Source organism: Acanthochromis polyacanthus, chromosome 4 (assembly GCF_021347895.1).
Source record: "Acanthochromis polyacanthus isolate Apoly-LR-REF ecotype Palm Island chromosome 4, KAUST_Apoly_ChrSc, whole genome shotgun sequence".
Lineage (NCBI taxonomy): Eukaryota > Metazoa > Chordata > Actinopteri > Pomacentridae > Acanthochromis > Acanthochromis polyacanthus.
In genome coordinates this window covers 21,475,130-21,619,308 of record NC_067116.1, presented here as the reverse complement: position 1 = coordinate 21,619,308, position 144,179 = coordinate 21,475,130, and the positions used below count along the sequence as shown (strand labels likewise).

At 39.9% G+C, this 144,179-nt stretch overlaps 5 protein-coding genes across 7 annotated transcripts; 3 read left to right on the top strand and 2 right to left on the bottom strand.

The window, feature by feature from the left end:
• Window positions 1-9,464: 9,464 nt before the first annotated feature.
• On the top strand, window positions 9,465-31,858 carry ptprc (protein tyrosine phosphatase receptor type C). 2 transcript variants are annotated; one of them, XM_051947650.1, is made up of 30 exons: window positions 9,465-9,752; window positions 14,148-14,165; window positions 16,179-16,367; window positions 16,518-16,867; window positions 17,121-17,402; window positions 17,509-17,736; window positions 17,828-17,938; window positions 18,237-18,374; window positions 18,489-18,647; window positions 19,198-19,353; window positions 20,286-20,482; window positions 20,582-20,642; window positions 20,750-20,858; window positions 21,168-21,205; window positions 22,464-22,573; window positions 23,092-23,182; window positions 23,498-23,574; window positions 23,688-23,724; window positions 23,813-23,910; window positions 25,114-25,239; window positions 25,434-25,591; window positions 26,179-26,314; window positions 27,233-27,382; window positions 27,713-27,803; window positions 27,898-28,034; window positions 28,208-28,342; window positions 28,441-28,557; window positions 28,667-28,827; window positions 29,662-29,797; window positions 31,006-31,858. In XM_051947650.1, the coding sequence occupies exons 4-30, from the start codon at window positions 16,702-16,704 to the stop codon at window positions 31,330-31,332; spliced, it is 3,732 nt and encodes a 1,243-aa protein (XP_051803610.1). In that variant the 5' UTR covers window positions 9,465-9,752; window positions 14,148-14,165; window positions 16,179-16,367; window positions 16,518-16,701; the 3' UTR covers window positions 31,333-31,858. The 2 variants fall into 2 exon arrangements, with proteins under 2 accessions (XP_051803610.1, XP_051803609.1); XM_051947649.1 differs by lacking the exon at window positions 16,179-16,367.
• Window positions 31,859-48,478: 16,620 nt separating this feature from the next.
• Window positions 48,479-60,392, bottom strand: abhd8b (abhydrolase domain containing 8b). Of its 2 annotated transcripts, none has more exons than XM_022221957.2 (5): window positions 60,057-60,392; window positions 55,029-55,835; window positions 52,898-53,068; window positions 52,390-52,606; window positions 48,479-51,150 (listed from the first exon to the last, which is right to left on the bottom strand). In XM_022221957.2, exons 2-5 carry the CDS (start codon window positions 55,823-55,825, stop codon window positions 50,866-50,868), a joined length of 1,470 nt encoding a protein of 489 aa, XP_022077649.1. In that variant the 5' UTR covers window positions 55,826-55,835; window positions 60,057-60,392; the 3' UTR covers window positions 48,479-50,865. The 2 variants fall into 2 exon arrangements, with proteins under 2 accessions (XP_022077649.1, XP_051803657.1); XM_051947697.1 differs by having other exon boundaries at window positions 60,063-60,392.
• Window positions 60,393-62,489: 2,097 nt separating this feature from the next.
• Window positions 62,490-67,199, top strand: dda1 (DET1 and DDB1 associated 1). Its single transcript, XM_022221956.2, has 5 exons — window positions 62,490-62,820; window positions 64,426-64,506; window positions 64,705-64,756; window positions 64,923-64,984; window positions 65,197-67,199. The coding sequence occupies exons 1-5, from the start codon at window positions 62,812-62,814 to the stop codon at window positions 65,299-65,301; spliced, it is 309 nt and encodes a 102-aa protein (XP_022077648.1). The 5' UTR covers window positions 62,490-62,811; the 3' UTR covers window positions 65,302-67,199.
• A 4,085-nt stretch (window positions 67,200-71,284) lies between these two features.
• ano8b (anoctamin 8b) lies at window positions 71,285-117,244 on the bottom strand. Its single transcript, XM_051946912.1, is given in 20 exon segments — window positions 71,285-75,279; window positions 75,282-75,474; window positions 75,876-75,986; window positions 76,845-76,976; window positions 77,239-77,430; window positions 78,317-78,709; window positions 78,843-79,002; window positions 79,404-79,651; window positions 82,176-82,250; window positions 82,349-82,404; window positions 82,611-82,737; window positions 82,985-83,137; window positions 83,222-83,383; window positions 83,492-83,619; window positions 83,787-83,903; window positions 85,484-85,580; window positions 86,298-86,436; window positions 90,331-90,463; window positions 91,296-91,406; window positions 116,805-117,244. Coding segments are annotated over 20 exon segments (3,459 nt in total). The 5' UTR covers window positions 116,989-117,244; the 3' UTR covers window positions 71,285-74,731.
• Window positions 117,245-119,759: 2,515 nt separating this feature from the next.
• gtpbp3 (GTP binding protein 3, mitochondrial) lies at window positions 119,760-140,204 on the top strand. Its single transcript, XM_022201520.2, has 11 exons — window positions 119,760-120,296; window positions 121,914-122,182; window positions 122,747-122,833; window positions 124,203-124,285; window positions 125,048-125,167; window positions 132,649-132,721; window positions 133,664-133,807; window positions 135,410-135,575; window positions 138,173-138,303; window positions 138,658-138,832; window positions 139,295-140,204. The coding sequence occupies exons 1-11, from the start codon at window positions 120,232-120,234 to the stop codon at window positions 139,524-139,526; spliced, it is 1,545 nt and encodes a 514-aa protein (XP_022057212.1). The 5' UTR covers window positions 119,760-120,231; the 3' UTR covers window positions 139,527-140,204.
• The last annotated feature ends 3,975 nt before the right edge of the window (window positions 140,205-144,179 follow it).

Here is a 144,179-nt window from a genome sequence, read left to right as displayed (position 1 = left end):
AGGCTGCCTCATAGAAACATAATAATGCTACTAAACCCAAAGCGTCTCCCAGTGACTGTCAAACATTCCCTCAGCAATGGACAAACTGATTGAGCCACAGAAATGGGACGGAGAATGTCTGCAGAGAAGGAGAGTGGATGTTTGTGTGTGGATGGTATGCGCGTGTGTGTGCGTATAAATATGGGAGTGAGCGTGCATGAGCATGAGTGCGTGTGCGTGCGTTGTATGTTGATGGTTGATGTACAGGCCTGGAGGGCAAACGCTCTAGGCTGCTCTCGTTAAGAACCTGTCAGTCATCGGCAGAGAGGAACCAAAAGGAGTCCAAATCGCAACACTGAGCGGGTGTGTATGTGTGTGTACACGTGTTTGTGTGTGTATGAAATGCATTCAGCCACTTGGCTATTCCCAAAAACAAGTCAGGGGAGAAATGTGTAAAAAAGGGGAACGGTTGTGGTGCAACATGAAGCCACACTGCCCTCCAGTGGTTTTCAGTTGCTTCACCGCCACAGACAACAGACATGTTGTGAAACTCTGGAGGTGGACTTTGTTGATTAAGTAACACAACATGAGGCCTGTTAGTTCACGCTGGAGATTTGAGAGTTGGAAAAAAACCCTGCAAAACAGTCTTCTTAAAACTGTGAAGTAAGGCTTCATGTGCATGGTGCACTCAGCGGTGTGGCTGCATGAATAAAGCCAGACGGTGCTACAGTGTGCAAAGACTGTGCATTGAAGAGCGCAGGCAGGAAGGAAAAAGAGGAAGTGCAAAAATTGGTTGGTCTGACAATAATCTCTAACACTCTACACCGTCCTTCAGAAATAGAGAGTCTGCATTTCATTTAATTCATTAATTTGAGGGTAGACGCAGAGCCAAAGTGTAGACGTTAATATTTGACGGGTGCATGAGTTGCAGTGAAGGATTCTGATCATCATGTGGTTTTTAATTTACATGAGAATTAGCAGTACAAGTCTGTTTTTATTTATGTTCGAGCATACCTACTATGTTTTATATCGCACTTTTATAGAGCATCTTTTAATTTCTAAATGGTGTCTATATTTGGTATCAGTCCTTCTGACTGTAGTAACCACCTACATGGCATAACTTTTACTTTAAGACGCCATTAAGAGTCTACTCATTTCTGTAGTTACACACAACACTCTGAAGTAGTAGAGTACAGCTCTGAAGATTTCTATCATCATTGGCTCATCTTTAAGATAATCTCCTTTCTCTCACTATCTTTAAGTAAGAAGAAGCTTTTCTCTGCCTGTATAAGCTCAAAACGTGACACTGAAAGTGTTAATAATGATTTCATCTGTCTGTTTGATCTCTTTCTTAACTATACTTGAACCTCATTCTTCTTACAAAATATCAGGTTTTACCACAAAAGTTTGTAGTATATTTGAAACACAGCAAGATTGCCACTGAATAATAATGTACAAATGTCATCTTAAGGAACATTTAAGAAGTAAAAAATGTCAGACAGCCGTTGGAAAGCGTGAATTGCAGAATGACAGCGTCTGAAACCCTTAACCCACATACAAAGTGTAGGTGCATCGTGCAAAGAGTGGAGGAACGACTGTGCATCTGGGTGTAGCACATGCACAGGCATAAACACATCGCTTGCAATCCATTTTTGTCTCACCTCCCTGTGGTCACAGCTGTGACTGCACAGAGGAACTAACAGCGCAAATTTCAATAGACAGTCTGTGGCCTCCCTCCTGCAATGTCCTCAGTGGTAATGTATGGAGGGTTAGAGAGGAAAGGAAAGGAAAGGAAAGGAAAGGAAAGGAAAGGAAAGGAAAGGAAAGGAAAGGAAAGGAAAGGAGACAGGAAGCTACAAAACACTTTAGAGCCACAACCCAAGACTGTATGAATTGAGGAAAAAATAAATTGGGGAAGCTGTGACACAGTTTCTGATCCGAACCACACCCCCTTCCTCAGCCTCTACATAAGCTTCCATGGCTTAAAATAGAGGCCACAGACACTTTTACTGTTAACAATTTTGCTAATTCCCAAAGCGCAGCAACTTGAAATCAGTGAAACCTCTCAGTCTTCACTTGATTTACTGTCAGCTTGTGACATTTACATTATCTAATTTATAACAGGAGGTTTTAGTTATAGTTTTAGTCAGATACTTTTCAATATTTTACATACTTAAAATAGCATCAGGCGATGTACTTTATCCAAGCTAAGATCAGAATTTCCCCCTGAATCTTACCAAACAAAGGAAGTTCCTTTGTGTGGGAGGAAAAATGTCGTCTGGTTTCCCTTCACCTCGCAGCCTCACAGATTTTTCTCAGATGGATGTGAAACAGGGAGCAACTAAAAGAGTTTACTGAGCCAAACCAGGGGTTAGCTAAAGTTACACAGATTTAAAGACAATAATAATGTAGCATGGCTTTAGTTCTAAGGCTTGTCTCTGCCAAGTATGAGCTACAGTTTCCTCAGTGTACCATGGTTTACATTAAAAATACATACACTGATGAGGCAAAACATTTACATCACTTACACCACTCCCTTGTGCTGTAGAATCGCCATCAACCCAACAATGCAGGGCCTCTATAGACCTCTGGACATGTCATGAGGGATCACTAAGACAAAAGCAGCAGGTCTTTAAAGGTATAATAAGGATTATCTTCACTGAAATGTCAAAAAGTTATTCCACAAATGTTATGCAATATTTTGTGTATTTACTTTATCCCGTTATATCTAGATCACAACCTTTACCTGCTGTAGCTGAGGAACACACGATGCTACATCACAGGAAGCAGAATGAGGAAGAGACGCACACACCAGCCACTCTCTTGTTTATTCATTCTGGTTGTATCGCTCTCTTATGATGGATCGCATCAACTTTTGCTTTACCATGATTGTGTTGAGCTCAGAAAACAGCACGCATGACTGAACTCACAACATAACTTAAGCTACAGGAGTTGCAAGGTTAGTTAGCATTTAGCATTATGTTAGCTAATGCCAACTTACAGCTGTTTTATTAGGATGAATTGACACAACATGACTCAACATATCGTGAATAAAGCTTTCATATATTAGTTTGTCCGTGAACTCTGCTCTGCCTGACTCATAGATTTTCATCAGCAATCGTGTTTATATGATTTAATGCCTGTGGTGTGAGTGATGAGTGAATGTGAAAAGAGCCATACAGATGTACTTTATGTGGAGTAAACACTGTGAACTAAACAGGACACTGAAACAGAGAGTTTGAAACCAATAAGGATTTAATAATTGTGTATAATAAACTCAGAGGAATTTTGGGAAGATAAATGATCGATTCCTGTGAGCCTGTTACCTGTGTTTTCCGGAGAGACGCCAGACCAAAAATAATTTTGTTGCTGTGGTCGCAAGCTTTCGGAACCGTAACATGTGCGTTTAAGTCCTCGAAGTTGTGAGATGGGGCCTCCATGAGTTTAGATTGAGATGTGGGAAATTTTGGAGGCCAAAGTCTACATCTACATAGCATCATATGAAGCAGGCTGTGATGCTCTGCGTGTCCGTGCTGCTGTCTGTCAGAGCCAGCATCAAGGTTTGTTCTACAGTGCTTGCATGTGACACAGACTGAATTACCAAAAAAAATCACAAAATAAAATCCATGTTTCAGTTTCGTAGACGCACTCTGTTCCATCTGTGCACGCTTTCCATTTCTCTCTCATCTGTCTTTCTTCTCATTTTGATATCTCTGTCTTTTCTTTCAGCAAGTTGGTTAAATGAAGCTTAAAATGGGTTTTAGTTATTGTTGCACAGATATTTGACCTTCACTGTGCAGAATGATGTATGTGCAGAGTTTAAGGCATGTCCTGAAGGAGGGTAGCGTCTCTGTGCTCTACTTCAATCTCACTTTGAAATATATTAGTCAGAGATGATTTGTGACCTCACAATTAGCTTTTAAAGCCAGTCATGGTCCAGTACACAGCCTACAAAAACTATATGGAAACTTGAAGCCACATACAACGAGAATGAACTTTTTTTGTTTAAATTATGGATTTTTTTTAACAGAAGGACATTTTATGAGTCTTAAGAAAAGTCACGAATTTAAAATAACTTTTCTGGAGCAGAATGAACTGGTCACTGGGTGGTGTGTGTTCAAACCGAATAGTAGGAGGGTCAGCAGCTTAACTCAAAGGCAACTAAAACCACTTGAAGTTCAGAAAATATTGCTGTTAAACCACAACTTTTTTTCTGATCATGGAAAACTGTGGTCATTGTTGACTGACAATGACAACTTTCAAAAATGACTAATAGTTTGTAACAAAATGCAAAGCAAAGCCACTATTCACATGCTTAGGCATCCATGCACGTCAAACTCGACATGCATAACCAGGTAGCAATGACACTGCAGTTACTGAAGATACATTGCTTATGGAGTACAGTTGCATATAAAATATCTTTCGTCCATCTTTTAAAAAACAGTTTGATGGTACATAATGCAAAGACACCAGAGTCCTTGATTCCTCCTGCTGTGTTTAACTAAAGGCACCACTTGCTGTTTTTCTTGCATTTTATCAACATTGCCAACATACACAAGTTTTACTCAGATTTTCTCTTGTTGAGGGCTGATCAATTGACCTCATAGATTGCATCATTCTGTTTTTTTAGTGGCTCTTCTTTTGTAACTTTCCCCAGTGTCCTAAGTGCAGCTGAAGTCCCATCTAATTTAAGAGCAAAAATAATCACAGTTTTCTTTTATGCTCAAACCAAAATGCCTGACAGCTTCACAGGGGGATACGGTGGTTTGCTGACTGTGTCCAGTCACTGAGTCATTTATCAGCCATGTGACTTCTGTTTTCAATTTGTGGTTGGTTTGGAAAAGGCAGTGAGAAACCCAAACAGACAGCGCAGCAGTGTGTCATTTATGGAGTGATTCAGACTAAAGAAAATTTTCAATCTGTATGCCAACTTGTGTTTTGGAACAACAAGGACTCATGGCAATTATGCCTGAGAGCCATGACATGTAACAATATTTCTGCATTAATAACGCTTAAAACCTACAATGCATAAATAATCTGACGCCAAACAAAAACCAAAACCCGCAGTATTCACAGTCAATTTGTCAGAGGCCTGTTGCACTCAATAAAAGAAAAGCTGCATTTCAACTCTTCTTTTAAAAAAACACAAAGCAGAGCTGAAGCTGAGCTAGTTTTACAGATTGTTGGTAAATTATCAGCCCTTATGATGAAGCTTTTCTTTTTTCTAGAAGAAAAAAACATGGCAACAGCTGGATTGTGATGTTACACTATGGCGAGTTTTAATAATTGGAATTATTCATCCATACCCGTTTGACCCCCCCAAAAAAAACTATTCTGAAGAAGAATAATGACACAGAAAGCTCCACGCTAAAAGTCGACAGCATTGGTTCCTGATGTTTGTTGCGTACGAAACCCCAGCTTTCTAAATTTTTGAGGCTATCATTAAGTCACTGTGATTTTAACCTCTTGTGGAAATGCTCAGCCATGGCATTAACTGCTTATTTCTTTCATCTAATCTTATGGCTCATTACTCACTTGGAACCATGTAAGTGTCAGAAATAGAAACAGTTCATCCTTAAAGTCTGTTCAGATTTTTATGTGAAAATGGCACTTTTGGCCTGACAGAGGTAGACAGGAAAGATAATAAATCACTGTATTAATCTTGGAGGACAATGACTGACTGAATTTATTGAGTTATCCTAACATCAAGGCCAATGTTGTAACCAAACTGTGTTGTGAACCCTGTGGCTGATTGGTCAACATGCCAGCTGGCTGACTTCTTCTTTATCCTTGAATGACCTGTTTCATTTTCACAAAGCATTTAAAACTCCATGGTACGGTTTTACCATTGTATCTGCAGAGTTAGTCAAATGTATTAATAGGAACTACAAAACATTGTAGTCGTCCATTAACCCTCAAGCAGTTTCTGGGCATTTTTTTGCTGCCTCTAATTTTTTTTGCTCACTCTGGCTCATTTTTCACTACAGTATAAAATCTCGAGTCTCTATGGAAACAGAACAACCATGGCTAGAAGTAGAGGAAACTCCGAAATTTCTTCTCTGCAGTATGACACAGTTAAATGAATAAATGGTAAATTAAGGGAAAAGGAAAGTTTAAATTTTTTAATTATTCATTTTCAAAAAGTGAAATTAATTATAAACACTAGAATTACCATGTGCCAACAGATGTTGCCTTAACATAAATACAGATATTTTCAGTTTCTTGGTTGATATGAGGAACAGAGCAGATTTTTGTACAGGATGTGGTGTAAATCTGATGTTTATTTTAGGTAAATTTTCAAAAGAGCAATGCAGAATAAGGGGATTTTGAACGTCACAATTTTAAGCTTAGATTTGTATATATGTCTCGATGGAGCTGCACATCACAGATTAGTAGTTCAAGGACAACTATGTATATATATATATGAAGAGTTCATTTGCAAAAACAGATTACTCCGTTTTGATAAATTTTCAGAAAACTTTTTATTTTACTGTTTACTTGATTTTCATATCAATCAAACTGAAGTTGAGTGGATTTGACTCAGTAGAAAAATACATGACAAAATAGAGAAAAATAAATTATTACTGTTTTTATTATTATTATCTCAAGTAAACAATAAAAAATGAGTTTTCTGAAAACGGAAATACCTGTTTTTGCAAATGAGCTCTTCATACATACATACATACATATATATATATATATATATATATATATATATATATATATATATATATATATATATATATATTAGGGGTGTAACGAAATGGTCAACTCACGAAACGATACGAAATACGAAACAGGGCTTACGATACGAAATACTCACGATATGAAATGAAGATTAAAGAAAATCCCCAACAGTAGGAAGTTATGCAAAAATCTAATTTTCTTTATTTTCTGCCTTTTGCAGACATACAAAAAACAACAAGTCCTCAAATTCATACGACCGCATCGGTCGTTTGCACCGTGCACCGGAATACGACCTATGCGGTCGTATGAACGTTTGCGTCCCTGCGGGGAAAATGAACGCATTACGGGATTTAATTGGCGAAACGGCTTTTCCGTCGCAAAACGGCTTTTTTCTCACTTTCCCAACACGTTTTTAGGGTTATGGTTAAGGTTAGGGTTAGGGATAGGAACAGGGATAGTGTTAGATAGAAGTTTGTTCATGATGACGTTTCACCTGCGACTCCAGAGTGTCGATATTTACTCAACCGCTAGAGGTCGCATACGTCAAAACGTAACACTGGGTCGTAATACGGGCGTGTACAGACGACCTATGTGGTCGTTTTTTGTTTGAGGACAGGCTGACAAAAAATAATGCTGCACCAGTACAAAATAAATGCTCTTTGAAGAAAAAAAAAATTGTAGTTTTTTCCCCTTATTTAGACTACAGTGCAAATACAAACAGAAAATCTCAATAAAAAAGTGCTTTGTTGTTGTAATAATCAGGATAACTACATTCTTGAGTGAAAAGGAAAACAAATAGCAGTCCTAGGAGCTCCAGTCTAGAACTATAAATGTCTGAACTGTGAACTAGTTGTACTCGCCGCAGTATATGGCAAACTGTAGCGGCATATTTTGCACACGGTTTTTGTTTTATCCGCAATCTTCTCACCATTTTCCTGTCATTTACATAGGAAGCCAAAATAGGTCCACACAACCGATTTATTTGACAAAGGAGCGTCAGCTAATTCCTCAACCTCGTCTTCCTCCATTTTTAAGTAAGTGTTTTGCTACGGTAGAGTCAAAAATCATCAGTCTCAGTGGTGCACGGTGCCCCTTCGCATTTTATATTTCGTGCTTTTATTTCGTGCGTCTTTGAATTTTGTTTCGCCAGTTTTTATTTAGTGGCACCAAATTTTGTTATACTCCTTATATATATATATATATATATATATATATATATATATATATATACTGCACTTCTAAATATACTGTCCATCTTTACAACCAACAGCAACTTGGTGGATTTCTCTGCATTAAAGACAACGTTCTTGGTGCTCCGCTGTTGGTTAAAGGTTGATGCAGCTGTTCAGAGAAAGATTATGCGGATGTGTAAATATCACCGTGATGTCACATCTGGCAAACTTTAGTGTTTAAAGACACTTCCAGAGTCGTGTGACTTGACAGATGACAAACTGTGACAACAGCTTCATTTTGGTTGCATTAACGTGATGCTGTTTGCTTAAGAACTACTTCCTGATTACAAGAATCTATAGTGTCAGAAATGGAAATAGCCAAACACCATGTGTTTCATTGGTCTGGGAGGAAATCCATTTTTAGATCTTCACACGAAAAATGCGGCCTCTTTGTTGGAAGCATGGTTCCTTCTGGGTTTGACTTCAAATTTATTTCCACAGAATCTTTATAAGTGAGGCAGAAAGCCACTTTCTCTTCTTCAGAGTAAAAGAAAACAGTATTTGAGATGTGACATGATCTATGTGTTCTGGTTTTGTAGACTATATATAACATCGTGATTCACATCATCCTGTCGCACCCAACAGAGGCTGCTGTATAACCACTGCAGGACTAAGTAAAACCCTCTGTCAGCTCAGTACCAACTGTCTAAACTCAGAAACAGGTTTGCTTCATTCTGTGTATTGTTTCATATAACTGGAAGAAATAGCTGAGTGTGTTTCATCCAGATTTACATCAGCTCACCACCCGGTGTGTGAGTCTCACTCCCCGGAGAGTTTTTCTACTCCTCTCCTTCCTCTTTTATCCCCTATTTTCTTGTGTATGTAAACAGAAGTAAAGCATTTTGGGCTTCAAGGCAGAGCATGATGATCAAACACCACGCACGATCAATGACTTTGAAGAGATCTAACAGCTCTCATAACTGTATTTCACACAGAACGAACAGCAGAAATGAAGAAATTCCCTTCTGCAGCCAATGGCCGCATGTTTTCTCTCTTTAGAATGGGAGCAGGAAAAAAACAGAGAACAAACTTTGAGAAAGGAAGGACTGCATCTCTTTTCTTGCACGTTGCAGTGCTAGTTCCTTGTGAGTTGTGAGTACATGGATGAATGGTTGTGGGCCTGTAAGCCTAAATGCAGGGAGGAGTCAGTGAGAAAGAAGCAGCGCTCTAAGAAGTTTCACTGCCGTATGCCTCATGTCTCTGATGTAAAATTTCTCACAAAGACCCTGACTTAAACAAAAGTTCAACAGCCAGGCAGAACACTTCAACCTGCAGGCCTCAGTGTGTTTGTTAACATCATTATTTTCTCCCACATCTCCGTTGTAGAGAACATACAGTGAATTTAAAAACAATCATTTATTAAGGATACAATTTAAGCCTAACTTGTTAACTACTACACTTAAACTGATGAGCTTCACCCTGCAGATCAGTTTCACTTACAGGCTTTTCACACTTGAGTTAAAGCAAGTGAAGATTAGACGAGTGAATATTTCCTGTTCTTGAAGCTTCCTGTCACAAAACATTAAGGTAAAGGCGGCTCTTTCATTGTGACATCACTCGCACTTGCTTGACTAGAAACCAGAGAGCGAGGTTTAGGGTTTGGGGAACAAGTCCAGGAAGCTGCGTCAACCGATAAGACAGAAAACATATGTAGCTCTAAATAAGTCAACGTTTTGACACATTTCTCTCTTAAAAATTAGGTTTAGAACACAGCTCCAGGTTGTGAGTTTCTGGTCCTCAGCAGGAAAACACTGTACGGCGTTTAGCCGTACACACCCTGACTCCTGGACATGGCAGGTCTCTCTGGTCTAAAAGTCCTGCTACTCTGGGCTGGAATCATCGGTTTCACCAACTGTAAGTAACCAAGTATAAAGTGAATTACGTGGCTTTCTTTGTGAAGAGATTGTGATGAGGAAGTGGTGTTTTACGAAGTTGTCTCCTTGTGTCTGTCGTGTGAAGAAAAGTCTGTAAATGATGCAAAACCTTGCAGGTGATGAGGTTGAACCCTTAACTCAGTTGTTTTTGAAGTTCCTGCAGTTGGTTGTTGAGTGTTTATGAGAAAAGCTGAATTATTTTCCATGTGTGAGATAGAGACATAAATCTGTCAGCAGAAGAGCTTGACAGTTCTCTTTTTTCTTTTTTTTGTGTGAAAACTGGAGACATCACCATACAAAATGTAATCATTTAAAGTTAAAAAAAAACTGAGGGCAGAAAATGACAAGCTACAGTATATCGCGCCTTTGAGTTGCATTTGCGTATGTGCTACTTCACGTTTCTTAAACTTTCCAAACCCAAGAAACACCAGACAGTGCAGCGCAACACTTGTGATGTGCGAAGCTGAAAAGTGACAGGTTTGTGTGCCCCTTTGGCAAAAGAATAAACACTTATGTTCAATCAAAGGCTGCTGTTAATAAGAAGACGTTCTTTAAAAGATGTTCTTTCATTTGGTACAAAGCTATGGGAATTTTTGCAATCATGTTTCTGTTCTGCTTTGACATTGTGTGAGCGTGTACTGTATATGTGTAAGTGTGGGTGGAGGGTACGTCTGTCAGAGATGAGAGAACTTTTTTGGGGTGTGTCCCTGCAAGCTCTTCACTTCAACACCAGTGGCTGTGGGTGTTGTGTATGATAAGCATCTCATTGTGTGTGTGTACGTGTGTGCGCGTGTATGTGTGTGTGTGTATGTGTGTGTGTGTGTGTGTGTGTGTGTGTGTGTGTGTGTGTGTGTGTGTGTGTGTGTGCGTGTGTGTGCATGCGCTAAGTCAGACTCATCTTACTGCCTCTAGCATCATTCAGAGTTCTGCTACTGCTCAACACATCAAACTTTTTTTTTGTTGCTATTTTCAGCTAGACGTCTGTACATATGAGCTGAAATAAATCCTCCACTCTATTTATTCCACAATGTCGTCTTTATCTTCAGTCAGGGTCAGTGTTTCTCAGCTTACTTGTGAAGTGAGTCATCATGCCACACCGCATTAACGGACACTTCTCATTTATATGCATCTTCACTTTCCCATTAATTGTTCATTGCTTCATGACCAACAGCGGACATCCAGACTTGATGTTAGACTGTAAATTTACCCCCAACTAGTGTAAAATCATCAAAATCAACTAGTATTGCCTACGGAAGCCGAAGATCTGAGCATTCCGCCCCGTTATATAACACAAAATGTAATAAGGGCAGCTGTACATATTACTAATAGCGATTAAATTTGTAAATATTTATCATCTGCATTTATTTCAAACAAATTCAGCATTGTTTGATTCTTCTGTCATTTATACAGTCATATGTCTCTTTAAGATTAAAATAATAATGCAGACCTTCTTTTGTAAAAATCCACACGTATGTTGGAACTATGCATGTGCATTTAATAGTGTTTTAATATAGGAAAACATTACCAGTCAAAAGTTTGGACACACCTTCTCATCCAATGCTTTTTATTTATTTGTATTATTTTCTACATTGTAGATTAATACTGAAGATTAACATTTTTTTGTATTCTGTTATAGTTTTGATGTCTTCACTATTAATGTACAATGTAGAAAATAATACAAATAAATAAAAATCACTGAATGAGAAGGTGTGACCAAACTTTTGAGTGGTAGTGTATAAGCAAGAAAATACAAACTAGCTTGTTCATTTATTCTAAACAAATTCAATTTTTTGTTTGATTCTTTTGTCATTTACAGCCAAATATCTCTTTATGATTAAAATAAAAATGCAATCCTTCTGTCGGAAAAATCCACATGCATGTTGGCGCTACATATAATAGTGTTAATATAGGAATACACTACCAGTCAAAAGTTTGGACACACCTTCTAATTTAATGCTTTTTATTTATTTGTATTATTTTCTACATTGTACATTAATACTGAAGAGTAACACTTTTTTTGTTAACAACGTATTTCCAGATGTATTCTTTGATAGTTTTAATGTCTTCAGTATTAATCTAAAATGCATAAAAATAATTAAAGAAAAATCATTCAATGAGAAAGTGTGTCCAAACTTTTGAATGGTAGTGTATATGGAAGGAAATGCAAATTAGCTTGTTCATTTATTCTAACCAAATCTGATTCTTCTGTCATTTATAGTCAAATACCTCTCTGTGATTAAAATAAAAATACAATCCTTCTTTTGTTAAAATACACATGCATGTTGGCGCTTTACACATGCATGTGATAGTGTTTTAATGTAATGATAAATGGAATAAGATACAAACTAGCATGGTCAATCTAGTTCAAAGCTCTGCTGAACTTCTTTGCTATTCTTCTCATGTCATCTCTACGCAAACTGAAGCTCAGCTCAACTGTCAAAGCCAAAGCTCATTTGCCGCTGTGCCACATTTAAGATGCGGCTCACTTCGGCTGCAGCAGGACAGCGTTATGTGATCACAAAGTTGACCACTTCCGTGTTCCATTCTGAGTTGCCTTTATTTCCTGGCAGAGCCGAACGATGCAGGCCGAGCCGTCTGAGACAGAGAACAAGTAAATGACTTGAGAATTCATGAAAAAAAAGGGGAAGCACAGTGTGTAAAATGAAGAAGTGAGGTCAGAGATGTTAAACATGCTACATAATTAAAGCAGTTTCATGGAGGAGGGGGAGCGTGCGTGTCACAAAGCAGGGGACGTTGCTCTGCGGTGAATGCAAAGCAGCATGAGAGGAAAGAACAGGCAGATTAAAAAGGACACAGATGAAGAACTGTGATAGAGAGAAAGCTGATGCTTCAGAGACAAATCCAGACATTGTATGAGTTATTTACTAAATATCATGCAGCTGAATGCATTGATGTGTCTGCATCTGGCATTCATTTCTTCTCTATGGTTGTCCATTCCTCAACCACTGTTTTCTTTAACTTCTGCTTCTTTTTCACTGGAACAAAACTCTCGTAACCTCGAACAGGCTGTTGTAACGGTGTGAATATTGCACCTTTCACGCTTTGCCATGAAGAAAGCGAAAAAGAAAGTACCCGAAAAGACATTTTAAACCAGGAAACACCTTTTTTTTTTAAAAAAGCAGATCAAGTTTTTTTTTTATTGTTACAGTGTTTCATTTTTAGGCCTTAATGCGGCTGAGACAAGCGTAGTTTTTGCTACAGCTCCCTTCAGATAAAGACTTCTCGTATCTGAAATACTCAGGAAGCGCTCCTCTCCAACCTTCCCTGAACCAATTCAAATCTGTCACCTCAGAACTAATAACTGACACAGTGAGTATGTACAGAGCGGTGAAATGTCACTGCAGAGAGCATGCATCTCTGCTCGATGCAGTGAAACAAGAATGCACCAAACCACATCCTGAGACTCATTGTTTCGACTGCCAACTATCACCTCATTGTTCACTGCTCATTGTCGCTATTTTAAAAAACAAATGGACACAACAGCAGGTGTAGATGCATCATCAGTAAATTCATTCCTAAAATCATACATGTAGTGACACATGACCGTATTTACATCACAGGACTTTTCACTTTGCTGACTTTTAAAAACAGAAATCATTTAAACCTCCAGACAGCATTAATATTGTTTTAAAAAATACTTGGTGATGCTGCTGTTTTGTTTGGTTTAAAGTATATTCATGAGCCAGTGATACGGCCGAACTGAAAGCAGTTTTGTAAGTATGGGGTGGTTCATGGTTTTAGTGCAAGGCAGGAAATTGTGGTTTGCTTTCTGAAATAGCAAGTGTGGCTTTTTTTTTCACATGTTGTCATAGCAACCAGGTTGTGCAGCACTGCCTCATTCAGACAACCTCAGGACCAGGAAAACTGTCACATATGTATAGATAATTATATAATTATATATTAAAGTGGTCTCAACCGATGTTTCATTTGCAAAAAAAAAAAGTGTAAATGTGTAAGTGTAGAATCTAATACATATCGGCATGAAAAACAGGTGAAAGTGATTTTAAAGTATTGCTTTTGGGAGTACGTGTTTTCCACAATGTGGTTTGTCCACAGGTGTCCTTCATCACATGTAAATATGAAACACGTGTTTACAGCGCACAATTAATTGCATTTTTTAAAAAAATCATTATATGGGGTTGTGATAAAATATGTTGTTTTGTTGATTTTTTTTGTGACTATACAATGAACATTAGAATTGCTTGAGGTTTGGGTTACATAGATCAAGGCTGTCGTCACTTATAAGTTGGTTTTACAAAACATTTTAGATTACTTGTGTGGCATATTCATGTAATAATGTTTTGTTTTATTCTCTCCTCATCTCATTTAAATGTGTCTGCTGCCCTCCCACCAGTTGAAGCGTCTGCACAGAGTGAGTATCACTTTAAAAATCATTCCATCTTGTGCTTCACACATTTGCAGTAATTGCATCCAGAGTCTGCGTTTCTCTTTCTTTATATTAAATATCGTCAAAGTATGTTGGTTTACTGTGGGTGTACTGAATGTATTTTGTTCACATTAAAGCCCGATACAGGAAGAAGGTTGATGTCACAGGATGCATGAGGACAGAAAGCTTGACCCTTTTCAGGTTCAGCTTTGCTGTCCTACATTTTTCAATGTATTACTTTACGGGCTAAACCGAGCTAAAGCAACCTAACCATAACCCGCTGCATAACTTAAGGGTCTGATTTGAGGATCTGAAATTATACACTTAAATCATAGGGAAATTTTTACAGCATCAATGAATATTATCTGTATTAAGTCATACAATGGTCCACAGCTTGTCCACATAATGATATTTATTCATGTTTTAACTCTGTGTAACTTTCCTGCTAAGGGGAACAAGTAAGTTGGATTTCTTGTATTTTAACGCTATTTAAATATATTTTATCTCAACTTCCAGCTCAAACACAGAAAGTCTGGAGAAATTAGAACATAAGAGTCAGAGTTAGAACAGAGGGACTGAATTTTAAATTTAGATACGTTTTAAAGGAGTTATGAAATTCTTTATACCATAGGCACAAGTCATTTGTTGATTTTTAAGCCAGTGAAACATAAAGTCTAATGTTATATTTTCTAATTCTGGGTTCACTGCAGTCATCAGTGGAAAATTCCATTTGAACATGATATATCTGGAAAATATGTTGCTCTAGACTTGTTTCCATCTTATCTGCTGATCCTGATCTAAGAAACAAATAGTGAAAGTGTAAAAAAACTACAGAGGCTTTGAATCAAAGTTGTGTTCAGGCTTAACTCCGTGTGCAACCTGAAGTTCTCTGGTTTAACAATGATTTATATTGATTTTTTTGTTTGCTTAGTCAAGAATGACTTTATATGTATACTGAAGGAACCATATAGTTCAAAATGCAGTTTTCCTTTTAACTTTTTAACATATTTACATGTTGCCAGTGTGTCTGGAGATCCACAAAATACGAGAAAAGATGTGCTCCTCTTTACTTTCATTTCCCCATAGATCTTAAAATGTGTCTTTGAACGGATTGTTCAGGTTTGCAGCCTGCTGTGATGTTACAGTATTAGAAGTGTTGGCTAGGTGGCTCCTCCTCCTCTGGCCTCCTCTCCACCAATCACTGAGCAGAGAAGATGCAGAGAGAGAGAGAGAGAGACATTTTTATTCTTTTTAATTTTATTCTTACTTTATAGTATTTGCACTACTGTCTTGCACCCCAGTGAAGTGTGTTAAGCTATTTATTTTGTGCTTATTTTATGTAATGCTTTGGCAATGCGAATGTGTGTTTGTCATGCCAATAAAGCTTCTTTGAATTGAATTGAATTGAATTGAATTGAGAGAGGGAGAGAGAGAGAGAGGCACTAATGCAGGCAGCAGTAGCTCAGTAGGATTTAAAACTACAAACAGCTCATTTGCAGCAGAAAGCACGAGCTGTGTGATGTTTTATGCTGGGACTTGAAATACACATTGTGGAGACTTATGACACTTAACATTTAAAAAGGGGTATCATATGGGACTTTTAATATATATATTTAACTGTGAGAAGAAGCTCAGCTCGTATAAAGTATCTGAATTCACAGCTAATGCTGAACCTGATTCTTTTTCTACAAATTGTTGAGTCTGACTGAAACCTCCAGCTGAGCATCATCTGACCTCCTCTGAGTGTAAAATCTACTCTGACCAAGTCCCTTTACAGCTATTTAATCACATTTAAAATAACAAAACAAACAAAAACTAACAAATGTGTAATTGATGTGAATGAAGGGCTGGATCGATAAATCAGTAGCACCTTTGTAACAAGAAGAAGCAGGATTTCTGTGGTCGTCCTTTTAAGAGGTCAAAAAGCCACATGCTGCACATTTTGACGTTGCAGGACTAGCACTGTGATGATGATCTGATTTTCTTCTTGGAATACAGATGTTTCAGCCACCTTACCTCCACCCACCACAGCAACTTCAGCCAGTCTATCTGTCACCTCCTCACCTCCACTCACCATGACAGCAGCTCCCACGCTGTCAGACATCAGTGTTTTCACCAAACCTCCACTCACTTCAGCAAACTTCTCCTCAAACCCCTCACATCCACCCATTTCACCTAGCATGTCTGGTAATGTACTCGGCCTCAGTTCATAGTTTTATGAGAATCACTGGTGTAGCATTTTAAATTACTGAAATGTTACAGAAGCATGGGGTAAGACTGCTTGTCTTTGAGTATTTCTGTCTGAAAATGACCTCCATCATGCTCTCCATCCTGCAGTCACTTCTTCTCCTGCAAACATCTCAACCCACACATCCACCAACCACTCAGTCTCTCAGACAAATACAACTCAAAACCCTCCTTCTCCTCCAGTCACCACAGAGAAACCTACCACCAAAGGTTGGAATTTTCTCATTCATTATGTAGGATTGTGATAAAATCATGTTTTCTATGAGTTTATATAATGAACATTAGCACTGCTGAGGTTTGTGTTAGAAGTTGCTCACAGATCATAAATAGTTGTTGTCATTTAATGTGCATGCTTCATATTTATGTATTAATGTTTTGTTTTATTCTCTCCTCATCTTGTTCAAATGTGTCTGCTGTCCTCCCACCAGTCCAAACACAGTGTGAGTATCAGTTTAAAAGATAATCTATCTTGTGTTTCACATTTAAACTAACTGTGTCCAGCGTCTGTGTTTCTCTCTGACTTTACAATGAATACAGTGAAAGTATATTTTTATTGTCAGTGCACTGAATGTATTTTATTCCTCAGCCTACACAGGAACATGTTCAGCATGAACAATGTGTCTGAGATTTAAAATGGCAACCTGTTGGTTTATAGAAACTAAGATTTAATAATGTTGTTGATTTTGTGTTCAGGTTTTTACACTGTGACAGCCATCCCTTTTGGCCTCCAGATTGACATGAGATTGAACTCCACTGCTGGAAACTACAGAATATATCTGACTAAAGAAGGCAAACCAGAGACTAGAAAGATGTTCAACATTACGTTCTCCAATCAAAGTTCATCACATAACATCACACAACTGAAGCCCTGCACCGAATATCAGTATGAAGTTGTATTTATCAACAATGATGGCAGTGAAACCTCCTGTAACCACACTGAAGATAAAAACGGAACTGTAACAACAGAACGAATGCGTGAGTCCAAATAACTAACACTGTTTAATTCATCTGATGTTCTTTGAGTTAACAAATGAGACTGTGTATAAAACAGACACATTTGTGCATCTTTTGTGTATTTCAGGTGAAGGTGACATTAAAGCTAACAGCTCCATTCCTGGATTTATTTCTTTCCAAAGTGATTGGGACATCAGCTCCTTATTATCAACACCAAATAAACATCTGCAATACATCAATAAAACCTACCGTCTCAAACTGGATATCGAGGACATTTGCTCAGATTTTACAGCAACCTTCACTTCAGGAAACTGTGTGAACTCTTCCATTAGCATCACCAAAAGCATCCCTGTTGGTATGTATGAATGGATGAACCTTCATTTAGAAATTCATGTGCTTCAGACCTCAAATAAACAGGTTTTATGTTTATACTTCTAAATCCTCAGATGACTTAGATCCAAGTGAAATAAAACAGACTGTTTCCACTGGACTTCCTGCAACTATCAATACGTTCCCTTCAGACTGTAAAAATCTCTCCGTTGATTACACCTGTTCAGGTAAGTGGAAAGACCAGAAGTGGAGACTTTCAGCAACATTATCAGAACATTTACATGGAAGATGTGCAGTTTAAACACTAACACAGCATTAAAACAATGAACGATGATGAAAATCAGTTTAGGTGTTTTGGTGAGAGAAGACTGAGCTGCTGCTTTGTGCTCTTTGTCAATCTGTTCTGAATATTGTTTCTCTGAAAGTGTCCAAAGATGAATCTGAACCTAGAAGATAACTGCTCATCCACACTGAGATACAAACACCAGTTATTGTAGAAATCCTGTCATACTTGTGTCTCCTCAGAAAATGGAAAAGTCAATGACTCCAAGAAACTGTCTGAGCTGGAGCCTTTCACAGACTACACCTGTACTGGTCTGATTAAAGACAACAACGTCCCCTTAGATAAGAGAACTCCACCGATCCCCGTCAGGATCGACTGTAGTAAGTTTGATATTTACTTTAACTCAGTGGAGTGAAAGTTTGTATCCTCAGAGGAGTAAATCACAGTAACAGGTAGAAGATTTATTATTGCTGACATCAACTGTGTTCCAACAGGTTTTACACCAAAGGAAATCACCTCAATGAGAAAAACAACCAACACTTCCATTGAGCTGACCTGGACAACAACCAGTGACAACTGCCAAGAAGACCTTCCTAGACTTCAGAACCTTTCACTGTCTTATGACTGCAGCTGTGAGACGAGTAAAAGTAAAAGTAAGTAAAATAGTTTGGAGTCACTGTATTTTTTAGGACTTTTTAAAAATGAAATATGTGTTTAAATCCTCAGTGAGTCTCTTGCATTCAGATGTTTCTTTGTTCCAACGTTTCAGAACATTAAAGTAAATGTAAATGATGTTGTGTCATGTTGTGGTTTACATTGTTATTAAAATACTCACATACAGTAATATACAGAACAAGCATTGAAATGTCACAGTTTGATGACAGTTTTCTACAGAAGACAGAAACATTGACGTGTTCACAGTTAAAAATGTTACTGTGCAGAAGATGAACTGATCTGAAACAGTTTTCTGCAGAAAGAGTGATAAAAGCAGTTTCTCAGTCTGCTGCTCATAGAGTAAACAGTGAATACTGAGGTTTTAGCTCACAGGACCACAATCAGAGCTGGAGATTCTTAATGTGTAACCTGACAAACAGACCAGAGTGTTTGTGGATATTTCTACAACTTTAACATGAGATTCAGTCATTTAAGTGTCTTTAGATTGACCTGCTGTTACTAAAACAGTTCATTAAGATTCTGTTACAGTTACAGGCAACTTGATTCCACGTCCTGATGGAGGAAAATGTGACTTCACTCCACTCTTACCGTACACTGAACACACCTGTGACATAGTTCCCACCTACAAAAAGGACAACAAAGATGACCAACGGCTAAGAGTTCTCCTGAAAACTGATGTTGGAAGTAAGTGAGCAAGAAAATATCAGATCACAGTCCTCAAAACACAGAATACAAAATGTCTAGTATTCACTCATCACAATTAAACTCTGTTTTGCTGCATTTCTGTTGTTTACCATCTTGTTAAGATCAATTTGTTTATGTAAAAATTATATCTTTTTAAAACACCTGGAACCTTTCAATGTAGAAACAGTGCAAATATTTTAGGAGAAAACTGAAATCATGTGATTCACAGAAATACAACTCCATTCTGTCTGGTACAGAAACTATGTTGAATTAAGTCAGTACTTTGCTTTAAGGAATGAACTAATAACTATCTATGGTAGTTATTTAAATTATAATTCGAAATGCAAGATTTTTATTCACTGTTATAGAAAGTTGATGAAGGTAAATCCTGACACTCAGAGAGCACAGCAGGCCCTGAACCTAACACCAATAGTGACAAAACATTATAATCAACATTTAAAATATTCTCTAATCATTAGTAAACAGATCAGTGTTCAACACGTACCAGAATCATATATTTTCTCATTGAAGTTCTTACTCTCAGTGTTTTTCTCTGTGATCTGTGAATGTGTAGAAATTTACCAGCTTCATTCAGTTCAGTTCAAATGTGTCTGCATTTCATTTTTCATCTCACAATTATTTATTGATAGTTTTTAATTTTATTGAAATATATTTAAATCAAGTCCAAACTACAAAACAGTACCAGGAAAACAAAACCACAATTTAAAAGCCTCATAATTAATCATTCAACGAAACAAGAGAAAATAATGCCTGTCTGATTCTTTAACCAAAAAATAAATTGAATAATATTATAGCAACCAACATACAAACGCACCAATCATGCTAAAGTTCAGATACCACAACATCTCTGTAGCTGTGAGTAAAAGTTGCATCTAACATCAAATATTTGATCTTTTTTCATTCTCTTGCAGCACCAGAAGATATTAAACATGTGAGCTCGAATCTTCCAGAGAATAATTTGATTAAAGTAAACTGTGACTATCACGGTCGTTTGTTTGGAGAAAAGAAGATATTCAGAGCACGTCTTAATAATGAGAAACAACTTGAGAAGACGAAATGTGACTTTGAATTCAAAGATCTGAGCTACTCTACGAACTACACAGTGGTGGTTTGTATAATCCTGTTTTGTATTTCTTCAGAATATTCCTATTTTACTGCTCATTTATTGCTGGATGCTGTAATTCTTAATGACGTTCTGTCTTTATAGGTGACTGTTTTCAATGGAAAGCTGGAGAGCAATCCCAAGATTATATACGTTTCCACCAAGTGTACGTGCTGTTTTCATGGAGTCCACTATTTGCTCAGATAAATCATTTCATTCAGACATCTGATACACTTACATGTCTACATGTTGTCTTTGTTTCTTATTTTACAGATAATGACAAAGCTCTCATTGGGTTTCTGGTCTTCCTCATCATCCTCACCTCCGTGGCTCTGCTTTGGGTTGTGTTCAAGATCTACATTTTGAAACGCAGAAACTTGCAGTAAGAATCCGTCTTCGTATGTCACACAAATTCTGTGTTATTTTCACAGTCAGGCCGCTTCTGCTTTGCGTTTATTCATGATTGTTTCATTTTACATCGATAAACCTGCAGGGTTTATTTTACTACTGATTAGACAGCATGTTTACATTAACAGTGCAGATATTCCTGCTCCATATGAACTGGGTATTCGACAGAAACATCATTACTGTTAACACATTCATCATTTACCTCACCGTCACCTTCTTATTCCATCTTATAATCCATTTAATTGAAATCCTTTGAAACATGTCTTCACTAATTTCTTTACAGGGATGGGAGTGAAAACATGATGCTGATCTCAACAGCAAGTGAGTAGATTTACTTAGGAAACTTTAGGTTTCCTGTTTTTTTTTTCTTTTTCGTTTTCTATGATAAATTTTTGCATTGCTTTTACTACATAGTTTCTATTTAGAGTTTACTGGTGAAGGAATGTCGTCCAGTTTGTTTACATTCATGTGACAAATATATTCTGTGATCTTGCATCAATGAGTGAGTTCCCTGTTTTGCAATCTTTTCGCTACCTTGTTTCCTATAACGTCAGTTTTGCTTCTCAGTACTGCACCCTCCAGTAGGCCTTCACTGTTTCCATAAATGCTAATTATATATGTTCACTGATTAATGTTTTATCAAAAAGAAATAATTAATAGTGCAATGTCAAAAATCTCAGAGAGTAGTCTGGACTGTTCTGTCATCCAAGTGTGAGGTTTCATAAGGCGAGCATTTGGAGGATGTTTGGTGAAGAAAACAACAGGGTCACACAAGTAGCAAAGAAAAGTAGCTTCTCCTTTCTGACCATCAGATCAGCCATGAAGTTAATTCATCCTGTGTGAGCTGCTGATCCACTCACACAGACAGCGTTCATGTACGCAACCAGTCTAAAGTTAGGACACACCTTCTCATTCAATGCTTTTTATTTATTTGCATTATTTTATATATTGTTCATTAATACCAAAGATTAACACTTTCTTTGTTTACAACATAATTATATATGCATTCTTTTATAGTTTTGATGTCTTCAGTATTAATCTATAATGTACAAAATAATTAAATAAAAACCACTGAATGAGAAGGTGGGTCCAAAGTTTTGACTGGCAGTGTATATATGAACAATGGCAAGAGATGGAATTCAGCAGACAAAAGCCACATACTGTATATTCACAATAAACTGCTCAAGACCTTCCTAGAATAACTACACTATTATAACAGACTAGACAGAAAAAGTCTGTACTAAATCCAAGAAAATCACACATAAATCCAGCTGATCACAGTATGAGAATGTGTGTAAAAAAGGAGTCATGTTTCAAGAACAACAGTTCATGAAAACAGCTCGCAGTATTTTAAAAAAATATTTTGCTGTCATTTAGTCATGACTTAATATTACTGTATCTCAGTATTGGATTATTTACTGTATATTAATGACATAAAACAATATCTTAACCCATTAATATTGTCAAATAATAATTGCAAGTCTACATAAAAACTACACCCATTGTAAGTATCAAATAAGAGGTTAAAGAATTTTCTGTTCATGTTCAAAGCATCTCATTTTGTGACTGACTGTCGTAGATGATGAAGAAAACCTGCTGCCCGTTGAGCCGATTGTAGCGGACGTGCTGCTGGACACCTACAAGAGGAAGCTCGCTGACGAGGGACGACTTTTCCTGGCTGAGTTTCAGGTAAATTCATTAGTTGATCATTTATTGGGAATTATCACTATTTCTATTTTTGATCATATTTTTTTCTCCCTTATTTAGACGCTTCATAATACATTGATCAAATAAAACAAAATATACTGTAGATTTGAGTTGCCAGAAAAAAATACTGTAGAATAATGAAATTTCATGAAGATGCAGTAATATGTAAGGATATTTACATGTATAAAACAATCAACTTTTCTTTAAAATATCATAAATTTTTCATGTTTTTTCAGTTGTCTTTTTATGCCAAAAAGATTAAACATTCAATAAAAGAATGGAAATGTTCTGATCATTCACAGTTGCAGGTTATTAAAAGAATTTTACATCTGACATTTACTGTAAATACTTCAGTGTGGTTGTAACTTTACTGATATTTTTTGTAATTCAAAAATACAGAAAGGCTCGACTTAAACACTGGAGGTTGGCTGTACATGTCAGGGCATGATTGTTGTTGTTCTTCCTCCCTGGCAAATAACACAGTCTGTTTTCGCTTACAGAGCATCCCCAGAATTTTCTCGAGGTACACTGTGAAAGAGGCCAAAAAGCAATGCAATGTCCCCAAGAACCGCTACGTGGACATTTTGCCCTGTGAGTCAGAGTCTGTCCAACCACACATGAGACTTTTTACAGAGCAGATGAAAGCACTGAGAAGATACATGTTATTAGGACGAGCCTACAGACTGTACACCTCATCATCAGTTGTACCTTGAAACTGAAGTTTGGCTAAATGGCTGTTATTATGGTTACTTTTATACCTTTACTTTTACTTTTATAACTTATTTTATGTCACGTGGATTCACAGGGTTTTTAATGTTAATCTAAATCACAGTAAAACCTGACATTGGATGTTTATGGTTGTTAAGATGACCTCTGTGAAAGACTTTTTCTTCTATTTTGAACTAGATGACTACAACCGTGTCCAACTGAGCACAGGAAATGGTGAGGCAGGATGTGACTACATCAATGCCAGCTTCGTTGATGTACGTAAAACACCTAAATGACACCTCTGCTATTTTTCCTCTGGCCGCTGCAGTCAGAAAAATAACAGCAACATTGTTAAAAATAATAATTGAACATCACTTTTTGTCTTCAGGGCTTCAAGGAATCCAAAAAGTACATTGCAGCTCAAGGTAACGTCATGTTCTCATACTTCTGACACACTCGGTGCACTAGCATTACTTCATGTAATCCGGTACCTGCATGCTGTGTGTGTTGTAGGGCCGAAGGAGGAAACTGTAAGTGACTTCTGGAGGATGATCTGGGAGCAGCAGTCCTCTATTATCGTCATGGTAACACGCTGTGAAGAGGGAAACAGGGTAAGAGAAGCTTGTTGTGCTGTTACACTGTTGGTAAGGGTGGAAAGTAATTACATTTACTAAAGTACTGTAATAAGTACAAATTGAAGGTACTTGTACTTTACTTGACTATTTCTGTTTTTTTCTACTTTATGTTTCCACTTCATTACATTTCAGAGGGAAATATTGTACTTTGTTCTTCTTGCCATTTATTTCACAGCTTTAGTTCTTTTTTAAGATGAAGAATTTACATCATGGATAATAGAAAAAACTTTTATTCTACAACACACTGCTGAAGATTAAACCAGTGGTTTTGAATCTTTTCAGCCTCTGACATCTTACAAAAAGCTGTTTGCAGTCTGAGTCACATTTCTCCACCAAACAGTGATTTCCTCCTCTAGACGTCTCATGTTGTTTCATTTCAGTAAATGTTCCAATCCAACATTTCACCAAAAAAGATGAAAGAAAAGGATCTAAAACTGAAAGCAGATTTATGTATCAGATTTTTTTAAAATTATTTTTCTTCTCTCCCTTCTTTAAATGGTTTGATGAGTTATCCGATTTATGTATTTTACATATTATTCTGCTGTTTGTATTTTAAACTGTTTATGAAGGAGTTCAAACAGGCTCCAGCCAGAGAAACTGCAACAGTAACATTCTGTTGACACACTGAGGCTTCATTTATGGAAAATCTATGTCATATATAGTAATAAATCACTCAGGGGGACCAACTACATTTTGCTGCTAATACTTATTTACTTTTACTTCCGTATGATTTTTCACGCAGGACTTTTACTTGTGATTAAGTATTTTGACATTTCTGTGTTGGTACTTTTACTGAAGTAAAGGAACTGGATACTTCTACTGCTACTTATTGTTGGAATCTATTTTTAAAAACGGTTCTCCACGTGACAGAACAGAAACTAATTTCACCAGAAATTACTGACTTGATTCTGCCTTTCAGTTTCAAACACTCATGCGTCAGTTACTCTGCCACATACAGTCATCAAATATAGAGAAGCCCAAAATAATCACTCATGTGTGCATCATGTTCTCATTTCTACAGCAAATGTTACCTGCTTGTTTTATCTGCTCTTTGGCTATCTGCTGTTAGCGTGCACCAGCTGCACATTTGATATTTTGGTTTAAATGCTAAGCTGTCACACTTTATTCATTACTGATGTGAAAAATAGTGCTGTCAGTCGGTCTCTCTCTGTTTCGCAGGTGAAGTGTGCTCAGTACTGGCCGTCTCCTGACCGAGAAACCGAGATCTTTGAGGAGTTTATTGTGAAGCTGAACTCCGAGGACCAATGCCCAGATTACACCATCCGCCGTCTCAGCCTCACTAATGTAAGTCTCATCAACACTTTCATCGTTAAAATAGTGACAAAGTGTGTTTAACTGCGGGCCACACACGAACAGGCATGTGTGTCCATCTTTATCTCAACAAACAGATTTTATTCAGCATTAATGAATGTGTGTAGGTGTTTGTAGATGTATTTGTATGTTTTTGCATAACCACTTGCCTGTCTGTTTGTGTGCAGAAGAGGGAGAAGAACTCAGAGAGAGAGGTGACCCACATCCAGTTCATGAGTTGGCCGGACCACGGCGTCCCAGGAGAGGCTCACCTCCTCCTGAAGCTCAGGCGGCGGGTCAATGCTTTCAAGAATTTCTTCAGCGGCCCCATCGTCGTCCACTGCAGGTACATTAAGAAAAAATCCCATTCTGTGATCAACTAATATTTCAAAACATCATCTGGATGATATTTTTTATATTTCTTACTGTGTTTATCCCATTTCCATTCCTCCATCAGACTTACCAGAAACAAAACAATATGCATTTTTTATGTTTTTTTATTTATTCTTGTTTATAGTGCCACCTTGTTGGTTTCTGATTCATCCTTTATATTTGCTTGTCTTATACAATGTTGTTGTTTTTTTCCTGCTGGTTCTGCTATCTGGTTAGATGCTAAGTTCTACGAGTTGTACTGATGCATGTTGTGTGCAATGGAAACTGCAGAAAATCTGCCGGTCATCTTTCTGCTGATGAACAGCATCCTTTGAAACTTTCAGAAACACAGTGCCTTTTTAGACACAGCAGCTTCTCCCTCATAGCTGCTGAATTAGGGAAAACTAATTTAAGGTTGTCACTGGGAAAATTGAGAATTCATCAGGCTTTATCTCCCCCTCCTTCTTCTCTGTTAATGCTCCACTGTGCCTTCACACGTCACTGAATACGTGATAAATGACAGAATCGTCTAAACACAGTCCATATCTCTCTCTTGTGAAGTGCTGGAGTTGGCAGGACAGGCACGTACATCGGCATCGACGCCATGATGGAAGGACTGGAGGCCGAGAACAGAGTGGATATCTACGGTTATGTAGTCAGACTCCGCAGACAGAGGTGTCTCATGGTTCAAGTAGAGGTAAAATATCACTTTAGATCATGTTCTAGACACTGCATGTGTGTGTGCCTGTGTGCTGAGATATCTGATCAGATTTAGGGTCAAGTTTACTGACTGAATAGGATGTTCCATAAAAGGAACTCCACAGTTCAAAAAAGAAACATACAGAAAACGAAAGCAAGGTGAGCATAGAGCTAAACAGAATAATAAAGATTAATCAGGAGATATCGATAAGCAAGTGTATAATTATAGTGTAGCTATTATACACATCAAACAGGTGAAAAAAAATGGAAAAACTTTTTTTTTATTAAAATTGATGTTTTCTGAACAAATATACACCTTTAATGCACATGCTGCATACAGGACTGTGATGTACTTGATGGCTAAACTCTACAAGTAGTGCAAAGGAAAATGTGGTTGGTGGCCTAGTCGAGCCAATGTGCAGCCCAAAAACTCAACATAAGGGTATAATAATATAACTTCAAGTGTTTTAGGGTGATTTTACAGAAAGTGTACGGTTCAACTGTTTATACTTGTGATGATGTGTGGACAGTATCTGATCGCTGTGGCTCACAGGGCTTTCTAGTGTTTACCAGAAGGAAGAAGCTTAAACGGGTTGTGCACAGTATGTTTGCATATGCAATGTGCTAAACTTATCAATGCACTCTTAGTATCTTCATTTATGACTATGTACGTGCACAGAATACACTAAGTATTAACAAAACTTATAAATTTGCTGAGTTTTAAACAGTACATTCACAGTAAATCCTGTATTTAGTTTATGCCCATCACAAAGTAGAAAAACTAAGATGGGAGTTGTGCAGCTTTATAGCAGCATCGCTTTCTAATATAATATGTGTGTGTGTGTGCATGTGTGTGTCAATTGTCATCATAATATTTATATTATGTATTAAGATAAATGCATTTGCTCTCACGTAGGCCCAGTACATTCTGATTCATCAGGCCCTGCTGGAACACAACCAGTTTGGAGAGACAGAGATCAGTCTGTCTGAACTCCACAGCACACTGAGCACGCTCAAACAGAAGAACTCTGACAATGAGCCCACGCTAATGGAGGACGAGTTTGAAGTATGATACCTCTGCATTTATTTGATCATTTTTTGAATGTTTGCTTTCACCTGGAATGCATTGTAGGAAGCTGAGGACAGATTTTCACCAAACTAAACTGCTCATTTTCATTTATGCCATCATACTAAATACAGACAGTTAGTTTTCTGACACAGTAATGGAAATCCCCTTAAATCATACACATCTTTAATTAAACATCTTTCACCATCATTCCAAAGCCATCATTTGTGTTTCTGCGGCCTCTTTCCTTCACATCCTTTATTATATAATATGGAAGAAGTTTCAGGTTCTTTATTTCATCTTTTTAAAATCACTGTCTTTGCATTTCAGAGACTTCCTACCTTTAAGAACTGGAGGACGTTTAACTCGGGCATCACAGAAGAAAACAAGAAGAAGAATCGCTCTTCTTCTGTCATCCCATGTGAGTATCAGCTGCAAACTCTGTGTATCCCTCTAAGTGCTAAATGTGTTTAGTTTCTCTTGTGTCTTACATTACAAAACCTGCCCCCCCTTAGATGACTTCAACCGAGTGCTGCTGAAACTAGATGAAGGACGCAGCCGTGAAAGCGACCCCGATGAGGAAGACGAGGAAGAGTCATCAGATGAAGAGGATGAAGACTCCACTAAATACATCAATGCCTCCCACATTGATGTATGTTACACATTCAGCCTTTTTACTAGTTTCTGAATAAAAATCCGTGTTTTGTTTTGTCAGATGTAACTTCAGTGAGTCTAAATGAATTCATACATATCATTAAAAGTATTGGATCCTATTTGTCTGGACTGTGTACCACAATAGACGGAGGTGTTTTCTTGTCCTCACAGGGCTACTGGGGCCCACGTGCCCTCATCACAGCACAGACCCCACTGACAGACACCATGGATGACTTCTGGTTGATGGTTTACCAGAAGAAAGCAACTGCTATAGTCATGCTCTCAGACTGCAGTGAGGGAGAGAAGGTACCGAAAGAAGAAGGCATTTATAATGGCACAGACTCACATTCACCTCTAGGACATACATGTGAAATTTGTTTTCTTGTGTGTCTTCTTGTTAACAGGAGTCTGTGTACTGGGATGAAGACAAGAAAACATTTGGGGAAATTGAGGTGGAGGTGGCAAGCACAGACACGTGCCCAGCTTTTATCCGCCGCAACATGCTGATCCGTCATGTCAAGGTAACGCAACCGACACCTAGTGTGTCCCTGAAACAAACTCTGTTTCACTTCCATATTCATCAGTTCAGTGTCATGAGCTGCTTTAAGCCAACAGCGTTTCTGTCCGCAGAGGAAAGAGAGTCGGCCAGTGAAACATTTCCAGTTCCTGAAGTGGGAGAGCAGAGAGCTGCCAGAGAAACCTCAAGATCTCACAGATATGATCAAGGACATTAAGCACAACTGTGGCGGCAGCAAATCACAGAGGAGCATGCTCACTGTGGTCCACTGCAAGTAAGACAACCTCACAGAAAAGCACCTCTGTTCAATGAGGAGAACGAACAGGGAGAGTGTGTACGCAAACACAAGAAGGGCATTTTATATCAGGATGACTCAGGGTGACTTTCACAGCTTTCAAAGGTCAGTTTCAGGCCTGTAATAAGTTCTGGATTGATATTGTCAAAGTACTTTAAGCTTTACAGTGGCATCACTTTTTAAAACAATGCATATAAAAAGAAACGCTGTGTGTTTGAACAGATTGTCAGGTATTTAAGACTACAAATCAACAGTAAATGTCTTGTGTTTAGTTCATCAGAGTAGCAGTCAGAGGTTTGTAGAGTAAACTTTTTTAAGGAAAAAACTTTAGTATTTACTAAGCATGAAGTAAAGTGCACTTGTCCAAATACTGCACTTATTCCTGCTTACAGTGAGAAAAATGTTAAAGAGCAGCTCTCAGCAGATCACCTGATTAATGTCATGTATGAATAAAGCAGGAATAACTGATCAATGATATGAATTTAAATCACGATATTTTAATACTTTTTTCTTAAAATACAAAGCAGTTTTTAAAGTTCATTACATTTGTGCACTTTTTTAAAATTGTCCACAGCAGCCTGACATATTTTAGTGCGTTTGAAATGATCCAACTGGCTGAAATAGAAACAAAAGAAAACCAAATTAGATCTGGAGATTCTCCTGTTCATATTCATCAAGTCAGACAAAATGTCACTTCTGGCAATGTGATAAATACAGACGTTGTGTACAGCTGCCTGCTCTCATGTGGTTAAAGACGTTAATGGAAAGAGTTGCTTATCTTAACTTTCTTGTCTGTGTGCTGCATCTCCTCAGTGATGGCTCGTCCCGCTGCGGGGTTTTCTGTGCGCTCTGGAATCTGCTGGACAGCGCTGAGACTGAGAAGCTGGTGGATGTTTTCCAAGTGGCCAAAACGCTGCGAAAGGAGAGACAGGGGATGCTGTCGAAGCCTGTGAGAAAGAGCACACAGTTTGACTGCTTTAAATTCTAACAACACTAGATGAGTAAAAACACCACAGGGGCTATGTTTGCAGAGATTGCTGTGATAATATTGCTTTAAAGTTCCTTCTAGTATCTGTTTACTGTACAGGCTTACTGTGGTGGATTGTACCAGGAGATCAAGATTTCACATCACTAGTTCACTTTGAATGATTCCATTTAGTTTTGCTTATGATGCTGTTTTAAAAGAATGAAATGAAAAGGCTGATGATTCTCTATCTACAGTATCTATTAAATTAAACAAACCCTATGAAAAGACCAAACCAAGCATTGCCAGAGTTCTTCTAAAAGTACTTCTGACTGTAATAACTACATCAGTTGCTGGCTCTCAAACCAAAGCTCATTAGTTCTTATTGAAGATGTAGATCCTTTTGAAAGCACATAAATCATGTTCTAAATCAGCTGGGCACTGCAGTTTTTAAACAGGAGAAAACTCTTTATTTTTAGCTGCAGATTGGTGCTTTAGTGAGTAATACAGCAGCAGGATGGTGTATGTGTGGCTGACTCATAAGAAATTATTGTGTCTGTGTTCACTGTAATGTAGATACATAAATCCATGCATTATCTATACACCGTTTAATCCTCATTAGGGTCACGGGGGGGGGGGGGGCTGAAGTCTAGCCCAGCTGGTGGACAGGTCACCAGTCTATCACAGGGCTACACATAGAGAAAAACAATCGCACTCACATTCACACCTACAGACAATTTAGAATTACCAATTAACCTCAGCATGTTTTTGGACGGTGGGAGGAAGCCAGAGAACTCGGAGAAAACCCACACAAGCACATAGAGAACATGCAAACTTCACACAGAAAGATCCCAGGAAGGTCAGGACACAAACCAGAGATCTTCTAGCTGTGAGGTGACGGTGCTAACCACTGAGCCCATGAAGAAGCATGTCATCTACTACAATAGCGTGGCGAGTCCTATTTTTAGAATATCAGGATAAACAAACATTAATAGCAGGAACAGTTTTGTATTTTTGTGCGATTGTTGACAGTAACAGAAATGTAGAAAGTCACCAGATTTATCATATGAAGCTGTCCTCTGGTTCTCTGACTGATCTAGGAAAATGTGCAGATTTTACTCCTATGAAAACCTTGAACATTATATTGATATTGTGATATTGTTTGTATCTGCTTAAATCTGTGTTTGTAACAGGAGCACTACCAGTTCTTATACAGCGCTCTTGAGGGCGTCTTCCCAGTCCAGAACGGCGAAGTGAAACCAGTGCAGGCCTCTGCCGCCGACTCCATCCAGATCGTCAATGAGACAGAAGCAACAGAGAAGCCAGCTGAGGAGAAGGCTGAGCAGCCAGCCAGCACTACCAGCAGCGAGCAGCAGGCGGCGGCAGAGAACACTCCTCTGGTGGCTGAGGAAGAGAAGAAAGACCCAAAAGAGGAGCCTGAGAAGGAGTCCCCCGGCCCCACGGAGACGATGCCACTGGAGGACACCAGTAACGGTCCCACGGTCACTGTGGAGGTCTGAGAGGCAGGCTGTGCCTTGAACTCCTGGGAAGGAGTGCTTAAGTTGAATGCTTTTAAAAATTACTTTATGAATGTATAAATGTTGTAAAGCTTAAACACAGTGTGGTTTTCTTTGAAATTTGTTAAAGAATTTGATCAGATTTTTTAATATAAATTTCCAAAAATATGATTTAAACTAAGTTATAAATATGTTAGTTGAAAATGTGTACGTGTGAAAATATTCATTTCTATGACCAAGATTTGCTTTAGAGTTGCTGTTGTCAAACTAGGAGCCTTAGAATTACTGTATAGTGAAAGACGTTTAAGAGCAAAATTTTAAATATACAGTAGAAAAGTTGTTTTATGTCCTACTGTAATATTGCGTTGGGTTTAATTAAATTTTTTTGTATTATTGTTCTTGCTAAATGGACAGATACTAAAGTGCCCATTTATATATATCTGGTATATCTGATTAGTTTACTTGTTAAGCTCAAAATTTGTTACATGACACTGTGCTTTTTCATTAAAAGAGACTTATAAGAGTTTTATTTATGCCGAGTACTTGCTTATTGTCATCAGCTTTATATTTTCTCAATCAGTTTCTACTTTTGTGCACAAAGGTTTCTGCATGAAAACTTTTAAGCTTGAGCATTTTTAACGTCTTTTTCTTCCACCAAAAAAATGTTCAAAAATTTCCAAAAAATGTTGAAAATTTGGACATCAGGAGTTTCACTGTGAATTTTTTTTTTTTTTCCACATTTTCAAACTTTAAATTGGCTCAGTTATGACCCGCAGGATGACACGAGAGTTGATAGTGCACAGCTCAGCAAACATCATTGTGTTCTGTATAGAAATCACAAAAAGCTGCTCTCAATAATCTTTCACGGTGAGCAGATGTTCTTGTGTTGCAGGCCCATGGTCCAGACGTGGCAATCGAACAGGTCGGGGGGGTCTGGCACCGTGTACTTCCTAGAGCACCTCCTCTTTTTGCATTCTTCATATGGGATGGAAATAAAGTAACGTTGGTTTAGCACGTCGATCAAAGGCCTGTTCAGTGGGTACGGAAAGTATTCAGACCCCTTGAAATTTTTCACTGTGTCATTGCAGCCATTTGCCAAAATCAAAAAAGTTCATTTGATTTCTCATTAATGTACACTCAGCACTCCATCTTGACAGAAAAAAAACAGAAATGTAGAAATTTTTGGACATTTATTAAAAAAGAAAAACTGAAATATCACATGGTCATAAGCATTCAGACCCTTTGCAGCGACATTCATATTTAACTCACATGCTGTCCATTTCTCCTGATCCTCCTCGAGATGGTTCTGCTTCTTTATTGGAGTCCAGCTGTGTTTAATTAAACTGATTGGACTTGATTAGGAAAGGCACACACCTGTCTATATAAGACCGTACAGCTCACAGTGCATGTCAGAGCAAATGAGAATCATGAGGTGGAAGGAACTGCCCAAGGAGCTCAGAGACAGAATTGTGGCAAAGCACAGATCTGGCCATGGTTACAAAAGAATTTCTGCAGCACTCAAGGTTCCTAAGAGCACAGTGGCCTCCATAATCCTCAAATGGAAGAAGTTTGGGACGACCACAACTCTTCCTAGACCTGGCCGTCCAGCCAAACTGAGCAATGGTGGGAGAAGAGCCTTGGTGAGAGATGTAAAGAAGAACCCAAAGATCACTGTGGCTGAGCTCCAGAGATGCAATCGGGAGATAGGAGAAAGTTCCACAAAGTCAACTATCACTGCAGCCCTCCACCAGTCGGGCTTTATGGCAGAGTGGCCCGACGGAAGCCTCTCCTCAGTGTAAGACACATGAAAGCCCGCATAGAGTTTGCCAAAAAACACATGAAGGACTCCCAGACTATGAGAAATAAGATTCTCTGGTCTGATGAGACCAAGATTGAACTTTTTTGTGTTAATTCTAAGCGGTATGTGTGGAGAAAACCAGGCACTGCTCATCACCTGCCCAATACAATCCCTACAGTGAAACATGGTGGTGGGAGCATCATGTTGTGGGGGTGTTTTTCAGCTGCAGGGACAGGACGACTGGTTGCAATTGAAGGAAGGATGAATGCGGCCAAGTACAGAGATATCCTGGAGGAAAACCTCTTCCAGAGTGCTCAGGACCTCAGACTGGGCTGAAGGTTCACCTTTCAACAGGACAATGACCCTAAGCACACAGCTAAAATAACAAAGGAGTGGCTTCAGAATAACTCTGTCACCGTTCTTGACTGGCCCAGCCAGAGCCCTGACCTAAACCCAATTGAGCATCTCTGGAGAGACCTCAAAATGGCTGTCCACCAATGTTCACCATCCAACCTGACAGAACTGGAAAGGATCTGCAAGGAAGAATGGCAGAGGATCCCCAAATCCAGGTGTGAAAAACTTGTTGCGTCATTCCCAAGAAGACTCATGGCTGTACTAGCTGAAAAGGGTGCTTCTACTCAATACTGAGCACAGGGTCTGAATACTTATGACCATGTGACATTTCAGTTGTTTTTTTTAAATAAATTTGCAAAAAATTTCTACATTTCTGTTTTTTTCTGTCAAGATGGGGTGCTGAGTGTACATTAATGAGAAATCAAATGAACTTTTTTGATTTTGGCAAATGGCTGCGATGACACAGTGAAAAATTTCAAGGGGTCTGAATACTTCCTGTACCCACTGTAGGTGCAAAGCAGGAAGCCCTCCACAATGAGGATGTGAGTCTCCTCCTCCTCCTTGCGGTCAGACTTCAGGACGATCTCTGTGTCCAGGGTGTTATTAACGTCATGAGACTTCTCAAACTTCACTGGGTTCTCCAGCCACGTGCCACTCATCATGGTGTCCATGTCCAGAGCAGTGATGACATCGTACTGCTTAAAGCCATCTTCACCAACTTCAATCTGATCTCGGTGCTTGAAGAAGTCATCCTGATGGACCACGCAGCAGTTGGGCAGGTTCTTGATCAGGTTGTTGGTGAGGGTGGTTTTCCCTCCATCGGTTACGCCGCCGATGTACTTCATGTTCCTGGATCGGTCAAAGCTCGGGAAAAGGGTCAAAAACGTCAACAAAAAACGAGTCGGGAGTGATCGGACGTGGTAGAAAGCTGAAAAAGAGAAGGTTGCAGCAGGAAACGTCAACTACTCCAGTCCTCCATGGCACTTTAGTTTAGTGAGTAAGGTAAGAGCAGAAAGGGAGCTGCCACTCGGACGCGGTTCTTCCACTGAGAGAGGACCTCTTTTGGTTGTCGCTGCCACACATACTCCCCTAATTGAGGTTTTAGGTGGAATATTCCTTTTAACCAGCCCCTCAGGATTTTGGATGGAATACTCGGTTAAACCAACATTTTAGGTGCATGTCCAGGGATTTTTGGTGCAATGTTCCTTTAAGGTGGATGTGTGAGGACCTTGTAGGTGGAATACTTTCTGAAACCAACCTTTTAGGTCAGCATTTAAAGATTTATGTGGAATATTCCTTTAAACCAACCTAAATTTCAGGTTTTAATAATTATCAAGTGAGAAACCTTAATCCAGACTCCTCATTAAGATATTTGAGATTTATGCTGCTGTTATTTGTTTAGTCCAGACTAAATGACAGAAATCCAAAACTGTAATTTTATTTCAGGACTTGGTTATTAAATGTCAAAACAATCCATGTGACTCTAAAAACTCAACAGCTTTACTATCTCTAAGATTAAACTCTCCACAAGGATCCAAAATAAGTTGGACTTCTACATGAGAGCTTTAATTATTCTTCAGCTACTTCCTAAAAAGTTTGGTCAATAAAAAAGACAAAGACTAATATTTTCAGCTGAACTAAAGACAGACTTTGTGATTTTTCTGCTCACATGTTGTGTTGTTGTAAACTTACTCTTCAAATAAATAGCCGCCTAGCCCCCTGGAAACCAGTTTGTCCTGTTTTTGTGTTGCTCCTCGGCGAAACTAGACAGCTGGTTTTAATGTTTTTTGAACAACCCACCATACTATGATGTTTTTGCAGTGAGGGTTCTACTATGGAACCAGTTTGACATGTTCAGGCATTCCATGTGTAAAAACTCAGAGATTTCAGGTATCAGAAGGTGGTTTTCAACTTTCTTTGTTAACTTTCTGCTTCAACTTTAAACTAAATTTATTTCAATATGGCCCCATCCACACGAAGACAAAACGCTTAACAGTTTCAAAAACGATAGCCATAAAGACGAAGGCGTCTCAGAAAATGTATGCGTCTACATGAATGCACTCGATACGCATGGAAACGCTGTAAAACACATGCCAGACCTCAAGGGGCACTGTAAGGATATGACGGAAACACGCGCAAACAGAAAAAAACAAAACAGTGGGCATGCGCACTTGCGGCAAAAGTTGTAAACAGAGACCAAGCCGGGAAGTAAATAAAGTGTCGTAATGTGTTCAACTCGGTGGTGATTGAGAAGAAGGAGATTTTGCTGCAACAGGGATAGTAGGGTCACTAGTAGGGTTGACAACTCCCTGAAAAATAAATAAGGGACACCTCCCTGGCAGGTCTGGCCAATCCGATTGCCTTCACCCCTCCCAGCATGGTGAAATTTTTTTTTTTTGCGCGTGTGAAACGATTTTTTAACCTTTTTTGAATCAAACCTGAGTTTAATTAGATGCATGTTTTTGAGTGATACAAATACATGGAAAACAAATTATTATTCAACAATTTATTTTTCAGTGCAAAATAACAACCCATTCACACCTGGCCACTAGGGCACTTAACAAACCCTACTGTGTGAGGGAATGACCTAATGACTCCCATAATGAGGGGCAACACACACCCAGCAGACTGGAGCTTCAATAGTGTTAATGGCTCATGAAGAGTATAAAATTTCTTCATGACTTTATATGCAAAGAAGAAACCTTATTGTATATATGTAAGGTTTATGGGCAGTATATCAACTGCCTGTACAGGATAAATTATGCATGTTATATCCATCTATTTATCTATCTATGGACTAATTTTGTTAATTTGACTACAAAAGGGTCAAAAAATGTCCTGTGAGTCAGCGTTTGTTCCCATTTGTTCAGAAGAAAATTTCATTGGCAGTTATTTAGAATTTACCTCCTGCTACAAGAGTGTACTGATGGTTTAAGAAAAACACTAAAACTGAAGTTGATTTTAGTTTTTTAGTGGGGAAAAAACTGTGAAATTAAGCTTTTTTTTGCAGCTTTTATTTAACCGCACGGTTCAGTTCTCTCTCTGGGAACAAAGTGGCTGCTTCTATTGCTTCCTGGGAGGGTATGAATGAAACCACTGTCAATGAAAAATAAAATGAAATAAAACTACACATTGCCTTACCCAAACACTGATGATAGACTCGGACTTAAAGGGTAAAAACAAATCATTCTTATTTATTACATACCATATCTGCCTCTGGTGTTGCCTGGTGGACAACAAACCGGTCAAGGATTCCCCTGGTTTTGTTGTCGCTCATGGTTTTAACGTGTACAGCACTAGATGCATGCTGTTTCATAAAGTTCGTCATGGGCTACAGAAAACGCGCGCCGACAGACAGTGCAGTGCGCCTTTTTCCACCCACATGTATTCTCGTTCCCATTCGCTTGTGTAAATGTGAAAATTTTTCGCACGCAAACTGGAAGTGTGTCCTCTTTTCAGAGAAACAGAATATGGTCACCCTACTAGTCACTAGCTTTGCTGCCGCGTGTGGCGCATGCGTGCCAATGAAGATACGAAACTGTGACGCAAGCGTATCTGAAAAGTAGCGGATAGCCAGTAAACACGGAGCTGCCTATACGGCGTTTCAAAATCTTTCCACTCTGGAACCTGGTTTCAAAAACGATCGTTTACAGACCTCAAAACGCTGTCTTCGTGTGGATGATACACAGATTCGACAAGAAACTTATGCGTTTAGACCTCGTTTTGTCTTCGTGTGGATGGGGCCTAAGCCAGCCCTCTGGACTTCCAGTAAGTGTCATCACTTGGCGGCCATCTTAGGACAAGGGACTGCTCTGGCGCGCTGTACTGTAGTCTATGGTGAGGTGGATGATTTCCTCACTTTAGCACTCATAATTCGCTCAATCCTTGATTGATTTACAAACGGTTTAGTTTATTACAGCTTTTCATTTTGAAAAATGAGGCATAGTTCTGTGTCTTTTCTGCCTGGCTACTTAAGGCTGAGAACACAATCTGATTTTCAATTATTAGGTTTTCCTGAGACCAACGTTTTTTGAGAACCTAATCTTTAGGCAAAATTACATTCTTTGTGGTTGTGGTTGTATGTATTTGCTTTTTAAGATACTTTGATTGAGACCTTAGACTTATTGTTTGTATACATCTATGCCTGGATTAGTTAGCCTCAGGTGTAAACTAACCGTGACGTCACCCGTTGGTTTCAACGCCGAGAAAATGAAGCCTGGATTTTGCTACTTCCTGGTCGCCGTTTTGGATTTTTTGGAGCCAGTGACGTAAAAAGCGTCATCAAACAGACTGGACCGGAGAGCAACTCGGGGCAGGATTGGCTGAGGACTCTCTTATCCCGCCCACATTTTACCGCAGAGGCTTCTGTTGCTGTCTATCAAGTATAGCCACGCCTCCTGGCTCCACCAACTTTAACGATTTATTTAAAATTCAGTATTGATTTATTTTAAGATCGGCCACCTGATCTCTCATTTTGACCATGAAAACTAACGGGAAAAAAATCCTGAGCTGTAGAACATCAGTCTATCAAATTTTATTTTTTCCAAAAATGAATTGGGGTCTATGGAGAAAAAGCTTTTTGGAGCCAACCCTAGCGGACGGCATGATATTGCAAGTTTTTGACACTTCGGGGTTGGCTTCAATTCTGGAGCCAGATGCTACGTCCACTATATATACAGTCTATGGTTAGCCTGCAGCCGAAATGCATTGTGGGTAATGTAGGCACAGGGTTCATGAAAAGAAAAGACAACGTCTCTGTTTGTTGTGCATTGATTTTGGTTGAGCTTTGTTTTTATCTGTGCATTAGAAAGCTGATAGTAATAAAGAAGTGCAATGCTAAATATTAAAATTACATTTACATCCATTCATGCTGAAAAAAGATGATATCTGTGTTAATTTTTTCTTTTTTGGCAGTGGCAGCCTGAAGTTTAGAGAAGTGTAAGGTCCTCGCTGCAATCGTCAAACCAGCAGGATAAAATTCTGAAGATTACAATATAAGTATAAACCATAAATTAAGAATAGTAAGACACTAAATAACCTTTGACTAAAAAGACAGCTAGCAGACAATTTTCATGCCCGAGATTTAGAAATAAATTCAAAAGCTTAACATGATACTGTGCAGCTAGTTAGAGATATTGGTCATCAACCTTTAATCTTGTTTTTTTAAGAAGGCGAGATTAACTTAAAAATTGCCCACTGCATTGTTGTAACTTCAGCTGGTTATGGGACATTGCAAAAATCCTGGAAAATGATTTATTGAAAAGAGTGGGAACCCTGTTATTATTTTTCTTTATTCATTATTTATTTTTTGTTCAAATGTCATTATTTTTTTTTATTTTAGCGTTACTTTTTTGTTATTTATTCATCATCATTTATTTATTTTGTCGATTTGAATATTGTAAATATTAAAGATTGACAGTATAATATCTGTGTGTGTATAGCTATTTCTTTAAAACCTATCTACTTAATATAATTTTTATATGAATTCAATGGTTTCAATTATTCTTAAGTAAGCAGAAAAAGAAGTACATCTCTGACGTTTATAAAAAACCAAGCTGTTGTAAAATCGGTTGAAAATTGAGCAATCTACAGTGATTTTAAAATCCATGCTCCATTGACTTTAATGTTATGAGCAGCCCTGTCCCAAGATGGCCGCCATGCGGCGACGTTGCTCCCCATAGGCTGACAGCGCTCATGAGCCATCTAGTGTTTGTATATATCTATGGGTGTTATCAGGAACATCTGAGCAGCTCAGTGTCTTCCTGCTTCATTTGGTTGTAGTCAAACATTTCCTCTGCTTCTCTTTACCACTGAACCGGGTTTGGCTCTGTTGCTTTAGTTTGTTCTTTAGGCGTTGGCTTGCAGCTTCCAGCAGTAAAATGGTCTTTAATGTGTTTCTTGGTGTGTTTTAGGGCTTTGTACTGGATAGTTGTCTTGGTAAATGTGGTTCTTTAGCCACAGTTAGCACATGGTGCTAATGTGTGCAGTGATTAGTGGGTTTGGTGCAGGTTTGGTGCAGCTGAGTTGTGTCTTTATCTTGGCTGTAGTGAGTCTTTAGAGGTTTTTGCTCAGACACATTCTGTATCCTTGTTTGTGAACCAACGTTGGTTGTCCAGAAGGTAAGAGTTCCTGTCCTGATTTTCTGTTTAAAGAGGTTCTCTGGTAGGCTGCAGGAGACTTTAGCGTTTGGGTTGTGCTAGTTTGGTTTTTGTACAGTTTCATTTGGACGACTGTCTTGAGGCCCCTCCATGTGGTTTAGTGAGGTTTTCTGTAATAGTTCTACAAAGCAACCTGCAGCAGAAGAGACTTTGAGAGATTTTAGGAAGTTCTGGAGACCAGATTTTGGAGCAGCAGAAACATTTGTCAGCAGTTTGAGCAGGAGAAGGTGAGCTTCAGAGTAGAAATGAGAAGGAAACCTTCTTGACCCATGTGGTGAGGTCCTATACCAAGAGTTTGAGCAGGCTGTGTTTTGTGGACCAAAAGGCTATACTCTGATGTTTTTAGACCGACATGCTATACTATGACGTTTTTAGAGCGACATGCTATACTATGACGTTTTTAGAGCGACATGCTATACTATGACGTTTTTAGAGCGACATGCTATACTATGACGTTTTTAGAGCGACATGCTATACTATGACGTTTTTAGAGCGACATGCTATACTATGACGTTTTTAGAGCGACATGCTATACTATGACGTTTTTAGACCGACATGCTATACTATGACGTTTTTAGAGCGACATGCTATACTATGACGTTTTTAGAGCGACATGCTATACTATGACGTTTTTAGACCGACATGCTATACTATGACGTTTTTAGACCGACATGCTATACTATGACGTTTTTAGACCGACATGCTATACTATGACGTTTTTAGAGTGATATGCTATACTATGTTTTTAGAGTGACATGCTATACTATGACGTTTTTAGACCGACATGCTATACTATGACGTTTTTAGAGTGACATGCTATACTATGACGTTTTTAGACCGACATGCTATACTATGACGTTTTTAGAGCGACATGCTATACTATGACGTTTTTAGAGCGACATGCTATACTATGACGTTTTTAGAGCGACATGCTATACTATGACGTTTTTAGAGCGACATGCTATACTATGACGTTTTTAGAGCGACATGCTATACTATGACGTTTTTAGAGCGACATGCTATACTATGACGTTTTTAGAGCGACATGCTATACTATGACGTTTTTAGACCGACATGCTATACTATGACGTTTTTAGACCGACATGCTATACTATGACGTTTTTAGAGTGATATGCTATACTATGTTTTTAGAGTGACATGCTATACTATGACGTTTTTAGACCGACATGCTATACTATGACGTTTTTAGAGTGACATGCTATACTATGACGTTTTTAGAGCGACATGCTATACTATGACGTTTTTAGAGCGACATGCTATACTATGACGTTTTTAGAGCGACATGCTATACTATGACGTTTTTAGAGCGACATGCTATACTATGACGTTTTTAGACCGACATGCTATACTATGACGTTTTTAGAGCGACATGCTATACTATGACGTTTTTAGAGCGACATGCTATACTATGACGTTTTTAGACCGACATGCTATACTATGACGTTTTTAGACCGACATGCTATACTATGACGTTTTTAGAGTGATATGCTATACTATGTTTTTAGAGTGACATGCTATACTATGACGTTTTTAGACCGACATGCTATACTATGACGTTTTTAGAGTGACATGCTATACTATGACGTTTTTAGACCGACATGCTATACTATGACGTTTTTAGAGCGACATGCTATACTATGACGTTTTTAGAGCGACATGCTATACTATGACGTTTTTAGAGCGACATGCTATACTATGACGTTTTTAGAGCGACATGCTATACTATGACGTTTTTAGAGCGACATGCTATACTATGACGTTTTTAGACCGACATGCTATACTATGACGTTTTTAGAGCGACATGCTATACTATGACGTTTTTAGAGCGACATGCTATACTATGACGTTTTTAGAGCGACATGCTATACTATGACGTTTTTAGACCGACATGCTATACTATGACGTTTTTAGAGTGATATGCTATACTATGTTTTTAGAGTGACATGCTATACTATGACGTTTTTAGACCGACATGCTATACTATGACGTTTTTAGAGTGACATGCTATACTATGACGTTTTTAGACCGACATGCTATACTATGACGTTTTTAGAGCGACATGCTATACTATGACGTTTTTAGAGCGACATGCTATACTATGACGTTTTTAGAGCGACATGCTATACTATGACGTTTTTAGAGCGACATGCTATACTATGACGTTTTTAGAGCGACATGCTATACTATGACGTTTTTAGAGTGACATGTTATACAATGACGTTTTTAGAGTGACATGCTAAACTATGATGTTTGTTGGGTAACATGCTATACCATAGGCTTTTTTTAATTAACATATTCTTCTGCTATGACTTTTTTTGTTTACATTCTTTTGTTTTTTGGTAACATATAAGAATTTAAACAGTTTTAAAAATTACTATACTTTTACTTGTGCAATGAATTATTATTCTACGGCATTTTTTAGATCACATATTATACTCTGATGTTTTCTTGAATAACATACTATTTTGACAATATACTGCACTATGACATTTTTTGAACCACATATCATACATGACAATTTCAGGCAACATCATTTTGTGCTTTTTGAACCACATAATAATCTATGGCAGGGGTATTCAACAAAAATTCAAAGAGGTCCAATCAGAGGAAATGTAATAAAGCAAAGGTCCAGGACATGATAAAGTCTAACATGAATTAGTGTGATATTGATGTAACCTGGTAGTTTTATTGGCATTTGCATATAATCAATAACTGCCCATCAAATCAAGTAAATTCGGTACAATTCAAAAACATTTTGACAATATTTATTAACTTTTGTTATCACTGAACATCTTTAATAAAGTGTAGAACTTGAAAAAAAAATGACTGAACAACCTGAATCAACTTAAATACATATTTATAATACCTAAATCTCCAAAAATGTAAACAATTGAAGACTTTTCCATTTTTTCCTGTCTTATATCCCTCCCCTTATATCCCCTGCTGCTTAATGGGAGAACTGAGCTGAAGCTTGTCCTGCCAGTATTTTAAATCGTGGCCTGAATGGTGTCAGGGTCATTCCCAAACACATTTGGAGCTCATCGATTAGTCTGAAACAATGAGTGAAAGTTTAACATCCATCAAAACGGAACCACAGACAGTTAAATCTGAGCTGTCGGTCAGTTTTTTCAAACATCAGTCCGACCGGGGTGTCCTAAAGCACGCTGTGGGTGAAACGGAAACTTCACCTTCCACAACACTGACGACATTGTCACACTCCAAAGCAGAGCACCTGTCTGCTGAACTTTTAAAAGTGAACTATAAAGGTGAAGAATGTGAGCAGTGGAACAGATGTGATCAGAAAGAAGTCATTTTGTTTTTTTATTTTCTTTCTGGTTGACTTGATGCTGTCAGATGCAGATGTTGGAGCTCATTCTGATCTTTCAGGATAAAAAGCTGCTTTTCCTTGATAGACTTATTTCAGGAAATTATTCTCTCAGGTTTTCTCTGCTATTGTGATTATTTCACAATGTAAAATAAAGTTGGAGGCATAAAGACTCATTTAGTTATTTTATTCCTGAAATCTTTGACATAGCAGAACTAAACTTCCATTTTCCTTCTTGTACTTCTGATTAGTGTTGTCACGATACTGGATTTCTAACTTCGATATCGATATTTTGAAAAAATATCGATATTCGATACGATTTTCGATACCACGCAACCATAAGATCTCTGTCCAAAATGTTTTCTTTTTATTTTAAGAAAATGACAGAACAAACGGTAGTGCACGTTTTCACATTTCACTCAGTCTATTTAGTCCTTAGTAGTACAAATAAAATATCAAAAAATCAAATAAAAGATGTGCAATCTGTCTGTACTTTCAACAGTTTCCAGTTCCAACTATAATACAGTCAGCAAGTTAAGTATGTTTAATGAATGAAGATTTCACACAAATCCCTGAAGCAGTAACAATGCTCAAATTCAAAACAAATACAAAAAGCCTGAGTCACACACTTAAGGCAGGCCGGGCATTTAAGTTCAAGTAAAAATAAAAGCAGCACAGTCTTCTATTTTCAAGTAACAGTCAAGTGCAAGTAGTAGACTACAAAAAATTATGAACTGTCTGGACTCTGGAACTGGAGTAATACTAATAACTATTCTCTCTCACAATAACAGTATGTGCAATTTGTGCATGCGATAATAATTAAGAAATGAAAAATATATCAAGGAGGTAGTGTGCTTATCACAGTAGTGTGCTTATTCAAAAGCCTCAGATTGTCACACATTCAAAAGGCAGTTATGGCACTTTTTACAGAAATTGAAAAAACAGGGAAAAGGAAATCAGTGCAATCTTAAGCATTTTTAAATTCAAGTACAAAAACTTCTGTAGCTACTAGCTAGATTTTCTTTTGCTTTCCTTCTGGCCCTCTCAGATTTTTAGCTAGGAACACCAACATGTCAATGTGCTCCTCTGTAAGTTGTGCCCTTCTTGGACTGCAAATGAGCCCAGATGTACTAAATACACGCTCTGATGCTACACTTGAAGCAGAGATACACAAATACTTCTTAGCAAAGTGGGCAAGGTGAGGTAACAATTTATCATTTTCTCCCCACCATTCGAGTGGGTCCTTTGTTTTTTTCTTCAGGGATTCTTTCATACATCATGAACTCTTTTTGAGTCCTACAGTGGCTTCCTCCTCATCTACAACATCATGACGTTTTTTCCCCCCCTGTATGCTGAATAGCAGTCCCTTTAGATCTGTTTTCTTTTTCTTTGACGGCTGAGGGAATTCTGGAGGAGGTTGTGCTTGTGAACTTGGGCCTTGGCCTGTTGGCAGACTTTCTACTGCATTGCCAAGAGTTTGTTTTACCTCTTCTTTCATAGTAACAAAACTGTCCTTGAATCGTGGGTCAAGAAACGTGGCTATGTTCAGTAGTAGCTGCAGACTCTGCTTCTCATATCTTTGTTTGAGATCCCCTCCAATAGCTTCTTTAATTTGACGTTTTAGGTTACTGTCACTTTCCTCAACTGTCAAATGATTGAATATCTTCCAATATAGGGGAAGGACAGCGGAGAGAGTGATATGTTTTTCACCACTAAGTGCATCGGTGTAACCACTGAGGGGGCTCAATATCTCTTGCGCTGCCTGAAGAGCTTCAATGTCCTCATCTCTGGGCTTGAGGTACCATTTTTTCCGACTGCACAGACTGCTTGCTGTTGCTCTAAGAATCTTTCCACCATTTGATATGTTGAGTCCCAGCGCGTGGGCTCATCGTGGATCAATTTGTGCTCTTCTAGCTTCAAATCTTTTTGTTTTCCCTTTAACTTTCGATACATCTTTGGAGACCTGCTGAACGCAGAAACAGTCTTTCTTAATCTGGACAGTACTTCAGGCACACGGCTTGTATTCAGGCCCTTGTTAACAGCAAGGTGAATGTTGTGGCCAAAACAGGAGACCCATGTGAAGGCCTCCTCAAATGCCTTCTTATTATTTGAGGCATTATCAGTAGTAATACCGGCCATGTTCGACATGTCCAGCTTCCATGTTTCTTGTACCATCTCCTCCAATGCCTCCTTCAAGCTGTCCCCTGTGTGATCCGAGTGCATCCCGGCACAGCCCAAGCACCAGCTCTGCATCTTCCAGGAGTCTGTTATGAACTGTAGAGTTACTGCCATGAAACAGGAGTTGGCCCTGCTGGTCCATAGGTCAGTGGTGCAGGAAAAGAAGTGATTCCCCTGAAGACTGTCTGTGACAGTATTTTTTATTTCATTGTACAGGGCTGGGATTTCAGTGTACATGAAATAATTACGTGATGGAAGGGAATATTTATTGTTTAACTGCTGAAGAAGCTGTTGGAACCCAGGCTTCTCTACAGTGTAAACAGGGACCTGGTCCATGTAAATGTAAGTCGCTACAGCTCTGTTGAGCCTCTTGACCTCTCGCGAGTCTTTGTCATAAGGCCTTTGTCGTTCCAAGGCTTCTACAATATTTGGCTGTGACGGTGATGGACAGTGACTGGCTGCACGTTGAGATTCAGACACCTCAGGATCTGTCTTGCGCTGAAAGAAATAGAACAATCTATTTTTAGAAGTTTTATAAACAGATTTTTTTTGCTTTGAATCAGGCTTCTATAATAACTATTATCTATCTATCTATCTATTAATCTTAGAAATAAACCAAAGCAGTATACATTTAAGTAAAGTAGTGATGTACTTCACTACACTACTTTACTTTTGTGTACTTTGGTTTATTTCTTAGAAGATTAATTGATATGACAATAAAGTTATTTTAAAGGCCTGATTCAAAGAGAATAACTTAGATTGGTTGATATGAATAGAAAATAAGATGATGCAGTTAACTTAGACTCTGGTAAAAAGGAATGAACTTTGTGTTGTGGCTCGCAGGTTACAGCATTTAAGTTGTTAGTTTGAATCAGGCCTTTACAATGACTTATCAATTTAACTTAGAAATACATAAAAGTAGTGAAGCACAACAGCGTCAAACTTAGTTTCTTTTTTATCATGGTCTACTCCTACATCATCTTGGTTTCTATTCATATTACAAACTCTCTAGAACAGATATGCAGCCTATTGTTTGCTAGCTTTAGCCATCGCTATTCGCTAACAAGACAACAACACACACACACACTCAACACGTTTACTGAGCTCGCGGGCCGATTTTAATGACTCATTTAAGCTACCAACCTCTTTAAACTCCTTGTACAGGTCCGGGTGTTTGTCCTGGAGGTGTGCTGCAAGGTTGCTTGTGTTGGCTCCCTTCGTCGGTACAATTCGATTTCATCGCTTGCATCTCGGCTTGTTTGTGTCCTTTGGCTGTCCGTGTTCTTCGGGTTCATAACCAAATATTTCCACACAGCACTTCTGGTGTTTCTTTTGTCAATTAAAACGGGTGGCGAAGGTCCGGCACATGCCATTGCCATCTTGATTTACATACCGTTTACTCGTTTACATACCGCAAAAATAGAAAAATAGTAGCAAGCGAGCACCTAGCACGCAGCAGTAGCAGCACTCACATGGTGCGTGGAGACAGGGGAGGGGCTGCAGCAGGCAGGCAGCAGCGTGTGTGCTGTGTACGGGTGGCGCTGTTTTGCGACCAAAGGGAGAGGTACAAACTGAGTATCGGTATATGGGAAAATTCATATTGAATTGTTTTTAGTTCATAATTATCGATATTTATCGATAAATCGATATTTTTGACAACACTACTTCTGATACTAGAACTAAACATGTCAGCTATATATACTACTACTGCTGCTTGTACTTTTAGTATTACTACTACTGCTTGTACAACTATACAACAGCCACTATTAATCGTCTGGTATTTGGTTGTCAAGCTGCTAGCTCGCATTAGTGTTTTGCTAGCAGCTAACAAGTTAGCTCTCATAGATTGGAAGCTCTCAACAAGATTTAATGATGAAAAAAAGCCAAAAAACTATTCTTACTTATGAAAAGTCATTCCAAGTTTCCTTGTCTCAATCGTATGACGTAGTGTGCAATTGTATGCAGCATAGTGAGACGGCATACTTCTTGTTTTAGTTTTCACACCATCTACATCAACAGCATGCTCTGAAACTTTGCCCCCACTAGCTTAGCCTCGCCGTAGCGCGCAGCTCAAAGCGATGTATCCTATCTACTGATTCATATCTGTGGTAGGTCCAGAGGCCAGGGAATCTTTTAAGTTCAGCCATTAAATATATACATGTAAATACCTAGATACATAGAAAATGTTTTGAGATCAAAAGATTTAATTGTAAATGTAATCTATTTATTTCTTATTAATATGAATTTATTATTATTTATGTACCTCTCTCTAGGCTGTTATATACATATAACAAGGAGCTAGACTACAACAGGATAGAGTTTTTTGATATTTACAATAAAAAACACAATTATTATTAATATTATTTATTTTTTTATATCTCTCTTTAGGATTATATGTACATATAACAAGGAGATAGACTAGAACAATATAGAGTTTATTTAATTTTACAATAAATAACTTAAGTATTAATATTATTATTATTTAATCATCCATTATTTAATTATTTCTCTCTCTAGGTTAGGGTTACAGTTAGTATTGGTGGTATTAATAGTAATGTGACTACTACTAGTAGTGGTGGTAGTACACTGACTACTGCTGCTGATACTGGCACTGCTACTACAACTTGTAATACTATTACAAATGCTGATACTACTTCTACGACTCTAACAGCTATTTATAGTACTACCGCTGCTTGAACTTTAGGTAGTACTACTACTGCTTGTACAACTATTCTACAGCTACTATTAATCGTCTGGTATTTGGTTGTCAAGCTGCTAGCTCGCGTTAGTGTTTTGCTAGTGGCTAACAAGTTAGCTCTCATAGACTGGAAGCTCTCAACAAGATTTAATAATGAAAAAAGAGCCAAAAGCTATTCTTACCCATGAAAAGTCATTCCAAGTTTCCTTGCCTCGATCGTCCCACGTAGTGTGCAACTGTATGCAGCACAATGAGCCAGCATTCTTCTTGTTTTAGTTTGCACTGTACACATCAATGGAAAACACTGAAACTTTGCCCCCACTAGCTAAGTGTCACCGAAGGCACGCCGCTCAGAGGGGCGTGTCGTATCCACTGATTCATATCTATGGTCTTCCTCCTCCAGTATCAGGAAACGTCTTGAAAGCTTCTTCAAATAAAATCCAAATACAATCAAAAGATCAAACTCACGTCATTGGTGCATTGGAGTGCAGTCAGACAACCAAGTTGCGTTCAGGAGCGTCAGAAATTGGAGTATCAGTAATGTAAATTTCCAACAATTTTTATTTATTTATTTTTTATTTTTATTTTTATTTTTATTTTTTTTGGGGGGGGGGGGGCACACAGAGTGGTACATGGGGTGGCCAATCAAATCACTGGGGGGCCCCCTGTGATCTGACTGGCCCTGTACCCCCAGGGAGGATCCACCACTGCACATGTGTGTTTGCTCTTGATATCATTTTTTTTAATGGCCAAGATTCTAATGCTCAACTGGACCTTATTTCAGCACCATAGTTTCCAGTAGTCTGACTGGGCAGCTCTTCCACATGTTCCTGCAGAGTTCACATTCAGCAAACCCACTCTGGCTAAATAAGAATTAAAACACTGTCACTACAAACATAGAAAGAACGAAAACCCTGAAGATTTTGTTGAAAATTCACAACATAAAATAATTTACTTTGATCATTTTGTCAATCAGTAGTTTGTCACTGTCAAAGGCAAACAGTTACAAAATTTAAGACACAAGTTTAAAAAAATGTACAGTTTCCATCAGTTTGGGACAATCATAAGCTGCATTTCTGTGATAGAAACTGCATCTTCAATTGACTCTGCTAGTTTCTTTCAAAACTCTACACAAATCAAAGTGAAATGTATAAAAAAGTATATTCTATGTATAAAAACATCCAATACTATTGAATTGAGAGCCAACAATGACATCTGTGCTCACTTACTCATTTACAGTATCTGTGTTAGAGGCTCCGAGACAGTTTGTGTACTTTACAAATACCTGCACTACTGCAGCACGAACAGGAATGTAAAGACAGACACAAACTATTTTAGAAGTATGTTTCTGTCACACACTTCTGTGACAGAAAACTGTCACAGAAGTGTGAGTGGTGAAGCTGGCTGTCTGTGCTGTGAAGTTAGAGAGTTCAGAATACAGTTAGAACGCAAAACACTAACTTTTACAGTGACCTCTTGAGTGCATACATCAAATGCAATAATACCTGGCTATCAAGAATGCTACAGTACCAGCACATGGCTACATTGCAAAATTACTGAATATTTCTAAATACTAAATAGTCCAATGTCAGCTTGGGCACAGTTTGAGCTGCATTTACAATAAACACCACTTCTGTGCTTCCCTGACGCATCACAACACAAGCTCTTTTCCCATTGTTTTAGCATCTTACTGTGGACGTGACATTTGCATGAGCTGATGATTCATTGTGGAACCTCAACTACTGCTAAATTTAGCAGAGCACGCTTCAGTGACCAACATTTTCCTGTTTTCTAGGAAGCAGAAAATTTACTTTCACTTCTGTCCTGATCAGCACTTCATCATTTTTTCCCTTCTTGAAGTTGATAAATTGCAACTTAGTCAACCAACAAACACCCTTTTATGCATTTTTGGTGAATATCTGAAATAGCAACTTGAACCCTACTACTACAATGAGCTAACTTCCATTTTTAATCATTTAACGTCCTCTCCATTGTTTTCAGTGCTACTCTGTGTGCCGCAGTAAACTCACACACACACACACACACACACACACACACACACACACACACACACACACACACACACACACACACACACACACACACACACATGTTTGTACTTCTATCTTAGTGAGGACATCCATAGGCGTAATGCATTTCCTAGAGCCTTACCCTAACCTTAACCATCACAACTGATTGCCTAAACTTAATCCTTACCCTAACCCTAACCAAACCTCAGCTCATACCTGTTCTCTAAAAACAAGTCTTCACCCTCCAACATGGCTGTTTCAAAGTGAGGACCGGCCAAAATGTCCTCACTTTGTAAAAATGTCCTCACTTTGATAGTTAAATGCAGAAAATGGTCCTCACAATGTAGCAAGTACAAGAACACACACACACACACACACACACACACACACACACACACACACACACACACACACACACACACACACACACACACACTAAATAAACCAGTGTGTCTTCAAGAGTGCTAATGCATTAGGTTAATTAACTATCCAGCTAGTTTCCATGAAGTTTTGGCTCTCAGTCCATACCAGCGAGGTGGTTGACTGGTGAAATTTGCTTTTCCACTTTCAAAGGAAGGGCAAACTCAGACCAGAAGTTTATCACTTCGCCACCTGGTAACTGTTAGTTTTCATCACAGGCCTCAGGGCTGTGTGTTACTGTCCACTGCACACCACCTCAAGGCACGACCATGTCTTCCCGCCTGTATCTTTAGGACCGGGAGCTGCAAGCTGAAGATTGGACCATGTTTGTCTCCTTTTTCCTTCAGCTCTGCAGCTTTACATACAGTAACTGGAATCAAACTCCCTCCACCGTCCAGCTGGACCGCTCAGATAAACTGGCTGTTTTGGCTCATCATCGGGTTCAACGGCTCAAACCAGCTCAGTTCCTCAGGATGCACTGAACGCATGGCCGGCCATGATTTACTGAAACAACCACTGTTTCAACTTCAATCTGACTCAGCTTTAATCTTCACTTATTTTTTGGACTTGCTGTCTGGCTTCTCCTCTGTTCTGCCGTTTGATGAGGTCTGCCTGGCAGTTGCAGGCCGGACCTTGGCAAGGTCAGACATCGGCTTGGTGTTGTCAGTTTGAGCTTTGGCAGTCTCTGGACGTGCTTTGGACTCTTTCTTTGGCGGTGCATGGGTGACCGGTTCCCAGAGGAAGAACTCATGTAGGAGTGTGTTGACAGCCTCAGGACACTCCATCATGATCATGTGACTGCCGTCTTCAAGGACCTTCAGGAACGCCAGTAGGAGGATCTGAAAAAAAGCAATGTGCAGAAAAAATAGTTACATCTTTGTGCAAATTTACATTTTGTGCCACAATATTAAAACTGCTGCCTGTGAGTCTGATTTTTCAGCAGTTCACATGATATAATAAAGGCTGATTATCGGGATGCCAAGGATCTAATGTAGAAGCAGGAACAGAAGTTTGTCGTTAATGGGTATTATGAAGTCAGTCAGCGTGGAGCCTCTATAATTTTAGTTGGAGGTGAACAACTATGTTCAAGAAGGTCTTTAAATGTAGTTTTCTTTCTCTTGTCAGAGAGGGATTTTACTCAGCAGAACCTACAGTTTAGGCAGATGTGAATAGTTTAAACTCTGTGTCTACAAATTTCTTACACTATTACAGTTGACAGATCGTAGAACATCTTTAACTGCATCACCTGATTTCTTTGGCCACTTGGGTGCAGCAGAAGCAAGCTGTATATGCAGCACTGATGTGTAATTTAAGTTGATATGGTGATTTTGTTGGCAAACAGCTGCCTACAAGTGTACTTCAAAAGGTTCTCTGCATCACCTAGAAACAATGGGCATATCTGCCATTTTGGGGCATAACTGTATACTATAAAGTCTTATATCACTGTCAACAAAAAGTCAAATGTTTGAAGCTATCAAAGAAAAAAAAGAGGAAAGTTGCAAGCTGGCTGCTGCTTCTCCAACACATAGTACTGGTGAGAGAAGCAGAGTGGCTTAGAACTGTTGAACCATGAACCTTATTCACCCTAATCTAGCACCATCAGACTTCTAACGATTTCCCAAACTGAAATTCCACTTGCAAGGAGCCATTTTCATAGTGTTGATGAAGTTATCCATGCTATTGAAGAGCATATGAAGGCTTAAGATGTGATCTTCTCCTGCAAATTGATAGTGAACCTTAACATTGGTGCATTTAAGTTAAAAGAGACAGTCCCCCTGTGATTCTTTCTGGTGAAGCCATTTAAAGTATCCTCATATTTTCACATCCAGCAGATAGAGAAAAACATTGATTTATTTGTGATATTCACTTAGAGTCGCATTTCTGGACATATAGCAAATGCAAGTCCTTTCATTCTCCTTATAGGACCATCATCCATTTGATCCCTACAAAGCTAATGTTGACCATCTTGTTCTCTGACTTCACTCTGAATCAACATTTAGCTCACACTCTGACAGTATTTATAAGAATCAACTTCCCAGTTTGGACCCCAGACTCAGGCCCTTGAAGACCCCTGTTACCTCTGCCATGCGCTGGTCCTCTTCCACTGGGACGAACTTGTCATGCATGCCATGAACCAGCAGGGTGGGCACTGTGAGCTCAGCGTGGTAAACCTCGTCCCCCTCAGGCCAGTACTGTCCGCTCATCATAGCGCGCAACACAAACGACGACACGTTGAAGGCATTGTTCTCTTTCAGCAACTGCTTCTCCTTGGCACCCTGCCGAGCAAAGCCAGCCCTGTAGGGAGCAGAGCCGAGGAGATTAAAGAAATCAGGACTTTGATGACGTTGCACATGAATGTAAGGTGGGAAAATTAAGCACACACATTACCACATAAAGATAGCATTAGCTGTCTAGTAGCCCGCTGCACATATCTCAGTTTGTTTTCATTTCATTAAAGTTTTGATGTCAGACCTCAGATTACTGTAGATGGGCTTTCAAATATTTTACAGATATTTTATCAGAGAACACAGCTGCCAGCTTCCTCTTTTATGTTCATCCTCCTTATTTTTTGCTGTCACATCTTACTTGAGGAAGCTCCAGGCCAGCAGCGGGGAGAGGCAGTGAAGCACACAGGTGGGCAGGTTGAAGATGGAGCAGAGGCTGGGCTCCAGAGCTGTGGGACCTCCACCGTTGATCATCACCATCTTGTGAATCTGTTCTGGATACTCATGGGCCAGGAACGTACAGAACGACACACTAGCAAAGCAGGACAGAGGACGTGTTACAGGACAGACCGGAAAAAACAAAGTAATCATCTTGTGGTCTTTGAATCAGAATGCATTGCTGTAGAAAGTCTGGTGGGACTGAAAATGTTGGCATTGAGGATAAAGTATTTGGAGAATTAGTGTATTGCATTAAGAGCAAACAGATGCAGCAGTAAAAACAATTATAAGTAATGCAATAGGTAACAAATCAGGGTTTCAAAAAAGAATTAGATCGTTATCATTAACCACGCCTGACGTACGTCAGCGGGGTTACTGCATTCGGTGCGGTATCTGGCTGGGTAAGTATGTATGTATGTGAGTATGTATGTATGTATGTATGTATGTATGTATGTCCGGTCCGATATCTCTGTAAGTGCTGAAGTCAGGATAATCAAACTTGGCACTGAAGATCAGTCTAAGGTCCCATGCTCACTTGTGGAGTTACAGGTCAGCAGATCAAGTAGGAAGGGATATACGTAGGATGATCAAAATTGATACAGTCATATGCAAGTATTTAATGCCATCTACTGAAACTCGCCAGTAGATGACGTGGTTCTGCCATCTACTGAGGGCTCGTCTAGTTCAGGGGTGTCAAACTCAGTTCCTGGAGGGAACTATCCTGCATGTTTTAGATGTTTCCCTCTTCCAACACACCTGATTCAAATGATCAGGCTCGTTATCAGGCTTCTGCTGAGCTTGATTAGCTGATCATTTGAATCAGGTGTGTTGGAAGAGGGAAACATCTAAAACATGCAGGATAGTGGCCCTCCAGGAACTGAGTTTGACACCCCTGGTCTAGTTGTTTATGTGTTTGAATGATTGTGAGATGAATTAGTCTATATAACAGGAATAAAAATAAGTCAGAAATCGTATCATAATCATAAAATTGAAAAAAGCAGTGAATGCTAACACTTTAGAAGCTGAATTTAAAAAAAGAGTTTTCCTGACAAATTACTAAAATCTGTATTGATTAATTGTCAATTGATTGACTAACTGATTAAACACCTACCTGTTTTAGTTCTGTAAAAATTTCTCTCAACGTTCAGTTAAACTAGTGAATCCCAAAACCCACCCAAAGGTTCAAAAGGAATTTTATCTTTTAAAAGATCAGTAAATTACACAATTTATAAGGAAAGCGTAAACACAGGAAGAATCAGCAGATTATGAACAGTTCTCTGGTCCTTGAACTAATCATGTGAGACATGCTGTACCTATAAGAAAATTGTTTAAATCTAAGTTCATGACATACAGTCATGTGACAAAAAAAGGACTTTTTAGCTGAACTAGGCTGAATTTCAGTCTGTGTTTGCATAGTCTGCTGTATAATCTCTTGAAGATTACACACAGAAGACAGAGGACAAGTATGAAAGCAAATCAAATATGTAAATAGTAAAATATAAAAGTTATGTAGAGGCACCATTTTTGTCCTGTATTGGTAACACCTGTGGACACTTGGAAAGTGTTGTACATGTTAATTCTGTTTTTTCAATATTGTAAAATAAAAAGTCAAAGAAATTCAACTTTCACTGTGGCATTTTAACTTTGTTTTACTGCTCCAAAGACCTTTTTGAATTATCTGTGCTTCTAGCTATGGTTATGCTGTTTCCAAAAATGAGCCCACAGTAAGTAAAAATGTGACAGGAGGAAAAAAAAAAAACACCTATAAACTCCTTGGGGTGTACTTCACATCATTACACAATATGTAAATAAGAAAACCTTACATGCTCCCTTTGCACTTCTAGGCTTATTGTACTCTCTTAGGGAAACAAACAGACTTGACAAAAAATGACACAAGTACATTGTTGTCTTTCAACAGCAGATTCTGACTTTCTGTGGAAAAATCTGCAACTTGAAACTTTTTTTCTGATTGTATTCCTGAAATTTTGTGAACCACTCTGGATGATATTGTTCAGTTTTACTGTGCTTTACATGAATGTGTTGATTCTATTTACCCATAAGAGTGTCCTATGAGAATATTCCTTTTCCGTGCATATCTCTTGAAGATTAGTCTCATATCCTCAGCCAGGGCGTAGAAAGTGTATGCTGCAGCTATCTGTGGTGCTGTGCTGGCTCCGTGACCTGCCAGGTCTGGGGCGATCACCTCGTAGCCCAGCCGAGAAAAGAAGTCCAGCTGGCTTCCCCAAATATCCAACGAACCTCCAACTCCGTGGATGAAAAACAGAGCCACGTCCGGATGTGTCCCTTTACAGGCTGATATTTTCCTCTCACAGTCGATCACCACAGAGCGCTTCGGCTTCCTCCTGCGCTTTCTCGGCTGCTGGGATGGTTCAGTCTGTCCAGCAGCATTTGCGTTTCCTGCTGCTCCTGTTTCAGATGCCCCGTTGTTTCCAGCAGTGACAGAGTCTGATCTCCCCTCAGGGATCCTGACGGGCAATGGGGAGTTACCAGAGTCAGTCAGTTCAACCTCTACAGTGCTGTTAGGTTCTGACTCTCCATTCTGGCAGTTTTTCACCTCTGTACTCGCTCTGTCGCCCAAGTTCTCAATGAACAGCTGCCCATTGCGGTAAACGGTGATCTTTCGTTTGCAGCTCACACTGCCACCTTGCCCGGTGGGTTCCTCCAACACCGGCCGGTCAGGAATGATATGTCGAACCCGCAGAACACGGCCTGGTTTCACCTCCACAAACTCATAGCCATCGGCAGGTTCTGAAGTTTCCACAGGAACCACAACGTTGGCTGATTTTGAGGCGAGGCAGCAGAGCAGACCCTCTACGAAGCTGGTCAGCATGGCTGCCTGTCTGGAGGGAACATAAAAGCAACATAAAAACAGAGAAATCAGCACAGAGTGACACATGAAAGGTCCTGCACACATAAACAGTCACAAAAGTGTTTATGAGCAAATTTTCTACTGAACTTAAAGCTAAATAAACTGTAGGGACAAGACAAACTGGTAACAGACAATCTTAACACTAGCAAACCCAAGAGTGGATCATTTGATACATGTCACTATTGAACCCAGAGAAGAGCCACTTGGCACTAATCCCTGGTTTACAGACATTTTTGTTATGACAACGAGGCACTAGTGTGTGCATTACCACTTGAACCTGGGATTTCAAGTGTTGATCACCAGCCATTATCAGGGACAATGCTCACATTCCTCAGAAATGGTCCTCAAAATCAACAAGTCGCCAGAGCCATCTGGCACAGTTCTGGGAGTAAAAAAAATGGCAAAACCTGGGTTTTCTAGTGTTAAGTACATTATTCTTTGTTAACTTTTATCCAGGTATTAAATCCATGAGCAGCAGTGATGTATACTTTGTATACTGGAGTCCCACTGACATATATCTGAGGAGTGGTATTACTGGCAAAGCCTGGTCTATCACAAATACAAACAGTTGTGTTCAAAATACACCCTGGAGTCCTTTAAGCACACAAAATAATTTCCAAAAGTGGCAATCTCAGAAATGTCTATTACCTTCTCTTATGCAGCACCTATATATGGCAACAAGTGATAATTGCAGGTGCGTTATTGAACCTCAACATCATCTGTAATTTGGAAGCTGGCAGTGAGTTTATGTGTTATCATCACTGACCACAGTAATGTTTAACGGTAACACTAGTCTAGAGGAAATGAAAACAGCACACCGCTTCACACACACCTGAGATGAAGAATGTATCTGTTTAACTGCTCGATGATGATGGAACATGTGATTTTGTGCGGGGAATGTTGCCACAGACACCCAGCTTGTAAAACTGTAAATACAAGGAATTTGATATAATATCATCCGCTGATCAGAGGCTAAACTGTGCAACGTCATTTACAGAAAGACAGTAAGTTAACAGACATTTATTTAGATCAAAATAATCTCTCAAATCTTTCAAATTTTGATTAAAGAGCAAAAAGAAGAGTAAACATTAACAGCAAATATACCATCAAAATCAGAGTGTTTAAAGAAAAACATTAACCAGAAGCCTGATCTATGCTGGTTAATATCCACAAAGTGAGCCGATAATAGAGTTTGCAAAGAATAATCTAAGAGAAAATTGTATGTCTTTGTTTCAGTTCTTTGATCACATACAAACATAACTGATGTATGATTGTGATTTTTTTTCTTCTGCATATATACATTATACTGAAGTATTTATGTATACTTCTAAAATATTACCATTAAATATATCACTATAATATTTAATGTTGGTATCAGAACCCAAATTACTTAACTATGTCACTACTGCTGTTGTATATGGTAAGATATTCCCGAAACATGCAATTATTCTTGTTAGCCTTCAGCAGAAGAACAATAAATCTCTACACCGAGTGAAAGTCTGGGACCTGAAATGTACCATGCAGAGACGTAAACAAGTTCTGGTGCCTTTACAATCTGGCATTACAAGTTAAACCCTTGCGACTTTCTGTCAGACGTAACTGAGCAGCATCTTTTCCTCAGTGAGGCCTTTGGGGATATTAATAGCCGTGGACGGTAATAGCTCCCTGAGTTAAAGCTGTCCGCCATGTGATCGCTCTGCAGCAGCACATTCACGGCTACACTGCCTCCAAAACCACAGCACGAACACTCAGTGGCAGTTTGTTAAAGTATGACTCTGTAGGGCTGCCTCCGGAATGAAAAAGACATAAAGGGGAATTTGAGCATTTCTTTAGGAGTAAATTAAGCTTCTATCAAGAGCACACTTGCAGTTTAAATGACATAAGTGCAGTAATAGTAAATTATTTAATGTTCTTCTATTACAACCTACAAGCAATAAACTGGCTTGTGAACCCCAAACTGCTTCTTTTGAGGCTTCTTCAACATATTTATAAAATAAACACCCACAGTAAACATGAATCTGCCCTATGCAGGTCTCATACACAAGAGAGGTACAGTATATTACAGTATCAGCTGTCAGTTGATTATGGCCATGGCAACAGCATAGCAGCCGACAGGGTCTGCAGGTCTCTGTGCCGGTGGCATTATCCTACCTTCCTGTTGCTCCCCTCCCTGCAAGAGGGGATTAAACTCTCTGTCTTTCTCTAAGTCCACACAACACAATCTGTCTATCTCCTCTCTCGATGAAAACGTAACGTGACACTCTGTGCCAACACTTTTATCCTCTGTGTAATTTGTTGCATCTTTCTCTAAACTTGCATCCCATCAGCTACTGCTTTCATCTGAGGATTACAGACACAATGTTATACAGCATTCCTGCTTGGCTGGCTATTTCCGTGCCCTTTCTGCTTATACGCGCACATCCTCCATCCAAACAGCAGTGCTGGGAGGCTGAGTTGGCCAGTTTGACGTCACTGAGCAACACTTTCACCTCTGACTATATTCAATCAAAGGTCTTCTTTTCACCAGATGCAAGGTGTCAAGTGCTTTTTCTCGTCATTTCTTTTAAACACTGAGACAGGAATGGATATTGTACCATCATGGACTAACTCAATACAAACATATTTTTCCACCCTAAAAAAAATCCCTCATTCATCAAACATGTGCACCTTTTAAACAGGCAGTCACATCATCCTCAGATATTAGAATCAACTTTATATTTTATTATTGCTTTGTGGTGTTCAGTGGTAAAATCGTACCTTTTACCTCATGCATGAAGTACATGTTCACTAGTCAGTTGTATCGTATATTATAGATCATCATCAGAAAACAGAGTGCATGTGGCACAGGTTACCGGGGTCAGTTTACCTCTGTGCTCTTTTCAGGCAAAGCTATGCAAAGTTACAGAGACTCTCACCTGGAAGTACCTGCCCACCATGTTTTTCCATCTGCCACATTAACAGTCAGGTGTTATCAAAGGACAAACCTCAGTGGAGGGACAGACTCCTGTTTTCTTGTTGCTTTTCCTCTGAGATTTGTCAAGATATGGACTGAACCAGTCAAGTCATGATCACAGGCCAAACATAACTGTTCAAATAGAATATCATTTTGTATAAAATGTATATGAAGAATTTGTTGCTCTACAGTCTTGTAACTGCGGGAGTTTAAGTCCTCCTCTGTGGTGTTATCCATTAAAACATTATATGATAAAACACTGCCGTCATTCCTGTCTGTGAGTTTGCTTCTTGATCCAGCGTGTTAGGCTGCAGCAGGTTGTAAACAATTCATGCAGTTAATGGAGATTAAAAACGACTCTAGCCGGTTCACAGTTGATACAGACTCAGTCTTCCTCAATTATGTGTCTTGTGTCTGTTCAGTGTGCTTGACTATTACAAATCTTCATGTATTGCACTTGCTCCCAGTTGTATAAATAGTACTATTAATTACAGTTTATATAGTACAATAAATTGCACACCTTTAGTCTAATATTAAAAGTGACAGTTAATGAAAAACAGTACAACTTGTAATACAATAAATCAGTATTTTATATGTACTCTGTATATTCTTTAAGCACCACAGTTTGATGAAAAGATGCATCTTTCAGAGCAGATTCTGCACAGTGCAGTGTATTTTAATATTAACATTTTGCAGTATTTGAGTAATTATGTGTAAAAGTGAATGGATAATTCAGTCAGGACAGTGTGTAGAAGCAGTCCTAATGTCCATTCAGGTAAAACACAACAGCTTCCACATACATAACAGGCAGTGACTGGAACCAGTCTGAGCTAAAAGGAAAATTTCTTCTATCAACAGAGAACTTTAAAGCCAGCTTCAGTTGTGTGGTTGCTGATGTTGTTACAATAAAAGTGTACATTTCATTTAGTTTTTTATCTGTTGGCCCCATCTATTCACTGCTGACAATAACAGTCAGCTGAATAGACTGAGGCAGCAAGCGAGGCAAGTGCCAGAATGTTTTTTCTCTTTCAGTTTGCACTAAAATTCAACGACAAATAAAATGTAAAGTCTGAATTTCACATCAAATGGCCAGTTTCTCTTGAGTAACTGCAGCTTAATATACAGCGACCTTCTTACCTCCGGCTAACCCTTAAACTAAACCGTGATCAAAACAAACACACTGAATAACAGGGTCAGAGAAGAACTAAAACACACATTAATAAAGAATAAAAAGCTTACCTGTACCTATTTTTTTCTAAATTTCCGTGTATATGATCAGATTGATGCGGTTTTCTTATGAAGCATCGGGGAAGTAGGAGAGCTATAATCTGTTGCAGTCAATCCAATAATCTAATTTATCTGGATTTTGTTGTCCTGTTGGCAGCCTCCACACGACGGCCAGTGTCGGTCTCGGTGTTGACAGCATATCTCTTTCTGTATGTCCGGAGTGTCTCACTTCTCCACTTCCCTGTCAGAATACCGGCGGCAGCTCCTGGAGACGCACAGGAGCGGTTTGGATCCATCAGCTGGAGGTGCAGCTGAAGCTCTGCAGCCTCCAGGTTCAGAGTGAGAGGAGCTGCCCCCTGCTGCTGCGTTATGTGACACTACAGAGGATGCAGTCATGGAGGGAAACGTGTCTGCTTAGTGGGAAAGAATAATCGCACTAAAAAAACAGAAAGATAAAAAGTAGCCTGATTAAGATGGCAAAAAAGTGGCCAAGGTGAAAACACACTTAGCAGCAACTTACGCCTCATGTGCCTAAATAAATACATTCACTAATATTTAAACCAGTCAAATGTCTCATGTCTAGTTGTCAAATGCTGGCTCACATTTCATTTTTTTCAAATTTGCAAAAGTCTGGCCATGTTTCCTGAGCTGCATTAATCTACTTGCTGTTACAGTGGTTAGTGTACAGCTTTTACAATGCACTGTGTACATGTAGCACAGAAAACTCTAGATGATCAGGAGATCAAGTTGATTTCCTAAATCAAGTCAAATCTGATTAAATCAAACATAGAATAGAATAATACTTTACTGATCCTTTACAGGAAATTACTTTGTTACAGCAGCATGTTAAGATGCAAACAACCTACAAACCTAACAGAACACCAACACTAATATCAAGTATGACCATATGCATAGCATATAAATTAGAAAAATTAAAATAATTAAACATTCATACTCATATTTTTTTTAATCACTGAATTAAGAGCAGTTAAAATATTAGAATGATGTTGTTTTTTCATTCTCACTCTTTTAGTGTTTCCTGTCTTGAATGGTTGGATAAGTGTTTTTAGTAACCTATATATGAAGCATTTTGCAAAATTAGAACTGGTTATATTAAAACAAAGACACAAACTTACTCTGTCCTTACAGTTTGTCATTACTTTGACTGTTCATGTTCTAAATGTTTTACACACCTATCCTCAGGTTATCACTGAAGGTAAAGAGTGTTCACTCCATCTGGTCTGCATTTCATCCTCCAGCATCATGAGGTGCTGGTGCTGTGGCGGTTGCCATGGCTGTTGTTGCTATGGAGCAATTTGTAAGGAGTGCAAGAAGGCAGGAGGCAGGTGGCAGCGAAGCGGAGAAGGCACAGAAATCAAGACCCAGCAAACCCACTGAGCCAGTTATAAATTTAGGTCTCCCTCCTTGAAGCAACTTTAGCTTAATTTAAAGCATGCTGCTGTGGTCATAAACCAAGATTTGTTGATATTGATAGCAATGCATTGTGTGTTTTTGAACATACAGGTTACATATTAGGGTCACAAAATGGACAGAGGGCTCTTTAAAACCATCAACCAACATTAAAATTGTATTTTAAATGCAGAATAGTTTGATTATTGGTTATTTAGTTTCACAGTTTGATTTTACAAGTTTTTACTATGTCTTGCTTTTTGTTCTTGCCTAACTGTGAACACATGCAGCATTTTGGTCAGCTGAGGCTGTTTTAAAATAACTAGCTATATAAATTAACTTGATTTCGATTATAAAGCAAAACCAGTTGGAAGAAACTCCGACATGAGTCCAGATGTCTTATTTCCCAGCAATTCTATCATTATATGCTTTATATCTCACTTAATCTCCTGGTTTAAGCAACATAAAGCGACCACAAGTGCAGTAGTCAAAGAATTTATTCTTTTAAATGGGTTTCTGTGAATGTTGTGCTGCACCACACTTACGTTTTGATATGATAAAAATAGAATTCTCTAAATGTTTTGTGTTTCTAAAGTTTTCTTTCTTAGTTTTCTCCTTTGGTCTTGTCTCTATTGTTTTATAGGTGGAATCAACAACCATCTTGATCAGTTTCTTTATTCCATTTAATAAAATATTTGCTTTTTTCTACAGCATTACAGCATCCTTAATTGTTTTTTCAGTATCGTGAAGCTGATAATCATGTCAAAAAATTGAACCATTAACGGAACAAACTTCACTTTTCCGCTCAATTTTCTGTATGGAGCTTGACATCAGTATATGTATGACAGACAAGAATCAAAAAAAGCTTTCCAAACTCTGGATCAGAGGATAGAGATGTTTTTCATAATGCAGCTCATCATGTGGAAAAGCAGGCTGCCTGGTCACTGTTTCAGGGCAGGGCTAAATTCTGTTGTGTATGGTGATAGGCTACCTGATGAAGCTACTACCACGTGGTGACAAAGGCCAGCCAATGGGTGCTCTCGAGGCGTGGCTACGGAAGCGTCGCTGCCATCCAGCCATCATGCTAGCTGAACAGTGTAACTAGCTTTGCGAACGCATGCAGTGACAACTCGGGTTATGTTTTTAGGAGTGTAGTTTCGTTACTTTTCGTGGCCACTAAAATATAGAATGGAAACCAAAGCTTGTGTATGAAGGTCACTGTTTTCTTCGCCAAGAGGACCGGATAGGGCAGCTATCTCGGTTAACTAGCCTGGAAGCTAGCGCGGCCATCACGAGCAGCACAACGGACACCGAGCCACAAGTCGGCGTTTCGACATTGGAGATTTCTACTATCATCATGGAGAAGGTACTCATCACACTCTATGCTTATAACATGAATTTAAGCTGTACTGCAGTTCGCAGAGGGTATATGTCAGTAGGGAGCTCGCTAGCTGTGGGTAACAGTGGGCTAGCTGTTAGCCACACCTGCTCCTGCTGCTGGCATTCATTTCCAGAGGCCGAGCCGGCATCGATCTGAGCTGCTCAGCTCCGTCTTGTTCATGTGAAACCACTTGCTGCAGTCCGTCTGATATCACATCCAGTGTGGAGGTTAGTGGGGACGTTGCAGGGAGAGTTCATGTTCATGGGCTGCTCAGATGAGGGAACGCCCAGCACTGAGTCAGTCACTGTCAGGACTCACCTCCACTCTGCTCACATCTGGATGAAAACTGTTGACATCTGCACTAACATGATCCAGTGACTTATTACTATTGTGATGACATCGTTCTTGTCAGTATCAGCTTGCTAAAAGTGGAGCCTTTTTGAAGGGAGATAAACAGATGAGGGTCACTTTAAATGTAAGGTGGCCAGATGGAGCTACAGAAAATCTTCAGGAGGATCCCAAAAACCAGAAGCATCAGCTCATTTTCAGGAATTCCGTTGTGCTGTTTTAGTGCAGAAGCTAGTTGAAATGACAGAAATGTGCAATCATAAATGAATATGCCTTGGTTTTGTCTTTTCCACACAGACTAGTAAAGGTACATTTTGGTAATTTGTGTTAACAGCATTCAAATTAGCCCGAAAGAAAAGAGGCTTATTATTTTAAATGTAACAATTGTGTCTTAATTATCTAATTATTAATTATTTGTTATATATATATATATATATATATATATATATATATATATATATATATTATTGTGTGTTTAAAATGTGGTTTCTCTAAGATTAGAGCAGTCACATTCTATGAAGCATCCATGTGCACATTGATGTCACAACTGCACACATGCTTCTATGAAATGAAAAACCCGCCTTTGTATAAAAGAAAAAAACAAATAAAAATGGTAGAAAAACATTTTAGCTTACAGAATAGACTGTTACGGTGAAATAATATCCAGCTGTGATGAAGCTCAGGGCTCAACTGTGTAACTAATAATTTAGCTCTGACAATCTGTGAGTCTGTGTGACAGTTCACTTGTCTGATACAAGTAAAAGTACATAGTGTCATTTAACATGAGATCCTGGTCGATTCTTTCTCCATGTCTGAAATTATTTATAGTTATTGGTAATTAATAAAATTACCTTTGTGTACTGTGTGTAAATGCGTGCAGCTCTATATCTTTGGAGACATTCAGATCAATCCTGCTGCTGTCTGATGCTGCAGGTATTTAATAAACTACAAATGGCTGGAACCTCCTGTTAATGTTTTTAGGGCTGTGTGTCAGTAAAACTAAGAGAACAAACTGTGTCCTTTGTGCTCTTTTTGATGTTGTCAGATAGAATGCTCAGCTGAATGTAGTTGCATTCGCTGAAACTTGGACGTTGGCGTTCCAGGGAATGAAGTTGATCTTTCAGAGCTGGGGTGGGGTGAGATTTCAGAGGTGGCCATGGTCCCTTCTTGGAGGCGCTTGGATGAAAGAAAAGACAAGCCAGAGCTGCAGGGTCTCATTATAGCATCACTTTCTTCCCACAGGCTGATTTCTTGAAAGGACTGCCTGTCTACAATAAGAGCAACTTCAGCAGGTTTCATGCGGACTCTGTGTGTAAAGCATCTGTGAGTATCCTCTAATCATAGTTATTATTTGTTGTGGATAGTAGGCTCTACAGTTGTTTAAAATCTTTGGTCATAGTACGTACAAGTCTCATAGACAATTATATGTGCTGCATTTGGCTCGTAGCTGAATTCTACATTTATTAATGCTTAAGGAGAAGAATCGACTAAAACCTCTAACCTTTCTGCTCTGTTGTACAGAATCGTCGACCCTCTGTGTACCTTCCAACACGTGAATACCCCTCTGAACAGAGTAAGTACAGTAAAAATCTGGGCTTTAAATAAAAAATAAAGATTTATCAACAAAAGCCTTTGTTGTGGTTAATTATTGACATGTTGTCAGTCAAGGCTAAACGCTCTAAGTTAATCAGTGTTAATTGTAATCTGTCAGTAATGTGCTGGTTGTGTTTTTCCCACAGTTATTGTAACAGAGAAAACCAACATCCTCCTGCGTTACCTTCATCAGCAGTGGGACAAAAAGGTGAGCATATGCAGTTCTCTAGAGGTAATTTTCTCGGTTTTCCCCCAGTTATTGACAGTAATTAGTCTTTGTAGTCTGGAGTCTCAATTAGATCTCAGTTGATCACAAGTGTTATAAAGCAATGACCTCTCTCTGGTCCCTGATACAGTAACTGGATTATGAAGGAATTTTGTGATTTTAGTTACTCCTATTTAATTCTTTGTGTCAAACAGAATGCAGCAAAGAAGAGGGAACAGGAACAAGGTGAGAGCGACAGCCCAGCTCCCCCAAGGAAGATCGCCAGGACAGACAGCCAAGAGATGAATGAAGACTCATAAGTGTGTGCGCTTGAGAGAATGTGTGTCTGTTTGCATATGCAGGGTATAGCCAACAAAAACAAGGGATAATCCGACTTAAGTAAGGACTTCTGGCCGATGTACACTATGGCAGGATGCCTATCCTGGCATGGCATTAAGTCATCCGTAGAGAATTAGGGAGATTCCCATCAACAAAGCAGCCATTATGTGTAAAGATCATGTGCATGGAAATTATGTAAGCAGAAATGTTTCTGTTAGTTACTGATGCTGACAGAACACAGCTGCTAGAGAGGGAACATTGTAGTTTAATGATGTTGGCTATTCCCTGTGTAGTTTAGTATACATGTACATGTTTGTGTGCATGCTGAGCTGTGAGTGCGTATCGTGTGTTGTGCTGTATGTGTGAGGTGAGTGAACAGTTGAAAACGTGAGTAGATTTAAGATGAGATGGACTTGACAGATAAAGTCAGACACTACTCTTAAGAACATAACTGGTACATGACTTGTGTAGCCTTCTGTCAGCTGGAGAGTCTGTTCTGATTTGTGTGAACATTTTGTTACTGTTTTAATTTTATTATAAATATTATTGTTTATGTATGGCAATGAGCTTCCTGCCAGCCACAGTGCCCACCCTCTCAGTTTCACTGCCCACTTTGCAACCACATGGGGGCATTGCAACATTTCTCCACACTGTTTGAATCAACAGAACCAGGAATGCACTGTGAAGAACAGCACAAAGTAGAAGCAACTCTTCCAGAATCCCCCTTAGACATGTGTTTATGGTGAATATTCATATCTGCATTCTATTCTGGGCCTTGTGATCGTAGGATAAATGTTGTGTTGGTGTGTCTGAGGAGTATTTTTACATCTAGCACCACCTTCTGGCTAATGGAGGCTGGTAAGAATGGGATTTTCTCTTGAGTTTTAGCTGTTCTTTTACCAAAAGATGGAAAATAAATGGATTGAAAGAGTTACGGACAATTAAAAAAATTCAGCTGCATTTTCAGTTGCACGATTTGGCAACAGCACAGACAGTGGAAAAAAAATAATCTATAGTTATGTTTGGAAAGGGGAAAAGAATGCATTATGTTGTGTGTAAATAATTACCAGTACCAGAATTAGTTTATCCAGTGGAGTATCTTTGTGTCTGCCTTTTTGTAAAATAATACATGCCCATGGATACAATAGAAAAAAATGACCCTTGTGAAAGTAAAGAGGAGAGCCCTGATGCCCAGTGGATGTTCTCTGGCCTTGCATGTCGATGTTTTCACAGCTGGGTGTTATATTCCTGGACCAGTAATACAACTAAAGGGGTGTTGGGTTGTGGTGTTCTCTTGCGTGACTGTGGAAGGTATTAGCCTAGAGGCCTTACAACTTGTCATCATGGTTCGGACCCGTTTGCTCCCCCAGCTCAGGGCCCAAGTTAGCTGTTCTGTTTGCCTTGTCTTCATGACAGCCCTGGATGGTTTTTGTGTGTGAGCTGGCTTAGATGAACACAGGGGGGTTTAAAGGGGTGTTATACTTTCAGCCATAGAATGCACAATAAGCATGCACTAAGCAAAGTGCAGTTGCCATCCTGCCTTGTTCCTGAGATTCAGTTTGTATTAGTGTCATATACTGTGCAACACTGAATAAAGCTTCTTTTTTTAAACGTTCTTATCACTGCCCAGCAGAGTCACATTGAAGCCTCCTGTCCTTCCTGTCCTTTGATCAGTCGATGCTGCAATGTGGGTTGATAGTGTGGTCAGTCATCTTCCTACCTACAGTGTAAATACACCCCGTTTTTCAAGCATAAAATCAAGTTCTGCTTCTGCTCAGATAGACTGTTCGAGGACACACCAAGCCTTGCCCCATCTCATGTGTGTTAGATCAGATCCATTCTTTTTAGCTTTGCTCAAATAAAACTGGATTGAAACTGAGCTTTTGTCATGTGGTACTTAAAATCAGGGTTCCCACACGTCCTGGAAAACGAGAAAAAAGGTCAAATGTCCTGGAAACCTAACTTACCCTGGGAAAAAAAATTGGGATAATATCAATCAAACTCAAGTTGAGTGGATTTGTGTCAGTAGAAAAATACATGACAAAATAGAGAAAAAATAAATTATTAGTGTCATTATCTCAAGTAAACAAAAAGTTTTCTGAAAATTTATAAAATGGAGTTAACTGTTTTTGCAATTGAACTCTTCATATATACATATATATATATATATGTCACAAGCCAAATTAGAATCCAGGCAGCTTTAGAATCCGCCTAGGCAGAATTAGAATTTAGATTTCGCCTTGGCGAAATCAGAATCCTACCATGGTTGTTGTATGGATTTCATTCTTGATATATCAATAGCCTGTATATTAGAAAGGATAACCCTAACCATCGAACAGGATTTTGGTATACAGCATATGAAAAAAACAACCCAGAAACTACTTTGACAACATAATTTTTTCCCTGTTTATTTTGCCAAGTGTTGAGGACAAAAGTTGACATTACTTCTAAAGTAATTATTTGCCTTGTATCTAAAACCAAATTTCAAGGTACATAATTTTAGGGGAAAATAATTACATTTTCAGAGCATATCATATTCAAAACCTTTAAAATTTCCAATCTAGCCTAGGCGAAATCAAAATTCTTATTCTGCCGAGGCGGATTTAAAATCTGCCTGGATTCTAATTTCGCCTGTAACATATAATAGCGCTCATATATATGAATCGGTAGATAGGACACGCCCCTTTGAGCTGCTTGCTACGGCGTCGGCGAGGCTAAGCGAGCGCGGGCAAAATTTCAGAGCATTCAGTTGATGTAGACGTGAAAGAATGCCGTCTCATTGTGCTGCATACAGTTGCAGACTTCGTCGTACGATTGAGACGGGGAAACTTGGACTTACTTTTCATAGGTAAGAATAGTTTTTGGTTCTTTTTCATTATTAAATCTTGTTGAGAGCTTTCGGTCTATGAGAGCTAACTAGTTAGCCACTAGCAAAACACTAACGCCTGCTAGCAGCTTGACAACCAAATACCAGACGATTAATAGTAGCTGTAGAATAGTTGTACAAGCAGTAGTAGTAATACTAAAAGTACAAGCAGCAGTAGTGGTATAAATAGCTGTTAGAGTTGTAGAAGTAGTATCAGCATTTGTAATAGTATTACAAGTTTTAGTAGCAGTGCCAGTATCAGCATATTTTTTATATTTTAAAAACTAAAATAACTTTCTCCACTAAAACTAATAACCATGAGGTCAAATTGAAGGACCAATTTTAAATCCTGCAGTCCCACGACGACAAGAATAAAGTTTGTCAACAAAAACTAAATCTAGTGGTGGATTCCATTAAAGTCCTATTAAATGATAATAAAGTGTGATACTGAAGGTTTGTGGTGCTAAAAATCTCAAAGTAAAGATATCAAGTTTAAGTGCTTCACTGTAATTTCTGTTTAATTCCTATTTAAAGTTTTATTGTCGTTAAGATTTAATTTTTTAATTAAACATTTAATTGTTTAATTAAATGTTTTGTCTTTTTAAAGGTTTATTAATCTAATTAAATGTCATATTTAATGTTCAATATTTCAGTTTAAAACATTTTGTTTAATTTCATAATTACATGTTCCACATCTTCTGTTTAATTATCTAATTAAATATTTTTTCTGTTTAATATAATTTTGTTGCATTTAGTATTTAAATTTATTTTTAAAACTTATTGTATTAAAGGCTTTTTTCTTTGATTTAATTGCTTTTTAATATAGTTTGTTTCTTTAATCTTTTTTTCTGTCAAGATTTTAACCCAACCTTAAAAATGAAACCCTTAAATCACAATGAAAATAATTCTGTTGTCACAATCATGAGTTAGTTATTCAGTTTATCAATTCAACTTTTTTTAGCACCTTTCACACAGATGACAAAAGTAAACAAGAAAAGAGAAAAACTATGCTTAAACTACGATTAAAACTCAAAAACATTTTTAAAAAAAAAAGATTTAACATGGTAATAAAATATGTTGTGTCCAGGGGATGGAGGGAGTTTATTGAAGTGTTCTTGGGCTCACACTGTTAATCATTTAAAACAGAAACTTCATATTCAGTCTAAGGAAACTGGAAACTGCAGAGCGACAGAAGAACAAACAACATCTCCTGTTTTCTCCTTTAATGAGTCAACTCTTCTTGTGCTTTCAGACCAAAGAACTACAGACTCTTCACAGCCTGCTCAAACTCTTGGTATAGGACCTCACCACATGGGTCAAGAAGGTTTCCTTCTCATTTCTACTCTGAAGCTCACCTTCTCCTGCTCAAACTGCTGACAAATGTTTCTGCTGCTCCAAAGTCTGGTCTCCAGAACTTCCTAAAAACTCTCAAAGTCTCTTCTGCTGCAGGTTGCTTTGTAGAACTGTTACAGAAAACCTCACTAAACCACATGGAGGGGCCTCAAGATAGTCGTCCAAATGAAACCGTACAAAAACCAAACTAGCACAACCCAGATGCTAAAGTCTCCTGCAGCCTACCAGAGAACCTCTTTAAACAGAAAATCAGGACAGGAACTCTTACTTTCTGGACAACCAACGTTGGTTCTCAAACAAGAACACAGAATGTGTCTGACCAAAAACCTTTAAAGACTCACTACAGCCAAGATAAAGACACAACTCAGCTGCACCAAACCCACTAATCACTGCACGCATTAGCACCATGTGCTAACTGTGGCTAAAGAACCACATTTACCAAGACAACTATCCAGTACAAAGCCCTAAAACTCACCAAGAAAAACATTAAAGACCATTTTACTGCTGGAATCTGCAAGCCAAGACCTAAAGAACAAACTAAAGCAACGGAATCAAACCCAATTTAGTGAAGAGAAGCAGAGGAAATATTTGACTACAACCAAATGAAGCAGGAAGACACTGAGCTGCTCAGTCTTGGCTTTGGACCGCAGCGACTGGCCGCCATCAGGTGGACCGACTCATCTTCGTAGGAGGACTCCTGTAGCCTTGAGGGAACCACAGGAACATTCAGCAGCTGTTGGAGTTCTTCCTGTCAGGCTCATAGTAGAACTGCTCTGAAGTATCTTGTACTTGTCTGGAACAATCTAACAGCCTAAACTGTAAACAGCGGTGTAAAGAAGCAAACACACAGGCAGAGATTAGGACTCAAACTTCCTGGCTCATCTTGGAGGAGGACGTGTATCATTGACAAGGATGCAGCAACTCAGTTTTATTGAGTTTCATTATTTTCATGAAAATGTACACTTTTACTGTTTCTTTATAGACGACCCACTGTGACCCAGTGCACACTTATTATTCACCCTACTTGTGTTTGTATCTAAATAAATATCTACTTGTATCCCTGCTTTCATGCTATTAGCATTTATGTGTTCATTATATGTCAATTGTGTACATATCTAAGTATTTTAAATTATTTTTGTCATGCTTAATGATTCAGTTCAATGTACCTGTTTCTTGTAAATGGCAAAAAACTCTATTCTGTTCTATTCTCGCTCCATGTTATATGTATATTGCAGCCTATAGCTGTAGAGAGAGAGAGAGAGAGATAAATATACATTATTTGATTACCTTTACAATTAAATCTTTTGATCTATATATTTTGTCTGTTTATTCTTTATCTTTCTCTTTTTTGCTCATATAGCTATAGATATAATTATTTACAATGTAACTTTTACATTTATATATGTAATAGCATTATTCTATGATACATTTGTCATAATTATTTGTCAGATAAATTACAGCCATAGACTGCACATCCAATATCTGAGTAATAAATATAGAAACAATCTGGGTAAATGCAAGTTACAACTGTGGTAAAGAACACTTCCAAAGAATGAGGGGGACGGGAATGTATTAGTGTATGATGTGATAACGTGTGTCTGTACCGGCTGAAAATGTCCTGGAAAATAATTTCAGGGAAAGAGTGGGAACCCTGAAAATACATTCTTCTACTGAGGGTAATGTGTGAGGGACTAAACAAGCGTAGTGATGGTTTTGCAGGAACAAGCTGGTCACAACACATGAAATGCATTTGAAATAGTTTTATTAACTATTTTTCAGGTCTTACAAAAATATGACAAAATAAATTAAAAGAAATAAATAATCCCATTTCCCAGTATTTTTTCTTTAAAAGATCTTTTTTTTTGTACAGTGGTACATTGGAAGAGCGTATGATGTTCTGTAAGTGAGGCTTCCATGAAAATGTCTCAACTTTGAGGTTAGGGTCAGGTTTTAATGTAGCTGTAACCTCTTCACATCCACTCTGAAAATCCAGAACACATTTCATTTACTAAATCCACTCAGTCCTTTACCACTGATTTCACGTTGATAGTTCCTGTACGCTGAAGATAAGCCCAAACTCTTGTAGAAACACCGTTGCTTTGATAGTGAATTAGAGATGTGTGAGGAGTCTCAGCCGTCTGAGCCGCAGTTCTAATACGAGGGGATTCCTGCGCTTGGCTCCATAGAACGGTGATGCTGCCCTTTCTGGTATAGGATGTAGTTTTCGGTTAAACCAAAAGCTGTTCGAAATCTGTTACTTCACCTCAATTAATGCTTATTTCAAGACCTCTATAATAACAGGATGCCAAATGTTTTGCTGCAGCTGAGAGTGCAAGGTTGAAAGAAGTGAATTTTTTTTATGCTATCCATTTCTACTCTATGAAGCTGCTAACTTGAATAAAGCAGAATCCAAACTCCTCTTCACCGAGCCCTGATCTCTGCTTTCACATTTCAGTCACATCCTCTCTGCGCAAATGTTCAAATGACGATGAATGGACTCTATTGCATCATGATGTCATTCATCCCTGATATCCAATAGGTTTCATTAAACTGTTCTCAGCTACGTTGTATCATCCTGATCTCTGTCGTCCCCTTTAACTGTAAGAATGATACACAAAGACACTACAGGTATAAAATGTCTCTCAGCCTTGCACTTCTCGTTTTACATTTATAATGAACAGTGGCTTCCAGATATAAAAAAGAACGTACCGCAGAATGACAGTAAAATGATACCTGGGACACTCAAACTGACATCCTGTCTGTTCCCGTATTGCATTTAATACCAATAAGATCTTTTTGCCCGTCTGTGGAAGTACATTTTCATCTCTTTTCTTAGGCGGGTGCCTGGAAAATGGACTACGCTTAGAAAACTGAAACATGAAGCAGCAACAAAACCCCCCAAAAAAACTGTTATTAGTTGTCAAGTTCTGTAAACACAAAGCAGCCGATGAAATAAATGATTGTTTTAATTGTGGATCAGGGCAGATTCTTTACATGAAGTGTGAGACAGGAGGGAGCTGACACCAACAGTGACAAGTGAGGGGACACAAAGAAAAGATGCATAGAGTCTGGGATGGGGAGAACGCAGTAGGAGCTGGAGGCGGGGAGATTAGCCTAGCGTTATATTGTACTAAAAGTCAACCTCAACTCAGTGTTATTGCCAGAATCCTTGCTGGAGGTGAACGTGTGGAAATGCATAGTTAATGTTTCCTTCTCTCAGCCTACAGTACAGTGCAATGGCCTCTAAAACCTGTCAGCGTGTACCTCTGCTAATGACTTTATAATGCGTTTCTCTTTCAAAGTGCACCTAAACTGACGCCAGACACCAAAGTTTTGCCGCCTCTGCTGAACACTGATGACGAGTGACAGATGTTAGGAGAAAACACAATCATGAATCCAAACGTTGTTCTATGCGGATGAACTGGCGCCACCTTCTGGAGGCCCCGCAGAAGTGAAATACCTGTTAAATGCTCGATGATGGGATTGGTTACTTGAAGATTTCTTTTTAACCATAAGTAGTGTTGAAGTACAACAGAATATACAGACAATACAGTACTATGCAAACGTCTTAGGCACTTTTATATGCTTATATTCTCATCCATCATGGATACGATTCAAGTTAACAACCATATATTCAGGGTTGTAAAGCACTGTCTTCAGCAACAGATGGTGCGACTCAGACACATCTTTGTTGCGTTTTTTTGTTTGTTGACTGCACTTTAATCTAAGAGTAATTATTCTATTTTCGAAAGAATCCTCACTTTCTTGTAGTGCCTAAGCTGTTTGTAGAGTACGGTACATCCTGGGTTTACAGTATAATCTAAAAATACTGCTTTAGTTGTAAAAAAGGAAACTTCCATCATCTGCAAAAAAGTGCATACAAAAGCAATATGGAGACCAGCTATTGTAAATACAAAACAAAACACAGGCTCGTCTGTATATTCTGAAATCCCAGATTTTCTGAGAGCAGGGACAGGTGAGAAAGATCGCCAACACCATGTGAAAAGAGGAAACAAAAATGAAGAAAATCCAGCGTTTGCATAACGTAATGAGGCAGGCTGGTGTCGGGCCTCTCTCCTGCACAGAAAGATGCGTTCCTATGCAGGGCATCAAGGTTCAGTGCAAATGTTACTTCTTTAAGTCGATGCTCATTTGCCAAGTCTGGGTCGAGTGTTGTGGAGAGAAGCACCATCTGTGTTTACAAGGTGCTCTATGGGCTTGGATGGAGAACAGCGCGCAACAGGCATCCATGCTCCATTTTCTCAAAACCACCTTCATCTGGTTTTCCTTTTTTTAAAAATTTATTTACGTATTTATTTCGTTTCCCTTTTTTCTAGTCTACCCTCCATTTTGCATTCTTGGGAGAAATAATGGTTCTGATAACTGGACTTACTAAGCTCTTTACTTCAAACAAATCAGTTTTGTTTTTTTTGCCACAGGGATGGGAGGAAGTGTTCAAAGCTCAGACATCACCTCTGCTTTGAAAATAAAGCTGGTGATACATCGGGTGATTATTAAGGAGGGGATCTTGATAAGAATTATTAAAACACTGACTGATATTGCTTTTCCATTTTTCCACTTCAGTACAAAAGTGAAGGGCCCAAGAATTCCTCACAGGTAAAATGAGACAGACATCTAATGATCACTTGTGTTGCGACACCTAAAAAAACACTCTCAGTAGTTATTTTATCGGCAATCCTTTCATACCACCATGTAAGTTTTTGAAATCTCTGTCCTCCACAGCAGGCTGTTATGTCCTAACGTGAGGCCGCAGAGACGCTTACAATTTCTGACTAGAAGAAATCAAGAAACACAGCTCTCTGCTTTAAAGGCTTAAAAATATTAGAAACGCAGCTCATGCATTTCTTTATGTATTGCAGACAAGGAAGTATTTGTATGTTTGTGTGTGTGTGTAAGGGAGCGTGTGTGTGTGTACGTGTGTGTTTTTTTTTTCGGTCATGATAGAAGGGCTTACGTCTGTCTTACAAAGCCTGTTTTTTTGTCTGTCAGCAAAAAAGCAAACCAAAACAGCAGTCGTCTCTCATCAGTTTCATCTCCGCTCTGCTTCACGTACTTCTACACATGGCCTGTGACAGCACAGAAGGTAGGTCAGGCCTTTCCTCACAGTAAACACATCACCTCTTCAGTGAGGATGGAACCAAAGACAAGTTTTTTTATTCTCTCTGGAGCCACTAGATTTTAGAACCGGCAGGGTCCAGGTCTGTTGAATGACCGTTCTCGGACCCTTCCCCTCCAGGTGAGGGGATCTCATCTGGAACACCATTCAAGTCAGATCGTGAGGGCTGTCTCTCTGATGTCTGTGATGATGATCCTTCTCCAGATCTGGGCAGCGGAGCCCCGTTCACACATGTTCCTCCCTCAGATTTCCCAAAGTTAAACAGTTTCCCAGGGTTGAAGGCTTTGCTGGGTGACTGAGAACGCTCTTGAGAGCTGCTACCTGATAATGAGGATGATGATGATGACGATGCTGTTGCCGTGGTGTTAGTGGCTGTGGCGGTGGCCACAGAAGCTGCAGCACCTTCCTTCTTATTCTCAGGTGACTTGAGGAATTTGAAGCTCAGGAACCCGGGCAGTTTGGGCTCGCTGCCGGTGGGCGACTGAGGGGATCGTGCACCGCCTGAGGAGAACTTGCTCTGCAGCGGGATGATCTGTTTCAGCTTCATCACGTTATTATTGGCCAGCAGGGAGCTGGGCCTCTTGGGCTTGTCCGACCCACTGCCCCTCCTCCACCTCCAGAACGTGACTTGCTGCCATGACTTTTGTCGTGGTGGTGATCCCCAGAGGAGTCACCTTTGCTGTCATCCCGCTCCCTCTCTCTGCGGGCCATATGCTCCGCCTGTCGCTGACGCTCTTCCTCCTCCCTCTTCCTCCTCTGCAGCTGCTGGTAGTGCTGCTGTGCCTGCCGCTCGTGCTTCTGCAGAGGAAACAAACCCACAATGTGTTTATTAGAATCAGCACAAGCCAAGCTAAATATCGCAATACTGCAGTGCTACCCATCCAGCAAATCCCTTACTACAGTAAGAACCCTGTAATAGTTCTGCAGGGACCACTACAAGACAGTTCCTTTCCTGTAGTGTGCAGTTTAGCTGATTGCTCTTGTTGCAACGCAAATTTGTTGATACAATGTTGCAATAAGTTTAAAACAAATTATTATATAAAAAGTGAAGCATATGTGCAGAGTAAAGATGAGTAAGTCTTTAAGAACTTCTCAAACTGTCTCAAAAATTCTATATTCTACACTGAACATAAACGTTATTCCTCACAGCTTTTCCATGACACATTTATCAGAATGTCTGATTTTGCCTCCTCCTTTACCTTAAAGGCCTCTCTGCGCTGGTAGTCCAGTTTAGCCATCTCTTCTCGGACCCATGTAGGAATGTCAGGAATAGCCACATGGATGACGTACTTTAGTAGGATAGCAAAGTGCTGCAAACAGATATAAAAAAAAAAGAAAGAAATGATGGCAATAAATCAAATAGTTCTAAATTAATTATTTATTGTATCGTATAAGATCAGAAATAGGATACAGTGATTCAGAATGCATAAAAAGTGATTTTGCTTTGAGTAATTGTTGCACAGCAACAAAAAATTATCCTTCTGATGGGTCTGACTTCTTTATTAGACTAAGACAGAACTGCAGGCTGTATACCTGTTTCTCAATATAGACAACCACAAAGTGCGGCGCTGATGGAACCGGTGTCTGAATAAGTTACAAGCACTGGGAGCAACAAAAAATGGCTTTAAATCATTTGTTCATGCTTTTGCAAAAGACTGGCTAATCTCTGTTTCATGTGTATTGTCAGTTTGATGCTTAAATTCTTGAATTGAAAAAGTTGTTTTATGATAAATTGTAGTTTTAGTCTCTGGTCAGCATTTAGCAATTTCCCAGAAAGGATAGAATCAAGAAGGCTCAGATATGGACTATCAGTATATCCTGTATGTGCCATAAAAACACAACACAGCGTGTAATGTCGGTATTGACCAACCATCTCTGACCTGATTTTTAATCTCCTGCACCATTAAATTAGTACACTGTGTTGTATTTGAAGATGTGATGCACGTATATTGTGCCATATATCCGTCCAAGTCTTTGCAGGTACACAGGTATCACATGCAGAAGTCATGGTTTTTGCAGCTGGCATGCGTTCTGATTAGCACAGACTTTGTACTGGGTCATAGGAAAAAGAGTGATTTTGAAAATGCTGGTGCCCAGAGAAAGTTTGAAAAAAAAAAAAGCTGTGCTCTAAGCACTTCACGGTGTCGAGCAGGAGCGAGCGTTGGTACCTCGAGGATGACGATGGAGATGATGGCCATCTCAGGGCTGAGCCACGGAAAGAGGCGCTGCAGCTGACCACACTGACCAATCAGGTAGCAATTCACAATGATGGCAATCAGACCCATTGCTTCCATCGCAGTCTGTGAAGGAGAAAAAAAGAGCCGCTGTCAGCTTTGCTGTTTCTGACTCTGAGCTTTGTGGGAACATTAAAAGTTCTATCAAATCCTTCTCTTCTGGTCAGTCAATTCAGAAAGATTCTGTCAGCTGCTAAATGTATTGTCATTGCTACAAACTATTAATATCATTGCAGTTTACATAAATACCTATCAACTGCCTTTAACTTTCAACTATCAATGCTAAAACACCCTGAGTCTCTGTTCACTTTCACAGCGTATTTCTGACCTGCCACTGGCCGATGCTCTCTACTCGGATTCCAAATGGCCTCTGCAGGCCAGTGCAGAGCTTAAAGGCATCACTGCGGATCTCAATGATGTTGTTGATGAGAGCACACATGGCAGCCAGAGGAAAGGCAGAGGAGAAGAGCACCACGTAGCCAAACTGGACAAACATCTCCTGGTAGTCCTGGAAGGTGTCCTAAGAGGAACAAAGTGAACGAGAAAACATCAGAGCATCATGCAGACCAAATCAATGTGCAATGGTGCCAAATAATAGAAAAATGTATTTTTAACTCTGTATAACTGTCATATGGCCATTTATAATCTTTTGGAACATAATCCAGTGTTATTCACATCACATTAAGGACAGTTGTGAAGGTCATGTAACTGTGTGAGAAGAGAGATTGAGTAGGATTCATGATGCAGTGCTTCATATGAAACCTTAAAGTATGAGAAGAATGAGCACAAAGTATATGGCTGTTGTTTGCCTTCAATTACACAACACTGGAAATTACAAGAGAAAGCTGTCTACCTGGGTGCCACGTGTTTCTAAGCAGGGAGGGTATAGAGCATGAGTCTCATGCAGTTTTATAAATAACTTCAATTTGATAGAAATCCCCTCAAAGATATCTTTGACTCAGACCAAAATTTAAAACAGTAGCAATTCAAAGTCATGGCTCAGTTAACCTTGTATGCATACAAGAGAAGTAGCAAATTAAAGGCGAATGTTTGAATGTTTTTGGTTGCAAACAACCCACACAACAATAGAGATGTGCCGTTGTCTTTGTCAGACACTTTCCAATAAACAGATGCTACAGTTGGCTCATGGCCTTACACGCTCAAGGATTTGTGTTTGAATAGATTTTGTTAAACTGGAGTTTTTCTGGAAAGTTCTGAGAGTTTCACATTCCTAGAAGCAATGAATCATTATTTTTAAGGCTTCACAAATTCCTACAACCGAGGTGATGGACAAACTGCTACCGTGACATCCATAAGAGTCAAATATGAGAACTGGAACTCATCTGTAACGGATTCAAATCCTGTACAGAGCATACAGGTTGAGTTTAATATGGAGTTCTTCTTACAGCATATGTCTGCATGCAGCTCTCCATCTCAGCCTGAGTGAGCGTGGTGCTCTCTCTCTCCTCAGGAGGATCCATCCACGATTCCCTTTTCGTTTTAGCCTCGACTCTCTCTGCGCTTCGGCCTCTTCTTCTGTGACGCAGTGACGTGCTGCTCTCAGACCCAGCAGGAAGCGACGCAGCGCTGCCAGCAGCAGCAGCGGCAGAAGCAGCGTTAATTCCCTCAGTCCCACCTCCTACTGCGTCCTTCACATCATGGATGCCATTATCATCGTCATCGTCACACATTTCAAACACAGAGGCAGGGTCCATTCCCTTTTCCACCATAGTGGGGCTCCCCTCCTCCAGGAAACTGTGGTCCATGGGGGGCCCGGCACAGGCAGGCCTTCTGTCCACCTGAACAACAACAACACTGATCAGCAACGTCCTCTGACACTTCATTAGCACTAACAATAATTGTTGCTATTTGCCTTCTTAAGAAATGATCAGCGTTCTGCAGCATATTAACACACATCACACCGTCTTTTACCTTCTCTATGAAGCTGACTTTCCTCAGCTTCAAACCGCAGTCGATCAAACTTTCCTCCTCCGTCTCTCCTTCACTGAACCTCCCGCTGTCAGCCTCGTCCCTCTCACCTCCCTCCTCCTCATCAGGCACTCCACATCCCCCGTTCAAACACTTCTTTTCCCTGAGAGGAGACGAAGGTGCAGGAAGACGTCAGACAAACTGTGTGTATTAACCGCTCGCCGTGGTGTTCCGATGGTGTATTTACTCAATGTCCAACAGGCATGAATCATAGCTGGGTGCAGTGAGCAGACAATGGCAGAGGAAGACACAATGACTTTCTATTTAAACTCAGGCAGGGCTGTTGGTAGTGACTAATACTGTGAGTGTTGGTGTGAATGACAACCAAGTACATAATTGGTATTATTCATCAAGCTGATTGTAGAACAAAGTGTCATTTCTTCCAAATGGTTAATTTCACTTTCCACAAATGTGTAGTAGCAGCCCTGCAGCACATGCTTATTCCGTTTCACTGTTAACTGCATTCATTCTCAGCTGATTTTAAGTTTGAATAATGACTGTGACCTTCTTTCTGGCTGCCCCAGTCCGGGCCTGGTACCCCTCAGACCAGGTCCTGGCATGGCCTGGTCAGTGGGAGAAGCCTGGGCTTTTCCAGCTGCCAGTCGGGCATATTTCAGCAGCACTGAGAGCAGCAGGTCCCACACAGCTCTCAGCGTTAGCTCCCCCAGCTTGTGGCGCTCGTACAGGTAAGGCTGCAGCACCTCCTTGACATTTTGAAGGAACTGGCGTATGATGAGTAGAGTGGCCAGCATCTGACCGAGACAGAAGGAAACAGTCACAATACTGAGAGACCACAACAGGAAGTGGTCAGAGGGTTGAAAAGAAACAGCCCAGAGAAATGCAAACAGCCTAAAATTGAAGCAGAAGGATCAGCAGAACAGAAGAGAGAATCACAAGCTGAGAGAGCAGGAGGACACACCCTCAAGGGAAAAAAAATGCATTGAATCAATCAAAAGACTATTATGTATGCATACTATACCCACAAGCAAATCAAATAATGTACAAATGTGCAGCGGAACAGTTCCCTATGCATTCAAAATTTCAGATGTCAATGACCAGGAGCAGTGCGGTCACAGTTTATACTCCTTCTGATTTTCTTGGGTTATTTGCTTTAAAATCACATTTCAATGGTCTTTGAAGCAGTGAAGTCATTAATGACAACAGGAAGCCTTTTACTAATACCCATCTTGCAGAACAAATGCAAGTTACACATAAGAGACAGAACAGTTTCTTACCTCAAGGATAATTTCAGTTCAATACAATGTGGATCTATTTTCATAGTTTTGGGCTTTATTATCATTTGAATAAACTAAAAAGAAATTACTTGCAGATCATGAAAAGTCTGACAAGCAAAGAAATATAAGCAGTGATACCTTTATATACCTTTTAAACCAATATTACACTGTACGTGTAATAAAACACACAAAATTGTCATTCAGCTGTAAAACATTCTTCAGTGTAACCAATTCTTGATTAAACTTCGATGTAAAAACCTCACAGATTTACATTTTCCTGTCAGTTAAGGGCTATTTCAACCCGTGATTTTCAGCTAACTTTTATCTTAGTTAAATTTGTTTAGATGTGACATTGACAACCTGTGTAATCGGACTACTTCTGACTCTTTCCCCATCATTTTTCTGTGTAATAATATTGCTATGCTTTCTGTTCTCAGCAACAACTCTGACTAATAAAACATACTGATGTCAAAGCTGCTGGAAGAGTCAGCCAAAACTATGAAAATAGAAATCAAATTGAATATAACCTGAATTGTCCTTTAACACTCAAAACCAAGCAGTAATTGTGTTTTCATTTCTTTAATATACATCCAGAGGACAGACGTTTTCAAGAATTGCAGCATACAAAGCTTACAATCCATTACTGGCTTTAATCTTAAGATAAATGTCTCAGATTCACACAATGCTGACGCACAACACTGTACGCTGTAGCCGTTAGCCGCAACAAGAAATGCAAACACAAAACCGCAATGAATTTCTGACAGGACACAGAGACAACGTTATCTTCAGTCAATCATGACAGAGCCCATAAACTGAGAAAAAGAGATGATGTTCTCCCACCGCTGCCTACTGAAGTCAGCACAAATACATCTGAGTCACACTGTCACAGTCAAGCTGGCAGCACCTGATGGTTTTTTTTTATATTAGTCACATATTAAAAGTTAACTGAAGAATTGATTAAAAGGTTTTTGCACATTTTAGCCAACTTTTTAACTTAGTCAACTGGAAACAAGAGCACTCATGTCTGCTTACAGTGTGTTTTACTCTTGCGTGACTGCTCTGCTAAGAGGACTGACTGATTTGGCAAAAAGTAAATATACTTTGACAAATATTTAAAGAAGCTGGGCTGTGCTGGACGGTGAGCAGACAGGGAAAACTATGAAGTGATGTTCACTGATTATGACAAGTTCAGTGAGGTGGCCCTCAGGCTGAGGGTGGAATAGAAACAGACAGACAGTGAGACTTTTGAGGTACGAGTGGTGAGAGCTGCATCAGAAAAACATTTCACACAAACTGCCCAGAAGGAGAAGACCAATACAAAACTCCTTATTGATTGCACATCCCCATATTAAGCCACACAAAGATTTAAACAAGATATCAACCTCTTATATGCAGATGAGGCGACCCAGTGGAAGAGAAATGGATGGATGTGTTGTGACATCTGAATCAGTCACAAATAAAATAAAATCCATCATTTAAACAATCATTTCCTAACAGCTACAAAACCACAAGTATAGAGAAAAAAAAGTGCTATAGCTACGTAACAATGATTCAGATGAAAGCAGGAAAATTCCCAAATTGGATCACCAGACAATCAAAAGGCAAACCAGAACATGTTCTCTCACAAATCAGGCCGGTTCTTATTTAAACGGTCACAATGCAGCATGAAAAAGGGACGACGGAGGTCTAAGATTGATCTGTGACCTCCCATCTGGACAGGATTGACAGGGATCGTACTTTGGACCTGAGTAAAGCCCTGAAGAACCAAGGAACAGAGACCATACACGTCTGGATCTTGAGGATGAGGGAGGGCAGCACATTGACCCGGACCTGCCGCTGCAGACTCCGCAACAGAGACAACACCAGCAGCATCTTCCGCAAATGGACAAAAGGATGGATGGATGTGTGGATGAACGGGGGTTTAAGTCAATGCATGTAAGCAGAGAGAGCAAAGCATTTAAGGAAGGGAGGCTGTAACAATACACTCTGGAAGCAAGAAGAAATGCTGAAGCAAATGTGTGACAATGAAGCAGTTTCCTACCTCTTTCAGGCGCTCCATGTCTTTGAGGTAGAATCCAATGTAAAAAAGGCTGAGATAAGAATTTACAAACTGAAACTGCAAGAGAACAAAATGGACAATTACATCTGTGTGAAAATAAGTGTTCTGTTTCATACTGGTGAACTAGATATTCTGAAATGAAAGCAGCCACTTACAAGAACCATTTTGATGATGAGATTTTTCTCATAGGCACTCTGGAGTCTATAGTTTTCTGTGGAAACACAACATAAGCGTCTCTCAATTCAAAGAAAATACACTGCAAAATTACATGGATTGATTAATTAGACTTTAGAAGGGATTACTAAAGATCCACAAAGAATCTTGAGCAATCGAAAGCAATTTCATTAAGATTATCTTCAATAAGAGATGCTCTGCTCTGACTGCAGATTAGGATCAGTCCAGATGCTTGACTCTCACCCATGTCATTGAGCCAGCAGGCAATTTTCCTATACACCTCGTCACATGCGGTCACAGTGATAGCGAGCATGATTTTGGGGATGAAGCGAGCTAGCCGAGGCATTTCCTTGATCCCCATCACAAACTCCTGTAGAGACACAAATGCAGCTTTTTGGAAAAAAAAGGAAATGTAAGCAGCCATGCTCACTGGAAAACCAACACTTTGAAGGAGAGAGCACTCGCTTTTTGCATTACTCCTGACTATCTATCACTTGTATTGGCTGTGGTTGCTCGACACAGCTGTAAAATAACTTAACATCTAATTCATCACATCTACCCATAAAATTAATCTGGCTATTAAACCTACTTCTGCTACTAATACACAGTAAACTGACCTGCAGCTCAAAGCAGATGAGCATGACCAGGAAGACAAAACAGAGGCAGAGGATACAGATGGGCAGGCTGACCAGCCATCTGAACACACGCCTCCGCCATGGAGGATAGTAGAACTCCTCGCATCCTGTGATGGGGCTGCAGCGCTTCACTCCCTGCAGACACAGACAGAAAGTATGAAACAACAGGAAAGAGGAGCGAGAAGAATGTCCTTAGAAGGAATCGGAGCTTTTGTTTACCCGGAACTGAGGCCGCGGCTCCTCCAGGGATTCAGTCGGCGTGTCCAGCGTTCCCCACTTGTAGGCCAGCTCAGCGCCCCTCCTCTTCCAGCGCTCCAGGAACAGAGTGGCCCACACCACGTTGAACAGAGCAAACACCACACAGCAGATGTCACGGCTCGTCTGAGACGCCCAAAACACAAACATGCGCATGTTTGACTATGATCAGGTGACATCGCTTTTCAACCGGCGATGGAAGTCGTTTCAGGCTGCCACGGGGTTCCGACTCACCTGATCCGACTCTGTGAGCATCCAAAGCACAAAGCCGATCACAGCGGGATACAACATAGAAGTGGTGTAGAAACCCAGCCAGGCAAAATACATGGCGATCTTCACCCCGAAGTAGTCACAGATATCATCTATATGTATCATTGATAATAAGAAATAGAATAAATATTTCAGAGAACAGGATGTAGAAACAAGGATCTACAAGAAAAGTTAGTGATTCAAACTGTGTAGAAGGAGCTTTATGTGTTGTGGTTGTAGCAGTGCATTGATACACACTGTATGTCATTGACCTACTGACCTAAAGGCTGTTTCTCACAAACAGCCTGAACCCAAGACTTCATCAACTGACTGAGGATCCTCTGCTCATGGAGGGGAAACACCTGCTGGATCACACCTCTGGCACTCAGCTCCGGGACTGCCGAGAGCAAAGCAAAGATCAAAACACACTGAAAAAAAATCTAATTTGTTAGTGAAAAGAACACAGATAGATGAAGAGCTGAAAGTACAAGCTTTAGATTGTCATTATGACCAAATACATGCAGTTCTCAGGCTTTGTATTAAGATGTAGCCAGAATATAGAAAACTTATGTACACATCATTAAAAACACAAACAATCTAGAACAAAATGTCTTCTAAAGGCTAAAGTGCCAAGTATTTAATGTCATTTCTTCTAGCACTTAACATGACTTGAACTCTTTTCGGCAGAAGGTAAGACATTTACAGCACTAATCTTCTGGTCTTTTACACCAGAATTCATTCCAGACATGTCAAACGTTCTTAGACTGTTCAAGCTACTTTCTGTTGTGGTTCTAAGATTCCAAATGGTGTCTTAATCCATGTATTTTGGTGCTGAGTATTCAATACATACAGTCTAAGAACTGGAAGCTTGACAACATAAAACATCAAATAAAAAAAACACATTAATCAATTCAAAACACAAAAAAATTAATTTTTCCAGCATAAAAGAGCAAGTATCTACTACTGCCATCTCTGTCAGTTTTTCATAGCAATCTAGAGAGGGGAAGAACACAAAAGGACTAGAAGGCCAAGAAAACAGTGAGTCTCTGATTAGAAGTTTCTTTGAAAAACTGGACGAAGTCTCGCAAAGAACTTGCTCAGCATCTGGCAGCTTCATCTGGAGGCCCAATTGATCCTCCTATAGTCTGGAGAAGTTTGATTAGAAATGGCCTCTGTAGAGCTGTAGCAGCCAAGAGAACACCTTTGTGGAAGGAGAACCTGGCTAAAAGGCTGAAACATGCAAAAGCTCAGAGAGTCTGGAGTGAAGATCAGGACCAATAATTGACAATATGTGAGCAGAAGAGTCGGAGAGTTATAAGAAAGAGTGTGTGCTGGGGACATGGTTTGGATCAAAGGAATCACAAATGCTGGAAAGTGCAGACAAATTGGGATTCATTGAGTCCTTCCTTCTGAAAAGCATCAGACCGGAGATGAGAATTTTTCGACAACGATGCCAGCCACAGTGGTAATGCAGTGAAATCATATTTAGAAGAAAAAACAGCTGATAAAACACTGACGTTAATGGACTGGCCTAAAGTAGTCTAAAGAACAACTCTGGGAAGTGCTGAAGGAAGCTTGGCATAATAAACCACAAGATTACTGAACAAAACGTCAAGACTGCCTTAGTCATGAGGGTTCAAGATGTGCCAAGAATAGAGAGAGATCACACTAAATACAGACTATAACCTCTGGAAGATATTTTGAGCTGAAATTTGTATGTTTTTAATACTGTGCACATACTCCCTGTATTTTCTGGTTGTATCTTCATACAGAACTTGACAAATGCGCATGTATCTAAACAGCAAACATAATGGCAGTTTGAGACATTTGTACAGGACGATAAATAAAAAAAAGAGGTACTGACTGCAGTAAATAACCAACTAAATGATTACTTCCACAGCTTATCAAGGGTGTACCTTCTGTTTGATAAATTTCTCAACATTTAGCTACACTGTCCTGATAAAGGATGCAGCTTACTGATTGGCTGGCCCTCCAGGAAGTTGATATTATGAAGCACCTCCCCATGTTTGGCACGTAGATTGTCCAGCCAGTACTTAATGATGCTCTGCCTCTCCTGCAGTGGAAAAGAGGAGCGTTTAATGTCAGAGAAACTCACATGAGCACAGTTATCTCAAATCATCAGGGGCCTTCTGTTTTACAATCTCTGATTTGCTTGAAACTTCTCTACCATAAACTGTGGACAATGTATTAATGTGAGCTCAAAGGTAGGACTTTTTCATGATGGCTTCACTTTTTTTTAATATCTCAGCTCATAGACTATTGGATCTAAACATCTGATCAGCCACAACATTATGAATAACATCAATCATCTTGCTTGAATGCAACGATCTGCCGGGAAACCTTTAGTCCTGACATTCATGTGGATGTTTGACATGTTTTAGAAGCATAAAAGGGACCAATGCAATATTAGGCAGGAGGTCATAATGCAGTACCTGATTGTTGCATATTGCATACTCTGAATAAACAACATTATGAGACATAACTGTGAAGATTTCAGGCTTTTATCAATAAAAGTTCCTGAGATATTGTTGCTCAAACATGGCCTCAAACTCCAGTGAAGAAAAATGTGCTGAAAGTGGGTCACTGTGCATTAAATAGATCTTGGAAAGCATTTGATCTATCAGGCTAAAATGTATCATTATATTCCTTTTCCACGTGTTATGCTAAAAATATTCAGGCAAATTGGAGACGGTTCAGCCAAAAATGGTTGCAAAATGTGATGCTATGAGACAGAGTGAAGCCTGCTCATGTGTGTCTGTGTGACACTGACCTGTGAGGTGAAGAAGCACAGCTCGCTCTCAATGTTCTCATAGATGTAGTCTTCCTCACAAGAGAAGCTTCGTGTTCCTCCACCAAACTCGGGCTTCACCGCTTTCCTCAGTCCCATTTCCTCAGCACCTCTCAGTAAACTGCAGCACAACACAAATTCCACTTTTTTTAAACCTTCCTCAGACACTCAACCCACATCTTTTATGTGGTGTGACTTTGCAGTGTATCAATTTTACCTCAGTCTGTTGTGATTTAATCTCCTTTTGTTACAGATTGCCTACACATCCCAGGACTCGCAGATAATGACCCTCGAGCTGTTGCATTCTGCTGACGATTAAACCGCAAAACATGTAGGCGGACAGAGCGGTATTGAGAGTGATTGCATAGTAACAGCAAGAGGGTGTTGTTTCATTTATCCAGCCAGATGTCAAACATTTGATGCCTACAGATTTGAAAAATATGAGGATGTGCTGCTCTTTTTAGTGCCAGATTAATGTGGATTTTAGACTGCTGGTTGGACACAGCAGGAAATCTAATGCTATTTCGTGCTGTGAGTAATTTTGATGGCCAATTTTTACTTTTTCTCGTCTGGGATAACATTGAACAATTTTATCACATAATATAAAAAAAACAATCATCAGTAAAGTCCTTTCTGCACGCATAGCACACATTTCATTGTAACTGCAGCATTTTCATTTTGCCAATTTTCCATGCTGATAGAAAAAAATAAGAGGAAACATCTCTAGTAGCGGAGATGGATTGTCCTTCACAGTGTTAAAGTCATCTGAACTCTCCTCTAATGTCTTAACCTCGTAGCTCTCATCATCTCATTTCCCATCAACCCTTCCTCCACATCTCCCCTCCTCCTCCTCCTCCTCTCTGCAGCCACTCTGTCTCCTCTCCTCCTCCCTTCTATCAGTCTTCTCCTCTCCTTCACCCCCACCCCCCTCTTCATCCCATCATCCCGTTCTCTCTTTCTGTCCTTCCCAGCGGCCTTGTGCTGAAATCGCAATAATAATAATGCAGCACCACACCCTCTTTTCCCTACAGGCCAGCGGCTCACCTCACTCTCACATGTACATATATATTCATATACAGTCTGCACACAGCCTGGGTGGGCGTGTAACATACATCCATCATGCAGCCCCATGCACTTGGAGGGGCAGTACAGTGAAGTGTGGACAGCACCATGATGGATTACAGCAGGAATCTGAGGTGCAAGCTTCTGTATTGCAGTTGAGTAATGCTTGGTGCACTGCACAATCACAATAAAGGTCCTTGTCTGAGGAAAAAACAAGGCCGTACCTATTTAAACCAATTGTTCAGTAATCAAAGCCAATAACCACAAGGCCTTTCAGAGGTGTGCGGCTTCTGCTGCTGCCAGGAATCTTAATGAGATTCACCCCCTCTTATTTAATCAAAAACTCTATCGCCTTTTACACTCTCTCTCCCCAAATACAAGGAGTCTTAACGTGGAGATGCAGTCAGAGGCAATGTGTGGACAAAGCTAACCTTGTAAAAGAGCAGAATACTGCTGAGGGAGAGTTCTGCATGTGAGGTTTATGCTAATTTAGCAAATATCTATCAGACGTAATGTAGAAACTCAGCAGAACAGAGCAGTACTCTAAATTGCCCAGTCAGAGCTGAGGAATGAGTAATGGATGGTGTGTCAGGTAAGAAAAGAGGACGAGGACATTTATGTCACACTGAGTATGCTAACTGCTAAAACTGAGCTTTCTGCTGAAGTTGTTTTAAAGGTAATAAATGGAGCCTTTCTGAAAATACAACACCACAGAGCTCACATCCCCAGCTGCCCCGGTGCTGATCTCATACCCAGAACATCCACGCTGGCAACTATTCCCTCTAACAAAGAAAAAGAAAATGGTTTCATTAGCCTCTCAGCTGATGTGAGGAGATAAAACATGAGTACATATGATGAATGGAACACCTGAAGACCTCCATAAGATAATAGTCTCAGACAGCTCATAAAAGACTAAATGAAAACACTCACTGCTTCAGTACGCAAAGGGAATGACGATCCAAGGTGGACTCAAGAGGATGGAGTATTTTCTGGGTTATTGTTTCTATCACACAAAATGTAGGTCAACCTATCTGACAGCAGGTGTGCGTGTGCCTGTGTGCATGTGTGTGTGTGGAGGAGAGTGTGATTGGGTCACACAGCAATCATTCTCGTTGAGCATTTCATCTAAAACCCACTGGCACACTTTCAGAAAGCACTCTACCCATCTGCCCACCGCATTACCTTCCCTCACTTCTTCCTTTTCTCTTTCTGCCTCCATCCTTCTCTTTATCGCTGCTTCTGTCTCTCTCCATCACTCCTTCTGTTTCTTTCTTCTCTCCTTCTGACCATCTGTCTATTTCTGTTCCATTCACAGATAAAAGGTTTTTTTTTTTCCAAGAGGCCCATTGTTAAATGCACAGTCAGCAAAGAGGATTCAACATTTGTCAGGAGGTGAAATGCAGTATGGAACGGCTGCTGCTCTGATCCCCTGGATTGTATTTCTCCGTATTTATACACCAAAGTCAATGTCGATACAAAATGACCCCGGGCTCATCCCCAACTCCCCGGAGGATTTGTTTCAAAACAATAGACTGTGTAAGAGCGAGCACAATACTTGCAGTTTAGCCTGACTCTAAACCTACTGCAAACCTTTAAATAACCTGCAGCACAGCAGCCAGGAGCAGGGAGGTAGTGCTGATCCACCAGCCATCATGGCAGCTTCACTAATGATTCACTGTATATGAGCTAAACTGCAGTGCCGACTATAGCTGCAGCTAAATATAAAACCACGGCGCACTAAGGTACTTCTTCACACCAACACAGAAAACAGGGATATCTTGGTCTTATGCTTCCCAACTCCAGTAGTAGCATCAAAAATAACTTCATCTCAAACCACGAGAGGAAGAAGAGATGCCCTGTGCTTTTTATTAGGCGGTTTGGTCTTGGTTTTTGTTCATTTCTGTCTCTAGTTTCAGCTACAACCTAACACTGCAGACATAAACAGTCAAAAGAACATTTCTGAATAAATAAATCTGGGAACGTTTCCTTCAATTTAAAAGGAACACGAGTGTACTTCATTCTTTTTTTGGTGAGAGACTGATATTGCACTCATGACAGTGGTGTCAGGGCTTAGGAATATAAACCGGCAACAACTGAGACTAAAAACAACAATTTGACTTCTTTAACCAGTTTTGATGAGTGAAGTTTCATTTCTTCAAGCATAACTGACATTACTGTTGATGAAGTGTTTAGAAATATCAAGAAAATTCACAGATTTCTTTACTGTAGTGACTACTCAGACCAATCATGCTTATTGCTGTATGTGGTCACTCTCCAAAAGGCCCATCATGAGGCGGGAAAGACCCTGTACATGAACTACATGAGGCTAAAGCCTGGAGTTTGTTAGCTTAGCTTCAATTCAAACCATGTTTTTGCACAGATTTATTAACTACCAACAAAAGTAAGATTTAGAGGCAGATTTGACCTTTTAAACAGAACAAGGCTGAATGTTGCTATGCTGAGCTAAACTGGTTTCCTCTTGACTGTACTTTCATGTGGGGTTCACAGACATGAGCGGTATCACTTTTGTCACCACACTCTCAGCACGAAAGAGCAAAATAAACCAATTTCTAATATCATAACACAGACTGCAACTAAAACATGTACCTGATGGTGAAATTATAGTTTTTGCAGAGTAATCAGTGGTTTAAACCATTTATCAGGTAAAACTGACAAACATCTATGCTCCATTTGCTGATTTTCATTGCTTTATGGGACTGTAAAATGAGCATAAGCATCATTATTTTCTGACTTTTAACAGCCAAACCAATTAGTTGATTAATCCAAATTCAAAAGAATGTATAATAAGAATAAATAACCATGAGCTGCATCATTTTGTGCAAAAAAAAATATCAATAGGCTCAAGCACAAAAACAACAAATAAACCACTGCAGAATGTGTTGCCAACAACAGAAAACCTCTGTAGAGACTTCTTTCTGGGCAAATTTCTTACTTTTCATATGTGGCGGTGACGAAGAATGCGTAGACTCGTGTGTGCTTATGATGTCGAATTTGGATGATGAGCTCAGGGATTCCCAGCCGGATGTGGTTCAGTAGCCATAGCAACGTGTGGTCATCTGTAGTGTCTGTAGCAGGAAATGAAAAATAAAAATACATTTTCAAACGTACCCACGCATCGCTGTGTGCAGGAGTCCTCCCACGGTCTTTTGCTATTTATTGCGGAGCAGCAGCTGGAGGTTAAGTGTCGTACTACCAAACACTTAAAAACAACTTTCTTCTCCGCCTCCTTCTGCTGCAGATAATAGTTAAAAGAACAAATTAAAGAAATGGAACTTTATTGCTTTCGGCTGTGCCTGGAGAATGAGGAGGCATTTTCACAGCTTATAAGAGAAATTCTAAATTAAGATACGAGATAAAACGGTCATTTAATTTTGTGGTGCTGGAGTAAATGTTGGGTCAATAAAATAAAAATTAAAGGGTGCTTCACTGGGCAAATTTGCATAAAATTGCATAATGTAAATATGCCTGTCTGAGTGTGCTCTTGTACTTGAGCAACATTTAAGGCTTAAAAATAAATATCATGGAAAGTTAGGACATCATAGCCACCCCTCACTTCCTCAGAGGGCTGTTTGAGAGTTGGTTTTAGGAATGCCGAAAAAATTAGGTAATCAACTGTTAATAGTTTAAACAGAAAATATTCTGTAATTACTCTAAAAAAAAAAAGCCAAATTTTTGCTGGTTCCAGCTTCTCGGATAAGAGGATTTGCTGCTATGTCACAGTATATTAAACAGAGTTTGTGTACACAGTAATTACTGACATTCATTTCTGCATTTTAATATAATTGGCAGATTAAAGGACAATGAGAATAATGAAAAAGCTAATGATGTGCAACGGGTGTCATTGAGGGTTCTCACACATATAAAAACAAAAAAAGTGTGTGTGTTTGGGTGCCTGACCTGCAAATGTCATGAGGACATCACAGTTCTCTGTGGGCACCGTTTTCATCCAAGACTTGTGAGACATGATATGTCTCCCAGCCTGCAGTAGCCGCTTTCCAAACAGCTTATCTGTAAGACAGAAAGAAAGAGAGAGAGACAGAGAAACAGACAGACAGACAGACAGACAGACAGACAGACAGAGAGACAGAGAAACAGACAGACAGACAGACAGAGAGACAGAGAAACAGACAGTGGGTGAGTCACCTTTTCAAAGTCAAACAATGTAAGGAGCAATGACATTTCTAACATTTTCAGCAATCCCATCTTAGAAAAGTCTTACCCCCTTCTGCCCCAACACACACGTATAAAGACAAACACACACGTATAAAGACACACACACACACACACACACACACACACACACGTATAAAGAGACACACACACAGAACTGTCCTTCTCTATGGGACAGATTTAAATATTTAAATGTCACGCCCCTTCGCCCCACAACACGAGACGGACAGAAATAATCCTGCCCTGCCAAGACCAGAGGCCACACATTGTACACACAGTCTGAACTGTCACAGTGACAGTTATTCCTCAGTGCTGTGACACGTCCCGCGTCTCAGGGACACCCACATGCTTGAAAAATAAAAGAGCACCCTTCAAGGTTTACAGCATGATCGGTAAAACTATGCAACTATGAATTCAGCTTCTGTGTAGAATTACCACCCTGAAATCAACAGCAGACCAAAAATAGTCCTACTGTAGCCACACTGTAGTGTGACATTATAACAGCCACTTAAGTGCAGCAGCCTTAAGGGGGGGGGGGCGATCTATATTTCCCCTCATGTGGATACTGTAATGTCATGGAAAAAACACTTTCAAACAACTGCAATTTTGTCTCCCGTCTTAATTGAACTTTATCTTCGCTCTGACACCTCCTTCATCACTACCGGCCCTGCAGAGGCTCAAATTCCCACTGATATGTCAGTGCAAATAGTTTAAAGAGGACCAGGCGATCTGTAACCAGTGTAACCCCAGACCAGCTCTGCTGACAGACGACACTTTGTGAAAACTGTTTACCAAGTCCTGAATAATAATGACAACAGCCTGGAGAGAATGTCCATCCCACCACAGCCCTGTAATCAGTGAGGCGTTAGCTGTCAGGGGAGACGGAAAGTGGGGCACCTTCCACAGATCGCACACAGGCCTGTTTACTACCACAACATTCATCAAATGGCATCCTATTTGGTATTTTTCTGTTTGTAAAGCAGCCGAACATGTTAGAAATGTGGAAGTGTATACAGATGAGACCAGAATATGAATACTGCTCATCATTTTACACAAGGTTACTGTCCATCTCATCACTTCAGATATTGCTTACACAGTTACAAATGTTACAGAGGTCAACGCCACTGCAGGCAGTAAATTTTACCGAGGCATCACCATTATCAGCACGATGCATGGCTGTAAATCACACTGTATCTCTGTACGGTTTGTGGGTCCAGTAAACACCTGTCACATAAAAACACCTTCACACAGCTGCTCAATGTGTCCCTTCAATTCCTGGAACAGCGAGGAGAGGGAGACATGTAGAGGGGATTCAGAGAAAAAAATCCAGAGAGTTTACCAAAGAATATATTTGTTTTAAGTCGCTATTTAATTTCCGAGTTTGCTTTTGGCAATCAGCCAAGCTTGTTTCAGAAAAATTGGATAATGCCTGCTTTTAAAGCTGTGCTAACGGACATTTTTACACACACAAAAGAGCAAATTACTAGGTGTAATTGGAAGAGGTGACCAATGATGGAGAATCCACAGAGAGTTATCATTCAACTCTGATGGCCCCCTTTTAGTCTTTGTTTGGAGCAATGATTTGGTTTTCTGGCATGTAAATTCTACTATTATCCTGAACCTCATTTCCAGCCCCAACAGACAGCAGTAAAACCCACTCTAATCCGCCTGTGTGGTACCAATGGCAGAAAGACAAAATCAGCGACTAAGACCAAGGCGTCTGTGTGTGTGTTTTATGTATTTTCATAAAGTCGACACTGATTATTGGACATTGACACTAATCACAGTTGGGATGTTGGAACGCTCTTCACTGTCAGATCAACTAAGATTGAACTGTGTCTCTTTTTCACTTGTAATTACGTCTATTGTTCTTCTCCGTTTTGCTAATTTTCACCGTTGTATCACCTTCACTGCTCACTAAAAAACACATCTTACTGATTTCCAGACACGGTAATCGGTATCTGCCCCTTACTCTAGCTATTAGTGTAACCTCAGCCACTGTGAAAGAAGCCACTTTCCTGAATTGTGGGGATGTGAGAGCACAGAGTGACCACAGAGGGAGAGAGCTATCGCATCAGAGCCAAAGAAGCAGATTTAATGTATTTCTTGGTAAATGGTCAACAAAAAGAACAATACCGATGATTGGATAAAATGTCAAAAATTATCAGGCTCATAAGACCAGGGCTAGGAATTGATCATTCTCCCTTGTGGAAATGTACACTGACAGCTGTGGACACCATGAATGCGTACTTTATGTCATTATACTACTTTCTAGTCTGCTTAGAGGACAGTGTTCCATATGTGTGTAGTATGCAGGCAATTGTGTACATGTCCTGTAGCATGGTTGCTGCATGGACATAAATTTTGGGCTGCTTGTGAATTTCCATAGAGGGGTACGAGTGGACTCTGTGGACAATGGTGACGGCCCTCAAATACATACAGGTGCAGAAAGTACAACACTGGCCATTGTCTGTGTCTCCGAGTCATAAATTCTGTCATCTGCTGCTATCTGCTGGACCTGGTGTGGACCTCTCTGAAGACATCAGTCCAACATTTGTACCTGCGTGAACTATGTGCACAGTAGTACGTGTGTGTGTGAAATACACAACCGTTCAATTTCATGTTTTCCACGAAACTTCACACCTTTATTCGTGTGCTAACATAATTGCACAAGGGTTTTCTAATAACCAGTTAGCCTTTCAACACCATTGGCTAACACAATCTAGCATTAGAACATAGGAGTGACAGTTGATGGAAATGTTCCTCTGTACCCTGATGTAGATATTCTCTTAAAAATCAGCTGTTTCCAGTTAGAATAGTCATTTACCACATTAACAATGTCTAGACTTTCTGATTCTTACTTATTTCTGATTCATTTGATGTTATTTTCATTGAAAAAAGCTGCTTTTCTTTCAAAAATAAGGACGTTTCTAAGTGACTCCAAATTTTTTGAACGGTAGTGTATGTAGACTCTAATCTAATGCACATGTGTGAGACAGCGGACTAGAGAAGAGCACAATAACAACACCTACACTTATGTGGTGTCTGCAGTTGTGCATGAGTACGTCTGCAAAAGAGAATTATCATGGCTTAATAAACGAGGAGGCAGATATTTTCCTCAGGAGTTTGCAGAGACCAAAACAGAGATTAAGCAAGTAGTGAATAACGGCCAGAAACACAGAACCACATGACAGCTGATGTTGCTTTTTATATGTGTAAAATTGTTTTAGGAGTGCTGACACAATCCCTAAAACAATGTTCTTATGTGACAATGTCAGTGTTGTGTTTGTGGCGCCGTCAATTAAAGAACATAGATGGTGATTTATTGCTCAGTTTATTGTGTTCATCTCAACCTAACTTAATTAACCTTGGTTTTAATTTAATTAAGCTTTACTGTTACCTAATTATCCTTGTTTTGTTCTAATTCTGCTGTGTTATTCTGCATTTTATCTGTCATTTTAATATTTTTCTTTACTCTGGCTTATTATGTCTCCTCTAGAAAACAGTCAAAACCTTCTTTATAAATATAGTGAGTCAAAGATGAATGAGAGCAATCAGTCAGAGAATGTCAACAGAAAAGCAAAAAAATGACCTGCTAAATCTCAAGATCCGTCTACGTTTTCTTAAAATGAAAATAAATTTGGCTGAAGATGGTATCTTTTGTCAAGATAGATCAAAACTTAACTTGGATCAACAGAAGATTTCACTTGGAGATGGCATTACTATTTAAAGAATCTCTCAAGTACTTACAAAGAGGTTGTGACAACTTTATCTTATTCCATGCTGCTTTTCCTCTCTGAAGTACATTTTCAAACATCGCAACAGGCTGAACAGGAAACAGAGCAAGGTATTTTGGACTTTTTAATGTTGAGTGGTTCTCCTCGGTGCTGAAATGTGACTGGCTGCTCCGCTGTGCTTTAGCTGAAATGCTGCAGGCAGAGCAGCGACATGGCAGCAATTCTAATGAGTCCTGTATTCATCGCTGAGGGAAACACACACACACTCCTGGAACAGGCAGCAGATTGGTTTCAGCACTTTCACACAGCTTAAATGTATACGCCGCCATATTGAGTATGTGTTCAGATGGTTAGCATGCATTTTTGTGTGTGTTGCTTCATTGAGCATAAAGAGCGATGCATAGATCACTTATTGAGGCTTTAATACACAGATGAAGCCTGTCTGGCAGGTTTGCGTCTGCACATATAAGTCTGTTTTGGCATGATGTAAACAGCATCTCCCTCAGTTTCCAAGAAAAGTTTCTATGAAGCAGCACATCTGAGAAGATGAGTAGCTCAGCAGGTAATAGAGTGCTTACCAAACAATCTTTTAGGGGTAATAATTATTAAAACATTAGCAACCAACAAGATGATCAAATGTAATGTGCATGAGGAACATTTAATTTTTGGGAGCAGCAGAAGCAAAAAGCAACCAATTTTAAGTTCACATGGTTGTTTTGTTGCTCGTTATTTTATACATCTGAGCATGATGCAACAATAGCATCATAGGACACATTAGCATCAATGTACATACCGATGACAGCATCATTAAAGGACTAGTGTGGATTATTTGGCATCTATTAGTAGAAACAGAATAGGTATTATTACTGTGGTTTCATTAGTGTATAATTACCTGTGACTCCAAATTGTGTTTCAATTAGCTTACAATGAGAACTTCATATCCACATTGGGGGTGGGTCCTTATTCATGGAGTCCGCAATGTTACACCGCCATATTTCTGCTGTAGCCCTGAATGGACAAACTTAACACTCAAGAGAGGGCATTTTGCATTTTGATATTGCATTAGCAGCCACATTAGGGTCTCATCAACACTAGAAAACTGAGGGATATTTAGTGGATTCTAATGTGCAACCTTGGCACAAGACGCCACTAAAATTTACACTCTGGCCCTTTATGATTTTTTTAACAAATGAGAAATGCACGATAATTCAGCAGTCAGTGAAAGTCACAAGATCCGTCCCACTTAGGTTTATTATTGAGGCAGCATTCATTTGCTGCTTTGTGATCACCACTTTGTTCCAACATTAGCCTACTACAGAGGAAAGACTCCTACAAACAGCTGGAAGCAACAAACTGAACTTTAGCTGCTAATAATGCTGGGATCATTAAAATGAGTGGCTAGTTTCTGTTTAATCTTTATGGACATTTTAGCTTGTAATAGACATGAACTTACAGGGAAAAGTGGGAGAGAAAGGTGCTTTTTTGATTTTGGCAGCAACCTCTGTTTTTAAGGTTCTGTAATATTTTTAAACCAATTTTCGTAAACAAATGTGGATAAAACCTTCCCAAAGTAGCTTCACACACCTCTAACCTTGTTCCTCGTTCCTGCCTGTTTCTTAATGTGATGGTACAGTTCAGGCTTCTGCCATGTAAGAAGTGACACAGAAATGTCACCAGGTCCGACCATGGAGGATTGCCATCGCAAGTTTTCCGCAAGTTAGCGAGGTGCTCAATATGACAAGAACCAGTTACCTTCACATTTCCAGAGAAGAAGTAGTACATGTCTAGATATGAAATATGGTTTGTGTCTCATTGTATTACTTGTGAGTTGCGGCCTATTATTTCCAATCCTTTTTAACTCATTTGTTTTATCTCATAGGTTATTTATGCATTAAATGTGCAATGAACATCACACATTTTACCGCCTTAAAAAATGATTTGATGTAGTTTGAAGTGCTGACAACTTCCAGACGGTTTTATGCATTTTTTACATGACAGTAAATTAAATATCTGTATAGACTGTATTTGCAACTACATAGGAAAAAGACCCCAAATGTCATTTTTGTTACAAGATCCTTTCTGAGCTTTAAAGCGCCTTTGGCCCTGTAGCAGAAACCAGGTCGCTGTAGAGTACGTTACCCCAGGACTAGCAGCGATACAGATAAAGCCTGCATTACTCACGGCCTTCACGGTGAGATGACTGTTCCAGGGCTAACGCTTATCAGACAGCAGCCAGGCAGGCGTAACAGGCAGAATGTCTTTCTGTGATCTGAGTCGCTCTCTGAAGCATTTCTGTGGGATGTTTATGTCTGTGTGAAGTGTGCGTCCGCATGGGTATTTGTCTATGTGTGTGTGAGCCTGAAATATATAAAGTATGGGATTAATAGGGTGTAAGTCAGTTATAAAACTCAAAGCGAGGTACTAAAATGAAGGTCACAGACACTTAAAGAAAGACTTGATGATGCATTTAAAGTCTTCAGTGGCTGTGGGAGTCTGTTTGGCTGGTCTTTGTAACTGAAGCAGCACTGGGTCAACTGTGAAGGTTTTACTCTGTCAATTGGAGGTTATTTCACTTTTATGTTCTTTAGTTATTAAGATATATGCTCCATCTTTAAGCCGAGACAAAAGTTCGGGTTGTGTTGAAAGAATACATATTATGGTGATGTTAATCAGGACGCTACTCTTCAAAAGAAGCTTAACTAATCCTGGCTAACATGCGTTATCAGGCTAAAGTAATCCTGTTAATCCTCAGCCAGCGAATGTAATTCTTTGAACTCAGGTTGAGGATTAATTTGTTGGTTGTTCTCTTCTCTCTCTTGACATATATTCCATCACTTGTGAGTGTGCTGGCTTCAATGTGAAGACTAAACAGTGATGATGACACCAAAAGATCATAGTGATTTTACAATAAGCTGAATGGTCTCATCACCATGTATAATTGCTTATATATCCATAAGTGACCAATCGGTGTTCAAGATTTAGTTGAAGCCATGATCCAGCTAATTAACAATAAAGGGACGATTGCTCTGACCTCAATGCCAGATGGTTTTGGGAAAAATATGACATTGAGGTATTAATTTTTTCTGCATTTTGTACTGTAATTCAAAAACTATAAGAACTTTCATTAGATAACTTAAATAACTCAATGCATGAGGTGCTTTGAGGTGATAAAATTGTATATTTTATGCAGACCTATCCCAGAGTCATGACAGACTGTCAACATAGTAATATATATATATATATATATATATATATATATATATATATATATATATATATAACCTGCGTGGATAACACTAAGCTGTATATTTCTCCACGAGGAAAGTAGATGGTCTGACTTTAGGGAGCACATTCAGATGTTTTGTGGTTCCTCAACTCAATTATTGCTGTTTGTTAATTTGAATGTGAAAATCTGACTGCATTTATGCCGAAGCATCACCAGATAATTGATGCATTCTTTAACTTTCTTTACTTTATCATATACACTGCCATTCAAAAGTTTGGGGTCACCCAGGCAATTTCATGTTTTCATGAAAACTCACACTTTTATCCATGTGCTAACATAAATGCACAAGGATTTTCTAATCATCAGTTAGCCTTTCTACACCATTAGCTAACACAATGTAGCATTAGAACACAGTAGTGATGGTTGGGTCATGGTTTGGGTGGGGACAGCACGGAAATAAAAGGCCTTAATAAGCTTTCTTAACAAGTTGATGAAAAAACAAGCATCAAGTTGCACATAACATCTGACTTATTATAAATAAGCTTGTGTTGTAGCTTAGCTTTAGATATCCGACTCATTACTTTCTACAGAAAAGAGGATTTTTTTTGCAGGGTGGACCTTGAACAACCCACACATTACCAGTGACAGTAAAGTCAGTATATTACATATAACATATAGTATAATGATATATTAAAAAGGGGGCTACACAGTGGAATAGTGGTTAGCACTTTCACCTTGCAGCAAGAAGATCCCTGGTTCGCGTCCCGGCTTTTCTTGGATCTTTCTGCATGGAGTTTACATGTTCTCCCTGTGCATGCGAGGGTTTTCTCCGGGCACTCCAGCTTCCTTCCACAGTCCAAAAATATGCTGAGGTTAACTGATGACTCTAAATTGCCCATAGGTGTGAATGTGAGTGGGATTGTTTGTCTGTATATGTAGCCCTGCGACAGACTGGTGACCTGTCCAGGATGTCCCCTGCCTTCGCCCGAGTCAGCTGGGATAGACTCCAGCCCCCCCGCTAGTGAGGATAAAGTGGTGTATAGAGAATAGATGGATATATTAAAAAGTTTTATATGAATGCAGTTTTCAGGAAACATTATACATATGAGAAACCCTGTTATTATACGGTATGGATTTAGGCTGGACATTAAGGTTCCTTATTTGTTAAAGCAAGCATCCAATCATGAGACAAACTTTTTGCTGAGTCACCACAGATGGTCTATTATTACGGGTGTGATCAGGTGATCACATTACCTGAGAGAACCATATTCAGTTGCTGTACTGACGGTATTAAAGTGAAACAAAAGGAAAAGGATTCACATTTGACAATACCAAAGCAGAAAATGTAGAATGGATTTTACTCTAACTTGTGTTCACCTTAAAGGTAAAACACAAATATTTCTCGGCCATCTGTCAACAGAATCCTCTTGATGCATTTATACTGCTGGCATTTAGAAGAGAAATTGTTCCTTCGTTCTCACTATGAGGGCTGCAGAGCCAATTTACTGCACTGACGTGATGCTGAGGATTCACACTTTCAAATGCACCTCTTGAAAAAGAGGCCTTTTGCTACAAAATGATTGACAACAGGGTGCATTTCTTTTGCTGGAGCGGATCTTCTCAGCAGCATATCAATTTGAAGTTTCCTCTTCTTTAGTCACTCTAATAGAGAGAGAAAGTGACACGGACATAATGCAATAAAAAGAAGACAGACTGACAGAACTCCCAACAGACACAGAAGGAGGATAGCAAACAACAAGAAAGGCAGAAAACATTTCCATTATCACATCTCCTGAGTGTGTGAATGAAACAAATGACCCTATTAGAACGATTACATCAGTAAGTGGGACAGAGAGCCTAATCAGGTTCAAACACCCAACAATTTCCTTAATTAGAATCATCTCCGTCCCTGACTCTGTATGTCGCCATCCTGTCCAGACAAGAAACGCAGCCGCACCGGACCCACCACTGATAGGCAGCATCCTTTCAAACTCAAACACACTCCTCAAAAAAGCAGACATGAAGGGCGAACACAGCTGCATACATACATATAAACGGGTGCAACAATTGTACACTGAGTCATCACATCAAATCATGAAGCTCACACGTTTGAAATAAATCAAACGTTTGACCATTCCACCTGTGTAGATTAAGTGAACCATGCTTTGAGTTCTGCACGTCTTCAGGAAAGAACCGCAAACCTTTCTCCTCTTATCTGTCCCTTTTCTTCTTCCCTCCTGCTTTCTCCAATTTTCAAACACTGACTCACTTCTCTGCTCATCACATCGGCCACCTAACTGTACCCTCCCAAAGCAAGACACACAGCCTGCATACATTTACACAAGATACAAAATTGCCCAATGCAAACAATCTCCCAGTTCCACACTGCATCCTTCTTTTCACTGACAGGTGCACACACAGATGTGTTTTAGAGGATATGAAAGCCTCTCTTCCCACTGCAGCAGAGCTCTCCTCCTGTCTCTCTTCGCTTTCTTCCACCTCAGCCTGCTCCTCTCTTCTATACCGTGGCCCTCTCAGCCTCTCTCTCCTCTTTATATCTTTTAGCTGCTACCATCCCTGTCTCTTTCTCTCATCCAAATCCTCTCTCTCAGCCCCCTCTGGGCACAATCTATCAGTCTTCTTCTCTCCATGCTTTCTTTTTATCTCTCAGCTCTCCTGCCTCCCTTCTCCGGCAGGCTGTCTCAAGAGGTATTTGTCATCATTGTGTACATAGATGTCTTCAAACTAGGCAGAGGGAAAGGAGAGGGGGGATACTTGATAGCGATACGAATAAACATGGTTCAACACAGCGAGCTGCTCCAGTACTAACATGGCATGTTTTCTGCTGAAGGCCTAATTTTTGCGATTAGGTGAAGCATTACACCAACTCATGTTTCATCAGTGAAGGTCTTCAAAGACAAGTGACAGCCAGCAGGTTTAACATCAACTCTGTATCTGTTATCAAAACCAGTTTCCTGTAGATTTCAAAACTATACTGCATTAAGGCTGCAATCAGGAGTGCTGCAAATTAATCAAGAAGATCATTTAAGATAGTCTTTGCATGACATTTCATCAATTAGAAAAATGACAGGAGAGCTTGAGTGTAACTTAGGAATCCAAAAAAACCCAAATTACATTATAAATATATTGAGCGACTTAGTAGTGAAGATAGTCTGGAAAATGTGCATCATAAATAATAATGAAAGGCTTTAACCACAATTTAACAATAGTCTGGTAATAAATTATATTGTAGGGGGTAACCGTATTACCTAAAATAGTCAGGTAAATGCATAATAAATAATATTAGAGTCATCTGAAGTGCATCAGTAGTGAAGGAAGGGATCTAAGAACTGTGTTATAAGTACATGATAAGTGGCATCCTAGACTCGCTCCTCTGTTCATCTGTTTAAAGATGGACGCTCCAGTTTCTCTGTTCAGAATGTAAATATCACTGCATCATTTATTCTGTAGAAGCAGTTGGACAGCTACGTCTTATGCTGAGGAGCTGTCTCTCTTACGTCTGCCATACATTTGTGTAGTACTTGTATAGCCTCCTCTTTTTATAGATATGTGCACTCCTCATTGCACTTATCAGGTACACACGTGGACAAAATTGTTGGTACCCCTCAGTTAAAGAAGGAAAAACCCACAATTCTCACTGAAATCACTTGAAACTCACAAAAGTAACAATAAATAAAAATTTATTGAAAATTAAATAATCAAAATCAGCCATCACTTTTGAATTGTTGATTAACATAATTATTTAAAAAAACAAACTAATGAAATAGGGCTGGACAAAAATGATGGTACCCATAACTTAATATTTTGTTGCACAACCTTTTGAGGCAATCACTGCAATTAAACGATTTCTGTATTTGTCAATGAGCGTTCTGCAGCTGTCAACAGGTATTTTGGCCCACTCCTCATGAGCAAACAGCTCCAGTTGTCTCAGGTTTGATGGGTGTCTTCTCCAAATGGCATGTTTCAGCTCCTTCCACATATGTTCAATGGGATTCAGATCTGGGCTCATAGAAGGCCACTTTAGAATAGTCCAACGCTTTTCTCTCAGCCATTCTTGGGTGTTTTTGGCTGTGTGTTTTGGATGGTTGTCCTGTTGGAAGACCCATGACCTGCGACTGAGACCAAGCTTTCTGACACTAGGCAGCACATTTCTCTCCAGAATGCCTTGATAGTCTTCAGATTTCATCGTACCTTGCACACTTTCAAGACACCCTGTGCCAGATGCAGCAAAGCAGCCCCAAAACATTACTGAGCCTCCTCCATGTTTCACCGTAGGGACAGTGTTCTTTTCTTCGTATGCTTGGTTTTTGAGTCTATGAACATAGAGTTGATGTGCCTTACCAAAAAGCTCCAGTTTGGTCTCATCTGTCCAAAGGACATTCTCCCAGAAGCTTTGTGGCTTGTCAACATGCATTTTTGCAAATTCCAGTCTCACTTTTTTATGAGTTTTTTTCAGCAGTGGTGTCCTCCTTGGTCGTCTCCCATGAAGTCCACTTTGGCTCAAACAACGACGAATGGTGCGATCTGACACTGATGTACCTTGGCCTTGGAGTTCACATTTAATTTCTTTGGAGGTTGCTCTGGGCTCTTTGGATACAATTCCAACGATCCGTCTCTTCAATTTGTCATCAATTTTCCTCTTGCGGCCACGTCCAGGGAGGTTGGCTACTGTCCCGTGGGTCTTGAACTTCTGAATAATATGAGCCACTGTTGTCACAGGAACTTCAAGCTGTTTAGAGATGGTCTTATAGCCTTTACCTTTAAGATGTTTGTCTATAATTTTTTTTCGGATGTCCTGGGACAATTCTCTCCTTCGCTTTCTGTTGTCCATGTTCAGTGTGGTACACACCTTTTCACCAAACAGCAGGGTGACTACTTGTCTCCCTTTAAATAGGCAGACTGACTGATTATGAGTTTGGAAACACCTGTGATGTCAATTAAATGACACACCTGAGTTAATCATGTCACTCTGGTCAAATAGTTTTCAATCTTTTATAGAGGTACCATCATTTTTGTCCAGGCCTGTTTCATTAGTTTGTTTTTTAAATAATTATGTTAATCAACAATTCAAAAGTAATGGCTGTTTTGATTATTTAATTTTCAATAAATTTTTATTTATTGTTACTTTTGTGAGTTTCAAGTGATTTCAGTGAGAATTGTGGGTTTTTCCTTCTTTAACTGAGGGGTACCAACAATTTTGTCCACGTGTGTACTTATAACACAGTCCAGACATCTATCATCAGACAGATTCAGTCATTCACAGCAGCCATGTGATGTGTGGGAGCTAATAAATGCCTGAGACTCCCCAACTTTGACATAGAAATTAGTCAGGTAATAATAACGTAGGGACTTAACTGTACTATGGAAACTGTTATGGCTTAGTTGGAAAGCTCTTTATCTGTTGTTTTATATGTGCTGTATAAATTACAGTAACTTGACCTCCACAGGTAAAGACAGAAACAAAACTACATCCATACCTGCAGCAGCGCGTCGAGTTAAATCCCAACGTCCGTGTGACAACAATCTCACAGTGACAATGCTACATGCTGGTATTTAGCAGGTATAATGATCACTATCCGAGTCATCTGTTAGCATCCTCACAGATGCTAATTAGCACTAATGCTGCACTGACAGAATATTGATAGAACAGGAAGAACAGGAAATCCTCCCATTGTTCTGGCTTGCAATCACAAATAATGATAAATATCCTTAATCGGGTTCTTTTGCTGCCTTACATATTTGTCTGTGGAACCAGATACAGTACAAGATGAAGAGTTTTTAGCTCTTTTTGGAAAATGAATGTCCATGTTGGGTTGTAAACAGATAAAGCTGCCAGCTAAAGGAGGTTTGGCAGTCCTGTTGCCAGAGGTACGTCAACACCTCTGCAGTTCTTTTCACCAAATGTAAGATATTGTAGCTGTTGAACAATTTTTCCACTCAAGATGGTTTATTTGTGATTATGGTTTTATTTATGTTAAGTGAACATATTAGAAACACAAATGACACCCGAGACTGGTAGCGATGTTACTCATTTGGCATGCATTTGGTTATGAACCAAAATATCTAGAAAATTCAATTTGATCTGATGAGGCTGGTCGCTAGATGACAAGTCAAAAGGTTACCAAAGTTATTATAATTTACTCCGTAGGTACCAGAAGCAGCCATATCTCATGATCATTTAGTCACAGGGTCATTCCAGGTGAAATGACCAGATATTCCTTGGGGGTGTTGCTGCACCATTTTGAAATTAGTCCTAAATTTGTATGTCACTAGATAGTCACAAAACTGCACCTTTCAGAATGGCCTTTTATTATGGGCAGTCTAAGGCACACCTGTGCACTAATCATGGTGTCTAATCAGCATCTTGATATGGCACACCTGTGAGGTGGGATGGATTATCTCCGCAAAGGAGAACTGCTCACAATTACAGATTGAGGCCCCATCCACACAAAGACAAAACGCTTAACAGTTCCAAAATGATCGCCATAAAGACGAAGGCGTCTCATAAAATGTGTGCGTCTACATGAATGCACTCGATACGCATGGAAACGCTGTAAAACACATGCCAGACCTCTAGGGGCGCTGTAAGGATATGACGTAAAAACGCGCAAACAGAAGAAAAAACAGTGGGCATGCGCACTTGCGGCAAAAGTTGCAAACAGAGACCAAGCTGAGGTGTAAACTTAAAGTGCCGTAATGTGTCCTCGATAATTGTTTGTTCAACTCGGTGGTGATTGAGAAGAAGGAGATTTTGCTGCAACAGAGATAGTAGGGTCACTAGCTTCATCAGCACATTTGCTACACTGTACGTCGCCATTGTTGTTGTCGTTGCCGCATGTGGCGCATGCGTGTCAATGAAGTTATGAAACTGCGCATGTGTGTCAATGAAGATACGAAACTATGACGCAAGCGCATCTGAAAAGTAGCGGATAGCCAGTAAACACGGAGCTGCGTATACGGCGTTTCAAAATCTTTCCACTCTGGAACCTGGTTTCAAAAATGATCGTTTACAGACCCCCACAACGGCGTCTTCGTGTGGATGATATGCAGATTCGGCACTAAACTTATGCGTTTAGACCTCGTTTTGTCTTCGTGTGGACGGGGCCTTAAACAGATTTGTGAACAATATTTGAGAGAAATGGTGATATTGTGTATGTGGAAAAAGTTTTAGATCTTTGAGTTCATCTCATTAAAAAATGGGAGCAAAAACAAAAGTGTTGCGTTTATATTTTTCTTGAGTGTAGTTGAGATCAGGATTTCCTATCTATGGCAAAGAGAAGTGAATTGTCTGTTTCACCTTTGTGATAAATAGGATGAAGATGTCAATGCTTGTGGATGTCAGAACTCTGGTTTCCTCATTAACAGTCGTAGGGAGGATGATAGGGACTCGTCCTTGACTTCAAAATAACAAAGATTGCATGTGACACTGGAGCTGCCAGTGGCTGAGAGCCAAGAGCAGGACGAGGCAAGAGCATGTAGGAAGAAAAGAGCCACAGTGCCCACACAGCAGAATAGTTGAGGGATCACTTTTCCTCATCCCATCTTCTTCCTTTCCTTAACATCGCTTTTTGTCTGTGCTCCCCACTTAGTCTCACTAAATCTGCCTCCCTCATTTCCCACTCTCTCTTTCTTTCTGCCAAGTAGGCTAATCGCTGGTTCATTTTAGGATAGCTGGTTAGCTTGAGAGCGCTACTGCAGCGACAGAGCAAAGCAGCGCAGGGACTGAGCTGTTGTACGTGTTAAAAAGCCAGGGTTAAATGAGGAAAACAAAACTGTGCACGATTCAGTCAGGTAACAATCATCAACAGAAGCCAGTGTTAAATTCCTTTCATGCCCAGTATGTGCAGAGTACTCCTCCAGACAACCACAGACTGGTTATCTAACTGACTGAATTGAACACTGTCAAGGGGGGTATTACGAATTATGAATAAGCGAGTGGTGATGATGTAGTCTAGTGAATAGCGGCCTTTGTGGAGCAAACAGACCTCCTTGTTGAGCAGTGGGTAACTGCCAATGTGGAGGAAGGGTTTTCTGATGAACACACAAAACAAAGGGACATGGATTACTCTAGACAACAATGCGAAAACATGCAATTGGTCATTTCTCTGTTGTATGGATCATGTTGAGGGTCACCACAGCATCACTGCATTTTTCTTGGATAACAGGTTGGATAGTTCTTAAAAAGCATGGCTCGATACCTGGAGAAAAGATTAAACTGATGATGGATAGCAGAGTCTTCAAGAAACAGTTCAACAATTTTCTTTCCTGCCAAGAGTTGGATGAAAAAACTAACATCACATTCATATTAGTCAGTTTAACAAGACGCAGGAGCCAGCTGCTGCTTATGTTTACATGGCATAAAGACAGAAAACAGACACCCTGTCTCTCTTATGCAAGATACAATGTATTAACATGCTTTAGAGGTGTTGGTAGGTGGATTTTGTTACTCTTGGTAAGATCTGCGCTTGGCGTTTCTGCATGTTTTCAGTCTTTACACGAAGCAAATCGGCTGCTGGCTGCAGCTAATTTTAGACCTCAGCTATAAAACAATAGCAATATATGCCACCAATACACACTTCATCAACAGCAAGAACAAAACTGTTCGATAAAATGTTTGATAGTTTTAGTCAAATTCATTCAAAGCACACTCTAATGAAAGCACAACAGAAACACAAAATTGAGTCACATGAACAAACCTTTAGCATGCTTTCTCTCAGGCTCATTAATAGCCTGTCATATTTTGCTAACCAATGATCGGCAGCGTTATCAAACAATAATCATCTTAAATACAGACAGCTCTGGTTGGTAGCCATCATATTTCTCATTCAGGCCACATAGAGACATATGGAGGACCTAACAACTCAAGCATTCAGAGAAAACAGACTCATACATTTTTAAGAAGCTTTAACAGAGTGCATTAGTGCCTAATGTAGGACTGTTACTGTGCATCTGACTGACTGTACAAAACTCTACATCTAGCTTGCATTCTCAGTGAGACTCAGTCCTCCGTCTAGGAAAGTTAGTGCTCACAACAATTTACTGAAGGTTAATTGAATTATTGCAGTAAATATAGAAACGAGATTGCTTTCATCAAAATTGAGGGGATCCAGTTTGTGCCTGTGTCTCAAGAGGTCATTCATAATTCTAATCATTATAATCATTAGATAATTAGGCACTCTAGAGCAGTGAGGCCTTCCAGCAAACGTCAAGGAAACCGGGCATTTCTGCTCGCATCAGAAATTATGCTGGGCATTACAGCAATCGAGGAGGATAATAGAAAAGTGAATTTCAAGAGAAGATACTGCAGCAGTGAGTCAGTCAGTCTGATGGCTCTCGGACTAACTGATCTGTATGATGGTACGATGTTCTATTCCTGGACAGGAAAGATGGGAAGGAGGCTCCGAGTCAGATCAATACCCCAGAGGAACCAGTGATTATTGTACATTACTACACCATTCCTCCCATTTCCTTTCCCACTCAATGACAAGTAGAGGAAGATATCATTAATGACTTAGTCAGCTTTGATTTCATGCGCTTTTCAAAAGGGAGCACAAAGAAAATCCATGCAGCAGTTCATCCTGATTCATTCAGCTCCACAGTTTTGACAGAGGAATGTGAGGAAGGTCAAAAAAATATTTTTGAGCACAGCAACACAAGTGTGAACTAGTGTTTTAACCGAGATCTATTATCACTGGTTAATCCAAGGCGGCAGGAGCCAGTAATTTTGCAATATATCAAAGTCAAAGCATCTTTGAGCTGGTGAATCCTACTCATTTTAATAAGGCAGTCCGCTCACATTCAAGGACCTTCATGCAAACCTCAGGCGGTTAACTCTTCTGCTTCAATAAACACTGATCAGGAGAAAGCAGAAAAAACAGAGTTATTTCTCTCACAAATGCAAATACTGGTGGCGACGCAGTTTATTTTCCTTGACAGACAATTTTTTTCAGGCATCATCAGAAACACCGCACAATCACAGCCGTCTCATAGCACTTTGCCAAGGGAAATAAGCTGGAGTCAAACCTGCAGCAGGCATATGACAGCACCAGAATCATGATTTTTCTGACCATATGACAAAACGATGCACTGCAAGCAAACAGTCACATAGCTGCAGAGGACACATAGAGTATATGTTCTTTTCTATGTGGCGATGTGACCTGAACAGTAAGCAGGAAGGCAAGAAGAGAGGAGAAAACAGAGGGAGAGGAAGGAAGTTCAATAAAAGCTTCACAGTCGTAAGCTTTCATCCGTCAACATAGACGCTGTTCAAATACATGTGCTGGAACACAATGTTCTCGGTTTGCTGTGGACAGACTATCACCACATTCAAATTATTTTTGGGGAGTGGGCCTCTCGGACAAGAAACAACAAATGCAAGCAAAAAGGAGTAGAGCACAAACTCCTTCATTACACATTTCACTAATTATGCCCCAGCTTGTTCAACCCCACCACAGGGTCAGTCAGGACACGATGTACAGACAAGCTTTCCAGTAGAAGTCCCAAAGCTTCCAATATGTCAGGCTAAATTACAAGAAAGTGTGAATAAAATTATGACATCAAAGCATCTATCTCCAGCAGACAGAATTCTGCAGCTATAACATCATACTGTCTTGGCTTGAAATATTTAATTCAATGTAAACATCAAATGGCTTCAATGAAGAGCTAGAAGAAGCTGACAAAATATTCCATGTGATTCTGTGATTTTAAAAAAAACTACCTCATTAAGCAGAAGAAGAAGAAAAACAAAAGGGCAAATCTGAATCATACCAGACTTCTGAAGTCTTTTGGCAAAATCCCTTATTTCACTTATCACAGTAAGGTCAAACTTTTACATTACCTAAAATGTAAAAATATGTCTTTTAATACGATTCCATCAGAGCAGTAAATTTAATTAGACTGTCTGTATATGTAAAGTTATTATACACATAAATTTTACATTGCACATTGATTCCATGACTTTAAACACATACTCATGTTATAAATGGTATGATGCATCATTGATTCTTAACGTAATACGTCAAAACTACATGCTTCACAGCTATGGCATGGTTGACTCTGGGCTCAACATCTGTTTTGAAAGTTATCGGTTCGGTCATTACAGAACAGACATCAAGGACAAGTGCAAAAGTAATGCAGTGTCTTGGTGACAGATGCTGCTTCTGGCAAGCGTAAAAAGGAACACTGTATGAGAAGTGATTCTCCGAAATCTATTATGTATATGAGCATGGAAAACAAATTTCAATAAAAGGACTTGAAAGCAGAAAATTTTAACAGGACATTTACTGAGGTGAAATCTCAGGGGAGGACCCACAGCCAAGCTCTTATCTGTCATCTACGGCTGTGGGCTTTATGCTAATATGCAAGCAGAAAACGTCGTTTTCCTCATTACTGGGCTGCACACAAGCTACTCTCTCTTCAGCATGCGACAAAGGGTAGAGGCTGATGAGCACTGATTCTGTTCCTCATATGCACTAAACTAGGTCCCCCTCTGCCCTACACACTTGGCAAGTGAGATAAAAACACAGAGGCATGCCAGGCAATTATGGGGAAAATTATGTAAAAGTGATAAAGGAAAGACTCCTGAGGTAAACACTTTTAATCAGAGGAATCCCAAGCAAGCAACCAAACGGACTCTGCTGCTTTCTACTAAGATTTACCTTGGACATTTGTTCCCTTACAGAATATAATAAAGAGAAGGTAGCAAGGGTACATAGATTATATTTCTCTACTAGAGCCCAACAGACACTATATTTCTGTGGCCAAAATGACACACATTTTTTTGAATAAATCTACCTATATTATGTATGTATACAGTGCAAAACTAACATGTTGAATAGGGAAACTGATCATTGTTTATTAACTTTTCAGCAACATATTCCACAATCTATTTACCACCCTATTGTGAGAACACTGCTTGACTCCGCACCACTGTCTGCTCGGCTACATGTGCTGCAGACAGTGCTGAGGGAATTGTAAACATTGGAGTTGGAGTTACTTTGGTGGAAAAAGTACCTTCAGTGTCTTTTTCTGCATTGACATGTTCATATCAACACATATCTGACAACATACACAATACTATCTATGACAGACCAACCAGTATATCAGTCAGTTAATATGCGTCTGTCTACTGACCTACCAACGATCTATAAAGTGTAGTGGCTAAACAGAATGATTCACGAGAGGGTATTAGCAGAGAAGAGAACATAAATGATGGAGAGGATGAAGACCTACATCAGAGTTTGTGCTTTAAAAGTCCCTTGTTCCTCATTGACCAACACTGATGTGGATAATATGTCCAGTTATGAACAGCAGGAAATAGAACTCTCCTCCCTCATGTGTTACACTTTCACAGCCCTTTAGCCTTCTTTTTTTTTTTTTTTGGAGACTGCAGAGTGGCTAATGTGGAGCAATTCCTGCGACTGAAGCTAAAAACAGCATTCTTCACCATGGTCATTGTATTTCTCCAGGCTTTGCTTAGCAACTAAAAAAAAGAAGAAGAAGAAGAAGGAGGAAAAAAAAAAGGAAATCAAATCCAGGCCCAGTCCACATACAGTCACAGAGCATGAAGAACAGGGTGACCGAATCCACTTCAATCTTTCATGAATTCAATATCAGTTCTCGGAGCAGAAGGCTGGTTACTGGCTCTGGCTTGATCACAGAGAATGGAGCCTAAACTCACCGATAAGGTCTCTGCGACATGTCACTGCTTCCATAAAAGGCAGGAGACGAGGCAACACCAGCAGCACTTCTCTGCGCTTTAAATGCATTAAGCTGTGGAGCGCGCATTATCGCTTTCTGCATACAGTTTGATAATCTTCATGGCTATAAATGGAAAAGTGTAAACTTCCAGAGGCCGTGAATGAGGATTTAGAAGTTGGTTGGAAGCAAAGAGGCATTATGGGCGATGTGATTAAGCCACTATAAAGTCGAGAATCTAGGCTGAGTGAATCACCACCAGCAAGACAGATTGTTTATCACAGCTCAGGGAACGTGTCAAAATTAACTTCCTAAAAGATATCTGCATCTAATGGCTCAGGATATAGTTATCTATACAGATGCACAATTACAGAGGGAATCATCTCCTGAAGGGGTCTGATAGTACCCAGTACGGATCTCTGCATTTGTACAAACAAGCCAGCCAGAACCAGGTAACAAAATTCATGCTGAGCTCTGAATTTAAGGATGTGGCCACACTGATATGACATTAAACAAATGTAAATTCAGCAGAACCCGTGCCTCTTCTAACTCTGCAACATATGAATTAGCTCAAATGTTCTTTCTCAAACATTTTTTGTCCATCAAATGAGCACAAATCTGCAGCGATGGTCATGTCATCGGCACTACACCGTAAAAACTGTTTCTCGGTTAAAAAGAAACACAGGTTGCAGGTGAATTGGATTATATGCTGATGCCAAGAGCCAAATACAAATACCAGACCTCTATTTTCTGCAAATTTGAAATCTAGAAAACCTCTCATTTTGGAATTTATTGTAATTATTTTGAGGTAAGATGCCACGAGTGATTGCAGTGGTACTAAATGTTGAGTCGACAGCCTACTGTGACTGAAAGACTGCCACAGAATTTTGACAGTGATCAAGAAAATGCAATAAATGAGGATCAGTGAGATCACAGCCAGAACGTAAGCCTAATACAGCCAGATTGATGTTGGTACCAATCCGGCGTATTAAATCAGCGGATCCTTGATCCTCTGAGCAACATATGGTGGTGAATCTTACGTTTCTGGCAACAGAAAAGTGAATTTAGACATTTAGTGTGAACAGATACAGCCAATGTGCCGACAAATAGGCCATGAGCACCGGCCACACAAACACCATCAACAGGAAATCCCTGAAAGTGTATCCAGCAGTAAGCATCTTTCGACCAGCACCAACTTTACTGTAATGATGTCAATTTCAAGGCATAATAAACATGAAGTGCAATCACAGTAAAGGGCTGCCCATTTAATTTTATAGTTAGCCTGATGGTCTGCTTAATTCCAGCATGAAATGTCTTGCCCCATCAGAAGCTGGTTCATCAAAGCATCTTGTCAGCTGTGTGTCTGACTTATCAGGTGAGGCTAATAAAGCCACAATATCACTAGCAGCAAGGTCACCCCCATACTGAGGCGACTTTCCTCGACTGCTAATGCAGCTAATGTGCAGCTCAGCACTTACTCCAGGAACCGAGAAGGGAAGGAGAACAGGAAATGCATCTCTATGAAGCATGCAATGACTAACAGTGATAGCGGCAAAGACGCAGATGTAGAAAGAGACATTAAGTTCAGAGTCATTAGGCACAACACACTGCTGTCATTATATCAAACTGCATTACATTCATCAGCCCCTTCATTTGTGAAGCTGTGGGAGGGCGCCAAACCAGCGGCTCAGGCTGTTTGCTGCTGCGAAAAACAGCTCTTCTCTTAGGAAGTTCAGTGTGATGTGTTTTCCTCTTGACGCTGCCCTCACACTGCTGTATTTAAAGCAACCTGTGTGACACTGAACCTGACTAAATCTCTCTGAAGTAAAGCTGAGGTATTCGACTTGCTTAAGAGGCTGAGAGAGCGGTGCCCTGGCCAAGAGTCTGTGGATGAGTGCAGATCCCTGCTTAATACTACATTTTCCTCACACATTTAGCAGCCTGTAAAGTGCATTTATTAATTTCAAGCACCACAGAAAGAGTTAAACATGTTTACATAGATGAAAGTGTACCCTTCAAATCTCACCACTGTCTCAGAGGAGACCTACACTTTCAGATCAGAACAGAGGTGAAAAAGGGGTTTTGTACTATAGTTTTAAATGGGCTTTAAATGCAACACTGGCTCACTTTTATATATTTTAAACAGTATAACTATTAAAATTGTGAAGCAAAAAAGGAGAAACTATAACTACTTAATGACACACACCATGACTGTGGCAATTGGCAATTATGTTCTAATGTCAGAACTGGGGTGAAAAATACCCATTTATGAGGCTACAGTGCTTTAATTACTGCCGTATTTTAGACACTGTGCCGATGAGAGAAGGTATTTCCTGAGCTGCACCCGCACAATAAAAAACTGTGAAAACAGACTTGAAGATAAAGTTCCAAATTCAAGTAAAAATGTTGTTTGAAGTAAAATGAGGTTAGTTGAAACCAGATCACATACACAGGAATCTATGGAGACACAAAATCTCTGGCTGCAGCCTATTAACATTGCATCTTCTCCCAAAGTAAGGATGAATCTCACTGTATTTTCAAATAAATGTCCTAAATCCGAGACCACTGTGCTGGTTGATTGGGCAACCACAAATTACATGGCCTGATTTCCATTACAGAGAATCTTATCAACACTGGCCTCAGAGGGAACACACACTAATTGGTGAGACTTTTACGTTGCATTTTCTAATGACGGGTGCTTAATTAATCCTTGAAACGCTGGCTTGTGAGCGTTGGAGCTACAAAGGGAGATGGCTGAGAGGATCAAAGTCATTCCCGTCTACAGTGGCGGGATTAGAAAAATATGGTGGAGGCATGGAGGCAATCGAGCACCCAAACCTCCAGTGAAGAAAATCCTTCCAGACTACAACCAAAATCTCCGCTGCATGGAGAAGTGACTGTGCCCTGCTGCTGCTCGCTGACTGACACTGACACGTGCGAGTACAGTTATGTGATATCACCGTAATCCCACTGAAGTCCCCAAACCCCTCTCATAACCCTTGCATGGAAATGAGCAGTCAAGTGAGAGCAGGAGGAGCAAAACACCCACTGCTGTAAATATTAGACCCTCGTCCTAAACCTTTAATACATTTCAAATGCAGAATGTTCTGTTATATTAAGCAGTCAACACAGTGACTGAACATTTCATCTTTGGAACTGCACTGTACTGATGACAGTTTTAAAAAGTCATATTGAGACCTCAAGGGTTAACAAACATGATTAAACTAAAGAACAACTGCTCTCAGCTTGCAGCTTGAGGCTTTCCGTGTCATTATTCCTCTTCAGAATCCATTTCTGCTTTGGACATGAAGGGCTGAATTACTCCCAATATTACAACTTTTCACAGTGTTGGAGTCAAAGGTGAGCTGGTGTGCTCCAGCTTCAGTGAGTTGGGAGTGATAGATGGAGAAAGAGGTGGACTTCATAGATCTGCACACTGGAGGAAGCAACAATATAGAGTTATATGTAGGCCATTCTGAGACATGCAGGGATTATTTTCATGGAAAAACTTCTAAATATGTATATATGTTTAGGGCTTTTATCAATGACTCGAGAAGGATTTTAAGTACTGATATTATTACTATTAGCTGCATTATAATGTTTAATGAATGATTACAGGTGTTGCGAGAGTCAGATTTGGCTTTGAAGAGCCTCACTTTTATCACTATTTACTTATTAATGTGTGTTTGTGGGACACAGAGGAAGACTAGTCTGTGGTGAATGTAAACTCATCTTTATGTAGCTGCATACTGTAATAAAGTTTTTTTTTAGCTATGGTTGAAACAGTATTCTCTAATCTCTAGTTTTGTAGTGATGGACTGAACACAGTCTTACAAGCTTGTTTACGTCACAGAAACTGAAGCAGAAAGATTACTATAGTGTTTATGATTGAAAATTCTCAGAATAATGTGAATACAAACCTGAGTTTGCACTATTGAGATCCAAACAATGCTTCAGTGGTACCCTATTTTAAGATATGGAAACATGATTTTCTAAAAATCCATTTCTTCCTTTTGGTAAAGAAGCTAAAGTTCTCTGATTGTACATGGCAAAAACACAAGCAGCTGCACAAGCAATTGTCTAAATAAAAAGCAGAAAATGTTTGATCAAAGACAAAAGTGACACATTCATTAATCTAAACAGACATCCAGTGTCAGTTTTTAGTACTACAAACCTTTGGATACTCAAAAAATACATGCTTTCCAGCAATAGAAAAACTAATAAAGCCTGCACTTTAAATGTTAGATATCATTTTCAAGGGTGTTAAAGTATTGAATTCTTATGTTAATATATTTTTTGTGATTTGTCTCCATACAGGTTTGGTCTTTCTCTTTGACCCAGTACTGCGTCTAGCTGATGAAGTCACTGTAAAACAGATCAAATCTTCACTTCGCTGACCCTCCAACACACCAGTAACCCATTCAAGGATCTGAGGTGGCACCACTGGGTGCTACCCTCTCAACAGAATGACATCAGGCTGCTCTTCCAGTCAGCAGCTGCCTGCTCAGGTTACCTCGACCAAGTGTGGAAAAGAGCGCTCATCTGCTGACAGCCCACTGCTCCACTGCATCACTCTGCAGCAGAGCTCGCAGGGCGCACTGAGGCTGTCTCTGCAGCCGCATGCAGGAAAACAATCCTGGCTCGGCAGCTGAGGCTCCCTACCAAGCTGATATTGTGGTCTGTTCCAAAAATAGCCTCACTTGCAAATATTGCAAAGGGACCACTGTGATATGATGTATTCAAATCCACCATCAGTGTCACAGAGTGTAAACAGAAAGCATGTTTGCTTTGATTACCTCTTCTAAAAAGAGAAGCATCACAGTTTCAGCACTGGAAACTAAAATGAAGTTAAATGTGAGGAGGTGACAAGCACACCACATCACATACTGTAACAAAACAAGAGCACACAGCCTGTATGGCTTAACCCTCATTAAAATGACAAAACATGCACCTGCTCTATAGGCTGTCCAATAGCATGCAAACTGATCCTGACAAGAGGGAAGAAGTGGCTGTTTCTAGCAGACTACAATAGTTTGAATATGCCTGTGTGATCCTGGAGTTAATACACCTTTGGCAGGTCAACCAGAAGAATGGCTGATAGAGATAATAAAGAGGTGAAGGGATACCCATTCTATAAAAACACCTTACGGCCAATCACAGTTTGTTAGCAGCCCTTAAAGATACTGAGAAATAAACTACAGCAGGAGAGCCCAGAGGAATACCGTGAATAATCTGACGACAGGAGGTGGGCTGGAGGCGACACAATACCCGACAATAAGGTCAAAACTAATAGGATGAACCAAATGTGGCCATTTTCCTGAACAGAGGACACAGCGTGAGTGACTGAGGAGCTGCTGCTGTGTGAATATGCAGCACCAGTCAGAGCCATTATTTACGGGCCTGCAGTCTGATCAGCTGCTCTTTTTTGGGACGCCCTCGTGGAGACAAAAGAACGGAGCCGCGAGGTGTGTGACGGTGCGGCGCTGTCTCGTCTCCAACATCCACCTGCCGACAAAAACCGCACCGTCCGCAGCCGAACGGACGCTCTCGACTCACCCAGTACACCGGAGGAGGTTTGCGGCGGGGCAGTGCCCGGGTCCGGCCTCTCTGCGTCTCCCTGCTGCGCTCGGTGTCGGTGCCGGGAGCTCTCGGGGCCGTCGCCGGCGGTGGACGCACCGCTGCTGGCCGCCGCCGCTGCCGCGGCGCCTGCCGCTGCTGCTGCCGTCCCCGTGTCGGGCATGCTCTCTATCAGCGCGGAGCGACGGAAGATGAAGATATTCTCCGGGAAACTGTGCAGTGGTATCGCATCTCAGGAGGAGGGCAGAGCATGGGTGTAACAGGGCGGCCGGCGGAGGTCCGAGGGAAGGGTTAAATGAGTATGAAAGTGAAGTGAAGGTTGTCGGCGCAGCGGCGGATCATCCTGGAGGTGCTCTGGAGCAGGATGCGATGCGCGGCTGGATGGAGAGACGACTGTAGAGGAGGGACAAAGAGAGGGAGGCGGGGGAGGGGGCTGGGCTGTGACACACTCTTTACAATGCTCCTCTATAGTAGCCTGATAAGTAATTTAGGATTGTCTGAGAGTAGGCTATCTATCGGAAAAATTGTAAGGCTTACGGAGGAATTCCGTCATGTAAAACTAAATATAAAGTCAGATTAGGCACTCCAGCTTTTATTACAAACCCACCTCATACACTTCAGTAAAATTTAAAAACCTTGCATCAATCTTTTACGGTTATAATAGTAGATTTAAACATGCGTGACCCTGCAGTTTCTCCTAGAGAGATGTATTTTTATCACCCCACAGTGACCTCTTCCAGCAGTCAAGCTTCACATTAAAGCCAGAAATAGAGTCTACATGCTTGCATCAAGGCAAATTCAAACAAACAAAATTAATGGCAGATACACTTATGCTGAACTGGCAATATCCTCATTCACATGATCACTAAAATGACATCAATTCTTGTGTTTATAATGCACCCACCTTTACTTTTCTTTGAGGCAGGCAGGTGATATCTGCAGTGCAGCAGGTAGACTACTGCTCCTCTGTGAGTGTGACTGCATTACTCTATCCTAGAAGATTAAATAGACTATGACTTATTTATTAATGCAAAAAATATCCTCATAGATTAAATTTTTAGTGACACCCAGGTCTAGGTACAAGTAATGTCACTTCTCAGGCGAACAAACACAGTGCAGTACACACTGTACTGTCTGCAGCAGCTGTATACTGTTTGTTTTACTGCATTACATGCAGTTTGATAGACTGTCATTCCATCACAATGCATCCATATGAATAAACTACAAGTATTAAGGACATTTTAAATGGCATCTGTCTAATAGTTAAGCCTTTAAAATCAGCAAACAGTAGTCTGCCTAAGTGAAAGCCTACACCCTAAACAAACACATTCTTCAGAGCAAACATTTAAGGAGCACACTGAGTCTGTGGATCCTCTACTGGTAAAAATGTGTGTTTCCATCATACATTAGTGTATACAGTTTCACAGTAAACAGCTCAGTTGTTTAACTGTATTTGAGATGTCCAGGTGTGGGCAGGGAGAGATTACACAACTGTCCATAACCAAACTCATCATCTTCAATCACATCCACGGCCCCGATTAACAGTTGTTTTTGGTTGAAAGAGTAAAAAGCGTTTGTATATTTATGGTACTCAACAGCTGTGAGATGGTAGCTGTCATGCTTTGTGCACACACACAGAAGGCTATAAATTATTGAGAGCCCAGGTTAAAGATTGCTCCCAGTCCTCAGGCCATGCCTCTTAAATGTGTACACAATCTATCTTCTTGGCTGTCCCTCCTGGATGCTGTGTTTCGCTGTGCAGCTTCACTGGCAGGCTGGTTGCCCTCCCCCTCGTATGGCTCACAACTCAGAAGCACCTCGTCTGTGAGCAGAAATTCTGCTTACTCACCAGCCTCTGGGATGACAGCTGCAAGGCATTGCAATGAGGCAGACACACACCAGTGCACATGTTGTCTAAACTGTTTTTGTTCTATTATTTGCATGCATGTATGTAGGCTGTGAAAGTCTATAGACCACAGGGATTCTCTTGTTTCATAGAACACACAAAAACACAACAAAAAATGACCCAAAAAGTCATAATTTAAAAGAAATGAAAATTATTTTATTGTGTAAACAAAAAAGTTATTTTTTAAAGAAGAGAGAGATTTTTTACATACATTCTCCCTGTAATAACAGTTACATTTTGTTGCAACTGTTTGTGATGATGTTGAATTTTGTTGTATTATAGGGAGAGAATGCTCACCTTGTTGTGTTGCATTTTGCAAAAAGCTTCCCTCCTGTCCTCTCATCAAGGTATCTCTTCATCACGTATCAGAGAAAAGTTAATAGAGGTCTGTTCACAGTGTTAAGGAAGTGACAAAATGATGTCTGACTTGCACTGTATTTTACAGTCTGATTTATTTGCATTTCCCAATGGAATAAACACCAACAAATGTGATACTAGGACAGATCCTTCAGCAGCAGGTGGATTATTGTGCAAATCATTTCAGGTAATTTAGCACATACATCCAGAAAGAATTAAATAACAATCGTAGTAATAAAATTCTAAAATATTAATTAAAATAAAGAAATAAAAAATTGACTCACCAAAGAAATTTTAATGCAGTCATGTGAACAACATTTTTTTGTAAATAGTCTTAATGATTACTTACCTTACCTAATATAACATTATATAAAGCGCCAAAGCAAATTGTATCTAAAGCTATTTACATTATGGGAGAAGATTTGTAAATATCACCACATGTATGTGGTGTATCCGTTTGACAGTATATGAAACGCAGAGTTAATGCCACGCTATATTTCATTCATTAAACAGAGTGACCAGATAAAATTATTATTAATTATTCACCAGATATTGACTTCAATTTCATTTCATTTTTTGGTCCTTAAAATTAAACAAATTGGCTTTTTTTTTAAACAAATTCCAGTAGTACGCGATAACGTATCAAATTACGTTTCTTTTTTTTTTTTACATTTTACAATGTAGTGACTGTGATATAAACAGAAACAGTAGAGAATCCTAATTTTTAAGGAGCGGAACCATTTCATTCCTACATGATATTACGGATCGAATTCAACGCCGCACACGAGGCGGGACTTATTTCAGATTGACAGACGTTAAACAAATAGAACTGCAGAACTTGCCGCAGTTGAACCAATCACAATGAGCAAAAGGAGCAGCTGAAAGTGACCGGTGTAGGAGCAATCGTAGGAGCAACGAGCGGCATGAGTTTGTTAACGAAGGTTTAGCTGAGTGGTAGATAAGTAATAAGTGATGGACTGAAACCATTTAGCAGCTAATTTTACCTTCACAGGCTGTCTAAAGATCAGATGACAAGCTGAATTTGCACATAATGATTCCGTTAGGTACAGAGGAAGTATTGCAGCATCAGTGTCACGACCAACAGGGAGCAAATAAAACTTTTTGTATTAATATTTAACAGTTATGCTGCCTCTACCGTCCATTTATCGTGGGATATGGAGAGCTGCTGTCCACTCACTTAGGACAAGGTTTGTTTCTGTATTTCTACCTGAATCTGTCCTTACCTCTCCTTGTTTGAGCACATACAGTGTAATGGTGCTTTTTACTTGATTTTTAAAAAAGGGTTTCCATGTATGTCGTCATAGGACAATAAAAGATTAGTCATCATCATTGGAGTCGTCAAAAAAAAATAATGTCAATCAAATAATTAATTGGGAGTGTAAAGGCATGGAGAGCTTTAGTCCTTTTAACCTTAGGAGAACAGATCATTTCCCGACTTCACAGGATTCATTTTATTTAAAAATAATTAAATATAGAAAGAAAAGAAAAGAACATAAGCCATTTCATTTATTAGCCTTGATCGTCCCATTTCACTTGGTCTTGGGACATGCTTAATAAATTATCTTTTATGGACACAAGCATAATGTTTTAATATTTGTTTTGCACCCCATTTCATTGAACTTACAGTGTTATGGATTCAAGTACTTATTTATGGCTTTGACTGACCTGAAAACCTTTTTATTTAAAAAAAATGAGAATTTACAAGTGTACATAAAACAAAGCAGGGCATACCTATACTGACATTAAACAGCATCTTATCCAGCCCCAACCTTACACCGCCAGCCTAATGTTCAGGAGGTCCTTGTGTTGCCAAAACATGGGACACAGAACCTCTGGCGTTGTCCTACCCGGCACTGGGACGTTGCCAGAGGTTGTTTTGGGTCCTGTGGGTTGCAGGGTGGGGTCTCTGTGGATCAAGCTTGTTCTAATGTTTGATCTGATTGGGATCTTGGATAGGTCAGTGCCACAGGCTCTTTGCCATGTTCCTTGAGCTGTACCTCAGCATTTCATGCAGTGAAATGCTCAGAACCTTGTCACTACGCAGTACTGTTATCATTGAGCGATGCGCTGGTTTCCTGCAGTGTCTAGGTAGATACGTGTCAAAGTAGCATCCACATGAATACCAGGACCCAAGATTTCCCAGTAGAACATTTTATTTTAACAAGAGGTCCACCAGTAGTACAATAGTAGAAGGCATGGCTTTTATCAGGGCTGATACCAGCTATCTAATGAAGGAAACTGAGTGCTGATGTTTGGAACTGACCAGCATTTGCAGTTGAACTGAAAATGTTTGTGTTAAAATTTAGGAGAATACAAACTTCAACATTAAACTTTGTTGAAATGTCTTCCTTTATGTTTTACATACTTTTAATTAAAAGATTAAATTTCTACTTTTTTCTGTCACTTTTCACCTTTAAAGCTGTTATTCTTGTAGTTTATCCAGTCAGATAGTGCTGTGGAAGGAGCGTGGCCTGAGAGCACAACATGATGACTACAGATAGAGAGGCAGCTGCATCAAAGCCAAAGTAGTGCATTTTTAAACAATTTTATTTTATTTGAAATTGGTAAAATAAGATTAAAAAAAAAGAATATACAGATATATCAGAAAAATGTTAAATATCCGATCAGATAATCAGTTCAGATAATAAGCAATTGATTCATAATTGTCACAAGATGATCGACGTCACTCATTTCCTCTGGTTAGCGGTTTAGACATTGTTGCTAATTGACGTATATTAGATATAATCTTAGCAAGTCAAATGACTGATTAATAGTCAGTGGTGCCCTTTTTTCTGCCTCCACAGAGGAACTCCACCCTCTAGACTCCTGTCCACCTGTGATGGAGACCCAGCTGGACTGGCTGACGCTGACACCATCTTTGCATTATCATCAGGTCATGGAAGGTGTGGGGTGGCAGTGGTACGCGTCAGTGGTCCTGCGTCAGCTACAGCTCTGAGGTGTATGGCTGGTCTCACACACAGCCTGCCGCCTCCACGCACTGCTCTGCTGCGTAGCATCACAGATCCCCGTTCTAAGGAAGTGCTGGACCGTGGACTTGTCCTGTGGTTCCCAGGTACACTCCCCTGGACCAGACTTACATTTTAGTTCTGCTCCAGTTTGTATTGTGGACATAGTCTTTTTTGCTTCCCCTTTACATGTCCAAGGATTTATCAACAGAACAACATGTTAAACATTACCTATCTCCAGCATATGAAGTGGATATTTTATACAGCTCTGAATGTAACAGATTAGTAGGAAATCATAAAAATGAGATGCAAAGTGAGGGAATGTAGTTTTGTGTTACTTTATGGGGAAAATGCAAACTATTTCACAATCAGCCTGCATGAGTCGTCAAACCAACGTGGGTTGGTTGGTAAATATTGATGTTGAGTCTCATGTGTCATGTTCAACATTTTTTTAACGGTTTGTCTCACTTCCATTTTGAGTCAACAGCTCACAAGCTAGTTCTATTCTGTTGTATCTCACTATTGTGAGATGGTCTTAGAAATATCTCAAGTTTTAATCTGTATCACCCACTTCCACGTTTATTGGAGGTAATGCTGATAAAATGCTCACTGTACAGATTCAAACTGGATATCCAGAGCTTTTTGATGTTTTCTTGTGTTTCTCTCATCAGGTCCTCATAGTTTCTCCGGAGAAGACAGTGTGGAGTTCCACATCCATGGTGGTCCTGCTGTCATTACGGCCGTCCTACAGGCTCTAGGTAACATTGTAAGAATGATGCACTGTAAGCTTCAGTGTACCGCCGGCGGTACACCTACTAATTTGCATAGGAATTTCAAGAATGTCCGACGGCTGCAAACACGATTATACAAACACTATACGCCGATAGAAAGCTTAGATTCTCATGAATCCGCCGGTATAAACCACTTTCAGATGCGATTATCACAGCGGGTGAGAAAAACACATTTGTCCGACAAAAATGAATATTCATCCATCCGTTCTCTATACACGGCTTCAACGCACACAGCGCGACTCACATTTCCGGGTTCATTATTACACACAGAAATAAAGATTCCACAAAAAACGGCCATAATCCAACCTTTTACATCCAGATGACACAAGCCAGTAAACTATTTTGTCCAAAACATGTCCTGAAGTCAGTATATAAAATCCCCGAATCGGTCGTTTTCAAGGAAATGCACCTCGTGATGCCCGTCCAATATTCCCCGTATTTTTCGTAATTTTTTTATTTAAAAATAGAATATTAGCGATTTTTTGTACTGAAAACGGCTGGAATTGACTGAAGCTTAAAGGGTTAAACAACACAACTTTATATAATGTAACACAACAAACATACACTGGGATAATTTGCACTTCAACTTTGCAGAGTGTTTGTAGTATGTTTGTCTCCATAGTGCCAACTTCCTGAGCTCTAAGCCTTCATAAGGATTCTAAACTCAGTATCAAGTTGAGTCATGAAGCCGTCTATCACTGTGACTTAAAAGAGAAAACTGACACATGCATTCCTGTTTCTAAGATACTTAGAATATGTGCATTGGCAGGCGTGACAGCCCTGTGATGGACACTTAATACAGTATATTCACTGCAGGTCTCCTGTTGGCCTCCTAGAGGGCAGTATTGTATAAAGCACAAATGTTAATGAAAGCTAGTCGCCAGTTATGTACTAAAAGGTTAGAAGTGAAGCTACTTAACTAATATTTAAACAATATAGAAGAACAGTTGAGTTCATGAATTGTTTTGAATAGTTTAATTGTAAAGTCAAAATAAAGGCTGTAACAGGGTTGGTAATATAAAAACCAGCAAGCCGAATGTAAAATAATTCTAGTTAAAAGATCATGACCCCCATTTACCAAATGGTTTTTTGCTCACAATTGTTTCCAGCTGATAAAAATTTGACAATGACTGAGAAAACAATGAAGACAGAACGTCCTGAACCTGCAGTTGTGCCTGTTTTCATTCCTAGTAAACCCTGAGTGACATGTTGACCTGGTGTTTGATCCTGTGTGTGTGTGTGTGTGTGTGTGTGTGTGTGTGTGTGTGTGTGTGTGTGTGTGTGTGTGTCCTCATGCATACATTTCTTGATATTTGTGTTTGTGTGTGTTTTTCAGGAAGCGTGCCTGGCATGAGGCCTGCTGAAGCTGGGGAGTTCACGCGGAGAGCCTTCCAATCAGACAAACTGGGTTTAACAGAGGCAGGCAAAACACACTGAAACAGATCTGTGCAGATTTGTGTATCAAGACTTGTTTAACAGGGCAAATGCAGAACAAACAGGGTCAAAACTGAACATGGATTTTTCATTGCTCAAAAATGTCCCAGTGAAAATGTGTCCCTTTACATAATTTGCCCTTTGGCATTATTTCATTGGATTGTCAAAGACTCATGCATAAATGCACCTAGTAAGCCTCTGTAGGTGGAATATTTAAAAAATATATTAAAATCCGCTGCCTGAAGCAATAATAATAACCTGCTTTGGATGTTTGCTATAAAGCATATCATGATATACTATTCTCCAGAGTAAATTTTAGCTGTATATTAACTTGAGTATTTATGTATAAATGTCTGAAGAATTTTTACAGTTCAGTGAAAGTAGTCGGAAAATGATCATCACAATGCTTAAAATTGCTATAGAGGAAGCAAACGCTTCCGGAATTTTAAAATAAAAGCCAGTTTCTTTTCTCGCTAGTAAATGTGATTATGAGATAAGATAAACTTTCCCCAAAAAGAATTTGTCTCAGATGGCAGCACAGACATCATAAAACAGCAGCAGAGGACAGAGACAGGGTACACTTTACCCAAAGTATCACACGTTTATACAACCAAATTAATCTCTTGTCCATGTAAAAGCTGCATAAATATACTCTAAATATACACAAATTAAAAATTGGCCTCACTGTTCCAATACTTTTGCAGGGAAGTGTACATATCCCAATATAATAATATATGGTTCTTGAAGGTGGAAGGCCTCGGGGATCTGATCCACGCAGAGACAGAGGCCCAGAGGAGACAGGCTCTGAGACAGATGTCAGGAGAACTGGGACGTCTCTACCAGGACTGGAGCCACAGACTGAAACGGGTAAGTCCTCTAATAGTACCCTGACTGGTGGTGCAGATGGAGGTTTTCATCAATGGTGAGCAGACAGACTTGTATCCAGACAGATGTCTTCATCCGGATTCAAGCTCTGAGTTTAGTGTAGTTGTGGTATGTGTTGCAGGAAAGTTTTGTGACTTCATCTGGCCTCACACCAGAAATTTTTTTTCTTAAGCATCTTTCAGACATGGGCTCGATTTACTTAATCTGATGGCAGTTTAACGTGTGTGCTTCATGCCTGAATGCACACCCTGGTCATGTTTCTGTAAAAGTCACACTGACAATCTTATGAGATTGAACCAAGTAACATTTCCACATTACTTTCAACACAGTCAGTAATGGATAGACATGCACAGCAAAGGTAGTTGTGAAAATAGGGAAGAGTTTCTCTTAATATACAGTTTAAATTTGTTTCATGGTAGCCATCCCCAGGTTGAGTCCTTAGCTTTTAGATTCACTGTTTAAGAAATCAGAAAGAAAACTGTTAATTATCTGGAAAGTTTGATAAGGTGCTATTAGTTTAGATTTAGTGTGTTATTGTCGTACTATGCATTACACTGACTGTACATCACCTGGTGTGTTCTCACACTGTAGCCGTAAATCTGAATGCAGGTGTAAGGAACATTGATGGAAAAGTGACCGATGTCTAAAAGACTAGAATGCCGTCACTTTAACGTATTGAGGAAGTCAGCAATGCTCCATGTCCCTTGTCTTAAAGTGGCTTTACATTTTAGATTTGCCTTGGTCTCTGATGCTGCAGTGAAATACACTGCTCAAAAAAATTAAAGGAACACTTTTTAATCTAAGTATTGCGTCAAATCAGTGAAACATGTGGGATACTGATCTAGTCAAGTAAGTAACAGAGGAGGTTTTTAGTCAGTTTCAGCTGCTTTTGTGTTCATAAAATTAACAACAGGTGCACTAGAGGGGCAACAATGAGACAACCCCCAAAACAGGAATGAGTTTACAGGTGAAGGCCACTGACATTTTTTTCCTTCCTAATATTGTCTGACTGTTTTTCATTTGGCTAGGGTCAGAGTCACTACTGGTAGCATGAGGCGATACCTGGACCCGACAGAGGTTCCACAGAAAGTCCAACTCCTCCAGGATGGCACATCAGTGTGTGCCATTGTCAGAAGGTTTGCTGTGTCTCCCAGCACAGTGTCAACAGCATGGAGGAGATTCCAGGACAGGCAGTTAGTCTAAGAGAGCTGGACAGGACCGTAGAAGGTCCTCAACCGATCAGCAGGACAGGTATCTGCTCCTTTGTGCAAGGAGGAAGAGGACGAGCACTGCAAAAGCTCTACAAAATGACCTCCAGCAGACCACTGGTGTGAATGTCTCTGATCAAACAATCAGAAAGAGATTTAATGAGAGTGGTCTGAGGGCCCAGCGTCCTCTAGTGCCTGCTGTGCTCACTGGTCGGCACCGTGGAGCTCGGTTGACATTTGCCATAGAACACAGGAATTGGCAGGTCCACCATTGGTGCCCTGTGCTTTTCACAGATGAGAGCAAGTTCACCCTGAGCACATGTCATGGACATGGAAAGGGTCTGGAGAAGCCGTGGAGAACGTTATGCTGCCTGTAACATTGTTCAGTGTGACCGGTTTGGTGGTGGGTCAGTGATGGTGTGGGGAGGCATATCCATGGAGGGACACACAGACCTCTACAGGCTGGACAATGGCATTCTGACTGCTTTTAGGTAACAGGATGAAATCCTTTGACCCATTTTTAGACCCTACATTGGTGCAGTGGTCCTGGATTCCTTCTGATGAAGGACAATGCCCAGTCTTATGTGGTAAGAGAATTCATGCAGTTCCTGGAAGATGAAGGAACTGATACCATTAGCTGGCCCCCATGCTCAGCTGACCTGAATCCAATAGAACACATTTGGAAAATTATGTTTTGTTCCATCACACCATCAGGTTGCTCCTCAGACTGTCCAGGAGCTCAGTGATGCCCTGGTCCAGTTCTGGGAGGAGATACCCCAGGACACCATCCATCGTCTCATTCAGAGCTTGTCCCGACATCGTCAGTCATGCGTACAAGCACATGGAGGTCATACAAACTACTGAATAAATGGTAAATTATTTACAGTGTTTCCCCTCCCATATAACCAGTGAGGCGGCCCTCGTCGGTATAGGCCACCGCCTCATTAAAATTCTGCCGACATTGCCGCCTGACTGGTCCGCGTGCAGTGCAAAACCCGCCGGACCGACAAGACCGTCCGCGGCTGCGGCAGAGATGGCCCGATAGTATATATAACCCCCCCCGTCAACAACTTTCAGCTGAAAGTGACCCCACCACCTCACAGACATTTCAACCCAGGGGAAACACTGATTTATATAGCGCTTTTATCCAAAGCGCTTTACATGATACATCACATTCACCCATTCACACACACATTCACACACTGATGGCGGGAGCTGCCATGCAAGGTGCTAACCACAACCCACCAGGAGCAATTAGGGGTTGGGTGTCTTGCTCAGGGACACCTCGACATGAACACGACGGGCCGGGGGATCGAACCGCAACTCTCCGGTTGCGAGACGGCCACTCTACCCACTGAGCTATGCCGCCCCTACCATTACCATTTTGAGTTGCTGCCAAGGAATTTCAGCAAGATGGACTAGCCTGCCACATCAGTTTTTCACTTTGATTTTGGAGTGTCTAAAATTTAGCCCTCCTGGGGGGTTGATCATTTTCATTCCCATCAAACAATGTGGCACTTTTCATTCCTAACACATTATCCAGTCCATATCAATGCTAATATCCAGGGTTTTTTTTCCCATATTGAAATATGATGTATTTTCAAAGTGTTCCTTTAATTTTTTTGAGCAGTGTACTTTGTTGATGCTTGGTGCTTCAGTAGAAGGAAACTGGACTGCTTTTTGGTTGTTGACGTGTCACTTCTGATCCGAGCGGCTTTCTCAGTCCCTCACTGTGCAGTTTCATAACAAGACACACATCAAGTCACGTGAGTCTTGTGTCATTACCGAGCCATGGGTTAGAATAAATAGCTGAAAATGTGAAACTAAAAGTTAGACCTGAAAAGGCCTCTTAAATGAAGGTGAAATGTATTAAGAACCAAAGAAAGAAGTCCAGTTGTTTTCAACTGAAGTTCTTTTGCTTACCTGGATCTGGTTGCCTGAGAATCTACACAGACAGGTACTTGGAGAACTTTTTCTCAGCAAAAGTATCATTTAAAATAATTTGTCTGTACAGTCTTACATACTGATTTCTCTATATTTGTCAGCTCCAACACATGAAACTGAGAAACACACTTTGTATTTGTTGTTCATCTGCAATCACACTTGTTTCAGCCTGGTCTTCATTGTGAGTTCCCTTTCTATTGTGTTTGAGTTAAATTTGACTCTGTTAAGAGGCATTCTCGACTCAGACTGAGCCGCACCTGGTCTTTGAGGTGTCAGATAAACAAGGGGCGTCTATAAATTCCACCTGAAAACAATGTTATACCTAATACTTAGTTATCTGAAACAAGCTAGAGTCCTGGAATTTTCCCTGAAGAGATTTGGAAACAACCTGTCTGCACTGTGCTGTAGGTCACGCCTCAGCAGTTTCACACCCAAACAATGCTTTTGTTTTCTTTTCATTTTTTTGGTCTCTACAGCTGCATTTGAAACACGCTGTTGATGAATTTTCTTTTGGGAATCTGTGGCTTCCTGTTTTTATGCTGCTGTAGTAGGTGTGTTTCTGTTCAATACCAAGAATCAAAGCGCTAATGTCTTCATGGTACAACGGTGCATGTAAATATTTGTCGTAATCATATTTGGAGAAAAAAAAAGAAAAGTGGTGCGGGAGATTTGATTGTATAATAATCATTAAAAAATACTAAAATTAAACATATCACTTGTTTAACCAACCTAAAAATTACACTGCAAACTAATTTTTGACTTGGTGGTTAGCACCGTGGCCTTACAGATAGAAGATCCCCAGTTCACATCCAGGCCTGGGATCTTTCTGCATAGAGTATGCATGGTCTTACTGTGGGTTTTCTCCAGCTTCCTCCCACAGTCCAAAAACATGCTGAGGTTAATGGGTGACTCTAAATCGGCTGTAGGTGTGAGTGTGACTGTGCTGGCTTGTCTCTATATGTAGTCCTGTGATAGACTGGTGACCTGTCCAGGGTGTCTCCTGCCTTCACCCTAAGTCATCTGGAATAGCCTCCAACTCACCCATCACCCTTATGAGGATTACATGGTTTATAGATAATAGATGGATGGATAATCCTTTCAGGTTTCCTTTCAGAAAACCCTGTGCATGTTTATTTCCCTGTCCATCAAAGCAAGTTTTTCTAAGACCACAATATCTGATTCCTATAAATACTGATCTATTAAAGAAGCACTGCTGAGTTGCTAGTTTGACCACACTCTCAAACAAAAAATAAGTAACTTCCTCACAGTCCACCATTATTTTCTTGCTGATGCCTCTTCTAATAAGCCTATAGTTCTCTGCTAATACTCCTAAATTTGCAATATGTAACTAATGTCACCTCACTATCATCAGGCCCGCTGACCAATGAAGAAGAGGTGTTCCAGCAATCAGAGTTTTTGTAACAAAATTTAAATTTTGGCACCTCCCAAAGTCAGTGGCGAAATTTCACCAGTGCTGAAAGGGCTTGAGGGTTAAAGTTTAGTAAACTGGGGTTTCATTTACTCACGAATAATGGACATTTTTGTTGTCAAAAGATCAGAAATAACAGGAAAATGTATAGTTTCTGTCAAACGGTAACACTGACTTAGTGCCTTTACTGTACATGTACCGATCAAGCTTACTGTTGTACATTTCCATCCCCTCAAAAGCCCACTATTAGCCACAAAAAACCCTTGCAATTTACAGTATGAGAAAAGCAATGTCTTCTTTGATATTAAAGCAGGTAAACATATCCTTGTAGACCGCAAAAGTAGAATTATAAACCTGTAAATGTGCACACTATGAGCTCTTTAATATTTTGTTATGATTGTAGTGGCCAAAGGTAACAGGTCAGTACCCAGAACATTTCCTCTGGTCGGCAGTGTGACTCTCATTTGGAAAAGCATAAACAAGTGTTCTGTGTAATTCTTGACTCTCCTGCCATCAGAAGAGTCTCTCTGCTGAGAGATTTAGTCGAGCTTTTAATTTCCTGAGGAAAGCTGTTAGTGAGCAGTTAAAGCAGCTTCTCTTTTTCTGACGAACAGGAAGTGTTCATAGATGGCTGTTGTACTTTAAGGTGCTGTTGTTCCACCTTCACACAGGTGACACCCACATAATGTTCTTTCCATCGCTGGACGTGTGGTTATGCACAGTTTATGTTGGATTAAAGTTGAATCCGATCACGCACGCCTGCCATGTGTCTGGCAACTGCTGCAGACACACAATGAAGACATTGATGTATTCTCACCCCAGTATTGTTTTTCTTATCAGGAAAATATCCGGTATACTGCATGTATAAATAGGTGTCAGAAAGTTTAGTGAGTCTTTAAGCTGAGAAAAACTACACGAGGGAGAATCAACACAATTGCAAAATTCACATTAGGGGTTTGTGACCTGTTTGTGTTGCTTTCACTTGATCCGGACAGACGCTGAGATGTTCTGTTCTTAATTGTGGAGGCGGTTCAGAGCTGCAGGTCGCTGACCGCACATAAGCACTCGGATGGGAGCCAAACCTCTTCTGCTGTGGAGAGTATAAACTAGTGGTCTGTGTGCTCTTTGGCACCAGAACTGACCAACCAGTTCAGGTGTTCTCCCCTGAGAAACTCTGTTAAGCTGCTTGCCGGCAGCCTCTTATGTTGGTTCCTAGAAGCTGCTGAAGCCTGTCATTATTTTTGACTCAGGTTTCTGAGAAGACAGTTTATCGGAAGGATACCATCGCTGGGATGGTACAGGTCAAACCCTCATTTGACACCCACATGAGGACTTCCCACGGTTGTGAATGGATTAAAGTATGGGAATGTGATGCTTCCTGTTTTTGTGCAGCTATACTACTATTGTGTTTATGTTCCGCAATGTCAGTCAAGATACTTATCAGTGTGGTGGAGGAAATATTTCTCCTTCTGTATTCTGCATTAAAATGATTCTAAAAAAAATGGTATTAAAGTAAAGTTGCAGCAAGATGTACAGGGTGGGCCATAGGTTTCCATGCATAGGAAAAATAAACATTTTATGTTGGACAACCGTTTTATTTATAGAATGTGCTCTGTATGATTACCATTGTTTTGAAAACACATATTAATACGTGTTTTCCACTCTTGATGAACTTGCATTAGCACAGTTGAAGTTATGCTTGTAATATTGTTGGTGATATGTTCTTTGAGATGATTTATGCCTCGTATCTTCACCTGATACACCATGGCCTTCAAGTGCCCCAAAAAATAGCGTCAAACACATCTTCTAGGCCTGAAACATGAAAAAAAATATACATTATACGGTTTCCTGTGTATGGAAACTTCTGGCCCACGCTGTAGAATTCATGTGACCTGAGGTTGGGCCTTAGAAATGAAGAATATGTTTGAATTTTTGTATCTGATATTAATATATACTAGATTAAAACAAATACAAATTAAAGCCTGGAATGTAAATTAGTAGTACTCCCAGTTTTGGAGAAAATCATAATAGAAAAAAAAATCCACTCGAAGCACCCGCTAGTAGTTTGTTGTTGTTTTACCTTCTCAGATACAGATGAGCCGCAGCACCTCTCATTTATTGGCATTATTGCGTTATTGGCTTTTGGGTCAACACCATGAGTACCCTGACCTGCATTAATCCTAATTATTATCATATATTTGTTTAAAAAAATGTTACTTTGAAAAAATAAGAATTCCACTGACTGGGATAAATCCCAAATGAATATTAGAAACACAACACAAGTGAAGCATTCCATGTGTCACATGAGAAATTAAGATGTTACTAAAACATAATGTTTAATGTATATTAGGTAATATTTTGCTTAAGAAATCAAGAAATTTAAAAAAAATTATAACAGTACATTAAATAATATTTAATTTAAGGAAAGTTCATGATGTAATATTTTTCTTTTACTTGTTTAATGTTACTACAGACTTTTTTTCTAATTTTCTTTGAATAATTATAGTAATTATGTTTGTACTGTGCTTAAGCTTTATGTTTTTTGAAAGCTAAATAAATAGACTGAGTTTGTTTATTTGAAGCAATCCTGCAGGAACAATAATGTATCCATGACAGCAGCAGTGGGCCTGATAAGATATGCTGAATATTAGTATCCTGTTCTTTGTCAGTTTCGTTTTCTGGGCTGCTTGCCTCACAATATTAAAATTAAAATGATTTTTTATGTGTAGATTGCTAAAAAACAACAACAATTGCTTAATTAATGATGAAGACATCATTATTTTGATGTGAGTCATATTTAATTGGCTTGTTTAAGACAACTTTGTTTTTGCACATTGATGACAGTCTCGTCCTTTCTCTTTTCTGATTTGCTTGTCTCTCAGAGTCTGGCCCATGTTGAGGCCTTCATAGACTTCAGTGAGGATGAGCTCATTGAGGACGGCGTTTTGAACCAAGGTATGTATGCACTTTGACCTTTTGTACTGCAGAACAACAACAGGACAGTCATCCCTGGGGGTCTTAAAGGAGTTGAGGGGATCCGAGGACTCTGTTTCTCTCTAAGGAGAGCAGTTCAGCTGCTCTTCCTGTTTAGATCTGCAACTGGCTAACCAGTCAGTTTGCTGCACTGTAGGGAGAAACCGACACCCAACTGTTCAAAAGACAGTTTCCTTAGGAAGCGTGGGCAAAAGACCAGAGGGAAAGTAGAGGCATTTGTCTTACCTTCAAAGATAAGTTGTCATGTAGGTCACGAGAGCAGTGCAGTCAGCAGCACTACTGTTCTCTCTGTGACCGGGTTTCCCATGTTAGCGGTGTATATGAGGGAGTGTGACTGCTGGAGGGGCCTGTCTCCCCTGAGTCTGTCGCCTGCTGTCTGGCACTGCCAGAGCGCCCCAAAAGCCTCTGATGTTGTGACGTTTCGACACTTTAAAGCCTGAGACAATTGTTTGTTTTGGTGGCACGGAATGTTGGCTCACGCCTCAGAGCAGAAAATAATAATAGACTCGCTTCCAAAAATAGCAAACCTGGCATAAATACTTTCTATTTCCACCTGCAAACACACGGCAAGATAATATTACTGCCCGTTTTCTTAAATCTTACAGCAAGTCAACACAATTTCAATGAATTACTGTTATTGAATCAAGCAATATACTCAATATTTTCTTCAGAGGAATGATGTATTTTTGCTGCATTGTATTTTCAAAATCACTTTTTTGCTTTCCACATCTGCCAAAATAGACAAAGTTCGTGACCCATTTTTCATGCAGACACCAGGGGACAGGCCTTTTTCCTTTAAAGGACAGAAATTCTTTTTTACAAGGCCATGAAACTGAAGCTAAATGCAAAACCTCAGTCACGTCCTGTTCCCTCCGCTGTCGTTCTGTCTGTCACCGCCCACAGTGGATGGGTCGGTGTGTGATCTGCAGGCAGAGATGGAGCGACACCTCAAGGATGAGAGGAGGGGCGAACGGCTTCGCAGCGGAGTCCAGGTGGTCATCGCAGGAGCCACCAACGCAGGGAAAAGTAGCCTCCTTAACGCACTCTGTAAGAGAGCCAAGAACACAACACACACACACACACAGTGAAGGGATTAAGATTAAAGTCTGCTCACTATCCGCTAAATACAGACCTTACTGTTGAATCATAGCGCTGTTAGCCAGGGTTCGGAAGGGGAGGAAGGCCACATCTGTCATACCAACAGCTTGGTCTGACAAAGTTTTATAAATGTGTATGATTCATTAAAATGCAAATACTTTGTTAAATGCACAGAAAGTAAGAGAAATATCCCTGATAAAGTAGGATTTTAAGGAGAAAAATCTTTCAAGAAGCAGTAGGCTGAAGTTGAAATAAATGTGAAAGTAGACACAGGGTTGCGTTTTATAAAGTGACATCATCTAGTTCAGTTGCAAATTGCAGAAATGTTTAATTTTTTATTTTCACAAACAGACTCGGGTAATCTTTTTTCTATGTAAAAGAATGGAAGGTAGATGACTTTTATCTGTTCTCTGAATGTGTCTTGTGCTGCAGGTGACAGTGGATTCATTCTGCATTTAATTGCATTTGAGGATGTAGCAGTGAGCAGTTATTAAAGAACTAACATATAAATAAATACACTGTAAGCAAACTCTTATCATAGGTCACATGTAATTCCATAATGTTTAAATGTTTTATTTTATTATATCAGTATTAAATCACTTCTCCTTATGTTTCTAATTATGTGTACGTGTTTGGACTATGCACAACTTAGGCATTGTTGTGAGGCTGTATCTGTTTAGGATATTGTTTCCCGAAGTCATTTAGAATCACGTTATATAAACTATCCAGACTAGACTCTCGGCTGGCGCTCGTCAGAGCTTGCTATCCTATCAGAATAATAAGCACATTTGTCAAACTTCAGATAAAATCCTGTTATGCTTTCCTGTTCTGATTAATCATCCCCATGCTGAGGGCTCACGCCCAAACAGCACACACAAAGAATGATCTGGCAGCATTATTGGACACGGGATACATGAGGACTGATTAGACAGACAGGTGCAGCACAGCTGATGTGTTCGGGTTAATGCTTTGATATTCAGTTATCACTCAAAAATCCTTCCTGTCATTTAGATAATGTCATCTTTACAGAGTTTACTCAGCAAACTCCTTTGTCAACAACAGAAGTTGGTGAATTCAAGTGAACAATTAACAGATTCTTTAAGAAAACATTACAGCACAAAATATTCAGCTGAGTTAATCTTAATAGTTATGTAATGAGAAAAAGAATCTACAATGTAAATGAAAAGAGCTACATAGTGGTCATGAAGAAGCTGAATTCACGAGGTCAGTGCCTCTGTCCAGCATTCTGTTCACTAGTAAATACTCACTAGAATCAAATATGTATTATTCCATGGCTGGAATTCGTTCCCATCACCCTGTTTCAGTGATGAAAAACACCAAGGCCAAGCTGTCCATAGAAATCATTTATCCTCTGTTTTGTTTTTTGTTTTGTTTTTTTAAATTCAACTGTATATTCTGAACTGTTCTGTAAGATTATGTTTTCAGTAGCAATGAACTGACAGTCAGAAAATTCAGAGACAGAATTGGTTTTCTTGATAAGGAAAGTATGAGATATCACCAGCCTTATCCTTTAACCTTTTTCATATGCAGGCCAGAGACCTGCAGCCATTGTGTCTCCCATTGCTGGGACCACCAGAGACGTGGTGGAGACGGCCCTGGACATCGGCGGCTTCCCCGTCCTCTTGAGCGACACAGCAGGCCTCAGAGACAGCCCTGACCTGGTGGAGAGAGAGGGTGTCCGCCGGGCTCGGGAAAGGTAATAACTTTCAGATTTATACAAAGAAGTCCAGCTCTCCTAAATTCAGGCTGGAATGTTTGACTTCCGGGTACAGGACAGAAGAACAGGACAATAGTGCATGTAGAGGACTGCTTTGCTGCTTCAGCGATTACTCACATGTGTATAATTTATCAGAGCAAATTAGCCCGGAGACTGATGAAAAATGTCCTTGTAAACAAAGAAAGGAAGAAATAAGTCATTTTTTCCCCTGTACACCTTGCTGTATTTTTGTCATGTCTATGTGTTCCCCAGAGTTTACATTATTGCTGAGCCATGGTTATAAATACATAGGACAAACACTCTCAGGAGGTTGCATAATGAAGGGCCACCTTTCCTTGAGTATTTAACATTAAGAGGTTTATCATGTGTGTCGGAGGGAATGGACAAATATGTTCATTCATGGTCATCCGTTTATATCAGGGAAGAATAAGCAAACACTCAGGCAGAAGAATGGACTCCCTGGCGAACGCGCACTATTAAATCAACTTTTATAGACAATTACATGAGCAGTGACAAGTTTTATTACACACAAGTTTGATGTTTGAGAACCTCAGATAAGAGCATGGACTTAAATCCCACAGTCACGATGGTTCTTACCAAAACTGCAGAAAAAAAATAAAGTTTTGACTTAGTTTGCAGAAACAGTCAGTGCAATCACATGTTATACAAAGCTGACTGAAAGACTTCAATCTACAGAACATCAGGACATTAGATAATATTCAACATAAAGTATGACGATTTTCATGTCAAAAAGATGAATGTTAAGTGTTTCCCAAAGTGCTTGTGTTCTTGGCAGGTGGAAAACATCAGACTCAGCATTTAAGCATCATGTCATTCATGCATCGAGACCAATGCTAAGCAAACAAGAGGCAGATGATCTCTTGTGACTGCTACTAAGTGGGAAGGGATTCTGTTTGGCATGACATTTTGTTTTAAACGATTATTTGCAAATACTAATATTTGCAAACATCGGGAAAATTATTTGCTCCTGTAATTTGTTTCAAAAAGGAAAATTTTAATGTCTTCTGTATTCATGGCATGCAAAGGTAAATATTGCTAGCCTGTTTGGTTTTATTTTGATGATAACGGCTTTAGCTCATTAAAAATCAAAATTATTAGAGTACTTCCAAAGATCACTCAATAAAAGGATTTACGATGCAGAACTGTTCAACTTCTGAAAAGTATGCTCATTTATCTACTTAAGACTTGCTTTGGGTTCCTTTACCACAAATTGCTGCGTCAGTGTCATGAAGACGATGTGCCTGTTAAACTGCTGAGGTGTTATTGATGCCCAGGGAGCTTTGTTAGCAGCCTTCAGTCTTATTTTTGGGTCAGATGTTTCTCATACTCTTCTTGACAATACCCCAGATGGTATCAGTAAACTGTTTTGTAGTTTTAACACAGTGGGAAGGTGCTGTTCTGCTGGAAAAGGAAATCGTCTCCATAAAATTTGTCAGCAGATGAAAGCATGAAGTGCTTTAAACTCTGCTAGTAGATGCTGCATTGACTTTGGACTTGATAAAACGCCGTGAACCAGCAGATGACACGACTCTCGAAGCCATCATAGACTGTAAAACATCACACTGGACTTCAAACACCTTGGATTCTGTGTCGCTCCACTCTTCCTCCAGACTCTAGGTCCTAGACTCTAGGACCTTGATTGCCCATTAAAATGCAAAATTTACATTATCTTAGCAACAGTTCAGTTTGTTTTCTTCTTAGACGTATCTGTTTCAGGAGTTGCTTAATGTTGGGAAAGCAACAGTAGTAGCTCCTTCTGTAAAGACGTCTGTGCGGGCGGCTTTTGATCATCAGCCTCATCAAAATTAAGAGAAAAGGCCTGAAATATTTTGCTTTAAGTGAGATGATTCCAGAATACATTAAAGTTTCACTTTCTTGAATAACTGATGGAAAATGTTAAAGTTTTTCACCATTTTATAAATTATTTTTAGAGACACTAGTACCTGTCTTAAATTTGGATTTCATTAGAAGATGACAAACAGCTAAAAATCCTCATAAAGAGGTGACCTACAAAAATGCTTTTCAGTGCAAATATTCCTTTATAATTTGAATTTTTGTTTGAGTTGTTTGGATGGCCTGGTTCTTCTATAGGAAGGGTGTGCAGCTTGTGTTCTATAGAAAACTTTGTGTGCAGGGAGCAGGACAGACATTGTGACCTGGGTCACTACAGGAAGGACATGGTAAGTGCAAGCATCCGCTGCCACTGCTGCTGCTACCGCACAGTTAGACGGATGCAAGAAATGCGAATACCGTTTGGAGTAATTAATTAAAGATGTCACTGCTAGTGTTTTTTGGCTGTGCCTTATGGTTCTTTAGTGAGACAAAACAACAGAGAGGCAAGTCTCAGCTCTGAGAGATCTTAGTGGTATACAGCCTGGAGCTGCTGCTGGAAAATCTATTTTCAGTAAGTCAGTATTTCCCAGTGTTGATATTGCAATTGCAGGTTGTGAACTAGAAAAATGTACCCAAGACACCAGAACATTTTAATAGGTTATTTGAAAATGTGAGCAGTCACTTCCAGGCTGAAAGTTAAGGCAGATTTTCTTTTTCTCGAGGGTGGAGCAGGCTGATCTGACGCTGGTGGTTGTGGACTGTGCTGGTCTCCCGTCTGAGCACCAGCAAGTGGCAGGCTTCCTTCAGGAACATCTGAGGAGTGTGCTGGCATCTGAGGAGCAGCCTGGCACAGGTACGATATGTTCGCCTCATGTGCTGCTGCTTCAGCTGGACTGTCGCTGACAGTTTGGCTGCATTTGAAACTTCAAGCATAATAAAATGTAAAGTGTTTGACTTTTATTGGTTGCTCTCAGCTGTCTAGTGGAGTTACAGTGTGTTATTGGACAGCTCCCTTTACATCATGACCTGAAGATACTCTGCTCAATTGTGTGATTGTCACCTGCCTACAGCTCCATCTGGCAGCATTATATGTAGTGGTGGAATAATCCAAGTGATTACAGGTTGGAACGGGAGTTTTAAGTCATCCAGGTAAATCAGGCTGAGATTTTAGTGCCTGACTGCTCACACACCTCATAATTTCCTCCAGACAGGTGTCTCCTGGTGCTGAATAAGACTGATCTTCTGCCTGAGAAGCAGAGACAGAAGCTGGACATGGAGCTGAGAGGAGTCTCTGGACTCCCTCCTGTCTGTCTGATATCCTGCCAGACTAATGAAGGGCTGAAAGGCTTTCTTACAGTGCTGTACACCAAAGTTAAGACTCTGTGAGTTGTTACAATTTATTACTTTGTGATGTAACAGAACTACAGCTGTGCCTCATTTAAATGCTGTGTCAGAAAGATTGATTTCTTCTGTGGGATGTTTAATGCATCTCTACAAACCAAAATGACAGCATGAATAAAAATTTTTCAGGTAACGGTAATATAAAGCTTCCAGTAGTACCTTTATGGAGTCTAAACTTGCCCTTTGAGAGTACCGGCTCATTTATTACTGCAGTGAATTTTATTATAATAAAAATTAGTCTATGTAAAACTCCATATACAAATCACATTTTATGCACTTTCATGTAGGAGGTAGGGTGCTTTAAATTTAAGAAAAGAGAATCAAAATTTAGAATTACATATCGATCTTGTCTATTCTGGTTTTCACACTTACCAAAACAGATCACAAAAAAACGAGTGTTTAATTGCTGTGGTTTGTTTTGTACTCTTCATTTCCTCTCAAAGGTGTGGCGACCCTCTGTCTGGTGCCCCCACCCTGACCCAGGCCCGCCACAGGACCCACCTGCAGCAGTGCGTGGCGGCCCTATATCAGTATCAGCGGTACCGCGACAATGACCTGGCTCTGGCAGCCGAAGGCGTCCGATTAGCTCTCACCAGCCTGGGCAGGATCACTGGACGTGTCGGGGCAGAGGAGATCCTGGATATCATCTTCAAAGACTTCTGCATTGGAAAATAGTCAAGTAGGAGTGAACACGCTCAGAGAGGAAGGCATTACTGCATTTTTGCAGTATCACTTCAGAAAATGGGCAAAAAATGGCCCAGCTTCGGCATTGCACCAGGATTTGAGGAACAAACAACAGTAGAAAGAACCAAATTAATGTTCTTGGTAACAGAACGCGTCCACTCCCACGATACAAAAATGTCTGTTTTCTGTTGATGGCTTTTATCAGACTGAAATAGTTTCAGCATGATGACAGGTGCCTCAGAGGTCCAATGTACTGAACTGTTTGGCAAGTCTTGAATCATAATTTAAAAATACATTTTAAAGCCTTTGATAGGTGAATATTGGCCTCTTGGGTCACGACATAACAGCCAAGATCTTTTAAAATAAAACCAGCTGCAGACCTCTGCAAGGTCATGGACGGAAGGTCTGGATGTTTCCTTGTACTACAGAGAAATGAATGGGTTTTTTTGTTGTTGGTTTTGTCTTTTTGTTTTTTCTGTGTTTTTTTCTTTGTTGTGCCACTGGATACAGACAATGACCTACCTGAAAGTCATATTTATGTGTTCAGCAAAAATGTTACCATCGAACAATTTTTTTTGTTACATGGGATATGTAATGTCAGTATGTATGATTATATTTGTTTTTGTAACTAATAAACATGGTCTCCTAAAAGACACCAAATATTTAAAAGGCTTCACTACTTTAGTGTGTTGAAAGATGTTAAAATGCTCCATAGAGTTGGTGATAATCAGAGGCCCATATATATATCCATCCATCCATCCATCCATTTTCCTCCGCTTATCCGGGGCCGGGTCGCGGGGGCAGCAGGCGAAGCAGGTCGTTCCAGACGTCCCTCCCCCCAGCGACGCTTTCCAGCTCTTCCTGGGGGATCTCGAGGCGTTCCCAGGCCAGACGAGATATATAATCTCTCCAGCGAGTTCTGGGTCTGCCCCGGGGTCTCCTCCCAGACGGACGTGCTCGGAAAACCTCCAGAGGAAGTCTCCCTGGAGGCATCCGAATCAGGTGGCCAAACACCTCAACTGGCTCCTTTCGATGCGAAGGAGCAGCGGCTCTACTCCGAGCTCCCTCCGGATGTCTGAGCTCCTCACCCTATCTCTAAGGCTGAGCCCAGCCACCCTACGGAGGAAGCTCATTTCTGCCGCTTGTATCCGCGATCTTGTTCTTATGGTCATTACCCAAAGCTCATGACCATAGGTGAGGGTTGGAACGTAGATGGACTGGTAAATCGAGAGCTTCACTTTACGGCTCAGCTCCCTCTTCACCACGACGGTTCGGTACAACGCCCGCATTACTGCTGACACCGCACCAATCTGCCTGTCCATCTCTCGCTCCATTTTCCCATCACTCGTGAACAAGATCCCGAGATACTTAAACTCCTTCGCTTGGGGAAGCAACCCCCCCCCTAACCTGGAGGGAGCACTCCACCAGTTTCCGGCAGAGAACCATGGCCTCGGACTTGGAGGTGCTGATCCGCATCCCTGCCGCTTCACACTCGGCTGCAAACCGCTCCAGTGCTTGCCGGAGGTCATGGTCTGAGGATGCCAACAAAACCACATCATCCGCAAAAAGCAGAGAAGCGATCCTGAGGCTCCCAAACCGAAAACCCTCCCCACCACGACTGCGCCTTGAAATCCTGTCCATGAAAACCACAAACAGGATTGGAGACAAGGGGCAGCCCTGGCGGAGTCCAACACCCACCGGAAACGTGTCTGACTTAATGCCAAGTATGCGGACACAGCTCTGACTTTGGTTGTACAGGGACCGAACCGCCCGTAACAACGAGCCTCGGACCCCATACTCCCGCAGTGCCCCCCACAAAGCCCCTCGGGGGACACGGTCGTAGGCCTTCTCCAGATCTACAAAACACATGTAGACTGGCAGGTCATACTCCCATGACCCCCTCAGCAGCTCCGCAAGGGTAAAGAGCTGGTCCGCTGTTCCACGACCGGGACGGAATCCGCATTGCTCCTCCTGAATCCGAGGTTCGACTATCGGTCGGATCCTGCCTTCCAGCACCCAAGAGTAAACTTTCCCGGGGAGGCTGAGAAGTGTGATACCGCGATAGTTGGCACACACTCTCCGATCCCCCTTTTTGAAAATAGGGACCACTACCCCGGTCTGCCACTCCCCAGGTACTGTACCCGATGCCCACGCGACATTGTATCCATATATATATATACATACATATATATATATATATATATATATATATATACACTGCTCAAAAAAATTAAAGGAACACTTTGAAAATACATCATACTTCAATACGGGGAAAAAACAAACTGGATATTAGCATTGATATGGACTGGATAATGTGTTAGGAATGAAAAGTGCCACATTGTTTGATGGGAATGAAAATTACCAACCCCCAAGAGAGCTAAGACACCCCAAATCAAACTGAAAAACTGATGTGGCAGGCTAGTTCATCTTGCTGAAATTCCTTGGCAGCAACTCAAAATGGTATTCAGTAGTTTGTATGGTCTCCATGTGCTTGTATGCAGACTGACGATGCCGGGACAAGCTCTGAATGAGACGACAGATGGTGTCCTGAGGCATCTCCACCCAGAACTGGACCAGGGCATCACTGAGCTCCTGGACAGTCTGAGGAGCAACCTGATGGTGTCAGATGGAACAACACATAATGTTCCAAACGTGTTCTATTGGATTTATGTCAGGTGAGCATGGGGGGCCAGCTAATGGCATCAGTTCCTTCATCCTCCAAAAACTGCATGAATTCTCTTACCACATGAGACTGGCCATTGTCCTCCATCCGAAGGAATCCAGGACCACTGCACCAATGTAGGGTCTAAAAATGGGTCAAAGGATTTCATCCTGATACCTAATGGCAGTCAGAATGCGATTGTCCAGCCTGTAGAGGTCTGTGCGTCCCTCCATGGATATGCCTCCCCACACCATCACTGACCCACCACCAAACCGGTCATGCTGAACAGTGTTACAGGCAGCATAACGTTCTCCATGTTCTCCAGACCCTTTCATGCCTGTCACATCAAGAAACACATTAAAGACGATTTTACTGCTAGAAGCTGAAAGCCAACACCAAAAGAACAAACTAAAGCAACGGAGCCAAACCCAGTTCGGTGAAGAGAAGCAGAGGAAATGTTTCACTGCAGACATAAAGCAGGAAGACGCTGAGCTGCTCAGGTGTTCCTGATAACACCAAGCAGCCACCTGGACAGCCAATAGGAACACAGCTTACTGGAAGTCCAGAGGGCTGGCTTAGTGAAGTAAATTTAGTTTAAAGTTTAAGCAGAAAGTTAACAAAGAAAGTTGAAAACCACCTTCTGATACCTGAAATTTCTGAGTTTTCACACAAAGAACGCCTGAACATGTTGCCTAGGACCGCAGCGACTGGCCACCATCAGTTGGACCGGCTCGTCCTCGTAGGAGGACTCCTGTAGCCTTGAGGGAACCACAGGAACATTCAGCAGCTGTTGGAGTTCTTCGTGTCAGGCTCGTAGTAGAACTGCTCTGAAGTATCTTGTACTCGTCTGGAACAATCTAACAGCCTAAACTGTAAACAGCGGTGTAAAGAAGCAAACACACAGGCAGAGATTAGGACTCAAACTTCCTGGCTCATCTTGGAGGAGGACGTGTATCATTGACAAGGATGCAGCAACTCAGTTTTATTGAGTTTCATTATTTTCATGAAAATTTACACTTTTACTGTTTCTTTACAGACGACCCACTGTGACCCAGTGCACACTTATTATTCACCCTACTTGTGTTTGTATCTAAATAAATAAAAAATATCTGCTTGTATCCCTGCTTTCATGCTATTAGCATTTATGTGCTCATTATATGTCAATTGTGTACATATCTAAGTATTTTAAATTATTTTTGTCATGCTTAATGATTCAGTTCAATGTACCTGTTTCTTGTAAATGGCAATAAACTCTATTCTATCTCCATGTTATATGTATATCGCAGCCTATAGCTGTAGAGAGAGATAAATATACATTATTTGATTACCTTTACAATTAAATCTTTTGATCTATGAATATATTTTCTATATCTGTATATTTTTTACCTTTCTCTTTTTGCTCATATAGCTATAGATATAATTATTTACAATGTAACTTTTACATTTATATATGTAATAGCATTATTCTATGATACATTTGTCATAATTATTTGTCATAGATAAATTATAGCCATAGACTGCACATCAAATATCTGAGTAATAAATATAGAAACAATCTGGGTAAATGCAAGTTACAACTGTAGTAAAGAACACTTCCAAACTTTGTGCCAAGAAATTTGACTGATTCATGTTCTGTAGTAATTATGTTTTTGTGACTTCATGTAATGAGGGTGTGATGATTGTATGTGAAATACATAACATTTTTGCAATCAAGTAAAGTCTTTGACATGTCTTTACTAAGACACTGCAAAAACTTTGATTACACTAAAAAAAAATCTACCTTCTGACCAACTTGTGTTTTAAAGCTGCACTAATCAATCTATGTTAGTAATGAATTAAATGACTGAATATACAGGGTTCCCACTCTTTCCCTGAAATTATTTTCCAGGACATTTTCAGCCGGTACAGACACACGTTATCACATCATACACTAATACATTCCCGTCCCCCTCATTCTTTGCGTGTGTGTGGATGTTCTCTGT

Coding starts and splice junctions, on each gene's coding strand:
- ptprc (XM_051947649.1), top strand. CDS start 16,702: ATGAACATTAGCACTGCTGAGGTTTGTGTTAGAAGTTGCTCACAGATC. Junction 22,574..23,091: donor TTTTCCTGGCTGAGTTTCAG/GTAAATTCATTA, acceptor TTTCGCTTACAG/AGCATCCCCAGAATTTTCTC. Junction 25,592..26,178: donor CCCATCGTCGTCCACTGCAG/GTACATTAAGAA, acceptor TCTCTTGTGAAG/TGCTGGAGTTGGCAGGACAG.
- gtpbp3 (XM_022201520.2), top strand. CDS start 120,232: ATGCTGCCTCTACCGTCCATTTATCGTGGGATATGGAGAGCTGCTGTC. Junction 122,834..124,202: donor GGCCGTCCTACAGGCTCTAG/GTAACATTGTAA, acceptor TGTGTTTTTCAG/GAAGCGTGCCTGGCATGAGG. Junction 125,168..132,648: donor GGAGCCACAGACTGAAACGG/GTAAGTCCTCTA, acceptor CTTGTCTCTCAG/AGTCTGGCCCATGTTGAGGC.
- dda1 (XM_022221956.2), top strand. Junction 64,757..64,922: donor TGAATACCCCTCTGAACAGA/GTAAGTACAGTA, acceptor TTTTTCCCACAG/TTATTGTAACAGAGAAAACC. Junction 64,985..65,196: donor ATCAGCAGTGGGACAAAAAG/GTGAGCATATGC, acceptor TGTGTCAAACAG/AATGCAGCAAAGAAGAGGGA.
- abhd8b (XM_022221957.2), bottom strand. CDS start 55,825: ATGCTGACCAGCTTCGTAGAGGGTCTGCTCTGCTGCCTCGCCTCAAAA. Junction 53,069..55,028: donor CTCATAGGACACTCTTATGG/GTAAATAGAATC, acceptor CTGCTTTGCTAG/TGTGTCGTTCTGTACGTTCC. Junction 52,607..52,897: donor CTGGCCTGGAGCTTCCTCAA/GTAAGATGTGAC, acceptor TGCTCCCTACAG/GGCTGGCTTTGCTCGGCAGG.